This window comes from Oncorhynchus keta, unplaced genomic scaffold, assembly GCF_023373465.1.
Source record: "Oncorhynchus keta strain PuntledgeMale-10-30-2019 unplaced genomic scaffold, Oket_V2 Un_scaffold_12020_pilon_pilon, whole genome shotgun sequence".
In the NCBI taxonomy this organism is placed as follows: Eukaryota; Metazoa; Chordata; class Actinopteri; order Salmoniformes; family Salmonidae; genus Oncorhynchus; species Oncorhynchus keta.
The window spans coordinates 26,485-155,000 of record NW_026290764.1 but is presented as its reverse complement, the minus strand read 5'-3'; the positions used below and the strand labels follow the sequence as shown (position 1 = coordinate 155,000).

General features: G+C 44.8%; 4 protein-coding genes and 2 long non-coding RNA genes across 15 annotated transcripts; 3 read left to right on the top strand and 3 right to left on the bottom strand.

Annotated features, from left to right (window-relative positions):
* Nucleotides 1-6,851: 6,851 nt before the first annotated feature.
* srebf1 (sterol regulatory element binding transcription factor 1) lies at nucleotides 6,852-41,190 on the bottom strand. The gene is given in 23 exon segments (XM_052513476.1): nucleotides 6,852-9,165; nucleotides 9,352-9,463; nucleotides 9,591-9,773; nucleotides 10,456-10,621; nucleotides 10,827-10,959; nucleotides 14,385-14,494; nucleotides 17,005-17,113; nucleotides 17,457-17,470; nucleotides 17,616-17,782; nucleotides 17,944-18,110; nucleotides 18,707-18,965; nucleotides 23,406-23,590; nucleotides 23,807-24,023; nucleotides 26,569-26,729; nucleotides 27,205-27,319; nucleotides 28,721-28,939; nucleotides 34,862-35,005; nucleotides 35,237-35,400; nucleotides 36,746-36,812; nucleotides 36,814-36,884; nucleotides 36,887-37,264; nucleotides 37,267-37,329; nucleotides 40,845-41,190. Coding segments are annotated over 23 exon segments (3,528 nt in total). The 5' UTR covers nucleotides 40,948-41,190; the 3' UTR covers nucleotides 6,852-8,944.
* LOC127927317 (uncharacterized) lies at nucleotides 30,104-32,617 on the bottom strand. 4 transcript variants are annotated; one of them, XR_008126930.1, is made up of 4 exons: nucleotides 32,483-32,617; nucleotides 31,162-31,392; nucleotides 30,196-30,615; nucleotides 30,104-30,153 (listed from the first exon to the last, which is right to left on the bottom strand). It is a non-coding gene; the product is annotated as an uncharacterized LOC127927317 (long non-coding RNA). The 4 variants fall into 4 exon arrangements; XR_008126928.1 differs by having other exon boundaries at nucleotides 30,130-30,615; XR_008126931.1 differs by having other exon boundaries at nucleotides 30,130-30,573.
* A 5,150-nt stretch (nucleotides 41,191-46,340) lies between the features above and the next one.
* LOC127927315 (uncharacterized) lies at nucleotides 46,341-47,259 on the top strand. The gene is made up of 3 exons (XR_008126908.1): nucleotides 46,341-46,667; nucleotides 46,724-46,779; nucleotides 46,838-47,259. It is a non-coding gene; the product is annotated as an uncharacterized LOC127927315 (long non-coding RNA).
* Nucleotides 47,260-47,406: 147 nt separating this feature from the next.
* LOC118371191 (TOM1-like protein 2) lies at nucleotides 47,407-93,669 on the bottom strand. 7 transcript variants are annotated; one of them, XM_052513470.1, is made up of 16 exons: nucleotides 93,558-93,669; nucleotides 78,852-78,936; nucleotides 74,878-74,956; nucleotides 73,859-74,008; nucleotides 73,318-73,452; nucleotides 70,240-70,425; nucleotides 69,744-69,860; nucleotides 61,739-61,872; nucleotides 61,366-61,408; nucleotides 60,089-60,296; nucleotides 58,567-58,684; nucleotides 58,119-58,197; nucleotides 56,946-57,017; nucleotides 51,793-51,852; nucleotides 50,835-50,877; nucleotides 47,407-50,344 (listed from the first exon to the last, which is right to left on the bottom strand). In XM_052513470.1, exons 2-16 carry the CDS (start codon nucleotides 78,887-78,889, stop codon nucleotides 50,175-50,177), a joined length of 1,632 nt encoding a protein of 543 aa, XP_052369430.1. In that variant the 5' UTR covers nucleotides 78,890-78,936; nucleotides 93,558-93,669; the 3' UTR covers nucleotides 47,407-50,174. The 7 variants fall into 7 exon arrangements, with proteins under 7 accessions (XP_052369430.1, XP_052369426.1, XP_052369427.1 ...); XM_052513466.1 differs by lacking the exon at nucleotides 93,558-93,669 and adding an exon at nucleotides 92,794-92,953; XM_052513467.1 differs by lacking the exon at nucleotides 93,558-93,669 and adding an exon at nucleotides 92,794-92,953 and having other exon boundaries at nucleotides 47,407-50,320.
* On the top strand, nucleotides 93,659-112,291 carry drc3 (dynein regulatory complex subunit 3). Its single transcript, XM_052513474.1, has 13 exons — nucleotides 93,659-93,719; nucleotides 94,212-94,417; nucleotides 94,570-94,686; nucleotides 94,889-95,055; nucleotides 95,238-95,384; nucleotides 95,975-96,094; nucleotides 96,226-96,341; nucleotides 96,578-96,749; nucleotides 97,998-98,129; nucleotides 108,671-108,741; nucleotides 109,015-109,138; nucleotides 111,672-111,803; nucleotides 112,008-112,291. The coding sequence occupies exons 2-13, from the start codon at nucleotides 94,258-94,260 to the stop codon at nucleotides 112,113-112,115; spliced, it is 1,566 nt and encodes a 521-aa protein (XP_052369434.1). The 5' UTR covers nucleotides 93,659-93,719; nucleotides 94,212-94,257; the 3' UTR covers nucleotides 112,116-112,291.
* A 426-nt stretch (nucleotides 112,292-112,717) lies between these two features.
* On the top strand, nucleotides 112,718-118,368 carry gid4 (GID complex subunit 4 homolog). Its single transcript, XM_035756550.2, has 6 exons — nucleotides 112,718-113,122; nucleotides 113,730-113,789; nucleotides 116,249-116,356; nucleotides 116,526-116,627; nucleotides 116,767-116,897; nucleotides 117,243-118,368. Exons 1-6 carry the CDS (start codon nucleotides 112,898-112,900, stop codon nucleotides 117,304-117,306), a joined length of 690 nt encoding a protein of 229 aa, XP_035612443.1. The 5' UTR covers nucleotides 112,718-112,897; the 3' UTR covers nucleotides 117,307-118,368.
* The last annotated feature ends 10,148 nt before the right edge of the window (nucleotides 118,369-128,516 follow it).

Genomic DNA, 128,516 nt, shown 5'->3' with positions numbered 1-128,516 from the left:
AATGACAGACTGTGAGGACAGAAATACAGATGTAAGAATAGGACATGTCATGACACAAAGGTGCACACACAGTACACACACACAGTACACACACACAGTACACACACACAGTACACACACTACACACAGTACACACAGTACACACACACACACACACACACACACACACACACACACACACACACACACACACACACACACACACACACACAGTACACACACCAAGGTTATCATAGTTTAGTTGTTTTATATTCCTGTGTATTTCTAGAATGTAGCTTTTTATTTTAAATTCAGTTTAGTTTCAGTTCATTTTCAGACCTGCTAGTTTTGATTTACTTTTAGTTGTATCGACATATTTCTATGCGTTGTTATATTATTCCGTTTCAGTTTCAGTGTTATTAAGGACAGAAAGCATGCGTTGGAGCAGCAGCAATACATAAGGTCATGGGTCGGGTCATAAATTAGGTTCGGTTTCTAAAATAAAGTCAATCTCAATGTGACTTGGATTGAAAAAGAAAGAGCGCTGAGACTGGTGCAAAACGTATGTTGTAAACACTCTAAACCATGTTTACACCAATCCAATGCTTTTTAACTTTAGTAGCACATGTAAGAAGAATGCTATGTTTCCCTGTCAGCTAGCTATGTTTCCCTGTTAGCTAGCTATGTTTCCCTGTTAGCTAGCTATGTTTCCCTGTCAGCTAGCTATGTTTCCCTGTTAGCTAGCTATGTTTCCCTGTCAGCTAGCTATGTTTCCCTGTTAGCGAGCTATGTTTCCCTGTCACCTAGCTATGTTTCCCTGTTAGCTAGCTATGTTTCCCTGTTAGCGAGCTATGTTTCCCTGTTAGCGAGCTATGTTTCCCTGTCACCTAGCTATGTTTCCCTGTCACCTAGCTATGTTTCCCTGTTAGCTAGCTATGTTTCCCTGTCAGCTAGCTATGTTTCCCTGTTAGCTAGCTATGTTTCCCTGTTAGTGAGCTATGTTTCCCTGTTAGCTAGCTATGTTTCGTAATAATTGTAATTGTGAAAGATGCATTCACAAGACGAAAGTGGTCCCCGAATATTGCGTACTACCTCACATACAGTATGGGCAGATATGTGCACCACGTCATTGCTCTCTCTCTCTCCCTCTCGCTGTGCAGTGTGTGTGCGCATCTTGCTAGCTGTCACTCAAATGGCAAAGGGCTGAAGCTCATTGGCTAGGACCAGTGCTTGACATGGGCAGGAGTACCGGCATCTCAAATGTTCTACTTCTTGAATTCCTACACCTCTTATTAGCTTAACAGTATTGTGGAGCTCCTGCACCTCTTATTAGCTCAACAGTATTGTGGAGGTCCTGCACCTCTTATTAACTCAACAGTATTGTGGAGCTCCTGCACCTCTTATTAGCTCAACAGTATTGTGGAGGTCCTGCACCTCTTATTAACTCAACAGTATTGTGGAGCTCCTGCACCTCTTATTAGCTCAACAGTATTGTGGAGCTATTAGCTCAACAGTATTGTGAAGCTCCTGCACCTCTTATTAGCTCAACAGTATTGTGAAGCTCCTGCACCTCTTATTAGCTCAACAGTATTGTGGAGCTCCTGCACCTCTTATTAGCTCAACAGTATTGTGGAGCTCCTGCACCTCTTATTAGCTGGTATTGTGGAGCTCCTGCACCTCTTATTAGCTCAACAGTATTGTGGAGCTCCTGCACCTCTTATTAGCTCAACAGTATTGTGGAGCTCCTGCACCTCTTATTAGCTCAACAGTATTGTGTATTGAGCTCCTGCACCTCTTATTAGCTCAACAGTATTGTGGAGCTCCTGCACCTCTTATTAGCTCAACAGTATTGTGGAGCTCCTGCACCTCTTATTAGCTCAACAGTATTGTGGAGCTCCTGCACCTCCTTCTTATTAGCTCAACAGTATTGTGGAGTTCCTGCACCTCTTATTAGCTCAACAGTATTGTGGAGCTCCTGCACCTCTTATTAGCTCAACAGTATTGTGGAGCTCCTGCACCTCTTATTAGCTCAACAGTATTGTGGAGGTCCTGCACCTCTTATTAGCTCAACAGTATTGTGGAGCTCCTGCACCTCTTATTAGCTCAACAGTATTGTGGAGGTCCTGCACCTCTTATTAACTCAACAGTATTGTGGAGCTCCTGCACCTCTTATTAGCTCAACAGTATTGTGGAGTTCCTGCACCTCTTATTAACTCAACAGTATTGTGGAGCTCCTGCACCTCTTATTAGCTCAACAGTATTGTGGAGCTCCTGCACCTTATTAGCTTATTAGCTCAACAGTATTGTGGAGCTCCTGCACCTCTTATTAGCTCAACAGTATTGTGGAGCTCCTGCACCTCTTATTAGCTCAACAGTATTGTGGAGCTCCTGCACCTCTTATTAGCTCAACAGTATTGTGGAGCTCCTCTTATTAGCTCAACAGTATTGTGGAGTTCCTGCACCTCTTATTAACTCAACAGTATTGTGGAGCTCCTGCACCTCTTATTAACTCAACAGTATTGTGGAGTTCCTGCACCTCTTATTAGCTCACAGTATTGTGGAGTTCCTCTTATTAGCTCAACAGTATTGTGGAGCTCCTGCACCTCTTATTAGCTCAACAGTATTGTGGAGCTCCTGCACCTCTTATTAGCTCAACAGTATTGTGGAGCTCCTGCACATCTTATTAGCTCAACAGTATTGTGGAGCTCCTGCACCTCTTATTAGCTCAACAGTATTGTGGAGTTCCTGCACATCTTATTAGCTCAACAGTATTGTGGAGCTCAACAGTATTGTGGAGCTCCTGCACCTCTTATTAGCTTAACAGTATTGTGGAGCTCCTGCACCTCTTATTAGCTCAACAGTATTGTGGAGCTCCTGCACCTCTTATTAGCTCAAGAGTATTGTGGAGTTCCTACACCTCTTATTAACTCAACAGTATTGTGGAGCTCCTGCACCTCTTATTAGCTCAACAGTATTGTGGAGGTCCTGCACCTCTTATTAGCTCAACAGTATTGTGGAGTTCCTACACCTCTTATTAACTCAACAGTATTGTGGAGCTCCTGCACCTCTTATTAGCTCAACAGTATTGTGGAGTTCCTGAACCTCTTATTAACTCAACAGTATTGTGGAGCTCCTGCACATCTTATTAGCTCAACAGTATTATGGAGCTCCTGCACCTTTTATTAGCTCAACAGTATTGTGGAGTTCCTGCACATCTTATTAGCTCAACAGTATTGTGGAGCTCCTGCACATCTTATTAGCTCAACAGTATTGTGGAGCTCCTGCACCTCTTATTAGCTCAACAGTATTGTGGAGATCTTGCACCTCTTATTAGCTCAACAGTATTGTGGAGTTCCTGCACATCTTATTAGCTCAACAGTATTGTGGAGTTCCTGCACCTCTTATTAGCTCAACAGTATTGTGGAGTTCCTGCACCTCTTATTAGCTCAACAGTATTGTGGAGTTCCTGCACCTCTTATTAGCTCAACAGTATCCTGCACCTCTTATTAGCTCAACAGTATTGCACCTCTTATTAGCTCAACAGTATTGTGGAGCTCCTGCACCTCTTATTAGCTCAACAGTATTGTGGAGATCTTGCACCTCTTATTAGCTCAACAGTATTGTGGAGTTCCTGCACATCTTATTAGCTCAACAGTATTGTGGAGTTCCTGCACCTCTTATTAGCTCAACAGTATTGTGGAGTTCCTGCACCTCTTATTAGCTCAACAGTATTGTGGAGTTCCTGCACCTCTTATTAGCTCAACAGTATTGTGGAGCTCCTGCACATAAATGTAAACAAAACCGGCACCAGAAATGAGTACTGACACCTATTTCAGTCCAAGTCAAGCACAGGCTATAACTGTAATTGCTAGGGGGCTGGCCCTCACGGGGGAAACATTTTGGGAAATGGTGGAGCACAGTTCTAGGAAAAACAGTTGCTTTCAAACTCGGGATTTGGTGGCTAATTGAGGTAAGACTAATTCTGCATGTATGAACTACACATTGACACATCCAGCCCAAAGCAGGAGATTTAAAAAATACTTAGTAATCGCCAAAGTTCAGGAGCATGTCTTTCCAAACTAACAGCCACTACAGGGCAAAACAGGTTAAAAAAAGACATGGGAAAATGCTCAAGCATTAAAGGTTTAAGACTTGCTGCCACTCTAATCTGTCCTCATCTTAAATTGATGGTGCATTACTACCACATACCAGTTAAATTGGTACAGCATTCTTAATATAGTCTCCTAAAATATGTTAATAAGATAGAAACAACAATACCACTCGTGGTCAAAATGTTTTCAACCCACCAAAAATGCCATATACAGCAATTACCCCTCCCCCTCACACACACACAAAATGTTCCCACAATGCACCATAATTGACAGCATGTTGCAGTAAAACTTTCACAGTAGTTTACTGCTGATAATAGCCAAAATGACTGTATGAATGCTAGTTTTATGTTAGTGTGGTGCAGAGCCTGTGAGCAGGGTTGTGGGTGGAAATCCTGTTCATCGCTCTCTTATGGAGTGGTGCTTGTCCACCGCTCTGTGCTCCATGACCTTTCCCACCCTCTGCTAAAAACTGCTCTGTGCCCCCGAGAGTGAAAAACACAGTGTAACGGCTGTTGGTGGAAGAAGGTGAGGACCAAAGTGCAGCGTGGTACGTGTTCATCATTTATCAAATAGAACTGAACACTAAATACAAAACAACAAAAGAACAACCAAAACAGCTCCGTCAGGTGCAAAACACACTAAACAGAAAATAACTACCCACAACTCATAGTGGGAAAACAGGCTGCCTAAGTATGGTTCTCAATCAGAGACAACGATTGCCAGCTGCCTCTGATTGGGAACCATACCAGGCCAAACACATAGAAATACAAAACCTAGACTACAAAACATAGAATGCCCACCCCAACTCACGCCCTGACCAAACTAAAATAGAGACATAAAAAAGGAACTAAGGTCAGGACGTGACAGTACCCCCCACCCCCCCAAAGGTGCGGACTCCGGCCGCAAAACCGAAACCCATAGGGGAGGGTCTGGGGGGGCATCTGTCCGCGGTGGCGGCTTTGGCGCGGGACATGGACCCCACTCCACCTTAGTCTGGGCCCACTTCGGTGGCACCTTTGGATCGCCGACCCTCGCCGCCGACCCCGGACTGGGGACCCTTTCAGCGGGCCCCGAATAGACGGGAGACTCTGGCAGCGCCGGAGTGAAGGGAGGCTCTGTTGCCCCAGCCTTTGGGAATCTCGAGCCACACTCCAGTCTAATTGGGCGAGCTCCACTCCAGCTCCGGTCACGACCTGTATGTAGTGACAGCAATGCCCAACATCTCCATCTCCTGGACGAATTTATCCGCCAGATTCAGCAGCGTGACAAACAACAAAAGGCATGGATTTTTGCCCTATTTTTTTTTTTTTCAATTTCATGATGGTTTTTATTTTATTTAGTTCGTTTTGGAGCCAAATATAGAACTATACTGATTTCAAACTGGTTTGTTAATTATTTTATTTCAGTTTACTAATAGTTTTTCATGATTAGTTTTCATTTTGACTTTTATAATAATAACATTTATTTGGTGGGTGCTTATATTTGTCCTATTTCACACATATACACGTGTAATAATACCCATGTGTAAATGAACCCACACATATACACGTGTGTAATAATACCCATGTGTAAATGAACCCACACATATACACGTGTAATAATACCCATGTGTAAATGAACCCACACATATACACGTGTGTAATAATACCCATGTGTAAATGAACCCACACATATACACGTGTGTAATAATACCCATGTGTAAATGAACCCACACATATACACGTGTAATAATACCCATGTGTAAATGAACCCACACATATACACGTGTGTAATAATACCCATGTGTAAATGAACCCACACATATACACGTGTAATAATACCCATGTGTAAATGAACCCACACATATACACGTGTGTAATAATACCCATGTGTAAATGAACCCACACATATACACGTGTGTAATAATACCCATGTGTAAATGAACCCACACATACACACACGTGTGTAATAATACCCATGTGTAAATGAACCCACACATATACACACACGTGTGTAATAATACCCATGTGTAACTGAACCCACACATATACACGTGTGTAATAATACCCATGTGTAAATGAACCCACACATATACACGTGTAATAATACCCATGTGTAAATGAACCCACACATATACACGTGTAATAATACCCATGTGTAAATGAACCCACACATATACACGTGTAATAATACCCATGTGTAAATGAACCCACACATATACACACGTGTAATAATACCCATGTGTAAATGAACCCACACATATACACGTGTAATAATACCCATGTGTAAATGAACCCACACATATACACGTGTGTAATAATACCCATGTGTAAATGAACCCACACATATACCCATGTAATAATACCCATGTGTAAATGAACCCACACATATACACGTGTAATAATACCCATGTGTAAATTAACCCACACATACGTGTGTAATAATACGCGTGTAAATTAACCCAGGCAGTTAACCTACTGTTCCTAGGCCGTCATTGGAATTAGGAATTTGTTCTTAATTAACTGACTTGCCTAGTTAAATAAAAGGTTAAATAACATGTTTTTTTGCCTATCCCACTCTCCCTGAGACACCCTCTGAGAGTGGGGTCACAGCCAGGGTCAGCCATTATCAACAGTGACCCTGGAGCAATTAGGGTTAAGTGCCTTTCTCAAGGGAACATCAGATTTTCTTGTAGAATCAGGGATTAGGACGAGCAACAGTTGGGTAGTTTCAGTTTCTCTCAAACCCCCGCCCCCATCAATGCACCACAAGAGGCCCTGAGGCATTTCGTTACAAAATTGTATTTTTATTTACATATCCAGGAATAAACCAATGAGCAAAGAAGGAGAAAGACAGGAAAGGAAAGAATATGTTGACTAAGAAACTAAATAATAATAATACTACATGTTCAGATGTGGTTGTGATGATTTAACATAGTCACACCACAGACTGACTGACCCAACACACTAGGAAGGAATCATCAGTCCAGTGTCCCTCAGTCAGTCATTTACAATGATACACTATTACAAACTAGCATGTCCTGGGATAAACACAACAAAAGCATGCTAAAGAACCAAATGGGGTTTTACAGTCTTCTGAAAACAAAAACTGTGGTTCTGGAACTGGGTTGTACACACACACAACTCTTTCACTCTGTCATTTTAACATATGGGTCCTGTTCAAAAGGAGCACACGTTTTAAAAACGTTTTTAAACGGAAAACAAAAATGACAGTTTTTTATTGGACAAGAACAACCCATTTTCTTCTATTTGGGGCCTAGTGAACAGGACCCAGGGGCCTGACTACAGGAGGGTGTGGCAGCCTCCCTACAGGCCTTCTTTTGAAGAAGATGATAATAACAAGAGTCAATTAAATCATGAGATCTAGAAATACTAGATGAGACTCGGGCTCTTTTGTAAGCTATTGGTCTTGAACGGAGTGACTTGGGGAGGGGGGGGGGGGTCACCACCATAGAAATATAATTACTAGAATGGACATTCCCATTAAAGTCCATGCTCTGTTATGGGTGGCCCAGCGGCTCAACCCTAGACTGGAGCCTATCGCTCGAGGACTCAACACCTCCAACTCTTTCTGATATCATCATAATGGCAGCACATACCTTGCGCAATAGTGCAAACGCTCATATGAGTCTGATGACAATATTGAATGGTCTTTGACGCTTCTTGGCCCTAAAAGCACATGGACACTGTCCCCTTTTTTGATACACTTACCAACTATGGCAACAAACATAGGTTAAGTAACACATACCAAATGGCACCCTATTCCCTTTTGGGGTGCACTACTTTTGACTAGGGTCTATAGGAAGTAGTGCACTATATAGAGAATAGGGTGCCATTTGGAACTCACCCATACTCCCCATTGGACCCCAAGCCTCTGCCTATGCTACACAATGAGGGTGGAAAGTAATAATGATCACCCGGCCAATGGAAAATACTGATCAGCAGAACAAATCTCAGACAGATTATAAATACATTGTAAAATATATACACAGCAACAACGATAAAGAAAATAATATGAAATGGAAAAACTACAATATTACAGAACTCCTCAAATACAGCCCCTCTGGGCCAGTGCAGATTAAACGACATGACAGAGATGCAACATTTCAGACCATCGCAGATAAAAACACAATGTATAGAACTGTCATGGTCCTCTTTCCAACATGATAGAGAAACCCGTTTACTCTATACGATATATTTCTATTTTTTTCTGAAATGTTGTGCTCCTCAAAAAGACCAGTCTGTCCCAACGCAGTTTGCTCCTCCCACCGCAGCCAATCAGACAGACAGCCACTCTCTAAACACACCAATCACAACAGAGTGCTTTGCTGTGTAAGGTGCATTGTCCAATCAAAACATGGGGCTAGTAGTGTACAACTGCAGGTAAAAACCTTTCCCCTTCTCTCACACACACACACTCCCAGCCATCACACCTTCACAGTCCTGCAGAGGGTGCCAGAACCCCACCTAGTGGACACACTCCGCCAATACAGTGCATTTCACGCAGGGGAATAGAAAAGAACCAGAAACGTGAATCTATATATCCTGGTGGATGATGACTAGCTTACATGACAGATCATGTCAACAATGTCAACAGCAACACTTTACTGGGGTGAAGTCCTCCCCTGCTAAACTGTCACTCTGAGAGCTGTCTACTGACAGGTGATATGAAACTAATGGCAGGTAACTGTCAGGTATGTTTATTCGTCTGTCTGTATGCCTGATATGATTCTCAATGTCTAGTTAGACTGTCTGTATGTCTGTTCGTCAGCTGCAGGCCAAATGCCAAAAACCTCCTTCATCCATTTGTGTGCGTGTGTGTGGGGCTGGTCTCTCTGTCTCGCTCTGTATCGTCTAGGCAGAGGTGACAGTGGTGCCGCTGCCCAGCTTAATGATCATCTGCTGGCAGTCGTGGAGGGTGCGCTTGTCCCCCAGCTTCTCCAGTGTCCGGGCTGCGTCCGCCAGCATGCCCACCCGCTGGCCCGGTGCCGACAGGAAGGAGGGGGGCAGGTAGCGACACGCCAACATCACCGCCTCAGCCTGCTCCCTCTGGCCAGGACGCATCTCACACTCCTCTGTAGAATCACACACACACAGGTGAGTTGTGGGGATACAGAGAGGGATACTACACAGATAACACTCATATCGCGCCGTGTCCCTTTCGACCTCATTATTAAAGGCTTAAAAAAGGAACACAAAACCCACAGAACTTCCAACCTTTCTCACACACGCAAACTACAAAAAACCCTCCATGCAGTTACCCGTCTTGGCTCCGGGGGTGGCTCTGCGTCTGAGCGAGCGGTCCAGGAGCTGATGTGTTCGCGTGGGACTGGCCCCAGCCATCAGCCTGGCGGTTGCCTCATGAAGAAACAACTGAGAGGGAGAGAGAGAACAGTGTTTGATGAGTGAGAAGTCAGAAATCTACCTAGATCAACCTGTGTCCATATACATGTATGTGCCCGTGTCTACATGTGTATGTATGTCTTCCTCCACGTCCTACCCTCCGCATGGCGGGCCTGAAGCTCTGGGCCAGCTTCCTGAGGGAGGAGAGGTCCTGCTGGAAGCCGTGCAGCTCGGCCGGGGAGGCCTGCAAGGAGAGACCCCCAGGACTGGAGCTCTGCTGCAGACGCCACACGTTAGTCCGCATCACCAGCAGCAGGTCACACAGCAGCAACTGGACCACCTGGGGAGAGAGAAAGAGAGAGAGACAGAAAGACAGAGAGACCGAGAGAGAGAGAGAGAGAGAGAGAGAGGGGTCAAGAGAGAGAGACCGAGAGAGAGAGGGGTCAAGAGAGAGAGACCGAGAGAGAGAGAGAGAGGGGTCAAGAGAGAGAGAGAGAGAGAGAGAGGGGAGAGAGAAGAGAGAGAGAGAGAGAGAGAGAGGGTCAGAGAGAGAGAGAGAGAGAGAGAGAGAGAGAGAGAGACAGAGACAGAGACAGAGACAGAGACAGAGACAGAGACAGAGAGAGACAGAGACAGAGACAGAGACAGAGAGAGGGGTCAAGAGAGAGACCGAGACAGACAGAGAGAGAGAGACCGAGACAGACAGAGAGAGAGAGAGAGAGAAGCAAACCTTATGGTGTGCGTATTGAAAATGACATTAGTTTGAAAGGCAGTAACAGTGTGTCAGGGTGTATTGATGTATCCTGCTCATTGTGCTGTATGGGGCCCAGCTCTGTCTTGCACTGCAGGAACATTGCACCCAGCTGAGAGACACATGCAATGCAACTACAATGCACCACAGCTCTGGCCATAGCTGCTGTGTGTGTGTGTGTGTGTGTGTGTGTGTGTGTGTGTGTGTGTGTGTGTGTGTGTGTGTGTGTGTGTGTGTGTGTGTGTGTGTGTATATATATGTGTGTGTGTACCTTGTCTAGGCTGCTGCTGTGACAGTGTGGTCCAAGGTTGAGGCTGTCTCTCAGCAGGCCGCTGGCCCTCTCACTGTGGCTCAGACTCAGCTGACAGTTCTCTGGTTTGGTCAGCATGGCGCGCACTGCCCGGAACGTGTTCAAAGACGCCTTGGGCAACGGACTCCTGAGGACACATGAACAACTCTTTTCAGAAAGGTAGTGGAGAAGAACTGGGAAAGTGTGTGTGTGTGTGTGTGTGTGGGGTAATCTGTATGTCACGCCGGAATGTTCTACTACAGCTTGGTACAGTCCCTCGGCTGTGTGTGTGTGTGTGTGTGTGTGTGTGTGTGTGTGTGTGTACGCGCTTGCGTGCGTGTGTGTACACTCACTCTGCAGTCTGTAGACTACGGGGCAGGTGCTCGGCGGCGGGGTACAGTCTCTCAGCCGCTGCGTCGTCTCCTTGGAGCCAGTTAATGATCACCACGGCAACCGACGACCACCATTTGGAATGAAGGTCACAGCCTGGAGGTCCCAGACAAGGTTTACACACAGTCAATAAAGAAAATACACACAGAGACAGGTTATTATTGGGATAGTTCCTGTAGCTGATCTAGAGATATCAACTGTAACTCTGTTGAAGTTCAGGGTTAAGTTTAGGGTTAGGTTTAGGATAAGGCCTAGGGTTAAGTTTAGGGAAGAGTTTAGGTTTAGGGCTAGGTTTAAATGTATGTTGAAGGTTAGAGGATAGTTAGTTGACATGATGTTGACAGGTTTAGAACATCTATGTGGGACTATCCAGACATGCTGAAACACAGACACACCCCTTCCTTTATCTCTCTCCGTTTCACACATGATCAAATCCAGCTGTTCTCTGGCATGTTCCCCCTCTGGCATGGTCACAACCTGCTAATACTGCAGCTATACTGATAGGCACATCTCTCCAAGGGAGAAGACCTCCGTTGCTTAACATTGGGCCAACACAGCTTTCATCAAATCAGATGGCTGATTCATCACAAAACCATTTGATGTTGCTAATTATTTCAATGATTACTTCATTGGCTAAGTGGGCAAACTTAGGCAGGAAGTGCCAACAACGAACAGTGAGCCATCGTACACATGCATAACAAAAACAATACTGAAAGAAAAGCATTGTAAGTTTGAATTTTGTAAAGTTAGTGTGGGAGAGGTGGAAAAATTATTGTCATCGATCAATAATGTCAAACCTCTTGGCAATGACAACTTAGATGTTAGACTGTCATTGTAAATGAGAATTTGTTCATAACTGACTTGCCTAGTTAAATAAGGGTTAAATAAAAAATACAAATGGAAAGCTACTGAGGATGGTAGCTGACTCTATAGCCACTCCTATCTGTCATATGTTTAAACTGAGCCCAGAGGAAAGTCTGTCCTCAGGCCTGGAGGGAAGACAGTCATTCTGCTACCCAAGAGTGGTAAAGCGGCCTTTACTGCTTCTAACAGTAGACCTATCAGCTTGCTGCCAGCACTTAGCAAACTTTTGAAAAAAATAGTGTTTGACCAAATAAACAAATTAACAACAGACTTTCAGCATGCTTATAGAGAATGACACTCAACATGTACTTCACTGGCACAAAATAAATATATAAGAAGAAGATTGTGGGAGCTTTGCTGTTAGATTTCAGTGCAGCCTTTGATATTATTAACCATAACCTGTTGAGAAAATGTATGCATTATTGCTTTTCACCCTCTGCCATATCAGGGTTTTCTTTAATGGAAGCTTCTCGAATGTAAAACATTTAAAGTGTGGTGTACCGCAGGGCAGCTCTCTCGGCCCTGTACTCTTTTCTATTTTTACCAATGACCTGCCACTGGCATTAAACAAAGCATGTGTGTCCATGTATGCTGATGATTCAACCATATACTCATCAGCAACCACAGCTAATGAAGTCACTGAAACCCTTAACAGAGTAGCAGTATTTGGAATGGGTGGCCAATAATAAAGTGGTTTCTTAAACGAAGAGCATTGTATTTGGTACAAATCATTACCGAAGTTCTAGACCTCAGCTGAATCTGGTAATGAACGTTGTGGCTGTTGAACAAGTTGAGGAGACTAAATTACTTTGGTGTTACCTTAGATTGTAAACTATCAGGTTCAAAACATATAGATTCAATGGTTGTAAAGCTGGGGAGACTTCTGTCCGTAATAAAGAGATGCTCTGCTTTTTTGACACCACACTCCACAAAGCAAGTCTTTCAGGCTCCAGTTAAATCTTATATTGATTATTGTCCAGTCATATGGTCAAGTGCTGTAAAGAAAGACCTAGTTAAGCTGCAGCTGGACCAGAACAGCACGGCACGTCTGGCTCTTCCTTGTAATCAGAGGGCTGATATAAATACTATGCATGCCAGTGTCTCTTGGCTAAGAGTTGTTATAATAAATATTAATGTGTTGGAAATTCCAAATGGTTTGCATAGTCAACTTAGACACAGCACTGGCAGACACACACTTACCCCACCAGACATGACACCAGGGGTATTTTAACAGTCCCCAGGTCCAGAACAAATTCTAGGAAACGTACAGTATTATATATACAGAGCCATGAGTGCATGGAACTCCCAACTCATATAGTACAAAAAGCAAACCTGGTTTCAAAAAACAAATAAAGCAACACCTCACGGCACAACAAATAGCTTACAATACTCTACTCAGCAAACTGGATGCAGTCTATTATAAGCCCCTTATACCACCCACCACTGCGACCTGTATGCTCTAGTCGGCTGGCCCTCGCTACATATTCGTCGCCAGACCTACTGGCTCCAGGTCATCTATAAAAGCCTATGCTAGGTAAAGCTCCGCCTTATCTCAGCTCACTGGTCACAATAACAGCACCCACCCGTAGCACGTGCTCCAGCAGGTACCTCTCACTGGTCACGATAACAGCACCCATCCATAGCACGCGCTCCAGCAGGTATATCTCACTGGTCATCCCCAAAGCCAACATCTCCTACCTCCCCACGCCATTTGCACACACTGTATATAGACTCTTTTCCACCTTTTTTTTCTTCTACTGTATTATTGACTGTATGCTTGTTTATTCCATGTGTAACTCTGTGTTGTTGTTTGTGTTGCACTGCTTTGCTTTATCTTGGCCAGGTCACAGTTGTAAATGAGAACTTGTCCTCAACTGGCCTACCTGGTTAAATAAAAAAGGTGAAATACATTTTTACAAATAATAATAAAAAAACGCCTCTCCCCCATGTGACCTACTTGTTGTGTGTATGTACTGACGTATGTGTAACTGATAGATGCGCGTGTGCGTACACACACACACTTTAAAATGTAAAGTATTTTGTCTGTAATGTATTTTTGGTTATGTGTCGTACCCCAGTAAGAAAAGCTCCCATTGGCGTCGGCTAATGGAGATCCTAATAAATCACATCCAATCAAACGCACACTCACACAAAGAGACAGCTATGCTGACTGGGCAATCTAACACCATGCCAAGAAAAGTCTCCTTTCAAAAGCTCTTCCATCTCTAGCTACTTCTCCAAGATGATTAGATGCTTGACAGGACTGGTAGATGGAGCGATGCAGAGGACCATGCCTTTTAACCTCCCATCTCCTCTCAGAGAAAATGAGCGAGAGAGAGAGAGAGAGAGAGAGGTGCTGAAAGGAGCGAGGCTATCTGAGGGGGCATCTCAATAGTCTAGAGTGGCTTCCTCTCCTTGTCTTTGATTGCACTGATCTGACAACACAGGGATCAGTGGAAGCAATGTCAGAAGATAGACATGTTACTGAAGATCAGTGTGACTGAAGGAAAGGAGATAAGAAGAGGAAGCCACTTTAGACTACAGATACACTGTCAAGTACACCCTAAATGAGAGACACCCAGTATTGTGCCTGAACTGCAGAGGTGAAACTCGGACCACAGCATATAGACACATAAATATAAGGCCAGGAGTCATACCAGTGACGGTGGCCATGTTGGATCCGATGGCAAAGGACTGGGTGTTGGCTCCGGCGGCGTCTGATGCACTAGTCAACAGCTGAAGGTACTCCAGAGCATCCGCATACTCCCTGGGGAATACACACACACAGCTTAGTTAGTTAAAAGTATTTAAAAAATACTATTAGTTCTCCCTGAGGAATGCACACACAGCTGAGTTATAAGTATTTAAAATACTATTAGTTCTCCCTGGGGAATACACATACAGCTTAGTTAGTTAAAAGTATTTAAAAGACTATTAGTTCTCCCTGGGGAATACACACACAGCTTAGTTAGTTAAAAGTATTTAAAAGACTATTAGTTCTCCCTGGGGAATACACACACAGCTTAGTTAGTTAAAAGTATTTAAAAGACCATTAGTTCTCCCTGGGGAACACACACACAGCTTAGTTAGTTAAAAGTATTTAAAATAATATTAGTTCTCCCTGAGGAATGCACACACAGCTGAGTTATAAGTATTTAAAATACTATTAGTTGTCCTTGAGAACACACACAGCTTACAGTTGAAGTTGGAAGTTTACAAACACTTAGATTGGAGTCATTAAAACTTGTTTTTCAACCACTCCACAAATGTATTATTGTTAACAAACTATAATTTTGGCAAGTCTGTTAGGACATCTACTTTATGCATGACACAAGTAAGTTTTCTAACAATTGTTTACAGACAGATTAGTTCACTTAAAATTCACTGTATCACAATTCCAGTGGGTCAGAAGTTTACATACACTAAGGTCACTGTGCCTTTAAACAGCTTGGAAAATTGTCATGGCTTTAGAAGCTTTGGGTAGGCTAATTGACATCATTTGAGTCAATTGGAGGTGTACCTGTGGATGTATTTCAAGACCTACCTTCAAACTCAGTGCCACTGCTTGATATCATGGGAAAATCTAAAGAAATCAGCCTCAGAAAATAATTGTAGACCTCCACAAGTCTGGTTCATCCTTGGGAGCAATTTCCAAACACCTGAAGGTACCACGTTCATCTGTACAAACAATAATACGCAAGTATAAACACCATGGGACCACGCAGCCGTCATACCACTCAGGAAGGAGACGCGTTCTGTCTCCTAGAGATGAATGTACTTTGGTGTGAAAAGTGCAAATCAATCCCAGAACAACAGCAAAGGACCTTGTGAAGATGCTGGAGGAAACAGGTACAAAATGATCTATATCCACAGAAAAACGAGTCCTATATCGACATAACCTGAAAGGCCGCTCAGCAAGGAAGAAGCCACTGCTCCAAAACCGCCATAAAAAAATCCAGTCTACGGTTTGCAAATGAGCATGGGAACAAAGATCGTACTTTTTGGAGAAATGTCCTCTGGTCTGATGAAAAAAAATAGAACTGTTTGGCCATAATGACCATCGTTATGTTTGGAGGAAAAAGGGGGAGGCTTGCAAGCCGAAGAACGCCATCCCAACCGTGAAGCACGGGGATGGCAGCATCATGTTGTCCGGGTGCTTTGCTGCAGGAGGGACTGGTGTACTTCATAAAATAGATGGCATCATGAGGGGGAAAATTATGTGGATATATTGAAGCAACAACTCAAGACAGGAAGTCAGGAAGTTAAAGCGTGATTGCAAATGGGTCTTCCAAATGGACAATGACCCCAAGCATACTTCCAAAGTTGTGGCAAAATGGCCTTAGGACAACAAAGTCAAGGTATTGGAGTGGCCATCACAAAGCCCTGACCCCATCCTATAGAAAATTTGAGGACAGAACTAAAAAAGAGTGAGCGAGCAAGGAGGCCTACAAACCGCGGCAGGTAGTGTAGTGGTTAGAGCGTTCGTCTATTAACCGAAAGGTTGCACTATTGAATCCCTGAGCTGACAAGGTAAAAAAAATCTGTCTTTCTGCCCCTGAACAAGGCAGTTTACCCACTGTTCCTAGGCAGTCATTGAAAATCTGAATTTGTTCTTAACTGACTTGCCTCATTTTTTTTTTAATGACTCAGTTACACCAGCTCTGTCAGGAGGAATGGGACAAAATTCACCCAAGTTATTGTGGGAAGTTTGTGGAAGGCTACTTGAAACATTTGACCCAAGTTAAACCATTTAAAGGCAATGCTACCAAATACTAATTGAGTGTAGCTTCTGACCCACTGGGAATGTGATGAAAGAAATAAAAGCTGAAATAAATCACTACTTATTATTCTGACATTTCACATTCTTAAAATAAAGTGGTGATCCTAACTGACCTAAGGCAGGGAATTTTTACTAGGATTAAATGTCAGGAATTGTGAAAAACTGAGTTTAAATGTATTTGTCTAAGGTAGTTAGTTAAAAGTATTTAAAATACGTAAAAGGCTTGTTCAAAAAGGGATTGTAGACCATTTAAGACAAAATAAGGCCTAAAATATTAATAAGTAGACATTCTGTATTGTACAACGCAATGTTAGATGGTTCTCCACGCCCTGAAAGTAGACTATGGGCATTTTTAAAATGTTTGTTTTTTTACAGCCACTAGAAAAATCAGCTAACTTCAGCCACCACTGGCTAAAATTATGTGGGGTTGATAAAGTCAACTTTTAAGACTTCTGCAGATAACCTGAGAACACTATTTGGCTGTGTGTTGCACCTACCCCTCTCCATCACTGGGGGTCTTCTCCCCCCGGGGCTGGGCCACACAGTATAGAGCCTTCTCCAAAAGGTGTTCCCTAAAGGCCTGGGTCACCTGGGCCAGAGGGTCCACTACGGAGACAGAGAAGAATTAGGGTTAGCATAGTCATGGCAACCAATTTAGACAATGAAAACTTGTTGCCCATATTGCTTTCATCATAACCAGTTTCCATGACAGGTGTTTCCTTTCATAAAGACACAAGCTGTCCACCTGTAGAGCCTCTCAACGCTCATTCTTCTGAGGGGCTCTTGTTAATAGTTGTACACTATATACCAGGGAATAAGGTGCTATTGGTCACATACACGTGTTTATCAGATGTTGTTGCGGGTGTAGTGAAATGCTTGTGCTTCTAGTTCCGACAGTGCAGCAGGTGTGTCTACAGACTGAGAGAACTGGGAAGGTGACAGTACTGACCTGTGTTCCCTGGGCTGGATGCTATCTTTGGGGGTGCAGTCCCCGTCCACAAAGAGCGGTGGCCCAGAGGTGACAGAGCCACCTGCATGGCCGGGGGAACTGGAGGAGAGACAAGCCTGGCGGGCACTGCTCAGGAACACACGCTGGGGATGGAGAGACATGGATACTGCCTGGCTGTAGATGCTATCTTTGGGGGTGCTGCGGACGGCCCAGTCCCCATCCACAAAGAAGCGGTGGCCCAGAGGGTGACAGAGCCACTGCATGGCCGGGGGGACACTGCCACTGGAGGAGAGACAAGCCTGGCGGGCACTGCTCAGGAACACACGCTGGGGATGGAGAGAGACATGGAGATACAGGACTGAGTAACGAGGTAGAGACAGAGACAGACACACACGATACACTGAGCAACAAACCACACATTATAGCCAACGCCTCCCCCTCGCTCACAAATACCCACACCACTTGGTAACCTAACTATGTTACTCACGGAGGAGAAGTGAAGGAGTCTGGGTAGGCTGGCTTTGACTCGTAGGGCTGCAGAGACGTAGATCTCTCCTAGCGTGGCCACGGGGAGACAGGAGCCTGAACACTCGGCCAGGTTTACAGCACTCAGAGCCATGTGAACCGCAGACAGGTGGCTACCGCCCAGCTTACCTGCACACACACCCATTGATTATAGACAGCTTGGCTGAACAAACACAGAAAACACACAGGATTTTCAGACAAAGACTCCTGAAAACAGGCATCCATTCCTCTCAGGTCTACATAAAGTGTGTAGGAGTAGGGAGCTAGTGGATAACTCTGTATTGGACAGTAGTACTGCAGAGGAGAGAAGGTACCTACTGTGTGATCTTGGGGAAATCTGAATCCATTTAGTGTTTGTTTTATTTCCCACTGTATGAGGATCTGAGACACGTTGGTGACAACGGGACGGTAGGGATTGGTGACAGATGGTAGCGTTGTGACAGGGACACGGTTGGTGACAACGGGACAAGCAGACAGTGCTGCTATGGAGCTCACTGTTGGTGAGTGCTGCTAGATGGCAGCCGGGATCACTGTATGCATATAATTTGTCAAATGTTATTTTGTTCTGTGGTGTCTTGTAAGCCCATGTGGGCTGGGTACCGGTAGGTGTATGACACTTAAATCATATCAATCAACTAGCTGGTAACATTGACAAGGTAGACAAGGTTAGCCTTACCCTTAGCATTTGAGCCACAGGTCAAGTCCCGTTTCCAATTTCCACCTACCGGTCATGTGCAGCTGGTGCAGGCGGTGGTAGACCAGGGCACCGTCGCGGCTGCTCATGCGAGCATCCTCCCGGAGCCCCCTGGCGCGGAGCCCCCCAGCCCTGGCAGCCAACCAGCGACCCACCCCTAGTCGCTGGAGGCAGAGGCGGAGCAGGGCCCACAGGGCGGCACAGGCCAGGTCCAACTGAGAGGTGGGTAAGGGGCGACCCAGGGCCTTGAGGCAGGTCCATAGGTTCTGACTGGCCTGGGCAAAGTCTCCCTATTGGGGGAGGGAGAGAGGTGGGTAAGTATGGATGGTGGGGGGGGGGGGTTTGTTGACCTCATGACTGTTCACCCATACAATTCTTAATTAATTCACGGTTTATAGAAATATGTCCATCCAATAGAAAATTCTGTCAGAAAAACAATAGTTCCAACCCCATGCCTCTACCATATATGGTTCAAAGGTTACCAACGATTTACTCTGAGAATTTAGCATGTTTAGAGTGAATGGAATGTCATCACAGGCATAATCAAAAAGTGGTCACTGCTCAATAGAACTCTGTGGCACTGCTCTGCGGCAGGGCGGAGCTAACTTCAGATGTCAACTGACAACAGCGTTTTCTAAATTAAATCCACTGAAGACAAAACTAAAAAAATGGGGCCTAAATATACATTTATTTACAAAGCTAAAAGACTGAATTTCAATATCCACCCTCCACGAAGACAATCTGTTCCTGTTTTCATTGTGTATTTCTGAGTCTTCTCCCTTTAAATCGTCATGGAAACAGCCCCTCTCAATGTAGATTGATCACAGTTATAGGCAATGAAAGACAAGGATCTGGAGGTGAAAATGACAAAGGTATCCAATTGACTTTTGAGTGGTCCAACCAGTTGAAACACCTCCAAATGATTCCACCTCACAACACCAAATTTGAAAGAGATACAACCTACAGCAGTGTAGTCTAAATGCTCACAGCAAATGAACGTTACATTTGACAACCGTGTAAAGTACAAGTTTATTAAAGTTATAATATTGTAGAGAACAATCTAATGATTCATTCTGTGTAATTTATAATGACATAGGGCAAAGAAAACTGTTTTGACATTCATTTTATAGCAACCTCTTGGATTGCCCCGTTTCTATCTATATTATAGAGTGGTTCTTCCTAAAAGTTGCGTTGCACTGCAGAATTCTATGGCACGCTATTTAAGTGTCAGCCATTGTTGCCATTAATGATAGTTACTGCTAGTTTGACCACCAGAGGGAATCTTTGAGAAGCATTTGACTGTTTTTAGTTTTGTAAGAACATAGTACACGGGATTGAATAAGAAATTTTGCTTAATTAATTTGATTAATATTATGGTGTGTCTACTCCAAGAAAAATTAAAGCCTCTGCGTTTCGATTAGGAAAATATGGCACTGTACAACGTGACCGGTCGGGAGTAGGCTACTAAGTGACTGCGAGTGAAGAGTAAAGTAATCCCAACATTTCCACACCCTAATTGCAGGCTAACCAATACCCAAATAGATTCAGTGAAAATGAAAATCTCATTGATTTATCAAGTCTAGTCCCCATGCTCGTCTTAGAGGAGTGCAAAACGGTGCTGAAAAACCTACACGCTGGTAGGCTACTGCTTCAAATCCTCTTATAACAATTGGATGACTTTGAGTGTTCCAGTAAGCAACCATTTGTTGCCTTCATTAGCCTACTTTATTCCAATATTTCTGTCATTCAGTGATATTTATTCACATAGTAATTAGTTATGGAACCATCCAGATGAGGTTAGAAAACAACGCAGCCTGTTGTCCTGCTGATAGCCCATCAGGGGTGGACGACTTAAAAGAACACCAGCACAGAGAAGAGAAAGGAGTCTTGAATAATTAAACATGTGGGTAAAATACTGTTTGACTTGGGGATTATGGTCATGGACAGTGCTATTTGCCGGTGTTATGCCGAACATGAAAGTCCAGGAAAATGAACAGGTACAGTAGGCTACAATACTGTAAAATATGCCTAATAATGCTAAACATAATGCCTAAATAAATGGACTGTTGGTCTTTACTGTACGCTGCACATTTTGACATTGTATTCCATTTCCAGGGAGATTCAAGCCATCCACTCACTGATGGTTGAAGACGATGAGCGGTCGGCAAAGGCAATCTAATCACAGTCAGAAGACAGTTGAAGAAATGGGAGTGAACTTACGGAAAGGCTCTGTAAGCCACTATCTAATGATTATTTATTTTATTTTATTTTTTCCTCAGAACATTAACCATGTGTGTTCTCTTGTTTTGACCCAATGATTCGTCTGACAAACAAAGAACTTTGCGTGCTGCAGGCCAGGCATGGATCAAAGCTGGCGAGACATTCAATGACATCAAGAGATAGGGTCCAACATATGTCAGAGAGGTGTTTTTGGGACCACATCATGTCTACTGTCCTGCTAATAGCCCTTGTGAAAAACAAGTGTTGGAAAACATGTTATCTACTATCTAAGGGGCTTTTATAGAACTATAATGCAGCGTTAATAGTAACAATAATAACCGTTGGATAACAGATGGGCTCTCGGGACTCATTAAGAGGCGGCTTCTATCTTCAATATAATCATTAATTCAGAAGGTTAAACCCTTAGGTTTCAGGCCTGCAGTAGGTTATGGAAACATTGTTTTCAAGTCCTCTGGTGGTTACAGTCCCAAACCTGGAACGTGTGGCACCATTGAAAGAAGCTGGTTTGATAAACTGTCAATTTCATCTGTTCTCTTTGGTCACAATGTCATAGTTTTTTTATGAACACAGTTACCATAAAAAAAAAACTGTTTATCTCTTCCCAACTATTTTACAATCTATATGGCAGAGCTGGCATTTTTTGGTCCTTAATAAATGAAACCGGTATATATTTTTATTTATCACAATTTTCTTTTATCAATTTTGGTCTTTAAATTGTGACTAGGGGGCAGTATCTTCATTTTTGGAAAAATAACGTTCCCATAGTAAACAGGATATTTTATCAGGACAAGATGCTAGAATATGCATATAATTGACAGCATGGGATAGAAAACACTCTAAAGTTTCCAAAACTGTAAAAATATTGTCTGTGAGTATAACAGAACTGATGTTGCAGGTGAAAGCCTGAGAAAAATCCAAACAGGAAGGGACTCTTATTTAGAAGGCTCTGCATTCCTATGCATCCCTATTGAGCAGTGATCAACCAGATTACTTTTTCTATGGCTTCCCTAATGTGTCTAGTGTCACAATATAGTTTCAGGCTTTTATTTTGAAAAATGAGCCTGAACGTCAAAATTGCGTCAGTGGTCAGCATAAGTCTCCCAGAGTGTTTTGTGAGTAACGGACAAATGCGGTCATTGCTTCTCTCTCTCCTACTAAGAAGCCACCAGTCCCAGTTGATATATTATCGAATAGATATTTGAAAAACACCTTGAGGATTGATTATAAACAACGTTTGCCATGTTTCTGTCGATATTATGGAGCTAATTTTGAATATTTTTCGCCGTTTTCCTGACTGCAATTTCTGGCCGATTTCTCAGCCAAACGTGAAGAAAAAAAACAGAGCTATTTCGCCTACAAAAATAATATAAAGTATAAAAAATATTTTTAAAAATCTATAATATAAAGAACATTGGCTATCTAACTGGGAGTCTCGTGAGTGAAAACATCCGAAGCTCATCAAAGGTAAACGATTGAATTTGATTGCTTTTCTGATTTCCGTGACCAAGTTACCTGCTGCTAGCTGGACAAAATGCTCTGCTAGGCTATCGATAAACTTACACAAATGCTTGTCTTGCTTTGGCTGTAAAGCATATTTTGAAAATCTGAGATGACAGGGTGATTAACAAAGGGCTAAGCTGTGTCTCAATATATTTCATTTGTGATTTTCATGAATAGGAATATTTTCTAGGAATATTGATGTCCGTTGCATTATGCTAATTAGTGTCAGATGATGACAACGGTCCCGTTCACGGGATGGGGTGTCACTAGAAGTTAATGCAGGTCCGACAGACAAGTTCCTTACTTTTCTCCACTTCCACTTGATAAAGGTTCCAATTAATATTTTTTTAATTTTTATATTAGAATATTTGAGTTTAACCACAATATGATATTTTAGAGATGATTTTGTTTTCAAATAATTGAAAGTGAGAGGTTATAATCTGAAAAGGGAAAACGGCCATTCTTGAACACGGGGTGAGACATTCTTAATAATTTGTAAATAAAGCCAGTTTTGTTATTTAGAATGATTTATTTCTGTTTTTAGAGTGAGAGAAACCCAAAGCCCAGCGTGCCTATTTTTGGGAAAATCGTCAGTCCACATGTCAAGTGTAATTCCCTCATTTACCCATGTTCTCGCTTAACTCCAGGCACACAGCGACAGTTTTTGTTGTTGTTGCCTGATGCAGGACTCTAGTGCCAGAGGAGACTCTCAGACTGAAAACACTTCCATTCATTTAAGAAAAGACAGTCAATTTGTGCCACAGTTTAGACTATCGATAGATCAGCGTTCTAACTCCGCCCTGTGATAGTGTGGCGCAATGACAGAATGCCACCATCTAGCACAAATGGTCGCAGAATAAGCTTGTAACTTTTAAAGGAAGAACCACTGTACAGCAGTGAGTGAACACCATACACCCGATTCCCTACATAGTGCACTATATAGGGAATAGGATGCCATTTTGACGAAATCACATTCTCCATATTCTCACCCGTGCCAGGTCGAGGTCTGCCTGCTTGCGGTGCCTCCAGAACAGCACGGAGGATCCAGAGTGTGGCCTGGTGACTGGCTCTCCATAGACCAACACTCTGACCAGAACCCCAGCCACCAGCACACCATTCAGCAGCCACACCAACAGAGTGGGTAGCACCCAGTCCATCCAGCCCCACGAGTCAGCTAGGAGGAAAACACAGAGAGAGGATGACTTTTGGAGACACCCACACAGAATGACTTTTGGAGATACAACAACACATAACGAGTTTGAGACGCAAACACACACAAAGACAAAGAGATGGACTTACAAGAAAATACACATGGGAGTATTAGATGAACTCACTAGGAGTAAGATACACACCTCCGCCACCCTCCCTCTTTCCCTCCGTCCCTCCATACCTGCGTTGTCTAGGCCCAGCATGATCCTGCCTGTCCCAGGATGCACTGCTTGGTTGTTAGCGGTGGTGCTGGAGCCCATCCCTCCACACAGCATGGCAGCCAGGGGATTGAGGGAGAGGAAGAGGAAGGTGAATGTGCACAGCGCCATGCGGGAGCGGTCCAGCATGCCAGCACTGCCCAGAGTGGACGAGGACGTGTCCATCAGATTGACCGCCGGCTGGACGGGAGAGGACAGAACACAAGGAGTCAGGGTTACAAATAGAACTAAAGCAAGAGGCAGAGATGGAACTGGAACTAGAATTGTAATCAGGGAATTAGAACTAAGAACTATCATTTATTATCGTAAGTTTACCTTCCATGATAATTGGAGACACCAATGGTTAGCCATTGAACAAAACAATGGTTTAGCTTCTCTGTTTAAGTTTGTCTCCAGCCTTGTTGCTACAGGATGCATGTTGTTAGTTATGGGTTGGGTTGCAATGGGTCTGAAACTTTCCGGGAAATTTTCCATGGGAAGTTAAGCCCTGGAATTTGGGGAATTTTGCTTAAATTCTTCAAAAATGTTAGCTTATAACAGTGAACCTTTTTTGTGGTACAGACAAGGCAATTCTAGGTCTGTGGCATATTTTGGTTAAACTATCCCCAATTCAATGGAATTCCAACCCTCTGCATGGACAGTGCATCCATCCATCACATGTGCAGTGCACTCTTCCATCCGATGTACAGCCAATTCTCAAGATCTTGCACTCTAATGAGATGCTATTGAGCCCACACTAATACACTGTCTGAGCCAAAAACTACATGCTTTCTGGTAAGTTTTGATTACAATACTGGGTGGGGTGAATATTTTATATGACAAACATGATTATTTGTTAACTAGTAAATAGTAGCCTACAGAAAAGTGTGTTTAAATAATTTATAACTTGTTAACAATTTATGCTAGTTAGTTTCTGCTACCATGTTGGTTTTAATTGCTTGAGGCTGCTAACTGAGGAGTGTTAATTCACCTGTTTCCATACATGTTTCATTTTAAAACATTTATCTTACAAAGGAGTTGTTTAATCTAACTGCTTAACCATTGATCTTTACATGGAATTGTATTTTTTGTCATCTTTACAGGAAAATGCCACGGGCACTATCTGATGTGTGGAGACATTTCCCTGCAGCTAATGTAGAAGGAAAAGCAGTGTACATTTGCAAATACTGTGTCAAATCATACGTGCAGAATGCAACAACGATGCAGAATCATCTGGCCAAGTGCATAAAGTTCCCTCAGCGCTCACAACAAGCAACCTCTGACAAAAGTCCCTCTACTTCTATTCGAGGTGAAAATTATGAATCAGACATCTTATCGATAGCAACAGCTCATGGTCCTCCTGGAATCAGAGTTTTTTTTTTTAACTCAATGGAGGAACGTAGTAAAAAAAAATGCTGATTAATGTCTTGCTCGAGCTGTGTATGCAACTGGTTCACCTCTGATGCTCACAGGCAATGTGTATTGGAAGAGATTTCGCCCAGCATACACCCCTCCAACCAGACATGCTTTATCTACTCATTTGCTGGATGCAGAGTTCAGAGTTCAAGTGAAGGTCAAGCAAATCATAGAGAAAACAGACTGTATTGCAATCAACTCTGATGGGTTGTCAAATGTTTGTGGGCGAGGAATAATTAACTACATCATCTCCACCCCTCAACCAGTATTCTACAAGAGCACAGACACAAGGGACAACAGACACACCGGTCTCTTCATCCATACACGCTGCAGTGTACATGTTGGACCCCAAGTATGCTGGCAAGAGCATCCTGTCTGGTGCAGAGATCAACAAGGCCCATGGTGTCATCACTACCGTGTCTCGCCACCTTGGCCTGGATGAGGGCAGGGTTCTTGGCAGTCTGGCGAAGTACACTTCCAAGCAAGGGCTTTGGGAGAAAGATGCAATATGGCAGTCGTCCCAACATATCTCATCAGCCACCTGGTGGAAGGGACTTTGGATCTGAGGCTCTTTCCCCTGTTGCCTCCATCATCCTCCAAATCCCATCAACATCAGCCGCATCAGAGCGCAACTGTTCCTTGTTTTGGAACACACAAACCAAAACCTGCAACAGGCTGACCAACACAAGGGTTGAAAATTTGGTGGCCATCCAGGCAAATTTTAGGCTTTTTGAGCCTGACAACAAGCCATCCTCAACAAGGTTAGAAAGTGATAGTGAAGATGAGGCCTCAGAGTTTGATGTTCAAGAGGTGGACATTGAGGAGGTCCAGGGAGAAGACATGGAAGATTGAGAGGAAGACAACCAAGGCTTTAGTCTCCAGACTATCATTTTACAGATGTATGTTGAAAACATTTTTGGGAGATGCCATGGATCATTGGGAATCATTCAATATTCCCTTTTTGTTGTTCAGTGAAATCATCCCATGTGAAGAGTCAACTCATTTAATTTAAGTTAAATTAGTAACTAAATCTGGGTTTTTTTCTATTGGAAGGATTTAATAATTTGCAATTATGTCTACTTATGATAAGGTAAAAGGTTTATGTTTATGTCTCCATATGATATGGTAAATATATCCAATGCAAAAAACATCTATATTTAAATGGTATTCATATTAATTCCCATATATTCCCGTTAACTCCCACGGAAAGTTCCCACCTCTGAATATTCCCCAAAAAGTTCAACCCTAGTTACGGGTAACATCCAGTATCCTGACTGGCTCCACTCAATGCTTTTCAGTGAGGTTTCACGTCTCAGGTTGTGAAACCCACCTTGCTGTCCTCCCCCATGGGGCTGTCGGGTTCTGAGTCGCTGCCACAGTGGGAGTAGGAGGTGGGAGAGCCCACGTCGGATGGCGGCGGGGTGGGTAGCTCGCTCTTTACGTCCGTCTGTGGGCCATCCACCTCCATGGCAACCAGGTCCTTCAGAGACTCTGGAGAGGAGTGAGAGAGGAAGGAGGAGAGAGAAGGAGAAAAGAGAGGAGGGAGGTAGAGAAAGAATGGATCAACCTCACAATAGTTCAGGCCAACCTCATCACTGTTATGACAACTATATCTGTATCCATAAAATGTCTCAGAGTGCTGATCTAGAATCAGTTTAGCCTTTAAATCATAATGAATACAATTATATGGACAGGGGGAACCTGATCCTAGATCAGCCATCCTACTCTGAGACGCTTTATGAATAAGGGCCCAGCTCTTGATCCGAGCACAACCAGCACTAGCTATCAGACAATGACTGCATTTCACAAAGCACTTCTTTAAGCAATTAAAAGCTTTAGCCATGAAGAATCCTTCTTCTTCATAAATAATAACAATAGGATCATGATAAAGGGAGGATGGAAGAGAGGAAAGGGCAGGCATAGAAGGAGAAGAAGAGCCAGGGAAGGGAGCAGAAGAACCACTCACTGTTCTTCTGGGCAGACATCTTCAGGGCCATGTTCTCTTTTTTCAGTTTCTGGTTGGACTGCTGCAGGTAGCGGATGTAGTCTATTGCCTTCTTCAGAATTGCCGACTTGTTGAGCTGCTTAGCAGATGAAAAAGGTAAATACAACAACTTGTTGAGATGCTTAGCAGATGAAAAAGGTAAATACAACAACTTGTTGAGCTGCTTAGCAGAAGAAAAAGGTAAATACAACAACTTGTTGAGCTGCTTAGCAGATGAAAAAGGTAAATACAACAACTTGTTGAGCTGCTTAGCAGATGAAAAAGGTAAATACAACAACTTGTTGAGCTGCTTAGCAGATGAAAAGGTAAATACAACAACTTGAGCTGCTGAGCTGCTTAGCAGATGAAAAGGTAAATACAACAACTTGTTGAGCTGCTTAGCAGATGAAAAAGGTAAATACAACAACTTGTTGAGATGCTTAGCAGATGAAAAAGGTAAATACAACAACTTGTTGAGCTGCTTAGCAGATGAAAAAGGTAAATACAACAACTTGTTGAGATGCTTAGCAGATGAAAAAGGTAAATACAACAACTTGTTGAGATGCTTAGCAGATGAAAAAGGTAAATACAACAACTTGTTGAGATGCTTAGCAGAAGAAAAAGGTAAATACAACAACTTGTTGAGATGCTTAGCAGATGAAAAAGGTAAATACAACAACTTGTTGAGATGCTTAGCAGAAGAAAAAGGTAAATACAACAACTTGTTGAGATGCTTAGCAGATGAAAAAGGTAAATACAACAACTTGTTGAGATGCTTAGCAGATGAAAAAGGTAAATACAACAACTTGTTGAGCTGCTTAGCAGATGAAAAAGGTAAATACAACAACTTGTTGAGCTGTTTAGCAGAAGAAAAAGGTGAATACAACAACTTGTTGAGATGCTTAGCAGAAGAAAAATTTAAATACAACATCTTGTTGAGCAGCTTAGCAGAAGAAAAAGGTGAATACAAATTTAATGCAAGATTTTAAGAGCCTCTGATAAACAGTATGCATTTGAATGCAACCAATGAGCTTCCCTCGATATAACACAAACACAGCATTAACGTCTTGACATTGGAATCCACAAACAAAACAGTGGCCGTGTCCCAATACCCATACTAGCGTACTAAACAGTATGCAAAGAAATATATATAATGTATAGTATTTTGAAAAAAATATGCGATTGCGTTGACTCGTTAATGCTATTCGTTCGTTTTGGTACAGCGTGTCAATTTATCTAATTATCAGCTGTTGTCAAACACTTGAGTCGGAAAAGACGAGTGACTTAAACTAGATCAGCCTAAATGAGTATGCAGAATGTAGTACGCTAGTATGGGTATTTGGACACAGCCAGTTACTTTTCTCTGTCAGATGATTCAGTTCATGAAAGCTCTACTGTATCTCAATGGGAATCTCCTGCTTAAAATGTATGTTGCAAATAATATTTTGCAAATATGTTTTTTTTTTTAAATATACGTATATATTTCCAATATTAATACCTTGGCCTCAGTCCCGGCCACCAGGTCTTTAAGCTCAAGGATCTTGTCGTTGATGGATGAGCGGTAGCGCTTCTCGATGGCGTTGTGGGCGGTGCGCTTCTCGCCCTTGGGGGGCAGGCCCATAGGTTTACTGCTGATTGTGATACGGTTGATGGGCAGCTTGTCAGAGTCCATCATCACTGGCACTGTGGTCAGGAAGGTGCCACCACTCATCAGAGCCTAGAGGGAGAGAGAGATAGAGGGAGGGAGGTATGGAAGAAGAAAGAGGGAGGAGAGAGAGAGGGAGGGAGGGAGAAAGAAAGAGAGGGAGGGAGGGATGGAGAAAGAAAGAGGGAGGAGAGAAAGAGGGATGGAGGGATGGAGAAAGAAAGGAGGGAGAGAAAGAGAGGGAGGGAGGGATGGAGAAAGAGGGAGGGATGGAGAAAGAAAGGAGGGAAAGAAAGAGGGATGGAGAAAGAAAGAAGGAGGGAGGGATGGAGAAAGAAAGGAGGGAGAGAGAAAGAGAGGGAGGGAGGGATGGAGAAAGAAAGAGGGAAGAGAGAACGAGAGGGAGGGATGGAGAAAGAAAGAGGGAAGAGAGAACGAGAGGGAGGGATGGAGAAAGAAAGGAGGGAGAGAAAGAGGGATGGAGAAAGAAAGAGGGAAGAGAGAAAGAGGGAGGGAGGGATAGAGAAAGAAAGGAGGGAGAGAAAGAGGGATAGAGAAAGAGGGAGGGAGGGATAGAGAAAGGAGGGAGAGAGAGAGAGAGGGATGGAGAAAGAAAGAGAGGAGGGAGAGAGAGAGGGATGGAGAAAGAAAGAGGGAAGAGAGAAAGAGGGAGGGAGGGATGGAGAAAGAAAGAAAGAAAGAAAGAAAGAAAGAGGGAGGGAGAAAGAAAGAGGAGGGAAAGAGAGGGAGGGAGAAAGAAAGAGGAGGGAGAGAAAGAGAGGGAGGGAGAAAGAAAGAGGAGGGAGAGACATTGTTTCTAAGAAGACAATCACTAAAGTAGCATCTAGATCAGGGTGTCAAACTCATTCGGGCTTCAACGACGTCCAGAGGGCCGCAATGAAAATGTGGTAGATACCATTGCCGTCAAAATGTGCACGAAATTGTTCTCTATCCATCGTTTTTGGAATTTTGCATTAGTGAGCTGGACAGAGGAAACTGTATGAATGTAGGTCCAAGACCATTTCTACACAGTTTCCATTCAGTTTTAGTCATCATCAAGTATATTAAGTTTGTTTCCCCCTCAAACAGGCAGTATGTTTGACACGATGTCCTATACACCACAATACTTTCTATTCTTCCACTACCAGAAAAATACTTTTACACCATTTTTCTTTGGGAAAATTACCATTTCTAAATGCTGTTACTGCTTTATGACATTACTATTCCTACCATCGTGTTCCTAACTGGAGTGAGTGGGTGGTCTGGGCTGTGGTGGAGGTTCCTAACTGGAGTGAGTGAGTGGTCTGGGCTGTGGTGGTGGTTCCTACCTGGAGTGAGTGAGTGGTCTGGGCTGTGGTGGTGGTTCCTAACTGGAGTGAGTGGGTGGTCTGGGCTGTGGTGGTGGTTCCTAACTGGAGTGAGTGGGTGGTCTGGGCTGTGGTGGTGGTTCCTACCTGGAGTGAGTGGGTGGTCTGGGCTGTGGTGGTGGTTCCTAACTGGAGTGAGTGGGTGGTCTGGGCTGTGGTGGTGGTTCCTAACTGGAGTGAGTGGGTGGTCTGGGCTGTGGTGGTGGTTCCTACCTGGAGTGAGTGGGTGGTCTGGGCTGTGGTGGTGGTTCCTACCTGGAGTGAGTGGGTGGTCTGGGCTGTGGTGGTGGTTCCTAACTGGAGTGAGTGGGTGGTCTGGGCTGTGGTGGTGGTTCCTAACTGGAGTGAGTGGGTGGTCTGGGCTGTGGTGGTGGTTCCTAACTGGAGTGGGTGGTCTGGGCTGTGGTGGTGGTTCCTAACTGGGAGTGGTGGTCTGGGCTGTGGTGGTGGTTCCTAACTGGAGTGAGTGGGTGGTCTGGGCTGTGGTGGTGGTTCCTAACTGGAGTGAGTGGGTGGTCTGGGCTGTGGTGGTGGTTCCTAACTGGAGTGAGTGGGTGGTCTGGGCTGTGGTGGTGGTTCCTAACTGGAGTGAGTGGGTGGTCTGGGCTGTGGTGGTGGTTCCTAACTGGAGTGAGTGGGTGGTCTGGGCTGTGGTGGTGGTTCCTAACTGGAGTGAGTGGGTGGTCTGGGCTGTGGTGGTGGTTCCTAACTGGAGTGAGTGGGTGGTCTGGGCTGTGGTGGTGGTTCCTAACTGGAGTGAGTGGGTGGTCTGGGCTGTGGTTCCTAACTGGAGTGAGTGGGTGGTCTGGGCTGTGGTGGTGGTTCCTAACTGGAGTGGGTGGTCTGGGCTGGTCTGGGCTGGGTGGTCTGGGCTGTGGTTCCTAACTGGAGTGAGTGGGTGGTCTGGGCTGTGGTGGTGGTTCCTACCTGGAGTGAGTGGGTGGTCTGGGCTGTGGTTCCTAACTGGAGTGAGTGGGTGGTCTGGGCTGTGGTGGTGGTTCCTACCTGGAGTGAGTGGGTGGTCTGGGCTGTGGTTCCTAACTGGAGTGAGTGGGTGGTCTGGTCTGTGGTGGTGGTTCCTAACTGGAGTGAGTGGGTCTGGTCTGTGGTGGTGGTTCCTAACTGGAGTGAGTGGGTGGTCTGGGCTGTGGTTCCTAACTGGAGTGAGTGGGTGGTCTGGGCTGTGGTGGTGGTTCCTACCTGGAGTGAGTGGGTGGTCTGGGCTGTGGTGGTGGTTCCTACCTGGAGTGAGTGGGTGGTCTGGATGTGGTTCCTACCTGTGAGTGGTGGTCTCCTACCTGCAGTGAGTGGGTGGTCTGGGATGGTCCTGGGAGTGGGTGGTCTGGGATGTGGTTCCTACCTGGGTGAGTGGGTGGTCTGGGCTGGGTGGTGGTTCCTAACTGGAGTGAGTGGGTGGTCTGGGATGTGGTTCTGTGGGTGGTCTGGGATGTGGTGGTGGTTCCTACCTGCAGTGAGTGGGTGGTCTGGGATGTGGTGATGGTTCCTACCTGCAGTGAGTGGGTGGTCTGGGCTGTGGTGATGGTTCCTACCTGCAGTGAGTGGGTGGTCTGGGCTGTGGTGGTGGTTCCTACCTGCAGTGAGTGGTCTGGGCTGGGTCTGGGAGTGGGTGGTCTGGGATGTGGTTCCTACCTGCAGTGAGTGGGTGGTCTGGGCTGTGGTGGTGGTTCCTACCTGCAGTGAGTGGGTGGTCTGGGATGTGGTTCCTACCTGCAGTGAGTGGGTGGTCTGGGCTGATGGTGGTTCCTACCTGCAGTGAGTGGGTGGTCTGGGATGTGGTTCCTACCTGCAGTGAGTGGGTGGTCTGGGCTGTGAGTGAGTGGTGGTCTGGGATGTGGTGGTGGTTCCTACCTGCAGTGAGTGGGTGGTCTGGTGATGTGGTTCCTACCTGCAGTGAGTGGGTGGTCTGGGATGGTGGTTCCTACCTGCAGTGAGTGGGTGGTCTGGGCTGTGGTGTGGTTCCTACCTGCAGTGAGTGGGTGGTCTGGGCTGTGGTGGTGGTTCCTACCTGCAGTGAGTGGTCTGGGATGGTCTGGGCTGGGTGGTCTGGGATGGGTTCCTACCTGCAGTGAGTGGGTGGTCTGGGCTGATGGTGGTTCCTACCTGCAGTGAGTGGGTGGTCTGGGATGTGGTTCCTACCTGCAGTGAGTGGGTGGTCTGGGCTGTGGTGGTCTGGGATGTGGTTCCTACCTGCAGTGAGTGGGTGGTCTGGGCTGGGTGTGGTTCCTACCTGGAGTGAGTGGGTGGTCTGGGATGTGGTTCCTACCTGCAGTGAGTGGGTGGTCTGGGATGTGGTTCCTACCTGCAGTGAGTGGGTGGTCTGGGATGTGGTTCCTACCTGCAGTGAGTGGGTGGTCTGGGATGTGGTTCCTGCAGTGAGTGGGTGGTCTGGGTGGTTCCTACCTGCAGTGAGTGGGTGGTGGGATGTGGTTCCTACCTGCAGTGAGTGGGTGGTCTGGGATGTGGTTCCTACCTGCAGTGAGTGGGTGGTCTGGGATGTGGTTCCTACCTGCAGTGAGTGGGTGGTCTGGGATGTGGTTCCTACCTGCAGTGAGTGGGTGGTCTGGGATGTGGTTCCTACCTGCAGTGAGTGGGTGGTCTGGGATGTGGTTCCTACCTGCAGTGAGTGGGTGGTCTGGGATGTGGTTCCTACCTGCAGTGAGTGGGTGGTCTGGGATGTGGTTCCTACCTGCAGTGAGTGGGTGGTCTGGGATGTGGTGGTGGTTCCTACCTGCAGTGAGTGGGTGGTCTGGGATGTGGTTCCTACCTGCAGTGAGTGGGTGGTCTGGGATGTGGTTCCTACCTGCAGTGAGTGGGTGGTCTGGGATGTGGTTCCTACCTGCAGTGAGTGGGTGGTCTGGGATGTGGTTCCTACCTGCAGTGAGTGGGTGGTCTGGGATGTGGTTCCTACCTGCAGTGAGTGGGTGGTCTGGGATGTGGTTCCTACCTGCAGTGAGTGGGTGGTCTGGGATGTGGTTCCTACCTGCAGTGAGTGGGTGGTCTGGGATGTGGTTCCTACCTGCAGTGAGTGGGTGGTCTGGGATGTGGTTCCTACCTGCAGTGAGTGGGTGGTCTGGGATGTGGTTCCTACCTGCAGTGAGTGGGTGGTCTGGGATGTGGTTCCTACCTGCAGTGAGTGGGTGGTCTGGGATGTGGTTCCTACCTGCAGTGAGTGGGTGGTCTGGGATGTGGTTCCTACCTGCAGTGAGTGGGTGGTCTGGGATGCAGTGGTGGGTCTGGGATGTGGTTCCTACCTGCAGTGAGTGGGTGGTCTGGGATGTGGTTCCTACCTGCAGTGAGTGGGTGGTCTGGGATGTGGTTCCTACCTGCAGTGAGTGGGTGGTCTGTGTGGTTCCTGCAGTGAGTGGGTGGTCTGGGATGTGGTTCCTACCTGCAGTGAGTGGGTGGTCTGGGATGTGGTTCCTACCTGCAGTGAGTGGGTGGTCTGGGATGTGGTTCCTACCTGCAGTGAGTGGGTGGTCTGGGATGTGGTTCCTACCTGCAGTGAGTGGGTGGTCTGGGATGTGGTTACCTGCAGTGAGTGGGTGGTCTGGGACCTGCAGTGAGTGGGTGGTCTGGGATGTGGTTCCTACCTGCAGTGAGTGGGTGGTCTGGGATGTGGTTCCTACCTGCAGTGAGTGGGTGGTCTGGGATGTGGTTCCTACCTGCAGTGAGTGGGTGGTCTGGGATGTGGTTCCTACCTGCAGTGAGTGGGTGGTCTGGGATGTGGTTCCTACCTGCAGTGAGTGGGTGGTCTGGGATGTGGTTCCTACCTGCAGTGAGTGGGTGGTCTGGGATGTGGTTCCTACCTGCAGTGAGTGGGTGGTCTGGGATGTGGTTCCTACCTGCAGTGAGTGGGTGGTCTGGGATGTGGTTCCTACCTGCAGTGAGTGGGTGGTCTGGGATGTGGTTCCTACCTGCAGTGAGTGGGTGGTCTGGGTGGTCTGGGATGGTCTGGTGGTTCCTACCTGCAGTGAGTGGGTGGTCTGGGATGTGGTTCCTACCTGCAGTGAGTGGGTGGTCTGGGATGTGGTTCCTACCTGCAGTGAGTGGGTGGTCTGGGATGTGGTTCCTACCTGCAGTGAGTGGGTGGTCTGGGATGTGGTTCCTACCTGCAGTGAGTGGGTGGTCTGGGATGTGGTTCCTACCTGCAGTGAGTGGGTGGTCTACCTGATGTGGTTCCTACCTGCAGTGAGTGGGTGGTCTGGGATGTGGTTCCTACCTGCAGTGAGTGGGTGGTCTGGGATGTGGTTCCTACCTGCAGTGAGTGGGTGGTCTGGGATGTGGTTCCTACCTGCAGTGAGTGGGTGGTCTGGGATGTGGTTCCTACCTACCTGGGTGGTCTGGGATGTGGTTCCTACCTGCAGTGGGTGGTCTGGGATGTGGTTCCTACCTGCAGTGAGTGGGTGGTCTGGGATGTGGTTCCTACCTGCAGTGAGTGGGTGGTCTGGGATGTGGTTCCTACCTGCAGTGAGTGGGTGGTCTAGGATGTGGTTCCTACCTGCAGTGAGTGGGTGGTCTAGGATGTGGTTCCTACCTGCAGTGAGTGGGTGGTCTAGGATGTGGTTCCTACCTGCAGTGAGTGGGTGGTCTGGGATGTGGTTCCTACCTGCAGTGAGTGGGTGGTCTGGGATGTGGTGGTGGCCAGGGAGGTGATGCATGGAGAGGCCACAGTAGTGACCATACAGGGGTCACGGTTCAGGGTGGTCAGCAGCAGAGACTCAGCCTTGATAAACTGGGGCTGGAGCAATACCTGAGAGGAGGAGGAGCAAGGGAGAGGGAGAGAGAGATGGAGGGTTAGACTATAAGCCTGAGGGAGCAGTTCTGTTCCATTGAAATAAATTAGAAATTAAACAAATACTAGGACAATAATAGGTTTGAATGCAAAGAACAAATCATTTTTTTCTGGTGTATTGATATTCTTAGGGTTAATGAGTCTCAAACATAACACACACACACACTCACTCCAGGTGAACAAACTAACTTGTTGAATGTGATGTGATGCGATGGTCTGAGCTGGGGGGCTTGCTGAGGTGGTCAGGAGGGGGGCCGTGGTGGTCAGAGCCTGGATGGTCATTGGCTGAACACCGGAAGGGGACGACGACAGGCTGACCATGGGCTGGGCGGGGCCTCCTTGATGTTTGACAGCTTGAAAGATAATCAGGGTCATGTTCATTAGGCACCAAACAGAAGAAAACTGCCTGAAACAAGGAGGGAGTACTTAAATATTTGTTTCTGGGTTCAAAACGTCCTACTGGTATGGACTCAATTGTGTTTGAAATAGTTCAAGCTGTAAAACCAGCTGTAAAACTAAAACACCATATAAACTGTCGTCACCATAAGTCTTTGGCGAGGCCAAAGTTCACATACATTTTTTGCGTGGCTTAGTAGTGTATGACCTTTCCCCCTGGTGAGTGATATCATTATGGGATACTGGCTGAAGCGGGGAGTGGACACTACGGTACATTTGGTAGATATAAAGACACTTGAGTCACTGACCGATAACAGTGTGGATTATCATTGTAGGAATTACCTTTGACCTCTAGAAAACATACGATATGATGACTGTAGCAGGCAGTGTGTAACATAACAGTACAGGTGGCTGTAAAGACATTGGTCTACACAGAGTCAGTAGGTTTGTAATGCTGGGGCATGGCTGCATGGGGCAAATATCTTACTGTAGTTTCAAATCTCATTTTATTTGTCACATACACATGGTTAGCAGATGTTAATGCGAGTGTAGCGAGACACTTTTAAAGGGACAGTGTTGCACAGGTATGCAAGGTGTGTATATCTGAATATGGCTCAGAGAGTGTAGACAAAAAACCCTCTCAGCCTCAGGGACGGTCCTTCACTCTGACCAACGGGTATTAGATTGGGATTTTGACTGACAGTCAGCGGAGGTTGTTGAGTAACCCACTGACTCTCCTTTGGAAACATGCTGAACTACTACTGTTACTGCACCATAGAACACAACTCTACCTCCTCATAACATAACACCAAGTGGGCTTTCTTCAGGGAGTGAGTGTTTGTGCTTTGTATACCAGTTTCCATTGTCAGTCCCTACCTTTCGCCTTGAGAGAGAGACAGAGAGAGAGTGGGTGAGACAGTAGGAGTGTGAGCATGTGTAAACTGTTCCTCCAGTCATGCTCTGCTCTCATCCAGACACAACAGCATGGCCCTGCTCTGCATCATAAATAAGAAGTCTTAACGACCATGTGGCTCTACTACTAGCAACACATGGTGGGGTCCCTCCGTCCCTCCCATTACCTGGCAGGACAGGGCTGAGCAGGGAGGGCCATGGGGAAACCCCTACAACCATTAAAATAGCTATGTTTCATCTCCACGTGGAAGGGGTTAGGATTAGGGGGAGTGACTCAGTTGTACGTTTCCTTGCATTCGTTTGCTCCCTTGGCCTTATTTTCTGACTCATCCATTTACTACCAGCATTTCAACTATTAATACAGAGGAATGGAGACAATCTGTTCCTCACCTTTGTAGCCATTTTGGGTGCTGTAGTTAATCCGTATCTGCTGGGTGTGGGCCTGAGACTGCTGGGGGGCAGGAGAGGTGAACAGGGCTTGGGGGGCGGCGCTGAACACGGGGCTCTGGCCGGGTACAGTATGGGGGGAGGAGGCTGGGGGAGGAAGCTGGACTGGAACAGGGGCTGGGGGGGAGAGGACCGGCAGGGGCAGGTCAACCTTGGGCTGCCTGAGACCCTGAGCAGCCTGGGCTGATGGAGAGCCCTGCTGGGGAGCTGGCTGCGGCCTAGGCAGTGGTACAGGGGTGGAAGTGGTGACTTGGGCCAGAGGCGACTGCTGGAAGGTGGGGGGGTGGAAGGCCTTGTCTGGGGGGGAGGAACTGCGGATGATGGGGGGCCCCAGGAGAGCATCAAGGTGGGGGCTGCTGCTCAGGATTGAGGAGGTGGTGGATGGAGGGGAGGTGGTGGAGTGGGGCAGGCTGAGGGCAGGGAGGTCCTGGGTAGGGGTGACCCCTGTGAACTGAGGGGGTCAAAGAGACCCGCCATGTCCTGGTTGAACTCCACCATGTCCTGGTTGTTGATGAGCTGCAGCATGTCTGAGGAGAGATGGGGATATAGTCAGAGTACTCCATAGATTGAGAGAAGCAGAGACAGGGGATGCCTTGTTAACCATGACATTGCCACAGGTCAAATAAGGCAAAACTAAAACAAAGTAATCTAAGTTGAAGACTGTGATTAGTTGAATCATGTGTTAAAGCTAGACTGGAACAAACAGCTGTACACACACACAGCAGAGCCTTTTGTTCACTCCATACTGCACTCATTTTGAACATCTTAAAAACCTCTTGAGTGTAGGGGGAGTGGCAGTATTTAGATTTTGGATGAAAAACATACCCACATTTAACTGCCTATTTCTCGGGCCCAGATTCTAGAATATGCATATAATTGTAAGATTAAGATAGAAAACACTCAAGTTTCAAAAACTGTCAAAATATTGTCTGTGAGTATAACAGATATGATATTACAGGCGAAAACCTGGGGGAAAACCAACCAGGAAGTGGCTTCTATTTTGAAAGCTCCATGTTCCATAGCCTGCCTTCGCTCCATTTAAAGGGATATCAACCAGATTCCTTTTCCTATGGCTTCCCCATGGTGTGAACAGTCTTTAAACATAGTTTCAGGCTTTTATTTTGAAAAATGAGCGAGAAAGATCACATCAGCTGGGTGTCCCCAGAATTTTGCTTGCGCAAAAGTTTGGAGCAGCCATTGTGTCTCTCTCTCCTATTGACGAAGCTAAAGTACCGGTTGATATATTATCGATTATATATTGAAAAAAACAACCTGAGGATTGATTATAAAAATACGTTTGACGTGTTTCTGTGGACATTACGGATACTATTTGGAATTTGTCTGCGATGTCGTGACCGCTCGCGCCTGTGGATTTCTGAACATAACATGCCAAACAATTGGAGGTATTTTGAATATAAAAATAATCTTTATGGAACAAAAGGAACATTTATTGTGTAACTGCGAGTCTTGTGAGTGCAAACAGCTGAAGATCAAAGGTAAGCGATTTAATTTCTTGCTTTTCTGACTTTCGTGACCAATCTACTTGGCGGCTAGCTGTTTGTAACATTTTGCAGACTGAGAGAGATGTTCTTACATAAACGCTTGGATAGCTTTCGCCGAAAAGCTTTATTGAAATCTGACACGCCAGGTGGATTAACAACAAGCTACGCTGTGTTTTGCTATATTGCACTTATGATTTCATGAAAATTTAATATTTTTAGTCATTTAATTTGAATTTGGCACACTGCAATCCAGCTGATGTTGGCGTAAATGATCTCGCAAACGGGATGGGTGCATCAGCGTGCCTCCCAATGACCAAACCACGTTTCTGAGCCTCTGAATGGAGCAGAGATAAAACCCTGTAACCCAATCGGAGCATTTCATGATGGTCAACTAAAGGCTTAAATTAAAACTTGAACCACTGGGTGACTGACTGACAGAGCATTTCTCCCATCTCTCTCGCCACACCACATGGTAATGTGTCACTTAATCTCTGCCGTAACTCCACTAGAAAAACCAAGAACTGGGCTCAAAGTGTCCCAGAGTAGGTGCTGATCTAAGATCAGTTTTGATCATAATGAATCAAATTATCATGAACACAAAAGATCTGATCCTAGAACAGCACTCATACTCAGATACTTTGTGGATATGGGCCCTGATCTGAGAAGTAGAGCAGGACAGTAAATGGGGCCAGCTCAGTTTAGTCCTGGTCAGTAATGCAGTTATTATGGGCCCCTGCAGCAGAGCAGACTGGCTCTATGCCACTCTAATGGGCTCCAAAAGGGCCACAGCGAGATGGGCAACACAATACACACTATGATCACAGTCACACCATGCCAGACCTGCAGCTACTTCACTACTATTCACAGCATTATGATGCACACGGTCTGTCAAAAGGACAACAACCCTGAGTAGGTGAGGATGGGGACGCAAGAAGAATTGAGTGTTGATGAAAAGGGTGATGTTTACTATGCTATGATGCACCCTCCAGGAAAACATGGTATGGTAGCACTTTACATTAGAACATGGAACTGAGTAATAGTAGCAAGTTAATTACTCACACTGAAAACGTTATTCTCTAATAATACAACAGGCCTTGTTTTAGGGTAATACACTGTATAGCATACTTGTTTTAGCAGCTAGAGATGCTCACAAATATTGTCTATAGCTTCTGGATTTCCAACGGAAATAGGCTGTAGGTTTGGCTATCCCAAATGAGTTTCAGGGAGCACAGTGAGGAGGCTGTTCCCTGGCAAAGAGAAATACAATTTTGTTTAATCTTAGACCAAATCATCAAGCTAATAGTCATATGTTATAAGGACTAGGTCCAGTAATAACGGAACACACTTCATGCTTCTGCCTTTGCTCTCTGTCTGCACTGGCACACCAGTCTGACTAGCCTGGATTTGTAAACCAATGTTTTGTATGAGGTGATCGCTGCCGACCAATCAGAAAGTGCCTCAGACACTTGCAATGCAGACCAGCCCCCAAGATAGAAAGAGAGGAAGCACTTGTGGTTTCAATGAGAAGGGGTTACTATGGGACAATTTAGTGCTGGGTTACTCTCGGTCAATTTTTAGGGTAGTGCGTGGAATCAATGAAGGGTGAGATGCTGCAGCAGAGCAGTTGTTGGCAAACAACCAACCATTGATTATACTGAAAAATAACATCAGTTAATATCACCAACGAATCGAATAGCCACCATTCAATTGAATGCACTGATGCATTAACGTAACTAGGTTCGATATAACTTAACTAATTTAAATATAAACGATTAACATTATTAATAAGACTGCAACATATGATTCATTCAAACATAAATATGAATTATATATGGATGGGAAAAAAGCAACCATCAGATCATGATTCATGTTCTAGACTTATTTCACGCCTCTTGAAATGAACCCGACAGGGAACGCTCGACATTAACCTCGTCGTGATGTCAGTAGGACAAGTTGGAGGGGGCGGGGCACATTAACTAGCGTCTGTTCCGTTCATCACACACCAGCTAACTGTGAACAGTTCGTGCAGCTCGTGTAGTATGCACATTGTTTTAACTTATCAATAACATTCAAAATAGCAGATATAAATGTGTCTAGAGTTAGATCAGAACCAAAACGCAAGAACGAGAGCAGCAACAACAGAAAAACAAGCACCGAACTCAGACAGTAGCTAGCTAGCTAGTTCCATACGGTTAGCTAGGATTCTCCTCGACCCCGAGAGAAGGAAGCCTTCTCCTACTACCACATAACGTTACTGTTTGAGTCTAATATAAAGCTCGTTAATTTGATTTAAGGTCATAACTAATGTAAGTTAGCTAACTAAGCTGTACATCGTTCTAAATTACTCACTGGGTGCCTATACGTACTTAATGATACCTCACTCAGTAACGCTATGTGTACAAGCTGTTTCATGTATGTGTTGCTGCCATTGCTGTCACTTGTTTGGCTAGCTAACATTCGCAACAACAATAGCTAACGCGTTACTAAGTTCAAGTTGTCCGTTTTGCTAGCTAGTTTACTAGTAAGCTTAACGTTCTTACCATCTATGTCATTGAGCAAAGCCGTGTCAATATCGCTGGGGTCATTTAGGGATATGGTTGGATCCAGATTATCCAGTGACTGATCGTCAAAAGACAAGTTCATTTTTGCTGTCTCGTTATGGTCAGCTAACTCACTGTGGCTAAAAACTTACGATTTCCACTTAAATCGATGTTTGTGTATCTAGCTACATTTGCAATTATTCCAGTGAGATCAACTCTGTTATTGATCTGTCAAATAGTGCCTTCTGTCTTCATATTGATGCCCAAGAGGCACACTTCTCACGCTAAACAGTGCTCATTGAGGATCCACATGCTTAGCCAGCTAGTTACAGAGCGCTTAATGAGTGACACTTGTTCTAGCCAACCCCCGACCACTTGTGAATTCTGACTCCCCCTTCATGGTCTCATACCTTTTTTTTGACTGGCAACTCCAGAACGATATACAGTGTCCATGGTATTTACATTTGTGCATGGCTATTGCAAATAATAAAAAGCTGTGTTTCTTGAAAACTACTATAATGTAGGATGAACACTGTGGGGAAATACATATCAAACGTTAATAAGCTTCTTCAAGTGCCAAATACATCAATTGAACGTGGAAATGTCATGCTTTTAATATTTGTTTTGTTTTGTGGTCTGTACTTATATAATGCATTAATTACGTTTTATAATCGAGAAAACGGCATTGTCCTCTGGAAAACGACAGCATGGCTTAACAGCCAATCAACGCCAAGCAGGGGTGGGCTAACAACTGTTCAAGCTTATGTGGCCCGTAGTGATGACTCTGTCTGTAGAACCAGAGAATTCGACCAATGGGGAACTCGGAAACCGAGTGGGGTGATCTGACATCACGACTTTGGCTCCCGTGGTTACATCATGTATTTCTCCTGGAGTCGTGGAGGGGAAGGGGGAGCTGGCTAAATATATGGAGGGACATAGTACAGTGCCCAGTGCGGCTTCAAAACTTTTAGGGCAAGACGAGATTAACAGGGTTGATTTAACAAAGCTCATGGAAGTCCCCTTTGGTTGGACAATGACATGTAAGCATAAAGTCAACGCAAATATTTCCTTCAAAGAATAAATAACAAAAACACATTATTCAAACCATGGTAATTAAGCAATTAACACAAAGTAATGGCTCTCTAAAAAGACTATTCAATAATCAATAATAACCTTGATCAAATTATCCGATATGTGGTTTGTAGTAGGACATGTGAGCCGTGTGTGAGCTCACCAAAACACAAGCACACACAAAGGGGGCACAACAAAGGTGTGGTACTGGAAAGAAATGGGTCAACGACCGACAGTAGCACAGCTGCAAACTAGTTGTTGAATAGCAAGCAGTGGAGCAGGAGAGATATAGTATATAGGGGCCCGGCCTGCTGTCAGCAGGACTGCCTTTGTTGCCTGGGGCGATTGTTGTCCTGACTGACATGATGCTCTTTTGAATCTGGTAACACACCAGGAGATCAGTGTGCTGCTCAACAGGCAGCCAAAGGAGCAGTCAATTATCAGCATAGATCCAAGAGAGGTCTATGGGTGTGCACTGTATTCAGTCAGGGAGATCCAGGCAGATCTAAACTGAACAAAAATCTAAAATGTTGGTCCCATGTTTCATGAGCTGAAAAAAAAGAAAATGTCCATACACACAAAAAGCTTATTTCTCTCAAATTGTGCACACATTTGTTTACGTCCCTGTTAGTGAGCATTTCTCATTTGCCAAGATAATCCATCTACCTGACAGGTGTGGCATATCAAGATTAAACAGCATGATCATTACACAGGTGCAACTTATGCTGGGGACAATAAATGGCCAGTCTAAAATGTGCAGTTTTATCACACAACACAATGCCACAGATATCTCAAGTTTTGAGGGAGCGTGTAATTGGCATGCTGACTGCAGGAATGTCCACCAGAACTGTTGCCAGAGAATTTAATGTTAATTCCTCTACCATAAACCACCTTAATGTCATTTTAGAGAATTTGGCAATATGTCCAACCGGCCTCACAACCGCAGGCCACGTGTAACCATGCCAGCCCAGGACCTCCACATCCGGCTTCTTCTCCTGCGGGATGGTCTGAGACTAACTACCCGGACAGCTGCTGGAACTGAGTTTGCACAGCTGAAAAAGTTCTGCGCAAACTGTCAGAAATTGTCTCAGGGAAGATCATCTGTGTGCTCGTCATTCTCACCAGGGTCTTGACCTGACTGTAGCTCTGCATCGTAACTGACTTCAGTGGGCAAACGCTCACCCCCGATGGACCCCGGCCCGCTGGAGAAGTGCACTCTTCACAGATGAATCCCGGTTGCAACTTTACCGGGCAGATGGCAGACAGAGGGTATGGCGTCATGTGGGCGAGGGGTTTGCTGATGTCAACGTTGTGAACAGTGCCCCATGGTGGCAGTGGGGTTATGGTATGGGCAGGCATAAGGTAGACAACAAACACAATTGCATTTTAATCAATGGCAATTTGAATGCACAGAGATACCGTGATGAGATCCTGAGGCCATTTATCCGCCGCCATCACGTCATGTTTCAGCATGATAATGCACAGCCCCATGTTGCAAGGTTCTGTACACAATTCCTGGAAGCTGAACATGTCCCAGTTCTTCCATGGCCTGCATACTCACCAGACATGTCACCCATTGAGCACGTTTGGGATGCTCTGGATAGACATGTACAACAGCGTTTTCCAGTTCCCACCAATATCCAGCAACTTCGCACAGCCATTAAAGAGTGGGACAACATTCCACAGGCCAAAATCAACAGCCTGATCAACTCTATGCGAAGGAGATGTGTCTTGGTGCATGAGGCAAATGATGGTCACACCAGATACGGACTGGTTTTCTGATCCACGCCCCTACTTTAAGGTATTTCTATTCCCAGTCATGTGAAATCCATCGATTAGGCCTAATTTATTTACTTAAAAATGGACAGATTTTCTTTTGTGAACTGTAACTCAGTAAAATCGTTGAAATTGTTGCGTGAATACATCTGGAGTGTCTGCATGGACATCAACAGGAAACGATTACCTTGGCATGGGAGGGGAGGTATACAGTGGGGGGAAAAAGTATTTAGTCAGCCACCAATTGTGCAAGTTCTCCCACTTAAAAAGATGAGGCAGGCCTGTAATTTTCATCATAGGTACACTTCAACTATGAAAGACAAAATGAGAAATAAAATCCAGAAAAATCACATTGTAGGATTTTTTATTAATTTATTTGCAAATTATGGTGGAAAATAAGTATTTTGTCACCTACAACCAAGCAAGATTTCTGGCTCTCACAGACCTGTAACTTATTCTTTAAGAGGCTACTCTGTCCTCCACTCGTTACCTGTATTAATGGCACCTGTTTGAACTTATCAGTATAAAAGACACCTGTCCACAACCTCAAACAGTCACACTCCAAACTCGACTATGGCCAAGAACAAAAAGCTGTCAAAGGACACCAAAAAGAGCTGTCAAAGGACACCAGAAGTTTGCTAGAGAGCATTTGGATGATCCAGAAGAAGGGAGAATGGACAGATTTTGGTCAGATGAAACCAAAATATAAATTTTCGGTAAAAACTCAACTCGTCGTGTTTGGAGGACAAAGAATGCTGAGTTGCATCCAAAGAACACCATGCCTACTGTGACGCATGGGGGTGGAAACATCATGCTTTGGGGCTGTTTTTCTGCAAAGGGACCAGGACGACTGATCCGTGTAAAGGAAAGAATGAATGGGGCCATGTATCGTGAGATTTTGATTGAAAACCTCCTTCCATCAGCAAGGGCATTGAAGATGAAACGTGGCTGGGTCTTTCAGCATGACAATGATCCCAAACACACCGCCCGGGCAACAAAGGAGTGGCTTCGTAAGAAGCATTTCAAGGTCCTGGAGTGGCCGAGCCAGTCTCCAGATCTCAACCCCATAGAAAATCTTTGGAGGGAGTTGAAAGTCAGTGTTGCCCAGCAACAGCCCCAAAACATCACTGCTCTTGAGGAGATCTGCATGGAGGAATGGGTCAAAATACCAGCAACAGTGTGTGAAAACCTTGTGAAGATTTACAGAAAACGTTTGACCTCTGTCATTGCCAACAAAGGATATATAACAAAGTATTGAGATAAACTTTTGTTATTGACCAAATACTTATTTTCCACCATAATTTGCAAATACATTCATTAAAAATCCTACAATGTGATTTTCTGGATTTTTATCTTCTCATTTTGTCGTCATAGTTGAAGTGTACCTATAATGACAATTACAGGCCTCTCTCATCTTTTTAAGTTGGAGAACTTGCACAATTGGTGGTGACTAAATATTTTTTTGCACCACTGTATAAGGGGAAAGATTCAGGGCAGGGGAAACATGCAGTGCTATGAATAACATGGTGCAAGAAGTGAGTCTGTTGCATCACTCAGTGGGCCACTACGCCAGGTTGAACTATGAGCTCGTCTTTGCCTGAATTTACCATGCGTGTTCACTATCATATTTCATATACCAACACCATCACAAGGACAAATGTAATACACACAAGAAAATAACCATAAACAAAGTGTTTGTAGAGGTCACACGTTGCTAGTGTTTTATTGGTTAATACGTGCATAATCAGGTCACACAATAGAAAGCTGAAACCAAAGTAATGAATTGCAGAACAGCACAGCCATAGAACACCCACATCATCATACAGGAGGGACAAGAGTTCTCCTGACCATTTAGTCTAGACCGGAACATTTCCTAGTCAGGAAAAACAGCTGTTCCTCAACAGAACACCGGAGGACACCATTTCCAGCTCCCCTATGTCCATACTCAGTGAGCAAAACTGGTTGAAAAAACATTTAACTAGTTTTGCTGTTGAAATTACATATTTCAACCAGTTTGCGGGTAGTGAAGAGATACATTGGGTTACAATGTCCAATAGCTCATTCCTGTTGCAACCCAACAGGTCCACATGTTCCATAGCAACCCAACAGGTCCACATGTTCCATAGCAACCCAACAGGTCCACATGTTCCATAGCAACCCAACAGGTCCACATGTTCCATAGCAACCCAACAGGTCCACATGTTCCATAGCAACCCAACAGGTCCACATGTTCCATAGCAACCCAACAGGTCCACATGTTCCATAGCAACCCAACAGGTCCACATGTTCCATAGCAACCCAACAGGTCCACATGTTCCATAGCAACCCAACAGGTCCACATGTTCCATAGCAACCCAACAGGTCCACATGTTCCATAGCAACCCAACAGGTCCACATGTTCCATAGCAACCCAACAGGTCCACATGTTCCATAGCAACCCAACAGGTCCACATGTTCCATAGCAACCCAACAGGTTCACATGATCCATAGCAACCCAACAGGTCCACATGTTCCATAGCAACCCAACAGGTCGACATGTTCCATAGCAACCCAACAGGTTCACATGATCCATAGCAACCAACAGGTCGACATGTTCCATAGCAACCCAACAGGTCGACACGTTCCATAGTAACCCAACAGGTCGACACGTTCCATAGCAACCCAACAGGTCGACACGTTCCATAGCAACCCAACAGGTTCACATGATCCATAGCAAACCAACAGGTTCACATGATCCATAGCAAACCAACAGGTTCACATGATCCATAGCAAACCAACAGGTTCACATGATCCATAGCAAACCAACAGGTTCACATGATCCATAACAAACCAACAGGTTCACATGATCCATAACAAACCAACAGGTTCACATGATCCATAACAAACCAACAGGTTCACATGATCCATAACAAACCAACAGGTTCACATGATCCATAACAAACCAACAGGTTCACATGATCCATAACAAACCAACAGGTTCACATGATCCATAGCAAACCAACAGGTTCACATGATCCATAGCAAACCAACAGGTTCACATGATCCATAACAAACCAACAGGTTCACATGATCCATAACAAACCAACAGGTTCACATGATCAAACCAACAGGTTCACATGATCCATAACAAACCATAAAACCAACAGGTTCACATGATCCATAACAAACCAACAGGTTCACATGATCCATAACAAACCAACAGGTTCACATGATCCATAACAAACCAACAGGTTCACATGATCCATAACAAACCAACAGGTTCACATGATCCATAACAAACCAACAGGTTCACATGATCCATAACAAACCAACAGGTTCACATGATCCATAACAAACCAACAGGTTCACATGATCCATAACAAACCAACAGGTTCACATGATCCATAACAAACCAACAGGTTCACATGATCCATAACAAACCAACAGGTTCACACAACCATCTGATCGGAGGACAGCGTAAAAGAGTAAGCATATACATAACGCTTTCTGGTTATAAAAAATAAAATAAAAAGTGACACACATAGAAATCAACTGTTTAAAGTGACATGTTATTTTTGTTCAGTAACAAAGAATCTTAGTTCAAACATCTCTATGCTTTGTCCAGCCTTAAGACATAAGAGGAACAGCAACTGTTGATTGTAAAATGTATGCTACTATTTCATAAGAGGTGGAATTAAAGCAACAGAAGACCAACGAGGACAAGAATGAAACAGAGTTAAAGCGCATTAATAACAGTTTATTCTGTTACAGTATTCTCAAACACATTCAAACATTAATGCCCAAGACAAATCATACAAATAATGTACTTGTTTGTAATATCACCCTCTAATATTTATAAATGATTGTTACAAATAATGTTTGATCTGAAAGCAGATGTTTTTAAATAAAATACAGTAAGGTCTTTTTTACTTATTTGAGTATCTCATTTACAGTATAATACACATAACTTTGATAAGTATATAAGGAGACTTGTAAGTAAACACATAGTTCCTATTGAAGTGAAACGTCATGGCGTTTTGTAGTTATTCATTTGGTGTTAATTGTAGAAGCTTTATAAGCATTAACTTTGAAAAGTACTGGCAAAAGAGTTGAAATGAAGAACGATACTCTTTTACCTCAAAGGTCTGTAGCCCATGTTTTCCTGACAACAGGAAGAGAATGGTATGCCCTCATCTAACTCCATTACCTACTGTAGGTAAGCAAAGTAAAATAGAATGTTAACAGGTTAAAAAGGGGCAGTCCCACTAGCAGAGTCACAGCCCACAGCTACCACCCACTGTAACCCTCAAAAATAAAAGACAGGAAGCTTTACCAGACAATTTAGACCACAGTAAAAACACATAAAACACGGTAAAAATAACGTTTTTGGTCATCCTCCCGAAGCACATCCAAACCTATTTCTGTTCCACACATGTATGTGTAAAGAGAGGAGAGCAGGGGAGCTTCCCCAAAGTAGAAAGGATCTGGGAGGAATTAATTTTCCTGCATGACATTACTGTATACAACCAGGAGACCAAACAATACATTAATGAGTTAGCCTTTCAACTTAGCGACCTACACAAAAGCTAATAATTCAGTTGTACTGCAGGTAACTCACATATTTCTGATGTATATACACATATTTATGAAAACATACGTACATGCATGTTTGCAATAACTCTTTTCTGTGAAGTATGCTACCAATACGCCATCATAAATTTACAATTTGATTCGATTTTCAGTGCCATATTTCACCTGCACTATTCCTTTAATTTCCATATCAGGAAAAAGTGTCTGTTTTTCTATTTCCGACTGTCTGTAAAGTGTGCTTTGTAGAGCAGAAAAGGGCTGAAATTTCATAAAGATATAAAATCATATGCAATTAGTCTAAGAAAATGTCTTGTGTCCCATCTTATTAACACAAGGATAAACATACCGAAACGGTCAAGGGTCCAAAAGTGCATAAAGTTCATGAAATTGGTCTCATGGTAGAAGGGGAAGGAAAACATTGAAGAATAGCCCAATATCAGAAGACACCAGTGGAGGCTGCTGAGGGGCTGGAAAGAAGCAAATGGAATGGCATTAAACACATGGAAACCATGTGTTTGATGTTGTTGATACCCTTCCACTTATTCCGCTCCAGCCATTACCACGTTCCCACCCTTCCCAATTAAGGTGCCACCAACCTCCTCTGATAAACAATTACTAAATGAGTTTGTCATTAAAAAGTCTTTGGAAGAACTCAAAATCGCTACACTTAGATAGTGTACAGGTAGTCCCAGAGCGGAACGTCACTGCTGCAACTCATACGGCTGTTGTCGTGGTAGTATTAATCACATTCCATTTGTCACATGCGCAGAATACAACAGACCTTACTGTGAAACGCTTATTTTACAAGCCCTTAACCAACAATGCAGTTTTATGAAAAATAATAGAGTTATGAAAAATATTTACTAAATGAATCAAAGTAAAAAATAAAAGAGCAACAATAAAGTAACAATAACGAGGCTATATACAGGGGGTAACGGTAACGAGTCAATGTATGGTACCGGTACCCCCTGTATATTATCGATCAGAAATATTTGGTGGGTGTTACTTAGGTTCTGATTGAAGACTATTTTGGACCCTTTCCTTCCCTACAGTATGTACACACCACACAGATAACATGGGGGGAAGTTGACAACAGCTTTTCAAAGAGGAAAGCAAATAGAAAAGCTGTGTGACAGATATTTGCTGTGGTGCCATAGGGCTTGAACCTTGACATGGCTGCTTGCAGCTGTATATATTTGTTCCTTCTCCCTTTTGAAATGTGGAGACAGGCAGATACAGGTAAGTCATGTTTGCTATTTGGCCCTGCAGAACTCGTGCCATAATTGAGTAACACTAGCATGGAGTCTGTCAAACAGTAGTCTTTCCTCATGCATTGCCTTTCCCTGTACCAACATTTCCCAACTGTAGAATGGGTAATGAAAGGGTTAAGGAAACCTAAAAAGGAACATGAGTAAATAATACAAAAGAGACAACTACAGAGTGCAGCGCTAGTACATAGTACAGTACAAACCGTTAAAAGAATAAATGCATAAATTATTCATAAGCTACATTTATTAAAATAACAGTCCTCCTCTGTTTGTATAGACTATATGCCTCGGTCTGCTTTTTCAGAAGGATTTTTTCTGTTAACCTTCACACCTTCAGAGGAACATAAAGACAGGGTTTTGTCATGTTATCCTCATCCTCACAATGTTAGGTTATATCCTCCTTAGGGTAGCTATCTGCAGATGAGATACAAGACGACAGACACATCCCACACTGACAGACGGATCAAAACCTCAATAGTAATACATGATGCAACGCGGCTGGGCAGGCAGACAGCAAGCATGGTCCTCTGCAGGAGGAGGATTGGTGTTCAGGTCAGTAGCTACACTGCTGCTTGGCAGGAGTGGCGGATAGGGGATACCTAGGTACTGCAGATGCCTCAGAGAGAGAGGTTTCCTGGGGGAGAGTCTACAAGGCAAAGAGGGCATCCTCCGTCCGTTCAGCCTTCTTGCGGGTGCCGCTGGGGGCGCTGAGAGGGGGACCAGGCTCATCACCAGGGAGCGATGGTAAGGAATCGACCACCTTCGCTCGATCCTCCAGAAACTTATCAAACTCTAGAGGAAGAGGAGAGGAAACCCCTGTTAACAGCAGGACATATAAAAATGGTTAGTCAGTTGTTAACTTTTTGCGTAGTGATCCTCATTGCTGCACCTTCTGGAGAGGCACAGTACTGTATGTTTTTGCCCCACATCAGCAGTGAAACACCTGATTCAGCCAATAAATGTGTTGAAGATCAGTAGATTGGTTGAATCAGGTGTGATGGTACTAAGCTGAGACAAAAGCCTGCAGTACTGCGGCTCTCCAGGAGCAGGATTGAGAATAACAGCACAAAGGCTGCGTTTAAACAGACAGCCCAATTCTGATCTGATTGGTCAAAAGACCAATTAAGTGACAAAAGATCAGAATTAGGCTGCCGGTGTAAACGCAGCCTAATATATCAAGTACTAAAGAGCTGATCAGAGAATTTTGACACACAAATTAGGAAACTGAATCTATGCCACATTTAATGAGAGCTTCTACATGAGACATGCACAGTATCAAGTGTTAGTGCCCTGAATCCATCCATACCTTCACTCGTTACCCCTTCCTCACCATCTAAACCATCGCCTTTCTATTCAGAGGAGAAGAAATGGAAATCAGTGAATCCATAACATTTGTGGGCAAGTCTGCCAGGAGGAGCACACAACCATTGACTCACCAAGATGCCTTACAGTAAATGGACATTGTTAGGCGTCAAAGTCGAAACATTAGTCTTCCCTTCGGTATTGAATAAGTATGGGTTGCAAAATTCTTTCCCAAAATCCCCTTGTTCTCCTTAAATCTCGGAGTAGAATTCACAGATTTCCTGCTTATTCCCTCTTGATTCCAGGAATTTTCCAACAAGGATTTCTTGAAAACCAGGGGATTTTGGGAAAGTTAAGGACATGTTACAACCCTACGTACAAGTTGACTAAGCTACTTACCTTCCTGACCTCTACAGGACACCATTCACAACTCAGGGAGGTCACTCTCACGCAGTGCTTTTGTACTGACATTGAGGTACTTCAAGAACATGTACTTTCCACCACTGTAACGGACCCATGCTTCCACCATACTTCAATAGACCCATCCACTCGTCCATCCAGCTTTTCAGAACCTGTTTACTCTGCTATATCCCTTTAAGGACCTGTGAGTACCTTTCACATTCATCAGGGACAACCACTGTAGCATCACCTGATGTGATATGATACAATACCAATGTCATCTTTAGACAGGCAGGTTTTATTCTTCACTCCAATAGATTCTCTAGATTAGCATTATGGTAGCATGTGAGAGATAGGTCACAGTTATATCACTCTCATCATTGGTGGAAAACCATTAGTCAGATAATGAATGGATGGAAGATGGTCAACTAAAGTTTAGAACACTACATGTGATCTACCTGGTTACGTGAGATGGATAGAAATGTGACTAAAGAAAAAGAAATGAGAGAGAAAAGAGAGGAGAGAGAGAAGAGAGCGAGAGAAATCAAGGTAAAGAAGCTCACCACATCAGCACAGAGCCACTCCTCTATGTCATCCATGACAGAGGACTGCGATACGGGGATCTATGGAGCAAAGCCATGGACAAACCCAGCGGACGGCACAAAGCCACACAATAATAAACCCACCGCCACACCCACCAGACAACACAACAGAACAAGGAAATGACAAAAACAAAAGAAAAACAACAAGAAAAAGATTCACCGGAGGCTCTGAGAGGAAAATGACAAATAACAAAAACAAAGCCATCAAACCAAAACCAAGATCAGAGGAAGAGAACACCAGACACATGGCAGTAGTCCTCAGACAGTCTCTGTGTGTGCAGGTTCCTCTTTCATGTTCAACTCATTGATTTATTATGCATAGGGACAGGATTTCTAGCTGACTACATGATCTGACCAGGAAAAAATAAATAAGAAGAATTGGGTCCCTGGGCATAGGCTATTATCAGTTCATAGGCTATTACCAGTTCATAGGCAGTAACCAGTTCATAGGCTATTACCAGTTCATAGGCAGTAACCAGTTCATAGGCTATTACCAGTTCATAGGCTATTACCAGTTCATAGGCTATTACCAGTTCATAGGCTATTACCAGTTCATAGGCTATTACCAGTTCATAGGCTATTACCAGTTCATAGGCTATTGCCAGTTCATAGGCTATTACCAGTTCATACGCTATTACCAGTTCATAGGCACTAATCAGTTCATAGGCTATTACCAGTTCATAGGGTATTGCCAGTTCATAGGGTATTGCCAGTTCATAGGGTATTGCCAGTTCATAGGGTATTGCCAGTTCATAGGGTATTGCCAGTTCATAGGCTATTACCAGTTCATAGGCAGTAACCAGTTCATAGGCTATTGCCAGTTCATAGGCTATTGCCAGTTCATAGGCTATTGCCAGTTCATAGGCTATTGCCAGTTCATAGGCTATTGCCAGTTCATAGGCTATTGCCAGTTCATAGGCTATTACCAGTTCATAGGCTATTACCAGTTCATAGGCAGTAACCAGTTCATAGGCTATTACCAGTTCATAGACAATAACCAGGGCCCAGAGATTTACCTGGGTCAAATCACATGGTCAGGATTCTGGGAAAACTCTTGTCCCAGACTACTCCCAAGGTATTTATTTTGTCCTCGTTAGTTCTAATGAGTAGGCATGAAACTACCAGCTGATTTGATAGCTACAGTTATGTAACACTGTTAATTAGTCCAGGTCATTAGTCAATTAGCAGATCAGGAAATTCACATGAGTCAATCATTTATTGGAAGGACAACCAGCAAATCACAGGGACCACCGAAGACTGGGAATGAGGACTAATGTCATAATGACACAAGCACACACAGAGCATGAGCAACGCTGGCTGCATGACATCATGCAGTGATAGTGAGAATGGAAAGGAGAAGGTGAGAGGGTGGATGCCATGGTTTGTGTGTCATGTGGAGGTCGGAGTGACTCAGGGTACAGTACCAGCAATCGGGACTGATAGGAGAGGGGTCAATGGTCATGAAGGCTGCCCTAACATTTGCATATATGCACAGGTCTAGGATCAGCTTACACTCCTGGTTTAATGGTTCTGGGTGAAAGTATACCCATATGCACAGATCTAGGATCAGTTCACCTTCCCCAGATCCTAACCTGAACCATTCATTAAAACATCCATATCACGATGTAACTGAATCCTATCCGATCTCTTTCAATCTCCTTTTAGTTGCCGATCACAAAGATCCAAGAGAAGGAGATACTGAGAAGTTACACAGAAGTACACAAACTAGTGGTGTTGAGAGCAGAACACTATGATGGAGAAGAGATCATGTTCAAGCTACCAGGCATCTGCATTCACGGATGTCATGTTGACAATCTAGTCTTTAGAATCTCGATGATCTAACAGATCAAATTCCACTGTTGTGTACCGATATAAGAAGGACATAAACGTATCGTGCTCTTAAAGATTCTATTCGCTCTTTTGGGACTTTGACGAGAGATGTTGAAACAAAGAATCGAGGAAAACATCAACAGGTACTGTTGTGTAGGATGCTCCATACACTAGGTCACTAGCGGTAGATAGAAAACTCACTCAAAGGTAAAACAGAGGGTGAGTTACTGTAAGGGATATCCCACAGAGTCACGTGATCTGCATAATGACATGAAAGTCAGATCATATGGATTTGGCTGTCTAGCTAGCTAAACTCCTTTCCAGCATCTTCACAATGTATTGTTTTTAAGACTTACTCACAGATTCCAGTTGTTGAACATTACGCAAAGTCAACTTTGCAAAGCCAACAGGGTTGACATAGCATGGTCAACAAAGTTGACATACAGAAGTATGTGTACATCCCTTCAAATTAGTGGGATTCTGCTATTTCAGCCATACCCATTGCTAACAGGTGTATAAAATCAAGCTCACAGCCACGCAATCTCCAGACAAACATTGGCAGTAGAATGGACTTACTGAAGAGTTCAGTGACTTTCAACGTGGCACCGTCTTAGGATGCCACCTTTCCAACAAGTCAGTGTGTAAAATTTCTGCCTCTCGAGAGCGATGCCGGGTCAACTGTAAGTGTCGATATTGTGAAGTGGAAACGTCTAGGAGCAAAAACAGCTCAGCCGTAAAGTGGTAGGCCACATAAGCTCACAGAACAGGACCGCCGAGTGCTGAAGTGCGTAAAAATCATCTGTCCTCGGTTGCAACACTCACTACCGAGTTCCAAACTGCCTCTGGAAGCAACGTCGGCACAATAACTGTTTGTCGTCAGGTTAATGAAATGGGTTTCCATGGCCTAGCAGCCGCACACAAGCCTAAGATCACCATGCACAATGCAAAACGTTGGCTGGAGTGGTGTAAAGTTCGCCTCATTGGACTCTGGAAATGCGTTCTCTGGAGTGGTGAATCACGCTTCACCATCTGGGTTTGGTGGATGCCAGGAGAACGCTACCTGCCTGAAAGCATAGTGCAAACTGTAAAGTTTGGTGGAGGATGAATAATGTTCTGGGGCTGCTTTTCATGGTTCGGGCTAGGCCCCTTAGTTCCAGTAAAGGGACATCTTAACACTACAGCATACAATATGATTCTGTGCTTCCAACTTTATGGCAACAGTTTTGGGAAGGCCCTTTACTGTTTTGGAATGAAAATGCCCCCGTGCACAAAGCAAGGTCCATACAGAAATAGTTTGTCGAGATCGGTGTAGAAGAACTTGACTGGCCTGCACAGAGCCTTGACCTAAACCCCATTGAACACATTTGGGATGAATTGAAATGCCGACAGAGCCAGGCCGAATCGCATGACATCAGTGCCTGATCTCACTAATGCTTGTGGCTGAATGGAAACAAATCCCTGCAGCAATGTTCCAACATCTAGTGGAAAGCCTTCCCAGAAGAGTCAAGGCTGTTATAGCAGCAAAGGGGGGACCAAGTCCATAATAATGCCCATGATTTCAGAACGAGATGTTCGACGAGCAGCTGTCGACACACCATGGTCAACAGGGTTGACATAGAAGGACCATAATTAAAATAAATAAAGTATGGTATAATATTGAACAGTTTTATACCAATCACAACAGCAACCAATGTGTCAGATCATCAACCGTATTGTAGCTAATGGGTTTAATATGTTAAATGGGTTAATGCACTAGTGTTCCAGTGTTAAAACAGGACTTCTATGCTAGTTGTCTTTAAATATGTATAGTATATTATCTCCACTGAACAAAAATATAAACACAACATGTCAATTGTTTGTCCCATATGTTGGTCCCAAGCTGATTACACGGCATGATCATTACACAGGTGCGCCTTGTGCTGGGAACAATAAATGGCCACTCTAAAATGTGCAGTTTTGTCATACAACACAATGCCACAGAAGTCTCAGGTTGAGGGATCATGCAAGTGGCATGCTTGACTGCAGGAATGTCCACCAGAACTTTTGCCAGAGAATTGTATGTTAATTTCTTTACCATAAGCCACCTTAATGTCTTACTAGAGAATTTGGCAGTACGTCCAACCGGCCTCACAATCGCAGACCACGTGTATGGCGTTGTGTGGACGAGTGGTTTGCTGATGTCAACGTTGTGAACAGAGTGCCCCATGGTGGCGGTGGGGTTATTGTATGGGCAGGCATAAGCTACAGACAACGAACACAATTGCATTTTATCGATGGTAATTTGAATGCACAGAAATACTGTGAAGAGATCCTGAGGCCCATTTTTAAAAAAGGTATCTGTGACCAACAGATGCATATCTGTATTCCCAGTCATGTGAAATCCATGGATTAGGGCCTAATGTATTTATTTCAGTGGACTAATTTCCTCATATGAACTGTAACTCAGTAACATCTGCAATTGTTGCATGTTGCGTTTATATTTTTGTTCAGTGTAGTTCAATAAAAATGTATCTATAGACCGTTAGCTTGACAATGCAGAGATGATGATACTTATCGCTACACAGACGTTTGAACCAGGTCGAATCAGCAATAATGATACTGTTGACAACAAATCTGATGTCAACCATAGAAATAGAATCCCTTTTAAAATGTCCGCCGGTCTATCCATTCTAGACCGACTGACTTGAATGGGGATTCCCGTTCCAGTGATTATATTTCTACAATGTCAACAGCCATGGCAACATAACACCTGTTGTGCAGCAGTAAAGTATCTGTACCTCTCCTGGGTTTAGTGTGACTGTTAGACATTAACGGTTTGTGACTGATGAAAACCCACACCTGGCCCTGGGGACCAAGCAGACCTTTCACGTCATCCATGAAGGGAGGATGAGAGGACCAGGACCAACAGTAGGAGGGACAGAGTGAAGGGAGTCCACATTTGTAACAGTAGGTAGGTGTGTTTGTATTCAGAATATGCATAACTCAGATTCACCAGCTCAGAGGTCCTAGGAGTTTAGATTCCTTTCAGAGCACACAAGGACAAATTAAGATTCTAACAGCTTACTTATTCATCATTGTGTGGGTATTGTACAATTGGAAGAGTCGTCTGGCTTTTTCTAACGTGTCTCCATTCTACTGTTGGCGCTAGCTAGTTTAGCAGGGCTGGGATATGGATTGTCAGGGGGATGGATGGGGGGGGGTGATGAGGGTGCCAGCGGTGTAGGGGGATATGGATGATGGGGTGATTGGACATAGGGGGAGGACACTGAGGATGGAGTCCTCACCATTCCTTGGGTAATAAGCCAGCTGTCTATGGGCAGCTCCAACTCTGGGTTATCATCCCCTATGACCCTCAGCTGAATCAACAACAGAACAACACCTTACACAAGATAGAGGAAGCCCCAGACCAGAGCAACAGAGCACAGAGAGGAAACAGAGAAATCAAATGCAATGCAACACCCTAGACTGAAGAAGATATAGGGAGAGGAAAGGATGGGGGGAACAAACGAGAGGAAAATACCAGAATCCTTCCAATTAAAAGGTGAACGCATGGGGAAAGGAGGAAGAAAATAAGGATAGTTTGAACCCTCAGCTGATCACTAAGCCCCAGACTGGCAGATACATTCCATCTGAGGCAATCTCAACTGGCACTGGAGGGTGAAGAGTGTGTGTAATCAGTTTGTGTAATCGGTGTGTATGTGAGAGAGTTTAGATTTCATAATACTTTATGTCTGGCCTTACAGGTGTAGAACCTGATTACAAAGTAACTTGTTAGTACTGACTGACTGTGGTACAAGAAGTGGAATGAAAAAAATAAATACAAGAGTTTTGACAATTTGAAGGAGAAAAGGTGACATGCAAAAAGTGGAATTCAATAGCATGGTTTCCTATGACCTTTGACACCCATAACGTGACAAAATACTGTCTTACAGAGAGCAATGTCCAAGACAAGAGGAAAAAACAACACCAAACACTACTGAGGAATGACAGAATGACCAAGTAATGAGAGTTTATAGTTTAAAATGTCTAGAGAGAGTATTACATGTAGCTCTTTAGAATACCTAGTTATACTAGACTACAAGCCATGTGGTAGTATGTGCTTGTTACTCCAACAGTGTAGTTCACCATACAGAACTGGCTAGCCATGGTCTACTACTGTATTCATCTGGTATTACTCCTGGAAAGTCAGAGGCCTGTGTCCCAAATGGCAACCTATTCCCTATATAGTTCACTACCTTTTGACCAGGGCACTATATAGGGAATAGGGTGCCATTAGTGGTACAGAGAGCAGAGGTCAACTAACATCACACTACAGGCCATCACATGCAGAGAGAAGACCATGAGCTGAGAGATTAACCTTATCAGCCATTTTAACAGCACGTCAACCACACTCTACACTTCATTGTGGTGGGATGTGAATCTAAACTGCATCCTCCAGCATGCTTTGGTGCACTCACCCCTCCAGTGGCGTTCTGTTGTCTGACGTCCAGAGCTGAGGCAAGCCCACCCAGGGCTCGAGGGTCCTCGTACTTCACACTGACAACACACACACACAGACAGAGAGAACACGTTAGAGGCCGTCCCACTATGTGGCATGGAGATGGTTCTGGAAGGATGAGAGTGGCTCTAGAACAGGAATGGACATCACCACATTCACAACTCTGGTCCTGGGGGACAGCATATTGCAGGCTTTTGTTCCAGCCCAGTTCTAACACACCAGATTACATTGATGTTAGTCTAACTAGAAGACTGATAAATAGATTTTATTCATCAGGTGTGCCATTGCGGGACTGTGACCAAAAGCCTGCACACACAGCAGTCCGAGTCCGACAGGATCAAAGCTGCAAATCCATAGTAACAGGGTTCTAGAAGCCAAGGGGAGAGCTGAGTTTGAGGAAGCCATACTTTTTGCGTTGATCTGCCAGAGAGCTGGTCCTGGTCTGAGCAAACATGTCAAAGTCGTCTCCAGGGTTTTGGCCCGACAGAGAGGACAGGGTACCACTGACACTAACCCCACCCACATCTGAGAGAGAGAGAGGGGGGGGGGGGGGCAAAGAGAGAGAGGCAGGGACGCACAGAGAGAGAGAGAGGGGCAGAGGAGAGAAAAGAAAGGAAGAGTTGAGAGTGTGTAAAGGGGGGTGTGGGGAAGAAAGAAAAATAAGTAGATGAGATCAAAATGACACAATGACAGTCATCATCCCGCACCAGTCCTCTAGAATCAATGACAGTCATCATCCCGCGCCAGTCCTCTAGAATCAATAACAGTCATCATCCCGCACCAGTCCTCTAGAATCAATGACAGTCATCATCCCGCACCAGTTCTCTAGAATCAATGACAGTCATCATCCCGCACCAGTCCTCTAGAATCAATGACAGTCATCATCCCGCGCCAGTCCTCTAGAATCAATGACAGTCATCATCTGACAGTCATCATCTCGCGCCAGTCCTCTAGAATCAATGACAGTCATCATCTCGCGCCAGTCCTCTAGAATCAATGACAGTCATCATCCCGCACCATTCCTCTAGAATCAATGACAGTAATAATCCTGCACCAGTCCTCTAGAATCAATGACAGTCATCATCCCGCGCCAGTCCTCTAGAATCAATAACAGTCATCATCCCGCACCAGTCCTCTAGAATCAATGACAGTCATCATCCCGCACCAGTTCTCTAGAATCAATGACAGTCATCATCCTGCACCAGTCCTCTAGAATCAATGACAGTCATCATCTCGCGCCAGTCCTCTAGAATCAATGACAGTCATCATCCCGCGCCAGTCCTCTAGAATCAATGACAGTCATCATCCCGCACCATTCCTCTAGAATCAATGACAGTAATAATCCTGCACCAGTCCTCTAGAATCAATGACAGTAATAATCCTGCACCAGTCCTCTAGAATCAATGACAGTCATCATCCCGCCCCAGTCCTCTAGAATCAATGACAGTCATCATCCTGCACCAGTCCTCTAGAATCAATGACAGTCATCATCCTGCACCTGTCATCATCCTGGGTTCTGGTCAAAAGTAGTGCACTATATAGGCAATAGGGGGCCATTTGAGACGCAAGCGCTGTTGCGCAAAGGAGCATATTCTCCCATATTCTCCCTCTTTCTCTGTCTCAGGCCTCAGCCAAAGCATAGTGCCACGGAGTGCAGCAACATCATTTAGGCTAACAGGCAAGTCATTTACAGAGACTTATAGAGCAGGGCTTATTTCCCATTAGAGCTCTGATTAGAAACCTTCTTACACTCCACTGCCCTTGTGTGTGTGTGTGTGTGTGTGTGTGTGTGTGTGTGTGCACATGGGCAGTGTGTTGCTTGCTATGGGCTATGCATCATTACAGTATAGCGTACCTAGCATCTAGTGCATTTGTATATAGTACACAGAGTATCATTTGCGTTCCTATTGAACCATTGCCCATCCTTACCCAGGCCGGCGAGCTGAGTGGACAGAGTTGAGGGACCAGAGGTAGGGTCTTGGCTCAGGGTCCGGGCAGGGGAGGCTGTAGCCCCAGCCCTAGGGGAGGTCACAGGGGGGATGCTGGACGGGGGTGTGGAGGTGGCTCGGAGGCTGACCACAGCGGGCGAGCCTGGCGTTAGGTCTATCAGGTTGTCCTCTGTGGCTTCACTCAGCATCTGGAGGAAGACAACAGAACACAGTCAACACACACAGCGGTGGCTCCTGTAGAGAAAATTAACAGAGGAGGTAATGGAGATGCCTACTAGTCCAACACATCACTGTCCTCTACGTTAGACTACGGACATCAGAGGGCTTTACGAGGGAGAGGGAGAGAATATTCTAGTTCTCTGGAACACCACCACTATATAAAAGGTTCCATGTGAACATGGTCCAATAAGAAGGTCCATACATTACAGTAGTAAGACATGTTTCAACATTCTCCTCATTGACTCTATTCATCTCAAGACAGAGCTGGGATAGAATGGAGTGCTGCCATACTTGCCTCCATTAGCTGACCACGACACAGAGAAACAGAGAAACATACAGAGACATAAACTGCTATACACATGCAACAAATTAGCCACAAACATTGACAAATCTAAATCATATCGCATTTCAGAAAATATATTGAGAATGGACTGAAACAAATAACACAATCAAATCAAATGTAATTTGTCACATGCTTCGTAAATAACAGTTGGAGACTAACAGTGAAATGCTTACTTACCTTCCAAACAACACAGAATACAATAACAAATTCTTAGTATAATATAACAAAAAAATTATTAATATACCAAAACTGTAGCACGAGGAATAAATACACAATGAGTAATGGTAGCTTGGCTACATACATGGGCTACCAGTACCAATCTGATGGGCAGGGGTACGAGGTAATTGAGATAGATATGTATATATCGGTAGGTGTAAAGTGACTAGACTACAGGATAATAAACAGTAGCAGCAGTGTATGTGATGAGTGTGGAAATGTGGAATTGTGTGTGTGGCAACAATGTGCCTGTGTGTGTGTGTGTGTGTGTGTGTGTGTGTGTGTGTGTGTATGGCAACAGTGTGCCTGTGTGTACGTGTGATGTCTGTGAGTGTGTGTGTGTGTGTGTGTGTTGGAGTGTCAGAGTAAAGTAAGCATGCGTGAGTAGAGTGCTGATCACAACAAACTGACAGATAGTAACATTAATATCCACTCCTGTTGAGTTGTTCATAGATGTATAGATCAGTGTGATAACTCACCCCGTTATTCTGAGCCGCTCTACCCAACCGGTACCTCTCATACCTGCAACACACCACAAGTCCTCAGAGTTCCATGTAAAGAACACGGGGGCACTGGCATCAATCATACATTTATATTTCTGTCATCTATAAAACAACATGAAAGGAACGCTTGGACTTTTTGAGACCATGGAATCTTCAATAGAAGTGTATGCTTCAGACACGTCCCCCAGGGCCCAAGATGATTAACTGTGTTCTTGTAGGGCCTGCTGAAAAAATGTGCTCCACATGCAACATCATGTCACAGCAGATATCCTTGTTCACCAGTGGACTTTGTGTAGCTGTAAGCCTATGAAGTCAAGTACGTGTGTGTGTGTGTGTGTGTGTGTGTTACCTCTCGTATCGTAGGAAGATGTTGTTGAGGTCGTCGTTGACGTGCAGCAGCTCCTCTGTCACCTCCTCGTTGGAGACCCGGGAGATCAGCTCCACCACCCGCTGCTGCATGGTCCTGCACGTCCTGTTCAGCTCCTACACACACACACACACACTGGGTGAGGAGACAGACAGCATGGCCCTGCACGTCCTGTTCAGCTCCTACACACACACACTGGGTGAGGAGACAGACAGCATGGCCCTGCACGTCCTGTTCAGCTCCTACACACACAAACACACACAGGGTGAGGAGACGGACAGCATGGTCCTGCACGTCCTGTTCAGCTCCTACACACACACACAGGGTGAGGAGACAGACAGCATGGCCCTGCACGTCCTGTTCAGCTCCTACACATACACACACACACACACACAGGGTGAGGAGACAGACAGCATGGCCCTGCACGTCCTGTTCAGCTCCTACACATACACAGGGTGAGGAGACAGACAGCATGGCCCTGCACGTCCTGTTCAGCTCCTACACATACACAGGGTGAGGAGACAGACAGCATGGTCCTGCACGTCCTGTTCAGCTCCTACACCACACACACACAGGGTGAGGAGACAGACAGCATGGCCCTGCACGTCCTGTTCAGCTTCAACACACACACACACACATGGCCCTGCACACACACACACACACACACACACACACACACACACACACACACACACAGCTCCTACACACACACACACAGGGTGAGGAGACAGACAGCATGGTCCTGCACGTCCTGTTCAGCTCCAACACACACACACAAACACACACAGGGTGAGGAGACAGACAGCATGGCCCTGCACGTCCTGTTCAGCTCCTACAGGGTGAGGAGACAGACAGCATGGCCCTGCACGTCCTGGGTGAGGAGACAGACAGCATGGTCCTGCACGTCCTGTTCAGCTCCTACACACACACACACACACACACACACACACACAGGGTGAGGAGACAGACAGCATGGCCCTGCACGTCCTGTTCAGCTCCTACACACACAACACACACACAGGGTGAGGAGACAGACAGCATGGCCCTGCACGTCCTGTTCAGCTCCTACACACACAAACAGGGTGAGGAGACAGACAGCATGGCCCTGCACGTCCTGTTCAGCTCCTACACACACACACAGGGTGAGGAGACAGACAGCATGGCCCTGCACGTCCTGTTCAGCTCCTACACACACAAACACACACAGGGTGAGGAGACAGACAGCATGGCCCTGCACGTCCTGTTCAGCTCCTACACACACAAACACACAGGGTGAGGAGACAGACAAGGTGAGGATAGGGCATCACTGATGGAAAGGTGAGTCTGTCTCTCAGTAGGTGGATGACTAGAATTCTCTAAAATGGGTCTCTAGCCAGCAGGTAGCCATACATGTCCATCATTAGACTCAGTTGTGTTACTTAGTAAGAGAAATCACAACACCTACATTTCATTTATTGAATCACAGTTTAACTGTATTACCTAAAGTCACCTCATAAAACAGTGGAAAGGTCACCTGATTCAACTACCTATCCATCACACCCTCAGTCACTGCCTGGTATGGCAACTGCAACTGATCGCAAAGCACTACAGAGGGTAGTGCGAACGGCCCAGAGCATCACTGGGACCAAGCTCCCTGCCATCCAGGACCTCAAAATCAGGAGGTGTCAGAGGAAGGCCCTAAAAATTGTCAAAGACTCCAGCCACGCTAGTCATAGACTATTCTCTCTGCTAACGCAAGGCAAGTGGTATCGGAGGACCAAGTCTAGGTCCAAGAGGCTTCTAAACAGCTTCTATCCCCCCCAAGCCATAAGACTCCTGAACAGCAAATCAAATGGCTTCACAGACTATTTGCGTTGCCCCTCCCCCTCTTTTACACCGCTGCTACTCTTTTGTTATCATCTATGCAAAGTCACTGTAATAACTCTACCTACATGTACACAGTACCTCAACTAACTGGTGCCCCCACACATGGACTCTGTACCAGTACCCCCCTGTATATAGTCTCGCTATTGTTATTTTGCTGCTGCTCTTTAAAAAAAACGTTACTTTTAACAAGATCAGCATCTAGGGACAACTTCATCCTACACCAACTGTCACTTAAGCAAGTACAGGAATATTTGTTGTTCCCCTCTCCTCACCCCTAGAGTGGTGGAACTACTCCCCCTAGAGCGGTGGTACTATGGTGATACTACTCCCCCTAGAGCGGTGGTACTATGGCGGTACTACTCCCCCAAGAGTGGTGGAACTACTCCCCCTAGAGCGGTGGTACTATGGTGATACTACTCCCCCAAGAGTGGTACTATGGTGATACTACTCCCCCTAGAGTGGTGGTACTACTCCCCCTAGAGCGGTGGTACTACTCCCCTAGAGCAGTGGTACTACTCCCCTAGAGCAGTGGTACTACTCCCCTAGAGCAGTGGTACTACTCCCCCTAGAGCAGTGGTACTACTCCCCTAGAGCGGTGGTACTACTCCCCAGAGCGGTGGTACTATGGTGGTACTACTCCCCCAAGAGTGGTACTATGGTGATACTACTCCCCTAGAGCGGTGGTACTATGGTGGTACTACTCCCCCTAGAGCGGTGGTACTACTCCCCCTAGAGCGGTGGTACTATGGTGGTACTACTCCCCCAAGAGTGGTACTATGGTGATACTACTCCCCTAGAGCGGTGGTACTATGGTGGTACTACTCCCCAAGAGTGGTACTATGGTGATACTACTCCCCCTAGAGTGGTGGTACTACTCCCCCTAGAGCGGTGGTACTATGGTGATACTACTCCCCTAGAGCGGTGGTACTATGGTGATACTACTCCCCTAGAGCGGTGGTACTACTCCCCCTAGAGCGGTGGTACTATTGTGGTACTACTCCCCTAGAGTGGTACTATGGTGATACTACTCCCCTAGAGTGGTGGTACTACTTCCCTAGAGTGGTGGTACTACTTCCCCAGAGTGGTGGTACTACTTCCCTAGAGTGGTGGTACTACTCCCCTAGAGTGGTGGTACTACTCCCCTAGAGCGGTGGTACTACTCCCCTAGAGCGGTGGTACTATTGTGGTACTACTCCCACTAGAGCGGTGGTACTATGGTGGTACTACTCCCCCAAGAGTGGTACTATGGTGATACTACTCCCCTAGAGTGGTGGTACTACTCCCCTAGAGTGGTGGTACTACTTCCCTAGAGTGGTGGTACAACTCCCCTAGAGTGGTGGTACTACTCCCCTAGAGTGGTGGTACTACTCCCCTAGAGTGGTGGTACTACTCCCCCTAGAGTGGTGGTACTACTCCCCTAGAGTGGTGGTACTACTCCCCTAGAGTGGTGGTACTACTCCCCCTAGAGTGGTGGTACTACTCCCCCTAGAGCGGTGGTACTATGGTGGTACTACTCCCCAAGAGTGGTACTATGGTGATACTACTCCCCCTAGAGTGGTGGTACTACTCCCCCTAGAGCGGTGGTACTATGGTGATACTACTCCCCCTAGAGCGGTGGTACTATGGTGATACTACTCCCCTAGAGCGGTGGTACTACTCCCCTAGAGCGGTGGTACTATTGTGGTACTACTCCCCTAGAGTGGTACTATGGTGATACTACTCCCCTAGAGTGGTGGTACTACTCCCCTAGAGGGGTGGTACTACTTCCCCTAGAGTGGTGGTACTACTTCCCCTAGAGTGGTGGTACTACTTCCCCTAGAGTGGTGGTACTACTCCCCTAGAGTGGTGGTACTACTCCCCAGAGCGGTGGTACTATTGTGGTACTACTCCCACTAGAGCGGTGGTACTATGGTGGTACTACTCCCCAAGAGTGGTACTATGGTGATACTACTCCCCTAGAGTGGTGGTACTACTTCCCTAGAGTGGTGGTACTACTTCCCTAGAGTGGTGGTACTACTTCCCTAGAGTGGTGGTACTACTCCCCCTAGAGTGGCGGTACTACTCCCCTAGAGTGGTGGTACTACTCCCCTAGAGTGGTGGTACTACTCCCCTAGAGTGGTGGAACTACTCCCCTAGAGCGGTGGTACTATTGTGGTACTACTCCCACTAGAGCGGTGGTACTATGGTGGTACTACTCCCCCTAGAGCGGTGGTACTACTCCCCCTAGAGTGGTGGTACTACTCCCCCTAGAGCGGTGGTACTACTCCCCTAGAGCGGTGGTACTATGGTGGTACTACTCCCCAAGAGTGGTACTATGGTGATACTACTCCCCTAGAGTGGTGGAACTACTATCCCCTAGAGCGGTGGTACTATGGTGGTACTACTCCCCCAAGAGTGGTACTATGGTGATACTACTCCCCCTAGAGCGGTGGTACTATGGTGGTACTACTCCCCTAGAGTGGTACTATGGTGATACTACTCCCCTAGAGTGGTGGTACTACTCCCCCTAGAGCGGTGGTACTATGGTGGTACTACTCCCCCTAGAGTGGTGGTACTACTCCCCCTAGAGTGGTGGTACTACTCCCTAGAGTGGTGGTACTATGGTGGTGGTACTATCCCCCCCCTAGAGTGGTGGTACTACTCCCCTAGAGTGGTGGTACTACTCCCCTAGAGTGGTGGTACTACTCCCCTAGAGTGGTGGTACTACTCCCCTAGAGTGGTGGTACTACTCCTCCTAGAGTGGTGGTACTACTCCCCTAGAGTGGTGGTACTACTCCCCTAGAGTGGTGATACTATGGCGGCACTGCTCCCCTAGAGCGGTGGTACTATGGTGGTACTACCCCCCCCCAGAGTGGTGGTACTATGGTGGTACTACTCCCCTAGAGTGGTGGAACTATGTTGGTACAACTACCCCTAGAGCGGTGGTATTATGGTGGTACAACTACTCCTAGAGCGGTGGTACTATGATGGTACTACTTCCCTAGAGTGGTGGTACTATGGTGGTACTACTCCCCTAGAGGGGTGGAACTATGGTGGTACTACTCCCCTAGAGCGGTGGTATTATGGTGGTGCAACTCCCCTAGAGCGGTGGTACTATGATGGTACTACTTCCCCTAGAGTGGTGGTACTATTTCCCGAGAGTGGTGGTACTATGGTGGTACTACTCCCCTAGTGTGGTGGTACTATGGTGGTACTACTCCCCTAGTGTGGTGGTACTACTCCCCTAGTGTGGTGGTACTACTCCCCTAGTGTGGTGGTACTACTCCCCTAGTGTGGTGGTACTACTCCCTAGTGTGGTGGTACTACTCCCCCTAGTGTGGTGGTACTACTCCCCCCTAGTGTGGTGGTACTACTCCCCTAGTTTGGTGGTACTACTCCCCCTAGTTTGGTGGTACTACTCCCCCTAGAGTGATGGTACTACTCCCCTAGTGTGGTGGTACTACTCCCCTAGTGTGGTGGTACTACTCCCCTAGTGTGGTGGTACTACTCCCCTAGTTTGGTGGTACTACTCCCCTAGAGTGATGGTACTACTCCCCTAGAGTGATGGTACTACTCCCCTAGAGTGGTGGTACTACTCACACTAGAGTGGTGGTACTATGGTGGTGGTACTACTCCCTCTAGGGTGGTGGTACTATGGTGGTACTACTCCCCCTAGTGTGGTGGTACTACTCCCCTAGTGTGGTGGTACTACTCCCCCTAGTGTGGTGGTACTACTCCCCTAGTGTGGTGGTACTACTCCCCTAGTGTGGTGGTACTACTCCCCTAGTGTGGTGGTACTACTCCCCTAGTGTGGTGGTACTACTCCCCTAGTGTGGTGGTACTACTCCCCCTAGTGTGGTGGTACTACTCCCCCTAGTGTGGTGGTACTACTCCCCTAGTGTGGTGGTACTACTCCCCTAGTTTGGTGGTACTACTCCCTAGTTTGGTGGTACTACTCCCCTAGAGTGATGGTACTACACCCCTAGAGTGATGGTACTACTCACACTAGAGTGGTGGTACTATGGTGGTAATACTCCCCATAGAGCGGTGGCACTACTCCCCATAGAGCGGTGGCACTACTCCCCATAGAGCGGTGGTACTACTCCCCATAGAGCGGTGGTACTACTCCCCATAGAGCGGTGGTACTACTCCCCATAGAGCGGTGGCACTACTCCCCCTAGAGCGGTGGCACTACTCCCCATAGAGCGGTGGTACTACTCCCCATAGAGCGGTGGCACTACTCCCCATAGAGCGGTGGCACTACTCCCCATAGAGCGGTGGCACTACTCCCCATAGAGCGGTGGCACTACTCCCCATAGAGCGGTGGCACTACTCCCCCATAGAGCGGTGGCACTACTCCCCATAGAGCGGTGGCACTACTCCCCTAGAGCGGTGGCACTACTCCCCTAGAGCGGTGGCACTACTCCCCTAGAGCGGTGGCACTACTCCCCTAGAGCGGTGGCACTACTCCCCTAGAGCGGTGGCACTACTCCCCTAGAGCGGTGGCACTACTCCCCCTAGAGCGGTGGCACTACTCCCCCTAGAGCGGTGGCACTACTCCCCTAGAGCGGTGGCACTACTCCCCCTAGAGCGGTGGCACTACTCCCCTAGAGCGGTGGTACTACTCCCCCTAGAGCGGTGGTACTACTCCCCCTAGAGCGGTGGTACTACTCCCCCTAGAGCGGTGGTACTACTCCCCCCAGAGCGGTGGTACTACTCCCCTAGAGCGGTGGTACTACTCCCCCTAGAGCGGTGGTACTACTCCCCCTAGAGCGGTGGTACTACTCCCCTAGAGCGGTGGTACTACTCCCCCTAGAGCGGTGGTACTACTCCCCCTAGAGCGGTGGTACTACTCCCCCTAGAGCGGTGGTACTACTCCCCTAGGTGGTACTACTCCCCAGAGCGGTGGTACTACTCCCCCTAGAGCGGTGGTACTACTCCCCCTAGAGCGGTGGTACTACTCCCCCTAGAGCGGTGGTACTACTCCCCTAGAGCGGTGGTACTACTCCCCCTAGAGCGGTGGTACTACTCCCCTAGAGCGGTGGTACTACTCCCCCTAGAGCGGTGGTACTACTCCCCTAGAGCGGTGGTACTACTCCCCCAGAGCGGTGGTACTACTCCCCCTAGAGCGGTGGTACTACTCCCCTAGAGCGGTGGTACTACTCCCCCTAGAGCGGTGGTACTACTCCCCCCTAGAGCGGTGGTACTACTCCCCTAGAGCGGTGGTACTACTCCCCCTAGAGCGGTGGTACTACTCCCCCTAGAGCGGTGGTACTACTCCCCCAGAGCGGTGGTACTACTCCCCCTAGAGCGGTGGTACTACTCCCCCTAGAGCGGTGGTACTATGGTGGTACTACTCCCCCTAGAGTGGTGGTACTACTCCCCCTAGAGTGGTGGTACTACTCCCCCTAGAGTGGTAGTACTACTCCCCCTAGAGTGGTAGTACTACTCCCCCTAGAGTGGTAGTACTACTCCCCCTAGAGTGGTAGTACTACTCCCCCTAGAGTGGTAGTACTACTCCCCCTAGAGTGGTAGTACTACTCCCCCTAGAGTGGTAGTACTACTCCCCCTAGAGTGGTAGTACTACTCCCCCTAGTGGGCTAAATGAGTTCCAACACATTTCAGTTGAGCAGCAGGGAAGGTTTAAATTTGTATTTTTAAAAACTAAACAGATGGAGCGCTATGTGTGAAATCCTTTTTTATGTTGCGTGCAATACACAGCTGTCTCAAATTCTCAATGATGAAAAGCTTCCACAGTTCGGACCAGTGACATATTTTTAGTAGGATGAGGCTGAGGGGGTGTCAGAAATAGAATTACTAGACTGAACGCCCCCATTCAAGTCAATGTTGTGGAATTCTGAGGGCCTCCCAAGTGGCGCAGTGGTCTTAGGCCACTAGAGATTCTGGGTTCGAGTCCAGACGACTGTCGCAGCCGACCGGGAGACCCATGGGGCGGTGCACAATTGGCCCAGCGTCGTCCAGGATTTTTCAAAAATGTTTTAAAATTGTGTGTAATTATATTTCTATGAGGATGTAGTATCTGACCTGGAGTTATAGAAATATAATTACTAGAATGGGGATCCCCATTCAAGTCAATGTTCTATAATTGTATTTCTATGCTGGATGTAGTCCATTTTCTGACCTGAAGGAGTTCCAGGTCCGAGGAGTCCTCCTGTCCAGGCACCATCTCAGTCAGCATCTCTGACATCACTTTGGTGTTTCCCCTCACTATGTCCAGTTCACTGCGCAGCCGGGCGATCTGAGGAGGACACACAGGGGTCAAGGGTCAGAGAGAGAAAGTCTTCCCTGATCTGATCAAAGCTAAGTGGAGGCAGCTAAGGTAGTTGTTGTGAAATTGTTAGATTACTTGTTAGATATTACTGCACGGTCTGAACTAGGAGCACAAGCATTTCGCTACACTCGCATTAACATCTGCTAACCATGAAAATCTTGGGCCCTGTTTGAAAACTGTCAACATACATCCTTCCTTCCTCCCCTTCTTTGACGCAACCCTGAGGACAGGAGAAACTTGGTTTTTTTATTGGGCAACGTCCAGTCAGTTCTTTTCCGTTTTTGGCCATGAACATGACTCTGGAAGTAGTTTAACATTAGCCGTCAGAGGCCATCTTTCTCCTCACCTGTTCAGGGTTGGCGGTGATGGGGCCCTGTATGTTGGGGATGTGTGGTATCTGTAGGATGGGGGTGAGGGGGGCGGGGGCCGGGGCCGGAGCCGGGGCGGCTGTAGGCTTGGGGAGGGTGGCTGTAGCGTGGGGCTGGATGGGGGCTTTGTACTTTAGTACAGCTGGGTCCACCTCTGGTAGACCCTGTAGAGAGAACACAACATGTAGTTAGTAGAGCTCTGTAGAGAGAACACAACATGTAGTTAGTAGAGCTCTGTAGAGAACACAACATGTAGTTAGTAGAGCTCTGTAGAGAACACAACATGTAGTTAGTAGAGCTCTGTAGAGAACACAACATGTAGTTAGTAGAGCTCTGTAGAGAACACAACATGTAGTTAGTTAGTAGAGCTCTGTAGAGAACACAACATGTAGTTAGTAGAGCTCTGTAGAGAGCACAACATGTAGTTAGTTAGTAGAGCTCTGTAGAGAACACATGTAGTTAGTAGAGCTCTGTAGAGAGAACACAACATGTAGTTAGTTAGTAGAGCTCTGTAGAGAGAACACAACATGTAGTTAGTAGAGCTCTGTGGAGAGAACACAACATGTAGTTAGTTAGTAGAGCTCTGTAGAGAACACAACATGTAGTTAGTTAGTAGAGCTCTGTAGAGAGAACACAACATGTAGTTAGTTAGTAGAGCTCTGTAGAGAACACAACATGTAGTTAGTTAGTAGAGCTCTGTAGAGAACACAACATGTAGTTAGTTAGTAGAGCTCTGTAGAGAACACAACATGTAGTTAGTTAGTAGAGCTCTGTAGAGAACACAACATGTAGTTAGTTAGTAGAGCTCTGTAGAGAGAACACAACATGTAGTTAGTTAGTAGAGCTCTGTAGAGAACACAACATGTAGTTAGTAGAGCTCTGTAGAGAGAACACAACATGTAGTTAGTTAGTAGAGCTCTGTAGAGAACACAACATGTAGTTAGTTAGTAGAGCTCTGTAGAGAACACAACATGTAGTTAGTTAGTAGAGCTCTGTAGAGAACACAACATGTAGTTAGTTAGTAGAGCTCTGTAGAGAACACAACATGTAGTTAGTTAGTAGAGCTCTGTAGAGAACACAACATGTAGTTAGTTAGTAGAGCTCTGTAGAGAGAACACAACATGTAGTTAGTTAGTAGAGCTCTGTAGAGAACACAACATGTAGTTAGTTAGTAGAGCTCTGTAGAGAACACAACATGTAGTTAGTAGAGCTCTGTAGAGAGAACACAACATGTAGTTAGTTAGTAGAGCTCTGTAGAGAGAACACAACATGTAGTTAGTTAGTAGAGCTCTGTAGAGAACACAACATGTAGTTAGTAGAGCTCTGTAGAGAGAACACAACATGTAGTTAGTTAGTAGAGCTCTGTAGAGAGAACACAACATGTAGTTAGTAGAGCTCTGTAGAGAGAACACAACATGTAGTTAGTTAGTAGAGCTCTGTAGAGAGAACACAACATGTAGTTAGTTAGTAGAGCTCTGTAGAGAGAACACAACATGTAGTTAGTTAGTAGAGCTCTGTAGAGAGAACACAACATGTAGTTAGTAGAGCTCTGTAGAGAGAACACAACATGTAGTTAGTTAGTAGAGCTCTGTAGAGAACACAACATGTAGTTAGTTAGTAGAGCTCTGTAGAGAGAACACAACATGTAGTTAGTTAGTAGAGCTCTGTAGAGAGAACACAACATGTAGTTAGTTAGTAGAGCTCTGTAGAGAGAACACAACATGTAGTTAGTTAGTAGAGCTCTGTAGAGAGAACACAACATGTAGTTAGTTAGTAGAGCTCTGTAGAGAGAACACAACATGTAGTTAGTAGAGCTCTGTAGAGAGAACACAACATGTAGTTAGTAGAGCTCTGTAGAGAGAACACAACATGTAGTTAGTTAGTAGAGCTCTGTAGAGAACACAACATGTAGTTAGTTAGTAGAGCTCTGTAGAGAGAACACAACATGTAGTTAGTTAGTAGAGCTCTGTAGAGAACACAACATGTAGTTAGTAGAGCTCTGTGGAGAGAACACAACATGTAGTTAGTAGAGCTCTGTAGAGAGAACACAACATGTAGTTAGTTAGTAGAGCTCTGTAGAGAGAACACAACATGTAGTTAGTAGAGCTCTGTAGAGAGAACACAACATGTAGTTAGTAGAGCTCTGTAGAGAACACAACATGTAGTTCGTTTTTAGAGCTCAGTAGAGAGAACACAACATGTAGTTAGTTAGTAGAGCTCTGTAGAGAACACAACATGTAGATAGTACAGCTCTGCTACTACAGCAGTATAGTCACTGCTTCAGATGATTCTACCTCATTCGCATGGGTTCATGTACGCCTGTGTGTGCGTGTTGGGTCTCGCCCCCTGTGGTGTGTGGATGCGTGTTGGGTCTCGCCCCCTGTGGTGTGTGGATGCGTGTTGGGTCACGCCCCCTGTGGTGTGTGGATGCGTGTTGGGTCACGCCCCCTGTGGTGTGTGGATGCGTGTTGGGTCACGCCCCCTGTGGTGTGTGGATGCGTGTTGGGTCACGCCCCCTGTGGTGTGTGGATGCGTGTTGGGTCACGCCCCCTGTGGTGTGTGGATGCGTGTTGGGTCTCGCCCCCTGTGGTGTGTGGATGCGTGTTGGGTCTCGCCCCCTGTGGTGTGTGGATGCGTGTTGGGTCTCGCCCCCTGTGGTGTGTGGATGCGTGTTGGGTCTCGCCCCCTGTGGTGTGTGGATGCGTGTTGGGTCTCCCCCCTGTGGTGTGTGGATGCGTGTTGGGTCACGCCCCCTGTGGTGTGTGGATGCGTGTTGGGTCTCGCCCCCTGTGGTGTGTGGATGCGTGTTGGGTCTCGCCCTCTGTGGTGTGTGGATGCGTGTTGGGTCTCGCCCCCTGTGGTGTGTGGATGCGTGTTGGGTCTCGCCCTCTGTGGTGTGTGGATGCGTGTTGGGTCTCGCCCCCTGTGGTGTGTGGATGCGTGTTGGGTCTCCCCCCCTGTGGTGTGTGGATGCGTGTTGGGTCTCACCCTCTGTGGTGTGTGGATGCGTGTTGGGTCTCACCCTCTGTGGTGTGTGGATGCGTGTTGGGTCTCACCCTCTGTGGTGTGTGGATGGGTGACAGAGTGTCCAGGTCAGCCATGGGGAACTCGATGCCTTTCCTCTTCAACTCCTCATAAATATGGACCACCCCCGTCAGGTCAGGACTACTCCTGAAGGCATCCGCCCAGGCCTGGCAACACACAGACAAACACAGAATAAGGGCTGGAAACAACCCCGTTACATCCTGGTAGACATCTGAGAGGAGTGGATAGATGAAGGCCAAACAGTGAGGGCCCAGGTGTTGTGTTGCTGACTTCAGTCCTGTGTGTGTGTGTGTGTTGCTCAGGTACAAGGTGTCCGCTCTCCTCCTCTCACTGTATTTAGAGAGGTTTGTTGGAGGTGTCTGGACTCATTTTGGATGTAGAATTTTCCTAACTGCAGGGTTCTCCTAACTGCTGCAGCCTGGCCTCTTACAGCTCTCTGACTGGCTTGGTGAAATGTTCACCATGTTGCTTATACCTATCCACGTATCTCAGATGTAAAAGTACCTAGGGATTTCTTATCATGTGCCATGTGATTATTATCATGTGCTGTACCTGGATCAGAGCCAGGACTTTGTCCTGTACGATGGTGGGGGGGTTGGTTTTGGGGGAGATGATTTTGACGAGGACACCATCAATGAAGTCCCGGTTAGCCACGAGGACATGAAACCGGTGGCCGCAGTTCTTTACACACGTCTCCAGCACCTAGAAATGGAAAGATAGAGGTAAAACATCAGGAAGTAAGAATGTTTACATATATCCTGTTTCCCATGCCAATAAAGCCCCTTAACTTGAAAGAGGAGGAGAGAAAACATCAGGAAGTAAGAAAGTATGATAGAGAGCGAGAAACTCCCTGGAAGAAGAGAAGTGTGCTCAGATATTGATAAAGAGCTGACTTCTGTCATCTGACATGGAATAAAGGATGCAGCTAAAAAAAAAATCAAGATCCACATAAACAAAATCAAATATGAAGACAGAAAAAACATAACAGTTGAGAAATCGCCTGAGGGAGAAGTCACAGTGAGACACAGCAGACAGCTAATTCATGAACGTGTGTTGGTGGCTTTTTGAAGCTCAGGCGTGAAGAACAAGTGTAACGAATAATATCACTGTCCTAGTTAAGCATGCAGGCGCGTTTGCAAGTGTGGTAAGTGTGCTCTAAATGTGAAAGGTCTATTTGTCTGTTTCTCTTCCCAGAGACTGGTTGTTGTTGAGGGTGAGTTCAGACAATAAGCATCACTTAGATCTAGGCCTAGCTCTGGACGGATTCGCTCCGTCCCTGCTGGTGTGCTCATCCAGTGTTTTCCAAATGTGGGTCTTCAGCGCTTTGTGACAACTGCCGACGTATAATGGGCTTTAGAAAATACATCCGATTGATTTGATTGGTCACGTTCTACCGCTGGGTAGCAGATTGTGGGCTCAAGACATCCCAAAACATCTCCAGATGCCCTTGGACACATGATCAGTGATGTGACCTGTATGTTCCAGGCTTTTCAACACCACACACCCTCTATTGTTCATCTGAAAAGATTTAGGTGGGTCAACACTGGGAACCCAAGTAGAGCCTGTCTCACCGTCAATCCTAGCATCACCTCCCGGTAGTTCCTGTTCCCACTCAGTCTCTTCTTCAGCGCCCGGATGGCATCTTTAGGCCTGCAGGAACACAACACATAGAAACTTAGCTAAGCACACAAATATCCTGTTAGCGTTCTGTAAGTCATTCTATGAAGCTAATCTTAAAAAATGTAAAGTAAAAGTATGCCTGGCATTCTTGGATTAACATCGGGCTTGGGTCATGCTATCAACTCAACCCGTTGTTTTTATTGACCTAAACCATCTTAGCCGTGGCGTTGTTGATTTTGTATGAAGCCGTGCGCAGGTCTCAGAAGTGTTACCTACCTGGCAGTCTAAACACACACACTCCACTAAAGGCTCAGTGCAGTCAAAACTCAGTGTTTTGTATATTGTACAACAGCTGTTAAAACTAACACTGTAAAAGTTTGCAATAATGTGATCAGTGTTATTTCCTTATAATTGCTGGTTAAAAATACAATTTACACAGGACCTTCTAATCAGCAGGTTTTGCATTGATGGAGTTTTGGCTTGCCTGGTGACACCACTAAGCAGTATACAATAATAGACCAATAACAAAGAGAGTTCCAAACCAATAACAGATCGTTTTGAGGTTACATATCCCTCCCATTAAGCCCCTCCCATTAGGCCCTTTCACAGACCAGCTCCCAGACGATCCTAGCTAAATTCTTGCTTGAGAAATAGTTTTGCGAAAAAAGCTATAGATTTTTTTCTTTCTTACCCTTTTAATTAACAACTATTACTACAGTAATGTACTTCATTTTACCCATAAATTATTTGACATTGAGATCAAAAACAGCTGCATTGGGCATTTAAAAACAAATCACCACATAGATCTGAGCTTGTAAGCTCAGCAAAAAAATAAACGTCCTCTCGTGTCAACTGCGTTTATTTTCAGCAAACATAACATGTAAATATTTGTATGAACATAACAAGATTCAACAACTGAGACAAACTGAAAAAGTTCCACAAACACGTGACTAAAAGAAATGGAATAATGTGTCCCTGAACAAAGTGGGGGGTCAAAATCAAAAGTAACAGTCAGTATCTGGTGTGGCCACCAGCTGCATTGTGTACTGCAGTTCACCTCCTCCTCATGGACTGCACCATATTTGCCTGTTCTTGCTGTGAGATGTTACCCCACTCTTCCACCAAGGCACATGCAAGTTCCCAGACATTTTTGGGGGAGAATGGCTCTAGCCCTTATCCTCCAATCCAACAGGTCCCAGACGTGCTCAATGGGATTGAGATCTGGGCTCTTCGCTGGCCATGGCAGAACACTAACATTCCTGTCTAGCAGGAAATCAGCCATACTGCTTGTTCTGTGTGTGGTGGCATTGTCATGCTGGAGGGTCATGTAGATTTAGATGCACTATTGTAAAGTGGCTGTTCCACTGGATGTCATAAGGTGAATGCACCAATTTGTAAGTCGCTCTGGATAAGAGCGTCTGCTAAATGACTTAAATGTAATGTAATGTAAATGTAATGTCAGGATGAGCTTGCAGGAAGGGTACCACATGAAGGAGGAGGATGTCTTCCCTGTAATGCACAGCGTTGAGATTGCCTGCAATGACAACAAGCGCAGTCCAATGATGCTGTGACACAACTCCCCAGACCATGACGGACCTTCCACCTCCAAATCTATCCTGCTCCAGAGTACAGGCCTCAGCGTAACACTCATTCCTTCGACGATAAACACGAATCCGACCATCACCCCTGGTGAGACAAAACCGCAACTTGTCAGTGAAGAGCACTTTTTACCAGTCCTGTCTGGTCCAGCGATGGTGGGTTTGTGCCAGGTAGGACGATCAACGTTATTGCTGGTGATGTCTGGTGAGGACATGTCTTACAACAGGCCTACAAGCCCTCAGTCCAGCCTCTCTCAGCCTATTGAGGACAGTCTGAGCACTGGTGGAGGGATTGTGCATTCCTGGTGTAACTTGGGCTGTTGTTGTTGCCATCCTGTACCTGTCCGCAGGTGTGATGTTCGGATGTATCAATCCTGTGCAGGTGTTGTTAGACGTGATCTGCCACTGTGAGGACGATCAGCTCTCCTTCCTGTCTCCCTGTAGAGCTGTCACGGTACGGACATTGCAATTTATTGCCCTGGCCACATCTGCAGTCCTCATGCCTCCTTGCAGCATGCCTAAGGCATGTTCACGCAGATGAGCAGGGATCCTGGGCATCTTTCTTTTGGTGTTTTTCAGAGTCAGTAGAAAGGCCTCTTTATAGTGTCCTAAGTTTTCATAACTGTGACCTTAATTGCCTACCGTCTGTAAGCTGTTAGTGTCTTAACGACCGTTCCACAGGTGAGTGTTCATTAATTGTTTATGGTTCATTGAACAAGCGTGTTTAAACCCTTTACAAAGAAGATCTGTGAAGTTATTCGGATTTTTACAAATTATCTTTGAAAGACAGAGTCCCGAAAAGGGGACGTTTCTTTTTTTGCTAAGTTTATATCTGTATTTCTGCCTGCCTGTCTGTTTGCACTATAGAAAGATCAAAGCTCATCTTAATAGAGAATGCTCTCTGTTACAGATGAGGTAATGAGCTTCCAGGAACCTCACTCTGGAGCTCTGTGAAGTTTCAGAGGAGAGATGAGAGTGTGTATATCACTGTCTGACAGCCACGGCTGAGCGTATGCAGTGTATAAAACATTAACGGAGTAGTGCTCAGGCAGTAGTATCACTGGCACTAGTGGATCCTATGGGAGGGAGTTGAGACCTTCAGACTTCAGACACAGACAGACTATAGAAAGAGAGGAGCTCAGGGAATACTGGTATGCATGGGTGTTACATCATCTCAAAAGTTCCACTTCCAGAAGTTTCAGGTAGGCAGTCTATGTTTATCTGTCTGATAAGTGGCATTAGTGCAGCTAGCTGGCATTTCTTCCACATCTATGTCCTTGTCTGAACCTAAAGAGGATTGCCTGCAGGCCATTCAGTTGTCACCATGTCTGACTTCCTACACTAACACAATACACAAAGCCAATAGTAATTTGCTACTTAGTAGCCTTCACACTCAAATTACACAACGCTTCAAGTAGGAGGTGGAAGTTGTAATGGAGGCGAGGGACTGATATCTCAAAAGACATGGGTCATTGTTTTTCCTGAATTGTACTGAAATAGTGTTCTCCCAGAACTTCAGACAGCTAGCCAGTAGACAGTCATACCTGTTAACCACAAGAGTGAGAAGATAGATAAAGGGGAAGCAGAAGAATGATTCGGGGAAGAGGAAAGAATTGTGTTTGAATCCCTCCAGTTTTTCCTAAAGGTCACAGCACTCAACCAATTTCAGGGGAGTCAACAACTTATCTCATTAAACTCAAAGAAAAGTTAACACTAATTAGTAAAAAAGGATATTCTCATTACATTCTATCTGCACTGCAGCTTGACCCTGTGCTTGTCTCAACTGCATGTGTGATGTGTGCCATGTAGAGAGTTTGAGAACAGAGCAGAAGACAAATGTCTGTTGTTCACTATAACTAATGGACAATAAAGTTGTATTGTATTTGTGCACATCATTTGTATGTTATTTTTGAGTGTGATAAGAGGTTTTTGTTTGTGCGATTGACTTGTTCAGTCAATCAGTAAGGCAGCCAGCGAGCCGAGCCGTCCCGTCTTTCAGCCAGTCAGTCAATCAGTCAATCAGTCTTTCAGCCAGTCAGTCCATCTTTCAGTCAGTCAGTCCATCTTTCAGTCAGTCAGTCAGTCAGTCCGTCTTTCAGTCAGTCAGTCAGTCAGTCCGTCTTTCAGTCAGTCAGTCCGTCTTTCAGTCAGTCAGTCAGTCAGTCCGTCTTTCAGTCAGTCAGTCAGTCAGTCCGTCTTTCAGTCAGTCAGTCAGTCAGTCCGTCTTTCAGTCAGTCAGTCAGTCAGTCAGTCCGTCTTTCAGTCAGTCAGTCAGTCCGTCTTTCAGTCAGTCAGGTGAAAGTGTACTGATGTAGTCTGTTGCTCACCCTTCCTCCGTCTCATTGATGATGTCACAGATCTCCATGTTGAGGGTCCAGTCCTCAGCCTGCAGGCCGCCATCCGTGGCCTTCTCTGGAAAAGACAACAGGAAGTAAACAAACCTGCTCATTGGACCAAGGAGGACACTAAGTAGTAGGAAGTTTCCCCTAGACGAGCGGTGAGCAACACCTAACCCCATAGGAATAATCGGTACAGCCCAAAAAGGATGAACCACCCCTTGGGACTGGTTCCTACCTAGGTTTCTTCCTTCTAGGGAGTTTTTCCTGGTGATTTCACTTCTGCTTTTCTTGCTCTGTGGGGTCTAGGCTGGGCAGCTTGTGACAACTGCTGATGTCAAATAAATTAATAAAATGAGACCTAATTGATTGATTGACAAGATGGGGAGATGTAAAACAGGTTTTATAACAGACCTAGAGTCAGTACTCTGCCAACCCACTGTCCACTAAGCCTTGGGCTATATTTCAGTCTGACTGCGCTGTGACCTGTCCCCTTACCTCAACAAGCCGCACTAGTTAGCCTAAACTCCATGGCTTATGTAACATTACTGTGGGCATGAGAAAAGGTTGTGTAACCAAGCACGTAAAAAGAGATAACTGTAACAGGTTTTGTATAGTAAGCCAATATGCGTGATGCATTTTAACCTATTCAAACAGGATCATGGGTGTTCTCTGCATTGTCTTAGAGAGGAAAGTAATTGAGGGAAACGTGACAGGATATTGGCTATTGGCTTTTCAACACAGTAACATTGAAGTTTTATAATTACATAATTGAGCTGACGTCTGGAAGTCCACTACCACTGGTGTCGACCAATTACCATGCTGAATTCATCCCTCCATAAAACAGGATTAAAAGAACTGTGCGTGTCCCATATGGAACACAATTCCCTTTGAGCCCTGGTCAAAAGTAGTGCACTACATTGGGAATGGGGTGTAATTTGGGAAGCACACCTAGTCTCACTCCTGTTCTTGGCTGGGAGAAAATAAGGAAACTGAGCCAGCAAGAGAGAGAGGTATTTAGAGTCAAAATACAGAGCTAAGAGTTCAAATGTTTAAAAGTTAGTCATGATGACTAGACTAGCTCTAGGTTAGCTCAGTCACTCAGAACATTTCTACCTCCAGCCCAGGGGCTCAGAGCAGTGTGGCATGCCCAGGCCAGGGACCTCTCTCTGGGGCTGTGTCCTGTTCTGGCCTTTACCTCCCCTCTCCTTCCAACCCGCCAGATCACACAGTCTACCACTGAGGCCACCTTGTGTGAAGGACTAATGCTTTTGGTGTCTGTTTCTCTCCTTTCACACTGCCTCTAATCTAAATATTACTCAAATAATGTATTTACTGTGTACACAAAGACAGTATTCTGCTAACAACATGTCAGAACATGAGAAGCCAAGGTAAACAGCATGACACGGTGTTTAGCTGCCCAGGCTCAGTGTGTGAACAGCAGAGCATTAAGTGTTAAGTCTTAACCACTGCTATCTCCACTGGCACGCCCCACCTAATCTCCTCAAGTGGATTGGAAAGAGGACAGGCAGGGAGAGCGAGGAAAAGAGGGAGGGAGAAAGACGAAAATGAAAGGGAGAAGGAAAGGATCAGACCTAGTTAGGGCTGTTGTGGTCATGAGATTTTGTCCAAAATTGATTGGGAAGCAAATAATTGCCGGTCTCACGGTAATTGACCGTTAATTAACAAACACATTTAGCATCTCCTGGCTTCCTCACACAGCCTACAACTTGAAGGTCACGCGCTGCGTATGTTTGCCAGTTATTCTCTACACCCGTTGTAAAGCGGATGAATGTGCTTCATTTTAAGGCGTTATTTGGCCACTTTAGCTGTGATAAAAACCTTAACAAAACATATAGGCCTATGGGCTAGGCTACATGAAGTGTGCGACTATGATTTGAAAAAGTTGCACAAAAAAAGGCATGTGCTGTTTCTTGCCTTACTGCACACAAGCTGGGCATCTTTTACAAGTGATTTCACTACACCCGCAATAACATCTGCTAAATATGTGTTTGTGACCACAAGCGGTAGGCTAATATTGTCAATAGAAAAGTTTGTGGTCATATGCACAACCTTAAAAACATAGGTGCTGGGCTAATAAAGGATTCTAGTATAGAACAAGAAGGCCTACACACCTTTAAAGCTCCCAATTCACCGCTTTAATCTGAAACGAATCTCCAGCAGGTCAGACACAGTGTTCACATCCCAAAATATACACATTTCACCTCACATGACCAGTGGACATGACGCATGGTGGATGCAAAACACATGTGTATCTCTAATAATTAAATGAGTACATGTAATGGTTCCACAAAATAATATACATTTAAAAAATGACCAAGTGAGTAACCTGGAAGGCAAGACAAATCAAAGTAAAGGAACATATTCAGGTAAGAAATGGTCTGATATCAAACTCTTGGTTCAGACCTCTAGGAGACATGGTGCACACAAGGTGAAGCCAATACAATCCTCTTCTCATAGATGATCAGTATCTCCACCCCTCCTAGGAGTCTTAACATGTTCCATACCAATGTGACTCAAAGAGCTGATGTTGTGACGAGCCTCCATGAAATGAGCAGCCACAGAGTTTCTCTGGTCAAGGGCCCTGATATTACTCCTGTGTTCTGCTATCTTTGTTTTCAGAGCTCGTTGCGTTTTTTCCTACATAGACCACAAATACATTTGATCAGGTATATCACATGTTTTGTGGAACATGTAATGATGCCCTAATGTCCTTGCACGTAATAGGGTGACTGAACATTGTGCATTTCTTCGTGAAGTTACATTTGGTGCATCCGCCACGTCTATAGTTACTGTCCGGCACACTGTCTAGAAAGGTACTGCGTGGCACTGGTGGAAGATCAGACCTCACCACCATTTGACTGATGTTGGGGGCGTGTCTGAAGACCTACCCGCAGGGGTTCTTTAAACGTCTTTTCCAGTTGTGGATCAGTGCTCAAGATGTGCCAATGTTTTTTATAATGTGGTTGAACTGTTTACCAAGTGGGGAGTACTGAAGGAAGCATTAAATGCGTTGGTCAGGAGAGCGGGGAGGTTTGGACGTGAGGCTGTCATCCTGGGTGATATTTTTATAACGTTCCCTTGCGTCCTGCAGCCATTCCTCTGGGTAACCCCGCTGTCTGAAACACTCATCCAGCCATTCCTCTGGGTAACCCCGCTGTCTGAAACACTCATCCAGCCATTCCTCTGGGTAACCCCGCTGTCTGAAACACTCATCCAGCCATTCCTCTGGGTAACCCCGCTGTCTGAAACACTCATCCAGCCATTCCTCTGGGTAACCCCGCTGTCTGAAACACTCATCCAGCCATTCCTCTGGGTAACCCCGCTGTCTGAAACACTCATCCAGCCATTCCTCTGAGTAACCCCGCTGTCTGAAACACTCATCCAGCCATTCCTCTGGGTAACCCCGCTGTCTGAAACACTCATCCAGACATTCCTCTGGGTAACCCCGCTGTCTGAAACACTCATCCAGACATTTCTCTGAGTAACCACGCTGTCTGAAACACTCATCCAGCCATTCCTCTGGGTAACCCCGCTGTCTGAAACACTCATCCAGCCATTCCTCTGGGTAACCCCGCTGTCTGAAACACTCATCCAGCCATTCCTCTGGGTAACCCCGCTGTCTGAAACACTCATCCAGCCATTCCTCTGGGTAACCCCGCTGTCTGAAACACTCATCCAGCCATTCCTCTGGGTAACCCCGCTGTCTGAAACACTCATCCAGCCATTCCTCTGGGTAACCTCGCTGTCTGAAACACTCATCCAGCCATTCCTCTGGGTAACCTCGCTGTCTGAAACACTCATCCAGCCATTCCTCTGGGTAACCCCGCTGTCTGAAACACTCATCCAGCCATTCCTCTGGGTAACCCCGCTGTCTGAAACGCTCATCCAGCCATTCCTCTGGGTAACCCCGCTGTCTGAAACACTCATCCAGCCATTCCTCTGGGCAACCCCGCTGTCTGAAACACTCATCCAGCCATTCCTCTGGGTAACCCCGCTGTCTGAAACACTCATCCAGCCATTCCTCTGGAGGAACCCCGCTGTCTGAAACACTCATCCAGCCATTCCTCTGGGTAACCCCGCACTGCCATTCCTCTGAAACACTCATCCAGCCATTCCTCTGGGTAACCCCGCTGTCTGAAACACTCATCCAGCCATTCCTCTGGAACCCCGCTGTCTGAAACACTCATCCAGCCATTCCTCGTAACCCCGCTGTCTGAAACACTCATCCAGCCATTCCTCTGGGTAACCCCGCTGTCTGAAACGCTCATCCAGCCATTCCTCTGGGTAACCCCGCTGTCTGAAACACTCATCCAGCCATTCCTCTGGGTAACCCCGCTGTCTGAAACGCTCATCCAGCCATTCCTCTGGGTAACCCCGCTGTCTGAAACACTCATCCAGCCATTCCTCTGGGTAACCCCGCTGTCTGAAACACTCATCCAGCCATTCCTCTGGGTAACCCCGCTGTCTGAAACACTCATCCAGCCATTCCTCTGGGTAACCCCGCTGTCTGAAACGCTATCCAGACATTCCTCTGGGTAACCCCGCTGTCTGAAACACTCATCCAGCCATTCCTCTGGGTAAAAACACTCATCCAGACATTCCTCTGGGTAACCCCGCTGTCTGAAACACTCATCCAGACATTCCTCTGAGTAACCCCGCTGTCTGAAACACTCATCCAGACATTCCTGAGTAACTCCGCTGTCTGAAACACTCATCCAGCCATTCCTCTGGGTAACCCCGCTGTCTGAAACACTCTTCCAGACATTCCTGAGTAACTCCGCTGTCTGAAACACTCATCCAGACATTCCTCTGAGTAACTCCGCTGTCTGAAACACTCATCCAGCCATTCCTCTGAGTAACTCCGCTGTCTGAAACACTCATCCAGACATTCCTCTGAGTAACCCCGCTGTCTGAAACACTCATCCAGACATTCCTCTGAGTAACCCCGCTGTCTGAAACACTCATCCAGCCATTCCTCTGGGTAACCCCTGCTGTCTGAAACACTCATCCAGCCATTCCTCTGTTAACCCCGCTGTCTGAAACACTCATCCAGCCATTCCTCTGGGTAACCTCGCTGTCTGAAACACTCATCCAGCCATTCCTCTGGGTAACCCCGTTGTCTGAAACACTCATCCAGCCATTCCTCTGGGTAACCCCGCTGTCTGAAACACTCATCCAGCCATTCCTCTGGGTAACCCCGCTGTCTGAAACACTCATCCAGCCATTCCTCTGGGTAACCCCGCTGTCTGAAACACTCATCCAGCCATTCCTCTGGGTAACCCCGCTGTCTGAAACACTCATCCAGCCATTCCTCTGGGTAACCCCGCTGTCAAAACACTCATCCAGCCATTCCTCTGGGTAACCCCGCTGTCTGAAACACTCATCCAGCCATTCCTCTGGGTAACCCCGCTGTCTGAAACGCTCATCCAGCCATTCCTCTGGAACCCCGCTGTCTGAAACACTCATCCAGCCATTCCTCTGGGTAACCCCGCTGTCTGAAACACTCATCCAGCCATTCCTCTGGGTAACCCCGCTGTCTGAAACACTCATCCAGCCATTCCTCTGGGTAACCCCGCTGTCTGAAACACTCATCCAGCCATTCCTCTGGGTAACCCCGCTGTCTGAAACACTCATCCAGCCATTCCTCTGGGTAACCCCGCTGTCTGAAACACTCATCCAGCCATTCCTCTGGGTAACCCCGCTGTCTGAAACACTCATCCAGCCATTCCTCTGGGTAACCCCGCTGTCTGAAACACTCATCCAGCCATTCCTCTGGGTAACCCCGCTGTCTGAAACACTCATCCAGCCATTCCTCTGGGTAACCCCGCTGTCTGAAACACTCATCCAGATGGGCGGTTTGTTTGACATAGTCACTCCGTGTACTACAAATGGGGAGGTTATTTTTTTAGGTGTGTAGGGTGGAAGCTGTCTCCGCGTAATAGGGAATTTCTGTCAATCGGCTTCCTGTATAGATCCGTACTAACCACCCCCCCATCCCTCTAACTTAAAATGTCAAGAAGACGTATTTCACAAGCAGTGAATTTCAAATGTTCACTGTTGTATTGATGGAGGAGTGGAATCGATTAAGTTCCTCCGCTGTGCCCTGGAATAAAACGAATATGTGATCAATTAAGAGTTTCCAGAGTCTAATATGGTGCAATAGTGGATTATTAGGGCTAAAAATCACCTTCTTCTAAAAAATAAACACACATACAGATTGTGAGTAAAACATTTAAAAGTGTTAACCCTCACAAGGCTCCAGGCCCAGACGGCATCCCCAGCCGCGTCCTCAGAGCATGCGCAGACCAGCTGGCTGGTGTGTTTACGGACATATTCAATCAATCCTTACCCCAGTCTGCTGTTCCCACATGCTTCAAGAGGGCCACCATTGTTCCTGTTCCCAAGAAAGCTAAGGTAACTGAGCTAAACGACTACCGCCCCGTAGCACTCACTTCCGTCATCATGAAGTGCTTTGAGAGACTAGTCAAGGACCATATCACCTCCACCCTACCTGACACCCTAGACCCACTCCAATTTGCTTACCGTCCAAACAGTTCCACAGACGATGCAATCTCAACCACACTGCACACTGCCCTAACCCATCTGGACAAGAGGAACGTGAGAATGCTGTACCTATGTGAGAATGCTGTTCATCGACTACAGCTCAGCATTTAACACCATAGTACCCTCCAAACTCGTCATCAAGCTCGAGACCCTGGGTTTCGACCCCGCCCTGTGAAACTGGGTACTGGACTTCCTGACGGGCCGCCCCCAGGTGGTGAGGGTAGGTACTATCTCCACCCCGCTGATCCTCAACACTGGGGCCCCACACGGGTGCGTTCTGAGCCCTCTCCTGTACTCCCTGTTCACCCACGACTGCGTGGCCACGCACGCCTCCAACTCAATCATCAAGTTTAGGGACGACACTACAGTGGTAGGCATTACCAACAACGGAGACGGCCTACAGGGAGGAGATGAGGGCTTGTCAGGAAAATAACCTCACACTAAATGTCAACAAAACAAAGGAGATGATTGTGGACTTCAGGAAACAGCAGAGGGAGCACCCCCTATCAACATGGATGGGACAGTAGTGAAGAGGGTAGTAAGTTTTAAGTTCCTCAGCGTACACATCACAGACAAACTGAATTGGTCCACCCACACGTTCTAAGAAGCACAATCGAGAGCATCCTGCCGGGCTGTATCACCGCCGGGTACGGCAACTGCTCCGCCAGCAACCGCAAGGCTCTCCAGAGGGTAGCGAGGTCTGCACAACGCATCACCGGGGGCAAACTACCTGCCTTCCAGGACACCTACACCACCCAGGAAGGCCATAAAGATCATCAAGGAGAACAACCACCCGAGCCACTGCCTGTTCACCCCGCTATCATCCAGAAGGCGACGTCAGTACAGGTGCATCAAAGCAGGGACCGAGACTGAAAAACAGCTTCTATCTATTTCAAGGCCATCAGACTGTTAAACAGCCACCACTAACACCGAGTGGCTGCTGCCAACACACTGACTCAACTCTAGCCACTTTAATAATGGGAATTGATGGAATTTGACATAAAATATATCGCTAGACACTTTAAACAATGCTACTTAATATAATGTTTACATACCCTACATTACTCATCTCATTGATACAGTGGGGCAAAAAAGTATTTCGTCAGCCACTAATTGTGCAAGTTCTCCCACTTAAAAAGATGAGAGAGGCCTGTAATTTTCATCATAGGTACACTTCAACTATGACAGACAAAATTAGAAAAGAAATCTAGAAAATCACATTGTTGGATTTTTAATGAATTTATTTGCAAATTATGGTGGGAAATGGGTCCTCCTCTTTTTAATAGAGGCCATCAAATCTCTTTTCTCACACAATTGCATAGCCTACAGAAATGTTGAGCAACATGAGCTCACATTAAATGTTTAATTAGATTTTCGATACAATTTGCATTGATGTCAGAGTGATTAGAGGGACAATAGAGTGCTGAGTACCAGGCAGTTAGCAAGTGTGGTAAGCTACTAATGACAATCAGCAGCATCAGCTCTTGGAGTAGGCTAATTACCATGACTAAACGGTCATGTGGAATTTGACTGCCCTCATGACTCGTGACAACCGGTGTGGCGGTAATATGGTCACCCTAACAGCCCTATACAGAGTCATCCTTTTTGAGGCCTCTATTCATGGAACAAGACAGCCATTACAGCCAGAGCTTTGAAAATAGAAGAGAGACTGATTGGGTGCAAGTTCAACCGAGGCTCCACCCCCACTCCCAGTGCCATGGAGTGAAACCAGTACAACCAGTCACGTGGCCACACAGGCGGAAGGCTGTGCCATCCACTGCCAACTCCACAAATCTCCATTTCAGATCCCTCTTCGCTCCCCGTCTGTTCTCTCACTCTATACCCTCTTCCTCAATCCCACTACCCCCCCCTTGTATGTCTTCCTCCCTCAATCCACTAATGCATAGCTCTGAGATAGACATTTGAAATTGGCTCATTATATGACCCAAACATGTATCCATGGTTACCAAACTATTCCTCTGTCTTATAGTCTTCTTTTCAACATCTCGTCATAGAGGGCTTATTACCAGAGAGTGCTCCAACCCATTAGGGACAAATACATGGGCCTGCTAGCTACACTAACCCTTCCACTAATGGAGATGGCAGGCAGATTGTTCTGTTTCCTCCAGGATGTGTAGCTGCTTTCCCTCTATGATGGTCTCTGTCTCTTTGGCAGCTAAAAGGAAAGAGATGGAGTCAGCATCTAGGCCAACTGTACTCTGAGACAGAGTAGTTTCACTAGTATCAAACCTCAAGCCACACACAATCCACCCACCGCAAACAAACACACCATCCACACACACACTGCAAACATCAACACACACTTGCTAACACACACACAACATCCACCAAGCCTCTCTCTCTCTCTCATCCTGTCCACCCCCTGCCTGTCAGGCCACTTAAGGTAATGAGAAAGGACAATTAAGATTCACAATGCAAACCTCATCAACAGGGTTCCTGTTCTGTTGCCCTGTCTCTGAGTGCTCTCCCATTTCCTCTGTGGGAAGTGAACCTGATCCCTTTCCCCTGTCTTGCTGCTGCTGTACTGTGGTGTTGGGTACCACTCTCACCACCAGCACTGTATCCACACGGACAGACAGAATGCCTTTATGGACAGCACAGTACAGTGAGCACTCAACCAGAGAGATAACACACTTGGGCAGATGATTTAAAGCTAGTAGCTCATAAAGAAATTAAAGATCCACTCTGCTGCTCGCTGGGCACAGTGTGCAGTGACCTGAGCAGACCGCTCTCGGAGCTGACAATGATGATGATGGTAGTAGGGACTTAGCCTAGCTGGTGTGGTGGTGTTCAGCGGTGGCCATCTAGGATGACTTGGCACCAAGCTGGCCGGGGAAGCAGGGCAGTGGGCAGGGGGACACACCCTGGCCTGTAGGCTACACTCACAGCAATGAAAGACCCTTCTTCTGCACCTCCTCAGACCAACTTCCTTCTAGCCTGGTCCCAGATTGTGACCATGATGACCAATGGAGTTGATAAGGCAGCACAAATATATCTGGAACCAGGCTAACTTCCTTCCTCCATAGTATACCCATGATATGTTTCCATTCTGATTTCACACAGATGCATGACTAGGGGCTAATAAACTGTGGCCATTATCAGCTTCAGACATCAATATCTCATCTTCTGAAAAAGGTGCATCTTCTGAAAAAGGCCTAACCATGAGAAACTGGACTGAATGCATGGGAAACTGTTTGTGCAATCTGCCTGGGTGACATCCTAGGAGATTCTCTCAGAGACAATGCAGAGAGGACAGCTTACCCCCCCCCCACCTTGTCTTCTGTCTAGTTTGTTAGGCTATACATTTGTTTGTCTAGTTTGTTAGGCTATACTGAAGACCTTCATAACATAGGATAGTTATGGTTGTAGCTAAGGCCTTGAGCAGTAAGGATACAGTACCAGGGCCTAAAATTAACACCTGCGGGTAGATTTTGTCATTGGTGGGTAAAATGTCTATTTCACCAGCCACGTTGGCGGGTTGTCAGGGCTCCACAGTGCAAGCATTTCACTCACATTTGTGAATAAAAAGTCGAGTTCGATCACATTTATAGTCAAATAAATGCTCCAGTAGCTTTTTTCAAAGTATTTTTGCCGTTTTGTTTCATAGCTGGTAAATTAAGTTTATGAACTACGAATCCTATACAGCCTATTCGATCTTACGCTGGAACCCTGGGTGCATGCGAAGAGTTGAGCGAAAGGTGAATTTTTAGAAGTTCATTTTTATAAGCGCTGCGCACAGGCATAAAAATTGGTCTAATTTACTTGACCCGAAAGTCTCTGCAGTGAGACTGGTCCTTGTTCATTTACATTGTGTTGTTCACAGGCTAGGTTGTTTTTCTATGTTTGAGTTTCAATTGCAAGGGAAGAGAAAACAACACCTCTACGAGTCAGACTCAATCACAGGCTCAAACATGACTGGAGTCGCGCTACCACGGTAACCTCCCACCCTTAAATGGGCAGGTGAAAATGTTTGTCTCATCTGTGATAGTTTGGTTTAATGACGCAGGTCACAAAAAAATGAAATTAAACAATTTAACACATTATTTCTTACTAATAATACATGTATTGTTTCAGAAACATTACAAAGCATGCTCATCTGTTTTTTTGTGTTTTGTTGGTATAATTTTAGCAGGGGAAAAAATCTGAGTGGCTGGTAGAAACTGGGTGGTTCGAGCACTGAATGCTGATTGACTGAAAGCCGTGATTGGCTGAAAGCCTTTGGATATCAGACCATATACCACGGGTATGCCAAAACATGTATTTTTACTGCTCTAATTACATTGGTAACCAGTTTATAATAGCAATAAGGTACCTCGGGTATATTGCCAATAAGGGCAAGGGCTGTATCCAGGCACTCCACGTTGCGTCATGCTTAAGAACATTCCTTATACGTGGTATATTGGCCATATACCACACCCCCTCGGGCCTTATTGTTTAAATCTACCTGCCACAGTGGCTGGTGGACCAAAAAGTGAATTGTATGCCCTGTACAGTACTAAGATCTTCATAACATAGAATAATTATGGTTGTAGCAATGGCCTTGAGCTGTAAGAATACTGCACAAAGACCTTTAGAACATAGGATATTGATATAGTTGTAGCTAATGTCTTTATAAAACATGTATAGCCTAACTATTCTATCCATTGAGCCCTAGTTAGTATTCTGCCATGTTCCATTGTTCGTGCAATACAATAGTTTTTCTGTGGATGTAGACGTGCTGTTAGATAATCAGTGACTCTATCAATGAAGGACACAGTCCCTGCCTGAGGGTACATAGGCCCAGTAGAGTCCTACCTAGCCTCAGCCCAGTCCCATCCAATCATCACAACCACATCTTATCTCAGCCCAGCCACACGCACCTTCTGGCCAGACTACACTTTATCACAGAGTCTGCACCACCTGGGGTTGGCAACAGTCCATTGTATTACATTTTATTTTATATTATTGGTCCCAAATTGTTTAATTTTAATTATTTAATCTGGACAACCCATTAAGACCAGGATCTCATTTCCAATGGTGCCCTGAGAACAACAGTTGAAGCAATGTGAGAAACCATTCAACCAAATTACAGTTACAACATTTCAAATGAATTACAATACACTAAAAAGGGCAGTAGTAACAAATACATACAATCGATAAAAACAAGAGCCCAAAATTCACAATTTGGGACCAAATAATCAAGTTTTAGAGTGACCTGTAGGTCATTCCAGGACAGAGGGCCATAGTAACTGAAAGCAGTCTTCACTAACTCAGAGGGGACCCGCGGAACCTCTAGTACCAACCAGTCTAGAGACTGAGTCTTCTAGTTACTAGATTTCCAATTTAGAAGTGAGGTAGTATGGGACCTCCTGGAGAAGTGCTTTATATATGAGTAATAGCCAATGTTGGGCCCTTCTGGTCATCAGAAACTCCCAAGCAACTATATAAGAGACAATGATGCTTATGGAAACTATCACCAGTGATAAAACGCACGGCTGAGTATATAGTCACAGAATTTAGAAGTCCACACTTGTTAAACAGCCCTCAAAAGCAGCAAGCCAATAACACTATTTAAAAAGAAAATGTAACTTATAATATGGAGGTGCTATAGAAGTTGTCAAATAGCCTAGTCCCCCCTCACCTAGAAGTGAAAAATTATTCCTGCTTTACCACATCTAGACCAATCCCAACCGCAGGGATCACTCCGTTATTATCCTTCTGTTATCTCCTAAATCACAGTCCGGGAGCAGGGCCTGGAGAAATGTCCACAGACTGAGCCAGTTACACCTGTTACAGGGGTAAACAAACTAGGCTAACTGAGCTTTAAGATATTATGACTGTGATTATAAAAGCCTTAGAGCTGTTCGTAAAGCTAACTGTCATGGTTATTAGTACAGTAGATAGACGATCTATGCACACTACACAGTGGACCAAGCCTATCAAATCAGGCATCCCCTATCCATATAATTTTGCGTGCCCTACTGTACAAGGCCTCAGTATGAACCTAGCTCTGGTCCAGGGCATTATGTGTGGCTTACTGAACTACAATAAACCATACAGACAGGGTGGAAAATAAAAGCCTGAAGGTAGTAACAGGTTAGGCTACACAAAATGCAATTTCCATTAGGTATTGGGCTAATCAGGAACACAGAAGAGCTTCTAACATGTTTATTTTCTTATGCCTTTAATGCCCATAAACACTTGTCAATATTTCAGTCCAAATAAACACTATTGAAGCTGCTCGTCCCAATGACAGTGCAGGAAACTGTCCGGAAAAATCTATGTGTTTAGGAACTGCAGGAGGGAGGGCACTGATGGGAAGGAGGAACTTTGAGGGAAGCTACAGGGGAATGTCGACTAGCTTCCTCATCACCATTCATTACAATCCCAACTGACCGAACTACCACCCTAACAACGGAGCCCATGGGGAAAAAAATGGCAGTAACCTAGTGGTTAGAACATTGGGTTGCTGGATCGAATCCCGAGCTGACAAGGTAAAAATCTGTTGTTCTGCCCCTGAACAAGGCAGTTAACCCACCGTTTCCCGGGTAGGCCGTGATTGTAAATAAGAATTTGTTCTTAACTGACTTGCCCTCCTAGTTAAATAAAAGTGAAATAAAAATCTAGGTCAGCTGTGTTTGTGTAGTCACTGAAAAGCTGGCAACATAGACGCCTGTGGTTGACAATGCAAATCTATCTTCTCGTAATAGAAGTGAAGCTGCAATGAATCATCTTTGAAGGGTGTTTTGCTAATGTGTCATCAGTATTTGTGAGAAAGCTCATTTTTCAGCATAGTCAAAGGTCAAATGACGTATCTTCCCGTTTATCCCCTTCCATGATCAATGTCATGCCTGTACCACTGAGTGTGTGTGTACGGACTTAAAGAATACAGACCAACTGTTCGTATGTGAATTCGTTAATTACTTTAAAAGCACTAGTCAGTGTCATAAAAACACTATTTGGAAAATGAGACCGCACATCGTCATTGATAAACAATTTCAATTGAAAAACTGTTCCCCAGCTGTTGTATCGTTGCATTTCAAAACAAAGGTGAATCCAGTAGAAAACTCCCTCGTGAAATCATTTCGCTTCATTTGGAGCAAATTGTACTTTCCAGCAAATGTGCCACCCTGATTCCAATTAGCTTAGCTAACGTTTGCATGGGCTAGCCGCGAACCGATATTTATAAGGTTACTGTAGCTGGTCGATGATGCTACAGCTAGCTAGCTTAGCTCGCTACTGGTGCATCTGAATGCCGTACAATAACACATGTAAGTCACCATTCAAACCTTACATTATGGCTTTATAAGACCTGATTACACAGTATCTATAGCTGGTAACTTACCTAAGCACTGGCCCACGGGAGTGCTGTACGGATTGCCCAGTAAGAACTCCATCTTTATGACAACAAACAATACCCACAGAATGACAGAAGCTGGAAGAGAGGCGCATTATCTGCAAGTCCCTCCCACTGAGCAACCACATTGGAAGATAAAACTGAGATATCAATCTGTATGGCTGAATTTATTGTCGATCAAAATTAGCAGCTATCCAGGGTATGTTCACCACCAACACTAAAGATAGCTATCTATGCACAAGAGCCAAGCCTTTGCTGGATGTGATCGATGTTAATGTTACTGTTCATGTTATGTATCACCACCTGCAGAGATTGGGAGTCCCATAGGGCAGCGCACAATTGGCCCAGCGTCGTCCGGGTTTGGCCGGTGTAGGCCGTCATTGTACATAATAATGTGTTCTTAATTTACTTTCCAAGTTAAATAAAGGTTATATTTAAAAATATATATATTAATAATAACAATAAATTATTGTTGTTTGGGGAAATTACTTTAAACCTTTCCCTACAATCTGTACTATCAAACTATTGTTGTTGTTTGAGTGAATTGATTCTGAATATCCTGATAATTTCTAACATACTGCACTCGATGGGATAATCTAGCTAGATAAACGGTGGGTTACATGGCATATTTCAGGAAATCCTGACCAATACAGCGCTGACCTTGGCTAGAATAGATACACATTTATGATTCCCTTGATTCTAATAATTGTAATTTAAGTACATAATATTCACAAAGAAATAGTAATGCTTACATTGGTTCGCAAAGTGCATATCGCATATAGCAACTGTATCCTCTGTGAAACTGTTTAAAACTGTTTAGTTATAAACGTTTCCGTGTTCCATGTAGCCCAGTCCTGCTGCCTGGTTGCTAGGCAACATGATACATCTTTGCGCAGCAGACGTGGGTTTGAAAGGTATGAGGCTGATAACATACATTTATTTTCAAATTACTTTTGTTGTTTGGTTTTCTTATGGTCTCTCAAAACAGCACCTTGTGTGAGAGAGAGAGCAATCTGATACCTTTTTAATTTAGCAGAAATTAGGTTACTCAGCTCTGGCTTGTTGTGTTGTGTTACTGCTGAAAAGGTACTAGCTACTATTAGCTAGCTAACGTTAAATTACTGTATTATAGCTATCTATATAAACGTTTGTTTACAATATTTATAGCTAGCCACCGTAGCTAACGTTAGCCAGTTAACCTAGCATAAATACATTATACACAGTTTGTGTTTATTTGTTATTGCAAAACAGCCACTCAACTCTACAAAGCTACGTACCTGGCAGGATTGTGATGACACTGAGACTCACTGTTTATCAATCAGAAAAACATTTGTCAAACCTACAACCACCGCCAGACAGTGGCATTGAATACAGCATTTGATATTGCACTGCCCTTCTCTCCACAGTAACAGTACAGGGTAGAGAGTCCGGGGATCCAGAGACATTAGCAGGATGAGCAGGCTATATGATACCGCAGAACCCAGTTTGGTGGACGAGGAGCTACTGCAGAAGGCAGTGGAGGAGCAAGGCCCTCAAGACCAGGCTGGGCAGATTGCCAAGGAGGAGGGCATGCAGTATGACGAAGTCTGCCAATTGCGCCTGGACTACAAGAGTAAGACATTTGACAGATGTTGATGTTCTTCATTCATTTCCATACTTTTTGGTACAGTCATGTCCATTGTCCACAGAGAGAAGGGCAATAGTTGCAGTGGAAATAGTTTTTATTCCTTACCTTGTCCGTATTTTTTATATTTTTGTCCATAGACATCCTGAAGATTGATCACCTGTGGCAGTTCACGTCTCTGACCAAGCTACAACTGGACAATAACATCATTGAGAAGATTGAAGGACTGGGGCGCCTCACTAATCTGAAATGGCTGGGTAAGAAAGCCGTCTCTCACAGACCCTGAATATGTTCCACATACAGTAAATGTTAGACAGATCATGTATGTGTTAAACTGTATATAGCTAGATCAAGATGACTATATTGTTTGTCACCAAAAGACAAGCCCTTCACTGTTACAAGGCTATTATGGCCTAGCTATCAATATTATCTTTCTCTCTATCTTCTCTTCTCCTCTAGATCTGTCCTTCAATAACATTGAGGGGATCGAGGGGTTGGATTCTCTGGTGAAGCTGGAAGACTTGAGTCTCTACAACAACAGAATCTCTGTCATTGAGAACATGGACACACTTCTAAACCTACACGTTCTCTCTATTGGGAACAACTTCCTGGCTCAGTTAGAAAATGTGAGTAACTTTCATACACTACATACATGTATTGTTTATGTTTCAAATTATGAATGTAAACTCTCAAATTGTATACTGTAGAATATTTGTGACAAAATATGTTATTTTCATTGCATGGGCTGGTATTGCATGTTTGCTGGACACTGTAGGAATTGCAATCAACCATATCCTCTGATTCCCAGGTAATCTACCTCAGAAAGTTCAAGAACCTGCGCACTCTCAACCTAGCTGGAAACCCCATCTGCAAAGAGGACCGCTACAAGATCTTTGTTGCTGCCTACCTTCCAGAGTTGGTTTACTTGGACTTCAGGCTATTGGATGAACAAACAGTGAGTGACGGAATAGGGTGAAATTGCCCCTTGACACTTATATTGGGTCAGTCTTGTAATCCCCCCACTAATGGTTAAGGTTAGGATCGGGGAGGGAAGCTGATCCTATTAGAAACACATCCCTGGCGTTAGAGCGACAGGCACAGGAGAACCAATGGGCTGACAAGGTTGTACAGTATATACATGTGCTTGTATCCACACCAACATACCATAAGTCTTACAAAAGAAGAGATTTATGCCTAGGCTCAGGGACATTCCTGTCCTGATGAATTAAAGCATTGATGTAAACGAGAGCATTACAAAACGGTTAGTCATGGATTACAAACGTTTCCCCTGGGAATCAGACAGCTGAATAAGCACCATACAAAAAGCAGAATCACAAAACTGCTGAACTGACAAACCTTTACACATCCCATCCATATTGTAACCACAGATTTAAAGAACAGTTCCAAAGGTCTAGTTTATACATTTTTCTTCAAGCTCTGCACTGGATATACCATTAGTTTGTATTAATACATGAATACCTTGCTTTTTTTTTACTCTACCAACCATTCGGGCAGGCATTGAACATTAAGTATTTCCTTATGTAGCGAGAGCAGGCGTTTGGAAAATACCAGTATGCCATTGAGGAGATGCGCCACAATGAGGCCCAGGAGAGAAGGGCGATGGATGCTAGGCAAGAGCAAGAGGACGAGCTGCAGTTGCACAGGGTAACCTATGAAAAACCTACATTCAGAGCAAAGCATACATACTATATCCATGTGTGCATTGAGCTTGAAATTATTGGGTAACTCTGCCATCTACTGTTGTGTGTGTGTGTGTGTGTCTTCCCTACTTACAGGATGCCTTTGTGGAGCTCTTGAATGGCCCATATCTGTTTGACAGCATGTACGCAGATGATGCAGAGGCAGCCAAGCTGGCCTACCTCCCCGGAGTGTCTGTACTACTAGAGACATATCCTTCTCCATACTCTGTTCTCTCAGTGTCAGTCTATTTGGAGCATGCCTTCTCCCTTTGACAACTGGCCCTTGATTTGATAGATGGCTAAAAGCAAAGGCAGGTGAAATAATAGTAGAATGATATATCTTGTTGTAAGATAGGGATTTCAAGGAGAGAAAAAAACAGGAAAATAACACAAGTCGATTATTCTACTGTTGCATCGAAGGCTCCTTCCTTGACTCTGTTCCTACATACAAGAGCCACCTGGTGGCGCTGTGTGTGCAGGTGTTTGAGATTGGCTTGGCACAGCGCGGCCGGAGGGAAGACGAGGTCAAGTCCTTCTTTGACTGTTCCAGAGAAGCCGTGGACGACAACCAGCAGAGAGCAGCACAGATCGCTGCAGACTTTGAGAAAGCCAGGAGACAGGTGCGTCATGGGACTGTAGCTTTTAAGGTCATGTCAAGAAGGGATGCCGCTAATATCAAAGTGATGTCAAAACCTGCATATCCGAGTAGCATCGGGGAGAATTTTTGCATTTTTGCTAACACTAATGCTTTTCCTAACCTTAACCTAATTCTCCTAACCTGCTACATTGATTCTCCTAACATGCTGCGTGGGTTCTCCTAACATGCTACGAAGAGTAACTTCTGATATTAGCGGCATTCCATCTAGTCAAAACCGGCTTTCACTTGCACTGACAGTGAAATGGTCCCGTTTGAGAGCATCAGTTCAGCGCAGACTGGCAGATTACAAATCTTAATTAGTAGAACAATTGGCAAGTCTAATTGGAAAATGTTGGCCACACAATTGGCAAGTCTAATTGGAAAATGTTTTAATTACAGTTCTTCCCTGCCCATGCAACCTTTATCAATATGTAAAGGTTTTTAAAAATCCCAAATTAGCAGTCCTACTCTGAGATGCTTTATAATAATAATAATAATAGATGTAATTTATTTTGCGCTTTTCATTATACAGATAATCTCAAAGATACTAAAAAACAATACAAAAGTACATGTAGTTCTTGGGCTGGACAATGGTCTTCAACAGAGGCTAAATATGAATATGGCCCATAGAATTCAACTGACTCCTATCGGCCCCATCTCTATGGAGGGATATAAGTGTCAAAATACATTTCATTTGAATTATTTTGGAACAAATATTACGTATTTAATGTATTTACATGCACTGAATATATTCTTGACAACACAGATAATGTAAGAGCCATGTTCTTTAGAGAGTTTGGCAATTGAGGTTTTCTGCATGATGTGCATTTGCATGACACTACAACATTCTATGGCAGCCATGGTAGTGCTGCATTAAAATAACATGTGGAATATAATGTCTAGAAGGAGCATTGTGATGTATTTACATGAAACTTTCCAATTCTATGGCAGCTATGTTAGCGCCCCATTAATATTACATGGGGAATATTTAAATAATGCTCTGTAACTGAATGTCTAGAATAAGAACAATGTTCAAAAATATTACTGAAATATATGGCTCTGGATAATGGTTTAACAAACTGCTGAAAAAAAACCTGATAGCAACAGTTTAACAAAAACTGTGCTATTTTTATCTTTTCAAATCCACTGTACATGAATCTTACAAATCACAAAAAAATCATGCAAATCACACATAAAAATGTTGTGTATTTCCACGTGGCCACACACCCAGGTGATGTCTGAGATACAGCAGGCCACAGACGCGTGTCTCCTGGAGGCCCAGCTGAACCACTGCAGCGAGGAGATCAACCAGCTCTGTGACAGCCTCATGACCCAGGAGCTGCAGCTCGTCGACCAGCTGGAGGTGTGTGTGTGTGTCTGTCTGTAGTTGTTAAAACTTATTGGTGACAGGGGGGCAGTATTGAGTAGCTTGAATGAATAAGGTGCCCAGAGTAAACTGCATGCTACTCTGTCCCAGATGCTAATAAATGCATAGTATTAGTAGTATTGGATAGAAAACATTCTGAAGTTTCTTAAACTGTTTGAATGATGTCTGTGAGTATAACAGAACTCATATGGCAGGCGAAAACCTGAGAAAAATCCAACCAGGAAGTGGGAAATCTGAGGTTTGTAGTTTTTCAACTCTTTGCCATTCCAATATACAGTGTAAATGGGCCTAAGGCTTCCACTAGATGTCAACAGTCTTTAAAACCTTGTTTGAGGCTTCTACTATGAAGGGGGAGAGAATGAGAGGGGATTGAGCCAGGTGTCTGGCTGAGTGGTACAGGCTCGTGACGTGAGGTCACGAGAGAGTTAGCTATCGTTCCATTGCTTTTCTACAGACATAGGAATTCTCCGGTTGGAACATTATTGAAGATTTATGATAAAATCATCCTAAAGATTGATTCTATACTTAGTTTGACATGTTCCTACGACCTGTAATATAACTTTTTTAACTTTTCGTCCGACGTTCGGCTGGACCTGAACGCGCGTTTGGATTTGTTTACCAAACGCCCTAACAAGAGAAGCTATTTGGACATAAATGATTAACTTTATATGAACAAATCAAACATTTATTGCGGAACTGTGATTCATGGCAGTGCATTCTGATGAAGATCATCAAAGGTAAGTGAATATTTATAATGCTATTTCTGACTAATGTTGACTACACAATATGGCGGATATCTTTTTGGCTGCTTTGTTGTTTGAACGCTGTACTCAGATTATTGCATGGTTTGCTTTTCCGTAAATTTTTTGTTAAAATCTGACACAGCGGTTGCATTAAGGAGAAGTATATCTCTAATTCCATGTATAACACTTGTATTTTCATCAACATTTATGATGAGTATTTCTGTAAATTGATGTGGCTCTCTGCAAAATCACTGCATGTTTTAGAACTACTGAACATAACGCGCCAATGTAAAATTACATTTTTTGATATAAATATGCACTTTAGCGAACAAAACATACATGTATTACATGTATGTGTAACATGAAGTCCTATGAGTGTCATCTGATGAAGATCATCAAAGGTTAGTGATTCATTCTATCTCTATCTGTGCTTTTTGTGACTCCTCTTTGGCTGGGAAAATGGCTGTTTTTCTGTGACTTGGTGGTGGCATAATCGTTTGTGGTGCTTTCGCTGTAAAGCCTTTTTGAAATCAGACACTGTGGCTGGATTAACAAGAATTTTATCTTTAAAATGGTGTAAAATACTTGTATGCTCGAGGAATTTTAATTTAGAGATTTTTGTTGTTTTGAATTTGGCGCACTGCACTTTCACTGGCTGTTGGCGAGGTGGGACGCTACCGTCCAACATATCCCAGAGTTAAGATCTACATTATTGGCCGCCCTTAAATCTGAACTGAATAACTTCTAAGAGGTTAGGAGTAGAGGTTTTTACGGATCCACCTTTACCAATCCAAGATACCCGATCTGGGACCCGATTAGGGGCGGATCCAGAATTCTAAATAATGTCATGGGTCTGGGTCGGATCTCATATGATTGTCTCGGGTCTCTGATATGTGTCCTTTTTTGTCATTTTTTAAAATTACATTTTTTACTTTGAGCCCTTTTACTCCCCAATTTCGTGATATCCAATTGGTGTTTACAGTCTTGTCCCATCGCTGCAACTCCCCTACAGACTCGGGAGAGACAAAGGTCGAGAGCTAGGCCGGCCAAACCTCCCCTAACCCAGACCACGCTCCCGGTCATGGTTGGCTGTGACACAGCCTGGGATCAAACCCGGGTCTGTAATGAAGCCTCAAGCACTGCGAAGCAGTGCCTTTAGAGAGCTGGGCCACTCGGGAGGCCTTGGGTCTGTGTCATTTTAACTGACTTGTCTGGAAGGACTCGTACAGAGCCGACCGTGACTGCTGCAGTAGTTATTGTTGGCCAATCATTGGTCATCAAAGCGTCAATAGGCTACAGTCATATAGGCTCTGTGTGTGGCAAAAGTTAGGAGATATGTAATCATTGGACGATGGACCTTAGAGTGAAACGCTTACTTACAGGCACTAACCAACAATGCAATTTAAAAATAAAATACATTTAAAAAAGGATGAGAAAGCGCATGCACTGCATCCTCAATTACCCTAGCTAGCTAATGTTAGCTAACTTAACTAGCTAGCTTCTCAAGGTTTGATGCAGTCAAAACAGGTACTGTGTAATCATATTGGATGATAAATAATCTAGCTATGGCAGCTATTTGTTTACTATAGTGCGTTTTGGCTTGTTGGTTGGTTGCTGTCTGTTGTCTCTCCCTCCCAGCTCCCTGTGTCACTCCCTCTCAGCGGCACCTTTCTCTTCCTCCTCTCGCGCTTTATCAGCTCCGGTTAATAAAGACGCTTAAAAAATGGGTCTCCATATTTAAAAAAATATATATATATATATATTTTTTAAGTATGCATATTGGGTACAGGTGAGAAAGCCCAAGGTCCATATCAGAACAGGTCCAACTTCTTTTGGCCCGTGAAGACCTGTAGTTAGGAGGCCCCATAATGCAGAAACTGTTAACCTAGGTGACCTCTGGGTGATCTCTCTGAGGCCAAGTGCCAATGTCTATAAATTCAGCCATCGGGAGTTTCAAATGATGGAGATGTCTAATATGCGACTCACTCCTGACCCAAGTGGTCTCGACAGCCTTGATTTATGTTGAGTCCAGGGGCCCGGAAAACAGATAAGCAAGAGTATTTATGCTTTACTGCCCTTGAGGTTGGCAGATTGCTACAAAGCTCTCAGAGGAACATGTCTGTCTCCCATATGCATACCGTAATTTCCGGACTATAAGCCGCTACTTTATTCCCACACTTTGAACCTCGCAGTTTATACAATGACGCGGCTAATTTATGGATTTTTCCCGCTTTCGCAAGATTCATGCCACCAAAAAACTGAGCACCATCACATAATGTGACGTAAATGGAGCGCGCTCAAACTTCCCATCATTCTGATTACGGTAGTCATTTTGTCACCCTCATCATGGCAAAGACACGGAGAAATGCATATGATGCAGCTTTCAAGTTGAAGGCGATCGATCTGGCTGTTGGAAAAGGAAATAGAGCTGCTGCATGGGAGCTTGGTCTTAATGAGTCGATTATAAGACTTTGTAAACAGCAGTGTGAGGAACTGACTCAGTGCAAAAAGACAACAAACCTTTCAGAGGGAAGAAAAGCAGATGGCCCAAAGTATTTGCAGCCACTCTACATCAGTGTAAATCGTGCATTTAAGGTGGCGCTCCGTGTTCAGTGGGAGGCTTGGATGACAAGTGGGGAGAAATCCTTCACTAAAGTCTGCCAGTGGGTCCTGACAGCGTGGAGCATTGTCAAAAAATCCACTATCATCAACGGGTTTCGAAAGGCTGGACCGCTGCGTGTTGAAGGGGCAGCATGAGCTCAGCAGGGTATTTGCCTCCGGATGAAAGTGAGGAGAGCGACAATGAAAACGATCCAAAATCGGATGAAGCAATTCTGAGGCTATTCAACTCCGACACCGAAGGAGATGACCTCAGTGGTTTCAGTGCACAGGAGGCTTGGTAGGCTACTGTTTTAATTTTTGTTACAAGCCGTGTTTCGTTAAAGCCTATTTATTTTTGTTACAAGCCGTGTTTTGTTTAAAGGCTGTGTAAAGTTCATTTGTTTCATGGTACCGGTAGGCACCTGCGGCTTATAGACATGTGCGGCTTATTTATGTTCAAAATACATATTTTTTTTATAATTCAGTGGGTGCGGTTTATATTCAGGTGCGCTTAATAGTCCAGCAATTACGGTATGTCTCTGTCTGTCTGTCTATTAAACCTTTAAATATAGAAGTCATTCACCTTATCTTTGGGTACAGCATTTTCCACACCTTGAGAAAATCAATTAGTGTGTGTGTGTGTGTGTGTGTGTGTGTGTGTGTGTGTGTGTGTGTGTGTGTGTGTGTGTGCGCACACAGTTGATGTATCAAATCAAATTTTATTTGTCACATACACATGGTTAGCAGATGTTAATGCGAGTGTAGCAAAATGCTTGTGCTTCTAGTTCCGACAATGCAGTAATAACCAACAAGTGATCTAACTAACAATTCCAAAACTACTGTCTTATACACACAAGTGTAGGGGGATAAAGAATATGTACATAAAGATATATGAATGAGTGATGGTACAGAGCGGCATAGGCAAGATACAGTAGATGGTATCGAGTACAGTATATACATATGAGATGAGTATGTAAACAAAGTGGCATAGTTAAAGTGGCTTGTGGTACATGTATTACATAAAGATGCAGTAGATGATATAGAGTACCGGTACAGTATATACGTATACATATGAGATGAATAATGAAGGGAACATTATATTAGGTAGCATTGTTTAAAATGGCTAGTGATATATTTTACATAATTTCCCATCATCCCATTATTAAAGTGGCTGGAGTTGAGTTAGTGTGTTGGCAGCAGCCACTCAATGTTAGTGGTGGCTGTTTAACAGTCTGATGGCCTTGAGATAGAAGCTGTTTTTCAGTCTCTCGGTCCCAGCTTTGATGCACCTGTACTGACCTCGCCTTCTGGATGATAGCGGGGTGAACAGGCAGTGGTTCGGGTGGTTGATGTCCTTGATGATCTTTATGGCCTTTCTGTAACATCGGGTGGTGTAGGTGTCCTGGAGGGCAGGTAGTTTGCCCCCGGTGATGCGTTGTGCAGACCTCACTACCCTCTGGAGAGCCTTGCGGTTGTGGGCGGAGCAGTTGCCGTACCAGGCGGTGATACAGCCCGCCAGGATGCTCTCGATTGTGCATCTGTAGTGACAAGCCGAATTTCTTCAGCCTCCTGAGGTTGAAGAGGCGCTGCTGCGCCTTCTTCACGATGCTCTCTGTGTGGGTGGACCAATTCAGTTTGTCTGTGATGTGTATTTATTTTTCTTTTTTTATTTCACCTTTATTTAACCAGGTAGGCTAGTCGAGAACAAGTTCTCATTTGCAACTGCGACCTGGCCAAGATAAAGCATAGCAGTGTGAACAGACAACACAGAGTTACACATGGAGTAAACAATTAACAAGTCAATAACACAGTAGAAAAAAAGGGGAGTCTATATACAATGTGTGCAAAACGCATGAGGAGGTAGGTGAATAATTACAATATTGCAGATTAACACTGGAGTGATAAATGATCAGATGATCATGTACAGGTAGAGATATTGGTGTGCAAAAGAGCAGAAAAGTAAATAAATAAAAACTGTGGGGATGATGTAGGTGAAAATGGGTGGGCTATTTACCAATAGACTATGTACAGCTGCAGCGATCGGTTAGCTGCTCAGATAGCTGATGTTTGAAGTTGGTGAGGGAGATAAAAGTCTCCAACTTCAGCGATTTTTGCAATTCGTTCCAATCACAGGCAGCAGAGTACTGGAACAAAAGGCGGCCGGCCGAATGAGGTGTTGGCTTTAGGGATGATCAGTGAGATACACCTGCTGGAGCGCGTGATACGGATGGGTGTTGCCATCGTGACCAGTGAACTGAGATAAGGCGGAGCTTTACCTAGCATGGCCTTGTCGAACATGGAGCCAGTGGGTCTGGCGACGAATATGTAGCGAGGGCCAGCCGACTAGAGCATACAAGTCGCAGTGGTGGGTAGTATAAGGTGCTTTAGTAACAAAACGGATGGCACTGTGATAAACTGCATCCAGTTTGCTGAGTATAGTGTTGGAAGCAATTTTGTAGATGACATCGCCGGAATCGAGGATCGGTAGGATAGTCAGTTTTACTAGGGTAAGCTTGGCAGCGTGAGTGAAGGAGGCTTTGTTGCGGAATAGAAAGCCGACTCTTGATTTGATTTTCGATTGGAGATGTTTGATATGAGTCTGGAAGGAGAGTTTGCAGTCTAGCCAGACACCTAGGTACTTATAGGTGTCTACATATTCAAGGTCGGAACCATCCAGGGTGGTGATGCTAGTCGGGCATGCGGGTGCAGGCAGCGATCGGTTGAAAAGCATGCATTTGGTTTTACTAGCGTTTAAGAGCAGTTGGAGGCCACTGAAGGAGTGTTGTATGGCATTGAAGCTCGTTTGGAGGTTTGATAGCACAGTGTCCAATGACGGGCCGAAAGGATATAGAATGGTGTCGTCTACGTAGAGGTGGATCAGGCAATTACTTTGAACTCTCAAAGTAATTGGTGAACCAGGCAAGGCAGTCATCCGAAAAACCGAGGCTACTGAGTCTGCCGATAAGAATATGGTGATTGACAGAGTCGAAAGCCTTGGCAAGATCGATGAAGACGACTGCACAGTACTGTCTTTTATTGATGGCGGTTATGTGGCTGAGGTGCACCCGTGACTGGCTCGGAAACCAGATTGCATAGCGGAGAAGGTACGGTGGGATTCGAGATGGTCAGTGACCTGTTTGTTGACTTGGCTTTCGAAGACCTTAGATAGGCAGGGCAGAATGGATATAGGTCTGTAACAGTTTGGGTCCAGGGTGTCTCCCCCTTTGAAGAGGGGGATGACTGCAGCAGCTTTCCAATCCTTGGGGATCTCAGACGATATGAGAGGTTGAACAGGCTGGTAATAGGGGTTGCGACAATGGCGGCGGATAGTTTCAGAAATAGAGGGTCCAGATTGTCAAGCCCAGCTGATTTATACGGGTCCAGGTTTTGCAGCTCTTTCAGAACATCTGCTATCTGGATTTGGGTAAAGGAGAACCTGGAGAGGCTTGGGCGAGGAGCTGCAGTGGGGGGCGGAGCTGTTGGCCGAGGTAGGAGTAGCCAGGCGGAAGGCATGGCCAGCCGTTGAGAAATGCTTGTTGAAGTTTTCGATAATCATGGATTTATCGGTGGTGACCGTGTTCCCTAGCCTCAGTGCAGTGGGCAGCTGGGAGGAGGTGCTCTTGTTCTCCATGGACTTCACAGTGTCCCAGAACTTTTTGGAGTTGGAGCTACAGGATGCAAACTTCTGCCTGAAGAAGCTGGCCTTAGCTTTCCTGACTGACTGCGTGTATTGGTTCCTGACTTCCCTGAACAGTTGCATATTCCGGGGACTATTCGATGCTATTGCAGTCCGCCACAGGATGTTTTTGTGCTGGTCGAGGGCAGTCAGGTCTGGAGTGAACCAAGGGCTGTATCTGTTCTTAGTTCTGCATTTTTTGAACGGAGCATGCTTATCTAAAATGGTGAGGAAGTTACTCTTAAAGAATGACCAGGCATCCTCAACTGACGGGATGAGGTCAATGTCCTTCCAGGATACCCGGGCCAGGTCGATTAGAAAGGCCTGCTCACAGAAGTGTTTTAGGGAGCGTTTGACAGTGATGAGGGGTGGTCGTTTGACTGCGGCACCGTAGCGGATACAGGCAATGAGGCAGTGATCGCTGAGATCCTGGTTGAAGACAGCGGAGGTGTATTTGGAGGGCCAGTTGGTCAGGATGACGTCTATGAGGGTGCCCTTGCTTACAGAGTTAGGGTTGTACCTGGTGGGTTCCTTGATGATTTGTGTGAGATTGAGGGCATCTAGCTTAGATTGTAGGACTGCCGGGGTGTTAAGCATATCCCAGTTTAGGTCGCCTAACAGAACAAACTCTGAAGCTAGATGGGGGGCAATGAATTCACAAATGGTGTCCAGGGCACAGCTGGGAGCTGAGGGGGGTCGGTAGCAGGCAGCAACAGTGAGATACTTATTTCTGGAGAGAGTAATTTTCAGAATTAGTAGTTCGAACTGTTTGGGTATGGACCTGGAAAGTATGACATTACTTTGCAGGCCATCTCTGCAGTAGACTGCAACTCCTCCCCCTTTGGCAGTTCTATCTTGACGGACGATGTTATAGTTGGGTATGGAAATCTCTGAATTTTTGGTGGCCTTCCTGAGCCAGGATTCAGACACGGCAAGGACATCAGGGTTAGCAGAGTGTGCTAAAGCAGTGAGTAAAACAAACTTAGGGAGGAGGCTTCTGATGTTGACATGCATGAAACCAAGGCTTTTTCGATCACAGAAGTCAACAAATGAGGGTGCCTGGGGACATGCAGGGCCTGGGTTTACCTCCACATCACCCGCGGAACAGAGAAGGAGTAGTATGAGGGTGCGGCTAAAGGCTATCAAAACTGGTCGCCTCGAGCGTTGGGGACAGAGAATAAGAGGAGCAGGTTTCTGGGCATGATAGAATATATTCAGGGCATAATGCGCAGACAGGGGTATGGTGGGGTGCGGGTACAGCGGAGGTAAGCCCAGGCACTGGGTGATGATGAGAGAGGTTGTATCTCTGGACATGCTGGTTGTAATGGGTGAGGTCACCGCATATGTGGGAGGTGGGACAAAGGAGGTATCAGGGGTATGAGGAGTGGGACTAGGGGCTCCATTGTGAACTAAAACAATGAGCAACAGTATACAAGGCATATTGATATTTGAGAGAGACATACAGCGAGGCATACAGTAATCACAGGTGTTGAATTGGGAAAGCTAGCTAGAACAGTAGGTGAGACAACAACTTCAACTTACTACCCTCTCCACTACTGTTCCATCGATGTGGATAGGGGGTGTTCCCTCTGCTGTTTCCTGAAGTCCACAATCATCTCCTTAGTTTTGTTGACGTTGAGTGTGAGGTTATTTTCCTGAAACCACATTCCGTGGGCCCTCACCTCCTCCCTGTAGGCCGTCTCGTCGTTGTTGGTAATCAAGCCTACCACTGTTGTGTCGTCCACAAACTTGATAATTGAGTTGGAGGCATGCGTGGCCACACAGTCGTGGGTGAACAGGGAGTACAGGAGAGGGCTCAGAACGCACCCTTGTGGGGCCCCAGTTTTGAGGATTAGTGGGGTGGAGATGTTGTTGCCTACCCTCACCACCTGGGGGCGGTCCGTCAGGAAGTCCAGTTGCACAGGGCGGGGTCGAGACCCAGGGTCTCGAGCTTGATGACGAGATTGGAGGGTACTATGGTGTTAAATGCCGAGCTGTAGTCGATGAACAGCATTCTCACATAGGTATTCCTCTTGTCCAGATGGGTTAGGGCAGTGTGGTTGAGATTGCATCGTCTGTGGACCTATTTGGGCGGTAAGTAAATTGTAGTGGGTCTAGGGTGTCAGGTAGGGTGGAGGTGATATGGTCCTTGACTAGTCTCTCAAAGCACTTCATGATGACGGAAGTGAGTGCTAGTCGTTTAGCTCAGTTACCTTATCTTTCTTGGGAACAGGAACAATGGTGGCCCTCTTGAAGCATGTGGGAACAGCAGACTGGGGTAAGGATTGATTGAATATGTCCGTAAACACACCAGCCAGCTGGTCTGCGCATGCTCTGAGGGCGCGGCTGGGGATGCCGTCTGGGCCTGCAGCCTTGCGAGGGTTAACACGTTTAAATGTTTTACTCACCTCGGCTGCAGTGAAGGAGAGGCCGCATGTTTTGGTTGCGGGCCGTGTCAGTGGCACTGTATTGTCCTCAAAGCGGGCAAAAAAGTTATTTAGTCTGCCTGGGAGCAAGACATCCTGGTCCGTGACAGGGCTGGTTTTCTTTTTGTAATCCGTGATTGACTGTAGACCCTGCCACATACCTCTTGTGTCTGAGCCGTTGAATTGAGATTCTACTTTGTCTCTATACTGACGCTTAGCTTGTTTGATTGCCTTGCGGAGGGAATAGCTACACTGTTTGTATTCGGTCATATTTCCGGTCACCTTGCCCTGATTAAAAGCAGTGGTTCGTGCTTTCAGTTTCACGCGAATGCTGCCATCAATCCACGGTTTCTGGTTTGGGAATGTTTTAAATCGTTGCTATGGGAACGACATCTTCAACGCACGTTCTAATGAACTCGCACACCGAATCAGCGTATTCGTCAATGTTGTTGTCTGACACAATACGAAACATATCCCAGTCCACGTGATGGAAGCAGTCTTGGAGTGTGGAATCAGATTGGTCGGACCAGCGTTGGACAGACCTCAGCGTGGGAGCTTCTTGTTTTAGTTTCTGTCTGTAGGCAGGGATCAACAAAATGGAGTCGTGGTCAGCTTTTCCAAAAGGAGGGCGGGGCAGGGCCTTATATGCGTCGCAGAAGTTAGAATAGCTATGATCCAAGGTTTTGCCAGCCCTGGTTGCGCAATCGATATGCTGATACAATTTAGGGAGTCTTGTTTTCAGATTAGCCTTGTTAAAATACCCAGCTACAATGAATGCAGCCTCAGGATGTATGGATTCCTGTTTGCAAAGAGTCAAATAAAGTTTGTTCAGAGCCATCGACGTGTCTGCTTGGGGGGGGATATATACGGCTGTGATTATAATTATAGTATATTATAGTACACGTGCAAGAGTTCATATGGAAACTCTCATTTATAGAAGAATGTTTGGAGTGGTTAATTAATACATGGTTAATTAATACATTTTTATTTTCCATTTGATATCAAAACACACATTTCAATTTGAGATACGTTATTCATATGTCAATAACTATTCTCCTTTTTTTTCTATAGGACATAATCAAAGATTTTGAGAGGAACATTTCAGACATGGTTGCCGGATTCATTGAAGTTGTTCAAGGAATATATCCTTTTCTACCTTAGGTATTTATTTCAATATAACTAATATAACTAAACGTTGCATGTGTATTATAATGGTGTTGCAGTGCACTGCAGTTATTCAAATCATGTCTGTATGTACCAAGCGTCTCAGAGTTAAAGTGCTGATTTAGGATCAATTTTCCAATTAATAAGATGACATGGACAGGGAGGACCTGATCCTAGATCAGCACTCCTCCTCTGACACGCTTGATATACAGTGTACAGTGTCAGACAAAGTCTCCTTGACACAGACCCACTTTCGCCCAGTGCCGAGACTTAGAGAACCACCATCACGAGAAGCTACTGGAAATCGCTGTGGCAACCCTGGAGCGAGTGGCCAAGAATGAGCTGGAGGAGGATATGCCAGATGATGTCCGAATGGTCAGTGTCAGAAAGTCCCTGTGTCTACAGCAAATCCTACAGGCCATGGTCAAAAGTAGTGTACTATATGTGAAATAGGTGGCTATTTGAGACGCAGTCTAAATAGTGTTTCCCTACCCCTCTCTCAACCCTGTCTCTTATCTCCACAAACATTTTCAAATATTGTCAAAGACTCCAGCAACTCAAGTCATAGACTGTTCTCTCTGCTACCGCACGGCAAACTGTACCAGAGTGCCAAGTCTGGGATCAAAGGGCTCCTACCCCCAAGCCATTAGACTGCTAAATAGTTAACTAAATAGCTACTTGGACTATCTGCATTGACCCTTTTTGCACTAACTCTTTTTGACTCTATGCACACACACTGGACTCTACCCACACACTCACACATACTTACACTGATACTCCAACACAGACAGCGCTTTCAGACCGTATTCAGAAGTATTCAGACCGTTTGACTCTTTCCACGTTTTCTTATGTTACAGCCTTATTCTAAAATTGATTAAATTATTTTTTCCCCCCTCATCAATCTACACACAATATTCCATAATGACAAAGCAAAAACAGGTTTTTAGACAGATCCTCTCAAGCTCTGTCAGGTTGGATGGGGAGCGTCGCTGCACAGCTATTTTCAGGTCTTTCCAGAGATGTTTGATCGGGTTCAAGTCCGGGCTCTGGCTGGGCCACTCAAGGACATTCAGAGACTTGTCCCGAAGCCACTCCTGCGTTGTCTTGGCTGTGTACTTAGGGTCGTTGTCCTGTTGAAAGGTGAGCCTTCTCCCCAGTCTGAGGTCCTTAGCGCACTGGAGCAGGTTTTCATCAAGGATCTCTCTATACTTTGCTCCGTTCATCTTTTCCTCGATCCTGACTAGTCTACCAGTCCTTTCCTCTGAAAAACATCCCCACAGCATGATGCTGCCACCATCATGTTTCACTGTAGGGATGGTGCCAGGTTTCCTCCAGACGTGACGCTTGGCTTTCAGGTCAAAAAGTTCCTGTTTCTCATGGTCTGAGAGTCCTTTAGGTGCCTTTTGGCAAACTCCAAGTGGGCTGTCATGTGCCTTTTACTGAGGAGTGGCTTCCGTCTGGCCTCTTTACCATAAAGGCCTGATTGATGGAGTGCTGCAGAGATGGTTGTCCTTCTGGAAGCTTCTCCCATCTCCACAGAGGAACTCTGGAGCTCTGCCAGAGTGACCATCGGGTTCTTGGTCACCTCCCTGACCAAGGCCCTTCTCCCCTGATTGCTCAGTTTGTCCAGGCGGCCAGCTCTAGGAAGAGTCTTGGTCTAGGAAGAGTCTTCCAAATTTCTTCCATTTAAAAATGATGGAGGCCGCTCTGTTCTTGGGGACCTTCAATGCTGCCAACATTTTTTGGTACGCACCCCAGATCTGTGCCTCGACAAAATCCTGTCTCTGAGCTCTACGGACAAGTCCTTCGACCTCATGGCTTGGTTTTTGCTGTGACATGCACTGTCAACTGTGGGACCTTATATAGACAGGTATGTGCCTTTCCAAATCAAGTCCAATCAATTGAATTTACCACAGGTGGACTCCGATCAAGTTGAAGAAACATCTCAAGGATGATCAGTGAAAACAGGATGTACCTGAGGTCAATTTCGAGTCTCATATTAAAGGTTTTGAATACTTACGTAAATCGGTATTTCTGTGTTTTATTTTTTATACATTTGCTAAATGTTTGCTTTGTCATTATGGGGTATTGTGTGTAGATTGATGAGGATTTTTTATTTACTTAATCCATTTCAGAATAAGGCTAACATAACAAAATATGGATAAAGTCAAGGGGTCTGAATACTTTCCGAATGCACTTCCACACTCACTTGCACATAACACTTCCACACACGCGCACATTTGCCACACACACACTTCCACACTCATCATATTGTATTCTGCATTGTTGGGAAGCATTTCACTGTCATTTACGAAGCATGTGACAATTAAAATTTGATTTAATATTGTATGTGTACATGCTCATCCATATTGCACTCAAACACACTGCACACAGTCCAACTGTATTCTGTTCTTACTGCTTTTTCTTACTGTCACTGCTATCTATTGAAACTACAGATCTGCTATCTTAATTTAATCAGTCTGTTGTCACAGACAATATACCGGTGCAGCAGAAAATGCATATTGTAGTGTATTCAAGGTTTAAAAAGTCTTCTAAAGTTTAATTGCCCTAACAAAAAAAAAGTCAACCAAAACAAAAAAATGTATATTCATTATAATCCACATAATTAAATATTTCCTGTTGTCTTGTTGTGAGAAGCAGGGTCAAATTAAGATCTTTAGCACCTCAGCAGCACTTTCCCCAGTGGCACTCAGCAGTATTTTGATCCCACTGGTGCCATGGTGAAGTTTCCCCTCGATACAGAATTTGGATCAGCTTTCCCTCCCTCAATCCTAACCTTGCCCATTATGTTGAGAATGAAAAACTGACTCAAGATCAGTGTCTTGGGGTAATTTCTGCCTGCATCATTCATCTGTGTTACGCCGTGTCTGTCTGTCCCCCCATGCAGCTGTTTGTAGACAAGGACACAGTGATCAATGCAGTCAGCGCCTCCCACGACACCCACCTGCTGAAGATCGACAACCGTGAGGACGAGCTGATGACGCGCTGCAACAGCTGGATGAGTGCTCTGATGAAATCGGTAGGCAGGGGAATGCATGGAAATAGGATGACATAGATTGTATTTCTATGCGGAATGAGTTGAAATAGGATGACATACATTGTATTTCTATGGGGAAGGCAAGGCATTGCCACAAACACTCAGTATGACAGTTTACAGTTTTCCACCATGAAGAATACCTTTTCATTTGTTGTTGTTTTGTCTCTTATTCGCCTGTCAATGCAGGTACAAGATGAAGAGGTGAAGCGGAATCGCAAGCGCATCTCAGAGATTCACAACTACATTGACTACGTTAGGGATCAGCTGGATGAGATGCAACATGAGCACCATTGATTAAGAAGAGGGGAAAGGAAATATAGCAGAAGAAACCATCCTAACACAGATTCAATCCTCATAGACAAGCCTCAGGCATACAGCAAATGCCCTTATTTTCATACTTACTTATTTCCATGAACCTGGATTATAAGAACATTGAATTGTGTCAAAATGAAGTTCATTATTTTAATGAATCCTCAGTGTTATTTCCCTTGTGTTCATTTCCAGAAACAGGCAGAAATGTTTGTCTATTCCTAACTGGTTCATATTTCAACTCTCTAGGACAACTCTGCCATCTACTGGGTGTGTTTTCTGTGCGCGTGCGTGCGAGATACACAAACCATGCATAACCATCAACACCCAACCAAAACCATTCAACTAAACATGTTGTTATGTTTAGATTATAATCGTTGTATTCTATAATACATTTCAGAACGAATAGAAAGTAGGGTCCAAATATATACGTTTTCAACCTTAGTACAAAACTGTAAGAACGCTGATCATTCATATGGATATTTTTTAGTGGAAAGTAGTGTACAAATGTGCAACTACACATCCCAGAATGCATTTCCGAAGAATATCCAATTACGTTTCCGTTCAAATGAGGAGTGCACATGTCCAGCCAATCAAATAGGGTGATTCTGAGTTGTCTAAAGAAACGTTGACGTTCTCTTAAAGCCAGTACACGTCCAGAGTGAGCTATCCTAAGGCCGGGGAGGAGTATAGTAAAGTGGCAGGCTTCTAGATACTGCTGGTCAGTAGCCCCTCTCCATATTAAGAGCTTCCTCAGTCTGTGGTTCATGACTGTTGCAGTCGGGGATACGCACGCATTAGCGCTCATCATGCCTGTTCGAGCTGAGTGCTGCAGCAGTGCGGCCCGTACATCCTCGGCCTCTCTTATCCCTCCTCCGCCGATCAACACCCACCAGCCCGGGGTAGCTACTTCGCTGCTGTACAGCGGTTCACAGTTTCGAGGACATCAGAAGAGCAAAGGAAACTCGTATGATGTTGAGGTCGTTTTGCAGGTAAATACTCTTGCTTTTAAGAAGCTTGGTATAATGGATGGCATGTTTACTAGCTGACCATGTATGTTTACTGCTGCTAACGTTACTGACTGCCAACCACCACTGACAAGCAACCGATTTAGCAAACTAACCAGGTGAGCTAGCTAGTTAGCAAACAAACTAGTTTAACAAGCTTGACAGCAAGCAATCTGTAGTTAGCAGCTGGATGGCCCATTCAAATCGACTGTAAATGTTAGTAAGCCCTCTTGGGCCCCCTAGGGTTGTCGAGAGAGAACAGCCAGCTAACTGGCAGTGAGATGAACATTTTGTTTATGCAAACATTTGGATATATGAATACTGGCGTTAACATGCATGATGTATGTTAACATATGGCCTAGTTGCTAAATGACATAGGTGGCTAGCATTCAGCATTTTCCCAGATTCACAGACAGCTGACTATTGAATAGGCCTGCTCATTCATTTGACAAAACCGCTGAAAATATCTGAACTCGTTAATAGCCTGGTTGTCATTTGTGAAGGCACCTGATGGGTTCTTGTTGTACACACACTGACATTGTGACCACTGCACTTGAATACCACTCATTGTGCGATTGTTTGTCTCCTGCAGCATGTGACCATGGAGGACTCTTATCTGTGTGGTTACCTGAAGATCAAAGGCCTAACTGAGGTAAAGTGGAGCAGAACTGGGTCAGATACAGTGTACTTCTACCTTACCCCTCACATGCAATGAGTGATGATGTTGTCATGGGTCTTTAAGCCCCTTTTGGGATCTTATCATGGCAGGGGTCAGTGTAAGCCAAGTGCAATGCGGCTTTCCAGCCCCAATTGAAATGTGTACTGGTACAACCAACCAATGTGAAACTGGCATGCATTATGACATGCTAAAACAACAAGCCAGAGCCAGCTATTGACCAATTTGTAACACCAGTATGAAGGCCTATGTTACGTTGCTAAAGTGTCTTGTCTGAGCACTTTATACTGTATTTGGATGTTTAATCTTACATTGATGTGTTGACTGACTGCCTGACTGCCTCTAAAATGGTGCAGACAGTCAAAGAACAGGCCTGTGTGCTGCAGCTCTCTGCCTGCATTGTCTGTTTACAGCAATGTCTACAATTCAGAGGGTGTGTGGTACAAAATGTGATTGCTGTGCACTTTCTCTCACTGGCAACACTAAATATCAGGGCTCTTCCCACTCTCTCCTTGTAAATTACACAGATCCCTACTCTGGCCCCGTTCACCTCCTTTTCCTAGAGAATTAGTTGTGAGTGACTCAAAGGGAATGCTCAGGGAAATGGTGCACTTTGTTTACTAAACAAGGTGCTACCTACCACTAATCTGGCACCTTGGCATAGTGTTACAGTGAGTTGGGTCGTATTCAGTCGGACACAACGGAAAAAGAGGACACGTTGAGGTTGTCCCTCCCAGTTTTAGTTTTTCTGTTCTTCTGTTTGTTGCCTAATGAATATGACCCTGCATTAAAAAGTCATTGCTGTTTGTTATTGATGGCATTCCTGTGTGTGACACTTAATTTGTCACTGCACCAGCATGTGTTCCAGCCAGAAACCCTTCCTCAAGGAACCTTGGTAACCATGACCGTAGAGTCAGATTATGGAAATGGTAAGTGGGAGCACAGCTAGATCCATGTATTCAGGTCTATACCCAGAACATAATTGGTCATATTTACCTACTTTGTTGGACAACTGTTATGTGTGTGACTGTAAGAACGGCTGTTTCACAACCGGCTGTGATTGGGAGTCCCATAGTGCGGCACACAATTTCCCCAGCATCGTTAGGGTTTGGCCGGGATAGGCTGTCATTGTAAATAAGAATTTGTTCTTAACTGACTTGCCTAGTTAAATTTAAAACAAAGTGAGTGCTGTGTATAACTAAAACACGCTTTTGTTGGTGAAAGTCCTTACGGAGAAGGAAACATGGTCGTAGTCTCTAATTCTCTAGGAACCAAAGCAAACGGCAAGGGACTTACCTGAACTTGTCCAATAAACAAAAAGATTAGCTACGGTGTTCACTAATGAACCCAGCTCTTAGTCTGTGTTTCTGATCCTCGCAGGAGTATCCCACTCTCACCATGTTCTGTTTCTGATCCTCGCAGGAATATCCCACTCTCACCACGTTCTGTTTCTGATCCTCGCCGGAGTATCCCACTCTCACCACGTTCTGTTTCTGATCCTCGCCGGAGTATCCCACTCTCACCACGTTCTGTTTCTGATCCTCGCCGGAGTATCCCACTCTCACCACGTTCTGTTTCTGATCCTCGCCGGAGTATCCCACTCTCACCACGTTCTGTTTCTGATCCTCGCCGGAGTATCCCACTCTCACCACGTTCTGTTTCTGATCCTCGCCGGAGTATCCCACTCTCACCACGTTCTGTTTCTGACCACGTCTGTTTCTGATCCTCGGGAGTATCCCACTCTCACCACGTTCTGTTTCTGATCCTCGCCGGAGTATCCCACTCTCACCACGTTCTGTTTCTGATCCTCGCCGGAGTATCCCACTCTCACCACGTTCTGTTTCTGATCCTCGCCGGAGTATCCCACTCTCACCACGTTCTGTTTCTGATCCTCGCCGGAGTATCCCACTCTCACCACGCTCTGTTTCTGATCCTCGCCGGAGTATCCCACTCTCACCACGCTCTGTTTCTGATCCTCGCCGGAGTATCCCACTCTCACCACGCTCTGTTTCTGATCCTCGCCGGAGTATCCCACTCTCACCACGCTCTGTTTCTGATCCTCGCCGGAGTATCCCACTCTCACCACGCACTGTTTCTGATCCTTATCCCACTGACGCTCCTGATCCTCGCCGGAGTATCCCACTCTCACCACGTTCTGTTTCTGATCCTCGCCGGAGTATCCCACTCTCACCACGTTCTGTTTCTGATCCTCGCCGGAGTATCCCACTCACCACGCTCTGTTTCTGACCACGTTCTGTTTCCCACTGATCCTCGCCCACTCTCACCACGCTCTGTTTCTGATCCTCGCGGAGTATCCCACTCTAACCACGCTCTGTTTCTGATCCTCGCCGGAGTATCCCACTCTCACCACGCTCTGTTTCTGATCCTCGCAGGAGTATCCCACTCTCACCACGCTCTGTTTCTGATCCTCGCAGGAGTATCCCACTCTTACAACGTTCTTCGCAGGAGAGATCATCAGTAGAAAGAGGCCCTTTTTAACCAGGAAGTGGGACGCTGACGAAGATGTGGACCGCAAGCACTGGGTATTTATTTGAAGCTCTCGATGTCATTCAGTTCATATTCCCATTAAAGCGTAGTCATTTGGTGTTTTCTTTTTAATAAACACTTATTGGATGCAGCATTGTATTTCAGTTTTTAATTGTCTTTGAGAAAAAGTACAACTAAAACAACATTTGTTTTGTTTCTTTCCAGGGTAAGTTTCAGGCTTTTTATCAGTATGCAAAGAGCTTCAACTTAGACGACTTCGATTATGAAGAGCTGAAGAACAGTGACTTTGTCTTTATGAGGTGGAAGGTGAGTCCATTATCACCTGACGTTCCATTGATCTCTCTTTCTCTCTCCCTGTATGTACTTGAATCCTTCCTCTGTCTCTTTTGTCCTTTCTAACATGGCCATCTAGTGACTGTTTTGTTTCTTGTTCTCTCCCTTACAGGAGCAGTTCCTGGTCCCGGACCATACCATTAAAGACATCAGTGGGGCGTCCTTTGCTGGTTTCTACTATATCTGCTTCCAAAAGTCCACAGCCACCATTGAAGGCTACTACTACCACAGAAGCTCTGAATGGTACATAGTTTGAGTCCCAAATGGTACCCTATGGGTCCTGGTCAAAGTAGTGCACTATATAGAGAATAGGATGCTATTTGGGATGCAAACACACTATGGAGTGTCAATATTTTAGATTACTTGTTCAAATCTGATAGATGCACTGTACAGTTTGGCTCTTTGGGATATTCAGATTGAGTACATATTTTGATAGTTGCTAGTACTAAGCATACTAGGTCATGTTAATACATCTTTAGTAGATAGTTAGGTTCTGTACCAGTTGTTTTGTGTGCTGATCTGATGTGAACATACAGGGATGTGGCTACTGGCGAGCTGCTCATTCTTGGTCCCCTTGTTCTCTTTCAGGTACCAGTCGTTAAACCTCACCCATGTCCAGGAACACAGTATGCCCATCTACGAGTTCCGGTGATACCCGCCCGCTGGCAGAGGGGACTTTGATTGGCACTGCCCTAGAGACTTGCTTATGGAGGGGGAGATGAACTGACCAATCATGCCAAGGATGTACCTATCAGTATTCCCTGGCGAAAGGGAGAGAACAATGGAAGGAGGGAGGGATAGACAAAGAACAAGGCCACCGACCGACAGTTTTTCCCAGCCTGCCTTTCTCAACTTTGCATCAGCTGGGATCAACAGCACTTTTTCTTTGGTTGTTTTCTCTTCCCCACTCTTTCTCCATTCAGCTTCCTGTTTTTGAAGTGACTTTTCCTCTTTCCACCATGTTGAAAACGCTTTCCACTTTTCAGTTGGGAATCCCCCCCAGCCCCTCTGAAAATGGGTCCCCCAGCAGTCTAAGATTTAAGTACAAAGTTTGATATTGCATTTTAATTTGTCTCAATAAATTGAGGCCTGATTGAGATTGACCGAGCTACAGAGTGGGCAAGCAATCCTGAAAAGATGGATCTCCATAAGGTCTTGAGGTGTGACATCATCAAGGGTGTGCTCAACAGAAGATTGATGGTCAATGATCTGCCACGATGCAAGATCTGACGGCTTAGGCGGCTGACGTCTTGGTGAAGGTTTCTATTTGAAGGCAGGGCATAATCAGATGTGTGTTGTGGGCTATTGAAACACATAATACCACACCGATGGCTACTTTAAATCTGTCCTCTCTCTGAGATGGTGGAGTCGACATCGTCTGACCTATAGGGGGAGTCCCCATGCCCTAGTTCATATTGGCGGACATATTTCCAGGCTGCTGTTACTGCTGCTTTTTGAAAAGCCTCCTACCGTTCCCTGCCTCAACCAAGTGAACTGATAAAGTGATTTACGCTTCACTCATTTTTCTATGCAATTTACAAAAAAATGTCTTATCCGGCGCTTACCTACTTGCCATTTTATTTTCAGAAAGGACTTTTAAAAAGTATTATGATGTACGTGAGTGATCACACAGCCACCAGAGTATTTATTGAAAATGAATATTGTTAATTTACATGTGTATAGATATATAATAAAGTTGTTTTTATTCACCAGGCTTTTAAACTGCTTTGACACATCTATTTGAGGGTAATGCTCTGGTGTCTTGAGTTATGTATGGTGGCTCTGAAGTACTGGTGGAAGAGAGTGTGTCGTTCAGATTGAGCTTGGGCTGCATTTAGACAGATCAGAATTGGCCTGCCTGTTTTTCACTAATTGCTATTTGGACCAATCAGCTCTTTTTCAGAGCTGATCTGGTCAAAAGACAAATTTAGTGAAAAATATCAGAATTTGGCTGCCTGTCTAAATGCGAGTTGAGTTGTCTGTGTGGTAACGCTAATGCTAGAGCGCTACAAATCAAAGTGGGTGCAGTGGACTAAATGCCATGGGACAGATGAGAGAGTGAGCTAGTATAGAGTTTAGGTTGGATGAAAAGATGAGGTATAGAAATACAATGATTATAATGGGCACATGTAAGTATTTCATAAGACGTTGATGACCAAACAAGATATGGATTTTGTGTTGGTACTGTGCAGTATGCTGCGTTTGGACCTGACTCAACACATGTACAGTATTGCTGACAGTCAATGATTTTTAACGAGGTCGACCCATTCTGTTCATTTTATTTCTACGTTTCTGATGTATTGAATGTGGCAGGCAGCTAACTGAGCTGTCTCCTCTGCGTTCTTCACTTTGCCCCTAATTATACCAACGGACAACCGGTGTGTCTCTCTCCTGTATCATTCTGACGTCTTTTCCATTCACTGAATGAGAAATAGTGGCGTTGTTACAAAACCTTGACATGTGAAGAGATGTGTTTTCTTGGAGAGTGTAAAATAAACTGACAAGAACATCTCTAGTGAAAAGCTTTTGAAAAACCTTACGCCTTAACTGTAAGTTTGTACAGAGCCCTGTTTTATAACAACGTTGGAGTTGAGTCATGACTGAATTGTTAAAGCATGTTTGTGCGATTTCAGTTGGAGAGAAATGACATCAGCCCTCAAAAGACCTTTGAACGCCAGTGAGTGTACTGGGTCATGTTCATTAGACACCAAATGGGAGAAAAGACAAACGTGAAGGGATTACCTGGACTTGTTTTCCATTTCTGTTAACGTTTCACTATGGTGTGCCCTAATGAACATGACCCTGAATTAGATGACATCACATGACCGGTGTCAACCAGGAAGTGAAACTACTTAGCCTACCTCATTGGTCAGTTTAATGTTCCTCGAGCCAGCATAAATAACATTACTACACTAAAAAGCAGGTTTGGACATAAAGAATGGCAAATTAATACGATTTTATAGAAATATGCTATTTAAGGATGTCCTCCAAAGACATTTGATAATAAGTATCCTTTCAAGACATTGCTCTGCGGAAGTTGTTTATTTTCACAAATTACATCTGATTTTAAAATGTGTTAGGAGTTGCTGTCTGGACTGCACTATGACCTGACTTGGTTTGCTGTCTGGACTGCACTATGAACTGACTTGGTTTGCTGTCTGGACTGCACTATGAACTGACTTGGTTTGCTGTCTGGACTGCACTATGAACTGACTTGGTTTGCTGTCTGGACTGCACTATGAACTGACTTGGTTTGCTGTCTGGACTGCACTATGACCTGACTTGGTTTGCTGTCTGGACTGCACTATGAACTGACTTGGTTTGCTGTCTGGACTGCACTATGAACTGACTTGGTTTGCTGTCTGGACTGCACTATGAACTGACTTGGTTTGCTGTCTGGACTGCACTATGAACTGACTTGGTTTGCTGTCTGGACTGCACTATGAACTGACTTGGTTTGCTGTCTGGACTGCACTATGAACTGACTTGGTTTGCTGTCTGGACTGCACTATGAACTGACTTGGTTTGCTGTCTGGACTGCACTATGAACTGACTTGGTTTGCTGTCTGGACTGCACTATGAACTGACTTGGTTTGCTGTCTGGACTGCACTATGAACTGACTTGGTTTGCTGTCTGGACTGCACTATGAACTGACTTGGTTTGCTGTCTGGACTGCACTATGAACTGACTTGGTTTGCTGTCTGGACTGCACTATGAACTGACTTGGTTTGCTGTCTGGACTGCACTATGAACTGACTTGGTTTGCTGTCTGGACTGCACTATGAACTGACTTGGTTTGCTGTCTGGACTGCACTATGAACTGACTTGGTTTGCTGTCTGGACTGCACTATGAACTGACTTGGTTTGCTGTCTGGACTGCACTATGAACTGACTTGGTTTGCTGTCTGGACTGCACTATGAACTGACTTGGTTTGCTGTCTGGACTGCACTATGAACTGACTTGGTTTGCTGTCTGGACTGCACTATGAACTGACTTGGTTTGCTGTCTGGACTGCACTATGAACTGACTTGGTTTGCTGTCTGGACTGCACTATGAACTGACTTGGTTTGCTGTCTGGACTGCACTATGAACTGACTTGGTTTGCTGTCTGGACTGCACTATGAACTGACTTGGTTTGCTGTCTGGCACTATGAACTGACTTGGTTTGCTGTCTGGACTGAACTGACTTGGTTTGCTGTCTGGACTGCACTATGAACTGACTTGGTTTGCTGTCTGGACTGCACTATGAACTGACTTGGTTTGCTGTCTGGACTGCACTATGAACTGACTTGGTTTGCTGTCTGGACTGCACTATGAACTGACTTGGTTTGCTGTCTGGACTGCACTATGAACTGACTTGGTTTGCTGTCTGGACTGCACTATGAACTGACTTGGTTTGCTGTCTGGACTGCACTATGAACTGACTTGGTTTGCTGTCTGGACTGCACTATGAACTGACTTGGTTTGCTGTCTGGACTGCACTATGAACTGACTTGGTTTGCTGTCTGGACTGCACTATGAACTGACTTGGTTTGCTGTCTGGACTGCACTATGAACTGACTTGGTTTGCTGTCTGGACTGCACTATGAACTGACTTGGTTTGCTGTCTGGACTGCACTATGAACTGACTTGGTTTGCTGTCTGGACTGCACTATGAACTGACTTGGTTTGCTGTCTGGACTGCACTATGAACTGACTTGGTTTGCTGTCTGGACTGCACTATGAACTGACAGGTGTTGCCGTGTCCATGCGCCTGCTCCATTCTCCAGGTAACAAAGAGTGTGACATACATTATTTCCTTTGTTATTGATCAAGCTACAAGAATGGACAAAAAAGTTAGTTGAAATTGCAAATTAAGCTTTGATTTATAAGTTGTGTCAGTTGAGTTCAATTAAGTCAATTGGATTGTATGATACAGGAGGAAGAGTTGATGTGTTGTTCACTATGGTGGCTGTTTTTACAGGTGACTGACTATCTGAAATCATGGCACTTTACAGAGAGATTTTATGAGAAAGTTTACGGATGGAGGAAATTGAAAGAATGAGGTTCCATCAACATTGCAATAAAACTATTCCTAAGAAACTGTCTTTCTTTTCTTTTGTGGGTGTTTCTGTCATTATGTTTATATTATAGTTATCCATTACTTAGTGATGAATTGGGTGTTTCTGTCATTATGTTTATATTATAGTTATCCATTACTTAGTGATGAATTGGGTGTTTCTGTCATTATGTTTATATTATAGTTATCCATCATTTAGTGATGAATTGGGTGTTTCTGTCATTATGTTTATATTATAGTTATCCATCATTTAGTGATGAATTGGGTGTTTCTGTCATTGTTTATATTATAGTTATCCATTACTTAGTGATGAATTGGGTGTTTCTGTCATTATGTTTATATTATAGTTATCCATTATTTTGTGATGAATTGGGTGTTTCTGTCATTGTTTATATTATAGTTATCCATTACTTAGTGATGAATTGGGTGTTTCTGTCATTGTTTATATTATAGTTATCCATTATTTAGTGATGAATTGGGTGTTTCTGTCATTGTTTATATTATAGTTATCCATTATTTAGTGATGAATTGGGTGTTTCTGTCATTGTTTATATTATAGTTATCCATTACTTAGTGATGAATTGGGTGTTTCTGTCATTGTTTATATTATAGTTATCCATTACTTAGTGATGAATTGGGTGTTTCTGTCATTATGTTTATATTATAGTTATCCATTATTTAGTGATGAATTGGGTGTTTCTGTCATTATGTTTATATTATAGTTATCCATTATTTAGTGATGAATTGGGTGTTTCTGTCATTATGTTTATATTATAGTTATCCATTATTTAGTGATGAATTGGGTGTTTCTGTCATTATGTTTATATTATAGTTATCCATTATTTAGTGATGAATTGGGTGTTTCTGTCATTATGTTTATATTATAGTTATCCATTACTTAGTGATGAATTGGGTGTTTCTGTCATTATGTTTATATTATAGTTATCCATTACTTAGTGATGAATTGGGTGTTTCTGTCATTATGTTTATATTATAGTTATCCATTACTTAGTGATGAATTGGGTGTTTCTGTCATTGTTTATATTATAGTTATCCATTACTTAGTGATGAATTGGGTGTTTCTGTCATTATGTTTATATTATAGTTATCCATTATTTAGTGATGAATTGGGTGTTTCTGTCATTATGTTTATATTATAGTTATCCATTATTTTGTGATGAATTGGGTGTTTCTGTCATTATGTTTATATTATAGTTATCCATTACTTAGTGATGAATTGGGTGTTTCTGTCATTATTTTATATTATAGTTATCCATTACTTAGTGATGAATTGGGTGTTTCTGTCATTGTTTATATTATAGTTATCCATTATTTTGTGATGAATTGGGTGTTTCTGTCATTGTTTATATTATAGTTATCCATTATTTTGTGATGAATTGGGTGTTTCTGTCATTATGTTTATATTATAGTTATCCATTACTTAGTGATGAATTGGGTGTTTCTGTCATTATGTTTATATTATAGTTATCCATTACTTAGTGATGAATTGGGTGTTTCTGTCATTATGTTTATATTATAGTTATCCATTACTTAGTGATGAATTGGGTGTTTCTGTCATTATGTTTATATTATAGTTATCCATTACTTAGTGATGAATTGGGTGTTTCTGTCATTATGTTTATATTATAGTTATCCATTATTTAGTGATGAATTGGGTGTTTCTGTCATTATGTTTATATTATAGTTATCCATTATTTAGTGATGAATTGGGTGTTTGTCATTATGTTTATATTATAGTTATCCATTACTTAGTGATGAATTGGGTGTTTCTGTCATTATGTTTATATTATAGTTATCCATTATTTAGTGATGAATTGGGTGTTTCTGTCATTATGTTTATATTATAGTTATCCATTACTTAGTGATGAATTGGGTGTTTCTGTCATTATGTTTATATTATAGTTATCCATCATTTAGTGATGAATTGGGTGTTTCTGTCATTGTTTATATTATAGTTATCCATTACTTAGTGATGAATTGGGTGTTTCTGTCATTATGTTTATATTATAGTTATCCATTATTTTGTGATGAATTGGGTGTTTCTGTCATTATGTTTATATTATAGTTATCCATTATTTTGTGATGAATTGGGTGTTTGTTTCTAATACTTCTGAGTGATAGTTGAGGACTATAGTATTAAGTAACTGTCCAATGTTTCCATATTTCTATGAAATATGACATAATTGCTTACAATAGCTAGGTTTCCATCCAATTGGGGACAGATTTCCATGTTAATATTCTAAAATATACCTAAAACAATGAAGTGCTTGTGCCTGATGAGGTAGTGCACATAAATCACTTTTGCGGTTACATTCCTAAGTACCGAATAAAGAATACAATTTTTTATCCTTGTGTCTATGTAACAGTTAAACTATTGAAATGTAAACCTACTGCATCTGCCTATGTCAAACTAATATGAGACTCACATGAACACAATGGTGTTCTCCGTTTTGCTCAACAACCCCCACAAGTGTCACAGTCTGAAGGTAACACATTCAAAGAAATGGAAGTAAAAAGGTAGTTTTGTGCCACCAAATATAAGGGGTTAAAATAAAGACAGGTTAAATGATTTTCCATCGCATTTTCAACTCTGCTGATGGTTTTTTTTCACAAAAACTGTTATATAGCAAATGTGCCCACTCTGGTCTTGACACATGCGCTCTAGCCAATGGCTCGTAGATAGATTGCGGGTATAGCCATGAGTTTATTATGGATAAACGCAAGATTATTTGTATTTATAAAACGGCAGCCAAGCATCGATCATCATGTCTCCAGTATAAGACCATCGATTTATTAGAAAGGAGCATCAAACTCATCACCGTGCGCTTTCACCACCCTGTGAATCTCATCTTAACTTATTTCATCTGTATCCTAATAAACTGTATGCTTTCCCGAGTCGTAGTGGGAGGACCACACAATATCATCAAGTGACTCCAGGTTTACTTTGATATGATGGTTATTATATCAATATTTGCGCATAAAAAACATTCCCACCACCATTTCTCACATCATTCATTTTACAAACACAAAAAGATCCCACCTCGTCTACCATATTTTGTTTTGTTAACATTTGGAAAGTTACCTGAAAAAGGTGCTGTTTCCATCAGGCCTGTCGTGACATGTTCTATGTACTTTACTCGCATAAAAAGGTTGGATGGAAACCAAAAAGTACGTCAAACAGAATTGTGTGGTCGTACTCGTACCACAACAACAGAATTGTGTGGTCGTACTCGTACCACAACAACAGAATTGTGTGGTCGTACTCGTACCACAACAACAGAATTGTGTGGTCGTACTCGTACCACAACAACAGAATTGTGTGGTCGTACTCGTACCACAACAACAGAATTGTGTGGTCGTACTCGTACCACAACAACAGAATTGTGTGTGCATATACCGGTCATTCAAAATATTCATACGAGTAGATTGGCCAGCTCATCCTCCTCTAGACCACTGATTGGCCAGTTCCTCCTCCTCAGGAGTATGATGTCATACTCTGAAGAACTAACAAGCATTTTTGAAATGGTCTGTTTGAGGTACCAATTTGAGGTGGATGGAGGTGGTTTATGAAGAAAATAATTGCAGTCCTATATCAGATGATTCATGAGCATTAGATATGCACCTGATCATTTTGTACTGAAAAGCCCACTCATATCAAAACCACACTCAGTAGGTATATGAAAAGAACCCTAGAAAACATCTTAACCACAGAAGTGTCCAGCACAAGTGTTTTATGTAAAATCAATCCCCATAGCCGCTATTCCCCAGGGGAGTCGAACTCATTTTGGGTTATATTTCCTTTCCGTCAAAATGTGATACTAGCAAGAGCAGTGATACTAGCAAGAGCAGTGATACTAGCAAGAGCAGTGATACTAGCAAGGGTAGTGTGCAGGTTTCTTATTTTTTCTCAATTGTATATAACTGCCTTTAATTTGCTGGACTCCAGGAAGAGTGGATCCATAAATACAAATACAAATATACATCATTTTTTAAATTTTCCATGCAAAGGGTGGCTACTTTGAAGAATCACAAATTTAACAACATTTTGATTTGTTTAACACTTTTTTTGGTTACTACATGATTCCATGTGTGTTTTTTCATAGTTTTGATGTCTCACTATTACTGTAATACATGTCATTTTGCAGATGCTTTTATCCAAAGCAACTTGCAGTCATGCGTGCATTAATTTTACATACGGGTGGCCCGGGAATCAAACCCATATCCCTAGCATTGCATGCCTTTACAAACTGAGTCATACAGGACCACTATAATGATGCAATGTTGCACTTGGTTTGTGCTTGGCTCCTGAAACTGTCATTGCTTATGTTCATTTTGCAGCTAACTGTTACAGATGTGAATCTATTAAGTATAATTACAAGCTCTTAATGCTTCATAAATGTAGGTTAAAAAATAACGTCTTAATTGAAAATCAGGTAATATAAACAATCTAGCCTACTATTTCCTTCAGCATATCAAAAGAGCTTTGCTTTCTAACGTCACATAATGATTTAAACTATTGTTGTGGATCAAATACATCCACTTCCAATCTAATAACTGTCCATATGAATATATATTTAAATTAACATTGACAGAGTATAACATCTATAAATATAAATGTTCATGTATCAAATCTACACTGACAAAGTAGAAAATATGAAACAATACCCATTTCTCCCCATATACTGGACATGAAATGTTTCTTCTTGACCAATACAAACAAGCATGATAACATATATAAAGTGCTTCCTGTGAAGTCCACCCTGAAAAAGTTATTTCCAGCTCTTATGAATGCCCAATAGGGATCCAGATCAGGGTACCAAATTATATGTGAAAATACCCTAACTGGCTCCTTATTGGGCATATTCATGTGTCTCATTGGTAGATTCTATGGGACAGAGGCAAAGTGTGTCAACTACAGAAAATGCAGGGTAGATGGGCTCAGTGAAAGTGGTGTAAAATGTCTGCAGGAGAGTCACCATGTCAGAGGTGACACTATACAGAGTCAGAGTGCCAGCAGGCCAGTCCAAATACACTCCCACCAGGTTAGAATCTGTGGGAGGGGCACAAACTGGAGTCCTTTCTCTATTATGTCTTGCTGAGAAACCTCCATCATCTGTGCAGTAACAACTCCATGACATTTCATTCCAGCCTAACCAACTTTTGTGCCCGTCCTCCATCTTGGGTATCCCTCTATACGTTGCTGCAATCTTAGTCTTTTTACTACCAAATTCATGTTCCCAGTAACAGCGATCAGAAAGACTCTCTACACAGCAACATTTGCCAGGCTGAATCTGTCAGGGTGATCGGCGTATTGCAGCACCTCCCTTGTTTTTGCAACGTTTCTTCTAACTTCACTTATTCACAGCATTTTGTTTGCTGTGTTTGAATCTGGTGTAAGCTGGCAGGCATCTGTAAATGAAAGAGGGTTGAGGAAGGACTGGAGTTTCTATCTGTTTACAGATTGGAGGCAGAGAAAGTTTGCTGGCTGGTAGAGCCTTGATTCACAGATTTAAAACCACCACAGATAAAACAATACAAATATAGCTTACATTTCAAGAGCCTCCATTTTTCCCTGCTTGATCCAAGACGGTCATTACTGAAAGTTGAAAACCAGAACTGTGAGCATATATTTTACATGCAGTTTATCTGGCAAATGTGTGGCTAACATTGGTATTACTGCAATTTCGGGGCCAGAGCAGTTTTATTGAAACAATTCACTTAATCACATTTTGAAATGTGTTTAGAATGCAACAGTCAAACAACTGAATTATGATCACTGCTCTATATACATGAAGGTGTTTTTAAATACCATACGTATCGAGAGAGTACTAACATAATGTATGGTTTTGTCCCCACTCCGGGGCGCTCAACATCACCAGGCTACTTACCACCGGTCCTGCCAACCCATCGCACAGAGCTGGGTTGAAATGCCATGGCTTCCTACCTCAGTGCTCCCTATATTTCAGATGGGAGCCCCCACCACCGAGAGGTCCAAGGTTGACATGGTAATTTCTCTGCTGACTGGACGGGCATTGGATTGGGCCACGGCTGTCTGGGACAGAGGAGAGGAAGAGCTGGGTTCCTATAGCGTTTCATGGCTCTGTTCAGGGGAGTCTTCGACCGTCCACCGGAGGGCAGAGAGGGGGGTGAGCGCCTGCTCCAACTATGGCAGGATGGCCAGACCACGGCAGAGTACACATTCACCTTTCAGACAGTGGCAGCATCCAGCGGATGGAACGAACCAGCGGAGTCGTTCCTGAGGTTTTTTTCCAAGACCCGCACCACCTGTCTCCCTCCTCATCACCCATGGAACTGTGCCATCGACCTGTTTTGCAGGCTCTGTGCAGCCGCATCTACCCTCTGTCGGTGGCTGAAACCAAGGCGATAGAGGAGTACATCCAGGAGGCTCTCCAGCAGGGTTTCATTCGCACATCCACCTCCCCTGCTTCTTCTTCGTGGCCAAGAAGGACGGAAGATTGCGCCCTGCGTCGATTACAGAAATCTGAATTACATCACCATGAAGAACCGCTACCCTCTTCGATTGAACAACTCTGCGGGGCCTGGTTTTTCACCAAGTTGGACCTGCAGAGTGCCTGCAATTTGATCCGCGGGGGGATGAATAGAAGATGGCCTTGAGCACAATGTCTGGTCATTACAAGTGCTTGGTGATGCCATTTTTGATTAGCCAATACTCCATCAGTGTTTCAGGCATTCGTCAACGAGGACATGCTTGGATGCCAGGTGGTCGTCTATATCGACGACATCCTGGTCTACTCAGCT

Excerpts from the sequence above, each read along its gene's own strand:
- drc3 (XM_052513474.1), top strand. The coding sequence starts at position 94,258 with ATGAGCAGGCTATATGATACCGCAGAACCCAGTTTGGTGGACGAGGAG. Across the intron at positions 94,418-94,569 it reads ATTGCGCCTGGACTACAAGA|ACATCCTGAAGATTGATCAC; the intron begins GTAAGACATTTG and ends TTTTGTCCATAG. Across the intron at positions 111,804-112,007 it reads TGAGTGCTCTGATGAAATCG|GTACAAGATGAAGAGGTGAA; the intron begins GTAGGCAGGGGA and ends CTGTCAATGCAG.
- LOC118371191 (XM_052513466.1), bottom strand. The coding sequence starts at position 92,845 with ATGGAGTTCTTACTGGGCAATCCGTACAGCACTCCCGTGGGCCAGTGC. Across the intron at positions 70,426-73,317 it reads CCATCCACACACCACAGAGG|GGTCTACCAGAGGTGGACCC; the intron begins GTGAGACCCAAC and ends TTCTCTCTACAG. Across the intron at positions 60,297-61,365 it reads GAGCGGCTCAGAATAACGGG|ATGCTGAGTGAAGCCACAGA; the intron begins GTGAGTTATCAC and ends GTCTTCCTCCAG.
- gid4 (XM_035756550.2), top strand. The coding sequence starts at position 112,898 with ATGACTGTTGCAGTCGGGGATACGCACGCATTAGCGCTCATCATGCCT. Across the intron at positions 113,790-116,248 it reads AGATCAAAGGCCTAACTGAG|GAGTATCCCACTCTTACAAC; the intron begins GTAAAGTGGAGC and ends TGATCCTCGCAG. Across the intron at positions 116,628-116,766 it reads TTGTCTTTATGAGGTGGAAG|GAGCAGTTCCTGGTCCCGGA; the intron begins GTGAGTCCATTA and ends TCTCCCTTACAG.